Source organism: Coregonus clupeaformis, chromosome 12 (assembly GCF_020615455.1).
Source record: "Coregonus clupeaformis isolate EN_2021a chromosome 12, ASM2061545v1, whole genome shotgun sequence".
Classification (NCBI taxonomy): Eukaryota; Metazoa; Chordata; class Actinopteri; order Salmoniformes; family Salmonidae; genus Coregonus; species Coregonus clupeaformis.
The window spans coordinates 40,686,343-40,815,686 of record NC_059203.1 but is presented as its reverse complement, the minus strand read 5'-3'; the positions used below and the strand labels follow the sequence as shown (position 1 = coordinate 40,815,686).

The window sequence follows — 129,344 nt, the reverse complement described above, 5'->3', positions numbered from 1 at the left end:
AAATACGCTATCAAGTCAGAACAAGGCCGACTTCAAATGCCAACATCCATACGTGGCGCGTGAGTTTCAAGTTTGGGGAAGCTATTTGTTTACCATAAAATTGCATGTTCATAATAAAGGATTGCATGCATCTATCATCACATTTGCAGACTAATTTTGTAAGATAGGCTACTTTTCCTAATGTGACGAATAGATTGCATAGTCATAGTTTAGGCTAATAATACAACTCAATCACTGTAAGCTAAACAGACAATTCTGAACAATACGTAGTGCGTAGTGACAGGGTAGGCCTAATCAGAGATGTTTCTTCTTTCTTTGCACAGGAAAAATTAGACCTTTTATAAAAATATTTAATGCAATTCTACTACACTTTATATGACTGGAGACATAAGCAACATAATTTTTAATATGACACAAATTAGTAGCCTACTGCGCTGAATAAATTGTAGCCTACTCCATCTAATCTAGGCCGACGAAAAGGGGAGACACAAATTGTACAATATGACGGCCATCTAGCCTGGAGGAGGAAATTATTGTCCCCCAAAAAACGTTCAAGTGGTACTGATCCAATGATAAAGACAGTGGCTGTGTCCTAATACCCATACTTGCATCCTTAATAGTAGGCCGTTTGAGTATGTGAAAAAATAATGTTTAATAGTATGAGACATTTCGAAAATCAAGTATACTTTAAATGCCTGGATGTCATACTCATTTCGGCTTTGACAACAGCTGATCAATTAGATATAGGGACGCGCTACTGAAATGAACGAATAGCGGGAAACAACGCAATCGCGCATAACACATTCTCAGTATGCGAAAATACACAAGTGCACCTTGTGCTGTGGACAACAAAAGGCCACTCTAAAATGTGCAGTTTTGTCACACAACACAATGCCACAGATGTCTCAAGTTTTGAGGGAGCGTGCAATTGGGATGTGACTGCAGGAATGTCCACCAGAGCTGTTGCCAGATAATTTAATGTTAATTTCTCAACCATAAGCAGCCTCCAATGTCGTTTTAGAGAATTTGGCAGTATGTCCAACTGTCCTTACAACCGCAGACCATGTGTATGGCATCGCGTGGGCGAGTTCTTTGCTGATGTCAACGTTGTGAACAGAGTGCCCCATGGTGGCGGTGGGGTTATGGTATGGGCAGGCATAAGCTACAGAAAACGAAGGCCACTCTAAAATGTGCAGTTTTGTCACACAACACAATGCCACAGATGTCTCAAGTTGAGGGAGCGTGCAATTGATATGCTGACCGCAGGAATGTCCATCAGAGCTGTTGCCAGATAATTTAATGTTCATTTCACTACCATAAGCTGCCTCTGTCATGTTAGAGAATTTGGCAGTGCCCCATGGTGGCGTTGGGGTTATGGTATGGGCAGGCATAAGCTACAGAAAACGAACACAATTGCATTTTATAGATGGCAATTTGAATGCACAGAGATACCGTGACGAGATCCTGAGGCCCATCGTCGTGCCATTCATCTGCCGCCATCACGTTTCAGCACGATAATGCATAGCCCCATGTCGCAAGGATCTGTACACAATTCATGTAAGCTGAAAATGTCCCAGTTCTTCCAAATGTAATTATATTTACTTTAGGGGAAGCTCATTTTCCCCTAGCCTATTGGACCCGCTGCCTATGCCGATGTCAATGTGAAAGTAACCGGTTCATAAAACAGCTAGCTGCAAGGCTTACAAAGTCAAGCTCATTGAGGAACTCTCCTGGTGGGCGATAGATGAGAAACCACTCCCCCTCCAATACAGCCACTGATTACCAAAACAATAACAGTCACAAATTGCCCTGCCCCTTGATCCTGGTTGATGTTTCAACAGCTATCTGCAAATAATGAGCAGTCAGCAGTTCACACATCAAGTAGGCAAGTGGGAAGACAGGCAGCACTTAAAGTAGATGGCCCTAGCTAGCAAAAAGACAGTACTAGACCACAACAGATAAAGATACAAATGTATACTTATCCCTCCTGGAGATATCCGGAGTCCTCTAGCTATAGAATGGCGTTGGGCCACCACAAGCCGCCAGAACAGCTTCAATGCGCCTAATCATAGATTCTATAAGTGTCTGGAACTCTATTGGAAAAATGCAACACCATTCCTCCACAAGAAATTCCATAAGTTGGTGTTTTGTTGATGGTGGTGGAAAACGCTGTCTCAGGCGCCGCTTCAGAATCTCCCATAAGTGTTCAATTAGGTTGAGATCTGGTACACACACACACACACACACACACACACACACACACACACACACACACACACACACTCACATTTTAAACCCCCTATGCTCCTTTGAGACCCCACTTTCAAAGTCACTGAGATCTCTTCTTATAAAGAGACATTGATTTTCTGTACTATATTTAGTGCCCTATTAACACATATTTGTTTTATTATAGTGATAACATGGACCATCACGCTATTTTATTTTATTTTCTAATTTATTTTCTATTTTATTTTCTATTTTATTTTCTATTTTGGGTGTATCTGAAACAAATCAGTACAAATTATTTGATTACGTTTTTGAATCTAGCCTTATAACCAACACAAAGATATGTCAAATCAGTTAATGCCAAATGTAAATCTGAATTAAGTATGCTTTCAAGTGATTGAGATGTATCATACAGGTATTGGAATTATTTTGTTTCATATTTTTTTTTGCAGCCTGCAATTTCGCAATTCTTCGACAATCAAAAGGTTTGGGGCTGGACCAAAAACAAAGCAAAATTGCTACAACTCCCCATTCGTAGACCAATCGTGGGCATCTCCACTCTGGTCGTTTGAACTTGATTAACCCTGTTTATTCGAACCCATCTAACCCTGCTTGTTTTGAAAGTCTATTGAAAAAGTTTAGTTACAAGCTAGCAACCTTTTGAGTTTGGATCCCGCAACGTGGTTGGCATCAGTTGCTTGGACCGCTACTATCTGTCCAGTGATCCCGCCGACCAAGGCCGGGTCTGAGGAGCTGTTTGGTGTAGCAGCTAGCCTAGCTGCAAGGTAGCTGCCTATCAAGCTAGTGGGGTTTTCTTGAAGGCTTGAACGCAGCCCGAACGCAGAGTTCTACAAGCAGTTGTTACAACAACAAGAAAATAGCTTCAAGTGTTTTGTCCAGATACTGGTGGAGTCAACTAATAAAATACTGGACGACCTGACCAGAGAGGTCCAGGACCTGAAAAACAGTTTGCAGTTCTCCCAGGGTCAGCTCGATGAGTTTAGACAGGAGAAAGGCAAGATGACAGCAATTTGTAAGTCATTGAGAGAGGACGTCAGTTCTGTATGTGAATCCATGATAACAATGACAGAGAAATCAGATTATCTCAAGGGACAATCAAGGCGGAACAACATGGTTGTGGACGGAATTGCAGATTCTCCACATGAGACCTGGACGGAGTCTGAGGACAAAGTGAGGGAAATGTGCTTGGAGAAACTGAAGCACGGCCACAGGACTGGAAAACCCACCACCGGCCCAGGTGACAAGCCCAGGCCAATAGTGGTCAAGTTCCTGAGATTCAAGGACAAGGTAGCTGTTCTGGAAAGAGCCAACAACTTGAGAGGAACGTATATCTTCCTCAACGAGGACTATCCTGAAGCTGTGCACCAGAAGAGCCATGAAAGCTGCCAGAGCGCGTGGGGACATTGCTTACATCTGCCATGACAGGGTCATTGTCCACCCTCCCTCCCAAAAGCCTGGAAGGGATGAGAGAGCTGAGCCTATAGGTTAGCTTCAACCCTGCAGTACACACTTACACATACAGTGGGGGAAAAAAGTATTTAGTCAGCCACCAATTGTGCAAGTTCTCCCACTTAAAAAGATGAGAGAGGCCTGTAATTCTCGTCATAGGTACACGTCAACTATGACAGACAAAATGAGAAAACAAAATCCAGAAAATCACATTGTAGGATTTTTAATGAATTTATTTGCAAATTATGGTGGAAAATAAGTATTTGGTCACCTACAAACAAGCAAGATTTCTGGCTCTCACAGACCTGTAACTTCTTCTTTAAGAGGCTCCTCTGTCCTCCACTCGTTACCTGTATTAATGGCACCTGTTTGAACTTGTTATCAGTATAAAAGACACCTGTCCACAACCTCAAACAGACACACTCCAAACTCCATTATGGCCAAGACCAAAGAGCTGTCAAACGACACCAGAAACAAAATTGTAGACCTGCACCAGGCTGGGAAGACTGAATCTACAATAGGTAAGCAGCTTGGTTTGAAGAAATCAACTGTGGGAGCAATTATTAGGAAATGAAAGACATACAAGACCACTGATAATCTCCCTCGATCTGGGGCTCCACGCAAGATCTCACCTCGTGGGGTCAAAATGATCACAAGAACGGTGAGCAAAAATCCCAGAACCACACGGGGGGACCTAGTGAATGACCTGCAGAGAGCTGGGACCAAAGTAACAAAGCCTACCATCAGTAACACACTACGCCGCCAGGGACTCAAATCCTGCAGTGCCAGACGTGTCCCCCTGCTTAAGCCAGTACATGTCCAGGCCCGTCTGAAGTTTGCTAGAGTGCATTTGGATGATCCAGAAGAGGATTGGGAGAATGTCATATGGTCAGATGAAACCAAAATATAACATTTTGGTAAAAACTCAACTCGTCGTGTTTGGAGGACAAAGAATGCTGAGTTGCATCCAAAGAACACCATACCTACTGTGAAGCATGGGGGTGGAAACATCATGCTTTGGGGCTGTTTTTTCTGCAAAGGGACCAGGACGACTGATCCGTGTAAAGGAAAGAATGAATGGGGCCATGTATCGTGAGATTTTGAGTGAAAACTTCCTTCCATCAGCAAGGGCATTGAAGATGAAACGTGGCTGGGTCTTTCAGCATGACAATGATCCCAAACACACCGCCCGGGCAACGAAGGAGTGGCTTCGTAAGAAGCATTTCAAGGTCCTGGAGTGGCCTAGCCAGTCTCCAGATCTCAACCCCATAGAAAATCTTTGGAGGGAGTTGAAAGTCCGTGTTGCCCAGCGACAGCCCCAAAACATCACTGCTCTAGAGGAGATCTGCATGGAGGAATGGGCCAAAATACCAGCAACAGTGTGTGAAAACCTTGTGAAGACTTACAGAAAACGTTTGACCTGTGTCATTGCCAACAAAGGGTATATAACAAAGTATTGAGAAACTTTTGTTATTGACCAAATACTTATTTTCCACCATAATTTGCAAATAAATTCATTAAAAATCCTACAATGTGATTTTCTGGAATTCTTTTTCTCATTTTGTCTGTCATAGTTGACGTGTACCTATGATGAAAATTACAGGCCTCTCTCATCTTTTTAAGTGGGAGAACTTGCACAATTGGTGGCTGACTAAATACTTTTTTTCCCCACTGTACCAACTGATGAATGGACTGCTGAATGTATATTTTTTTCTCTTGCTTTGTTTGCTCTTTTCCATATGATGTCTATCTCTGATAAGCTACCCAGGAAAGGGCTCAAAATAGGCCATTTTAACATATGTAGCCATAGAAATAACTTGCTAACACATCAGATAACATTCATATATTAGCCATTTCTGAGACTCACTTAGATAATTGATTTGATGATACAGCAGTAGCGATACAAGGATATAACATCTATAGAAGAGACAGGAATGCTTATGGGAGAGGTGTTGCAATATATTCAGAGCCAGATCCCTGTAATGCTTAGGGAAGATCTTATGTCAAGTGTTATTGAAGTGTTGTGGTTGCAGCTTTACCTGGCACATCTAAAGCCTTTTCTTTTAGGGTGTGCTATAGGCCACCAAGTGCTAACAGTCAGTATCTAAATGTTTTAAATGCTTGATAGTATATGTGATGTAAACAGAGAGGTCTACTTTCTTGGGGACCTGAATATTGACTGGTTTTCATCAAGCTGTCTGCTCAAGAGGAAGCTTCTCACTGTAACCAGTGCCTGTAATCTGGTTCATTTTATTAATTAACCTACCAAGGTGTTTACAAACACTACAGGAACAAGATCATCCACATGTATTGATCACATTTTTACTAATACTGTAGAACTTTGTTCTAAAGCTGTATCCGTACCCATTGGATGCAGTGATCACAATATAGTGGCTATATCCAGGAAAGCCAAAGTTCCAAAAGAATAGTGTATAAGACATCATGCAAAAGATTTTGCTCTGACTCTTATGTGGATGATGTTACAAATATTTGGTGGTCTGATGTGATTAATAAGGAGCATCCAGATGCTGCACTTGATGAATTTATAAAATTGCTTCTTCCAATTATTGATAAACATGTACCTGTTAAGAAACTGACTGTTAGAACTGTTAAGGCTCCATGAATTGATGAGGAATTGAAAAACTGTATGGCTGAAAGAGATGGGGGAAAAGGAGTGGCTAATAAGTCTGGCTGCACATCTGACTGGCTGACTTACTGCAAATTGAGAAATTATGTGACTAAACTCAACAAAAAGAAGAAACTGTATTATGAAGCCAAGATCAATGATATAACGAATGATGGAACAAAAACTTTGGAGTACTTTAAATGAAATTATGGGCAGAAAGACAAATTCCACTCCATCTTTCATCTAATCAGATGGCTTATTCATCACAAAACCATTTGATGTTGCCAATTATTTTAATGATTACTTCATTGGCAAAGTGGGCAAACTTAGGCAGGAAATGCCAACAATGAACAGTGAGCCATCGTACACATGTATAAAAAATTATAATAATGAAAGAAAAGCATTGCAAGTTAGATTTTGTAAAGTTAGTGTGGGAGAGATGGGAAAATTATTGTTATCGATCAATAATGACAAACCTCCTGGCATTGACAACTTAGATGGAAAGCTACTGAGGATAGTAGCTGACTCTATAGCCACTCCTATCTGTCATATCTTTAATCTGAGCCTAGAGGAATGTCTTTGTCCTCAGGCCTGGAGAGAAGCCAAAGTCATTCCGCTACCCAAGAGTGGTAAAGCGGCATTTACTGGTTCTAACAGCAGACCTATCAGCTCGCTGCCAGCTCTTAGCAAGCTGCTGAAAAAAATTGTGTTTGACCAAATACAATGCTACTTCTCTGTAAACAAATTAACAACAGACTTTCAGCATGCTTATAGAGAAGGGCACTCAACATGTACTGCACTGACACAAATGACTGATGATTGGTTGAAATAAATTGATAAGAAGAAGATTGTGGGAGCTGTACTGTTAGATTAAGTGCAGCCATTGATATTATTGACCATAACCTGTTGTTGAGAAAACGTATGTGTTATGGCTTTTCAACCTCTGCCATATCGTGGCTTCAGAGCTCTGATCTAATAGAACTCAGAGGGTTTTCTCTAATGTCAAACATGTAAAGTGTGGTGTACCACAGGGCAGCTCTCTAGGCCCTCTACTCTTTTCTATTTTTACCAATGACCTGCCACTGGCATTAAACAAAGCATGTATGCTGATGCTTCAACCATATACACATCAGCAACCACAGCTAATGAAGTCACTGAAACCCATAACAAAGAGTAGCAGTCTGTTTTGGAATGGGTGGCCAGTAATAAACTAGTCCTGAACATTTCTAAAACTAAGAGCATTGTATTTGGTACAAATAATTTCCTAAGTTGTAGACCTCAGCTGAATCTGGTAATGAATGGTGTGGCTTTTGAACAAGTTGAGAAGACTAAATTACTTGGTGATACCTTAGATTGTAAACGGTCATGGTCAAAACATATAGATTCAATGGTTGTAAAGATGAGGAGAGGTCTGTCCGTAATAAAGAGATGTTCTGCTTTTTTGACACCACACTCCACAAAGCAAGTCCTGCAGGCTCTAGTTTTATCTTGTCTTGATTATTGTCCAGTCATATGGTCAAGTGCTGCAAAGAAAGACCTAGTTAAGCTGCAGCTGGCCCAGAACAGAGTGGCACCTCTTGCTCTTCATTGTAATCAGAGGGCTAATATTAATACTCTGCATGACAGTCTCTCTTGGCTAAGAGTTGAGGAAAGACTGACTCACTTCTTGTTTTTATAAGAAATATGAATGTGTTGGAAATTCCAAATTGTTTGCATAGTCAACTTACACACAGCACTGACACAAACACTTACTCCACCAGACATGCCACCAGGGGTCTTTTCACAGTTCCCAGGTCCAGAACAAATTCAAGGAAACGTATAGTATTATACAGCACCATGAGTGCATGGAACTCCCTTCCCTCTTATATAGCGCAAGTGAAAAGCAAACCTGGTTGCAAAAAACTAAAAAAGCAACACCTCACAGCAAAACACCTCTCCCCCATCGGACCTACTTGTTGTGTGTATGTACTGACAGTATGTGTAACTGATAGATGCACACACACTACATGTTAAATTAAAAAAATGTATGTAAATTGTAAAGTCTTTTGTCTGTAATTGTCACGTACGTTGAAGGACGGGTCAGACCAAGGCGCAGCGTGATATGCGTACATGTTTATTAAACTTGATAAACACATGACAAAACAACAAAGGAAACGAAACGTGAAGTCCAAGGTAGAACACACAACATACCTTACAAGGAACAAGATCCCACAACTCAATAGTGCCCATAGGCTGCCTAAGTATGGCCCCCAATCAGAGACAACGAGCGACAGCTGCCTCTGATTGGGAACCACACCGGCCAACATAGGACTATACAGTGGGGAAAAAAAGTATTTAGTCAGCCACCAATTGTGCAAGTTCTCCCACTTAAAAATATGAGAGAGGCCTGTAATTTTCATCATAGGTACACGTCAACTATGACAAACAAATTGAGAAAAGAAAATCCAGAAAATCACATTGTAGGATTTTTTATGAATTTATTTGCAGATTATGGTGGAAAATAAGTATTTGGTCACCTACAAACAAGCAAGATTTCTGGCTCTCACAGACCTGTAACTTCTTCTTTAAGAGGCTCCTCTGTCCTCCACTCGTTACCTGTATTAATGGCACCTGTTTGAACTTGTTATCAGTATAAAAGACACCTGTCCACAACCTCAAACAGTCACACTCCAAACTCCACTATGGCCAAGACCAAAGAGCTGTCAAAGGACACCAGAAACAAAATTGTAGACCTGCACCAGGCTGGGAAGACTGAATCTGCAATAGGTAAGCAGCTTGGTTTGAAGAAATCAACTGTGGGAGCAATTATTAGGAAATGGAAGACATACAAGACCACTGATAATCTCCCTAGATCTGGGGCTCCACGCAAGATCTCACCCCGTGAGGTCAAAATGATCACAAGAACGGTGAGCAAAAATCCCAGAACCACACGGGGGGACCTAGTGAATGACCTGCAGAGAGCTGGGACCAAAGTAACAAAGCCTACCATCAGTAACACACTACGCCGCCAGGGACTCAAATCCTGCAGTGCCAGACGTGTCCCCCTGCTTAAGCCAGTACATGTCCAGGCCCGTCTGAAGTTTGCTAGAGTGCATTTGGATGATCCAGAAGAGGATTGGGAGAATGTCATATGGTCAGATGAAACCAAAATATAACATTTTGGTAAAAACTCAACTCATCGTGTTTGGAGGACAAAGAATGCTGAGTTGCATCCAAAGAACACCATACCTACTGTGAAGCATGGGGGTGGAAACATCATGCTTTGGGGCTGTTTTTTCTGCAAAGGGACCAGGACGACTGATCCGTGTAAAGAAAATAATGAATGGGGCCATGTATCGTGAGATTTTGAGTGAAAACCTCCTTCCATCAGCAAGGGCATTGAAGATGAAACGTGGCTCTTTCAGCATGACAATGATCCCAAACACACCGCCCGGGCAATGAAGGAGTGGCTTCGTAAGAATAATTTCAAGGTCCTGGAGTGGCCTAGCCAGTCTCCAGATCTCAACCCCATAGAAAATCTTTGGAGGGATTTGAAAGTCCGTGTTGCCCAACGACAGCCCCAAAACATCACTGCTCTAGAGGAGATCTGCATGGAGGAATGGGCCAAAATACCAGCAACAGTGTGTGAAAACCTTGTGAAGACTTACAGAAAACGTTTGACCTGTGTCATTGCCAACAAAGGGTATATAACAAAGTATTGAGAAACTTTTGTTATTGACCAAATACTTATTTTCCACCATAATTTGCAAATAAATTCATTAAAAATCCTACAATGTGATTTTCTGGATTTTGTTTTCTCATTTTGTCTGTCATAGTTGACGTGTACCTATGATGAAAATTACAGGCCTCTCTCATTTTTTTAAGTGGGAAAACTTGCACAATTGGTGGCTGACTAAATACTTTTTTTCCCCACTGTACATACTAGATCACAAACATAGAAAAAACACAACAAGGAATATACACACCCTGACTCAACATATAACCGCACAACATAAACATAACAGGGTAGGGGCCGGGTGGGCATTCCGCCTCGGAGGTGGATCCGGCTCGGGGCGTGACGGCCTCTCACTCTCCGCCTCCTTGTTGCGCCCCTGGTCTGGTCTGGACCTCGGCACGCTGCTTCCCCTCTCCTTCCTCCCACGATATGCCAGGCCCTGTCTGGACCCTGGTGTGGGAGACCCCGAACCTGGAGAGGTTGGGAACCACACCGGCCAACATAGAACTAAACATACTAGATCACAAACATAGAAAAAACACAACAAGGAATATACACACCCTGACTCAACATATGAGCGTCCCCTGAGTCAGGGCGTGACAGTAATGTGTTTTTCGTTATATGTTGGACCCCAGTTAGACATTTAGATCCAAGATGGCATAGCAGTGCGTTCGTGTTTTCTATAGTGTCCTCATGTAAATAGCTGTACCCAACGCACTAGAAGACCTTTAGCCGTATCCTTATTCTATTCCTCCTCTGTTCCTCTGGTGATGTAGAGGTTAACCCAGGCCCTGTAGCCCCCAGTATCACTCCTACCCACCAGGCGCTATCATTTGTTGACTTCTGTAACCGTAAAAGCCTTGGTTTCTTGCATGTTAACATCAGAAGTCTCCTCCCCAAGTTTGAGTTATTCACTGCGTTAGCACACTCTGCCAACCCTGATGTTCTAGCAGTGTCTGAATCTTGGCTTAGGAAGGCCACCAAAAATTCAGAAATGTCCATTCCGAACTACAACATTTTCCGTCTAGATAGAACTGCCAAAGGGGGCGGAGTTGCAATCTACTGTAGAGAGAGCCTGTAGAGCTCTATCGTACTATCCAGGTCTGTGCCCAAACAGTTTGAGCTTCTACTTCTAAAAATCCACCTTTCCAGAAATAAGTCTCTCACTGTTGCTACAAACCCCCCTCAGCCCCCAGTTGTGCCCTGGACACCATATGTGAATTGCTTGCCCCCCATCTATCCTCAGAGTTCGTACTACTTGGTGACCTAAACTGGGATATGCTTAACACCCCGGCCGTCCTACAATCTAAACTAGATGCCCGGTACCAGATACAACCCTAAATCCGTAAACATGGGCACCCTCATAGATATCATCCTGACTAATTTACCCTCTAAATACACCTCCGCTGTCTTCAACCAGGAACTCAGCGATCACTGCCTCATTGCCTGCGTCCGTAATGGGTCCGCGGTCAAACGACCACCCCTCATCACTATCAAACGCTCCCTAAAACACTTCAGCGAGCAGAACTTTCTAATTGACCTGGCCCGGGTATCCTGGATGGATATTGACCTCATTCCATCAGTAGAGGATGCCTGGATGTTCTTCAAAAGGGCTTTCCTCTCCATCTTAAATAAGCATGCCCCATTCAAAAAATTCAGAACTAAGAACAGATATAGCCCCTGGTTCACCCCAGACTTGACTGCCCTTGACCAGCACAAAAACATCCTGTGGTGTACTGCATTAGCATCGAACAGCCCCCGCGATATGCAACTTTTCAGGGAAGTCAGGAACCAATATACACAAGCAGTTAGGAAAGCAAAGGCTAGCTTTTTCAAACAGAAATTTGCATCCTGTAGCACTAACTCCAAAAGGTTTTGGGACACTGTAAAGTCCATGGAGAATAAGAGCACCTCCTCCCAGCTACCCACTGCACTGAGGCTAGGAAACACTGTCACCACCGATAAATCTATGATAATCGAGAATTTCAACAAGCATTTTGCTACGGCTGGCCATGCTTGCCACCTGGCTACCCTTACCCCGGCCACCAGCTCTGCATCCTCCGCTGCAACTTGCCCATGTCCCCCCCGCTTCTCCTTCACCCAAATTCAGATAGCTGATGTCCTGAAAGAGCTACTAAATCTGGACCCCTACAAATCAGCTGGGCTAGACAATCTGGACCCTTTCTTTCTAAAATTAGCCACCGAAATTGTCGCAACCCCTATTACTAGCCTGTTCAACCTCTCTTTCGTATCTTCTGAGATCCCCAGAGATTGGAAAGCTGCCGCAGTCATCCCCCTCTTCAAAGGGGGTGACACTCTAGATCCAAACTGTTACAGACCATCCTGCCCTGCCTTTCGAAAGTATTTGAAAGCCAAGTTAACAAACAGATCACCGACCATTTTGAATCCCACCGTACCTTCTCCGCTATGTAATCTGGTTTCCGAGCTGGTCATGGGTCAACCTCAGCCACGCTCAAGGTCCTAAACGATATAATAACCGCGATCGATAGCCCGCCAGACTAGAATCACTACTCTCGGCGGGTCTGACTTAAAATATGTGGACAACTACAAATACCTAGGTGTCTGGTTAGACCGTAAACTCTCCTTCCAGACTCACATTAAGCATCTCCAATCCAAAGTTAAATCTAGAATCGGCTTCCTATTTCGCAAAACAAAGCCTCCTTCACTCATGCTGCTAAACATGCCCTCGTAAAACTGACTATCCTACCGATCCTTGACTTCGGCGATGTCATTTACAAAATAGCTTCCAACACTCTACTCAGCAAATTGGATGTAGTCTATCACAGTGCCATCCGTTTTGTCACCAAAGCCCCATATACTACCCACCATTGTGACCTGTATGCTCTCGTTGGCTGGCCCTCACTACATATTCATCGCCAAACCCACTGGCTCCAGGTCATCTAGAAATCACTTCTAGGCAAATCCCTGCCTTACCTGTAGCTCAGTTGGTAGAGCATGGCGCTTGCAACGCCAGGGTTGTGGGTTCGTTTCCCACGGGGGGCCAGCATGAAAAATGTATGCACTCACTAACTGTAAGTCGCTCTGGATAAGAGCGTCTGCTAAATGACTAAAATGTCAAATGTAAAAATCATTGGTCACCATAGCAACACCCACCCGTAGTATGCGTTCCAGCAGGTATATCTCACTGGTCATCCCCAAAGCCAACACCTCCTTTGGCCGCCATTCCTTCCAGTTCTCTGCTGCAAATGACTGGAACGAACTGCAAAAATCTCTGAAGCTGGAGACACTTATCTCCCTCACTAACTTTAAGCATCAGTTGTCAGTGCAGCTTACCGATCACTGCACCTGTACACAGCCCATCTGTAATTAGCCCACCCAACTACCTCATCCCCATATTGTTATTTACATTATTTATTTTGCTCATTTGCACCCCAGTATCTCTATTTGCACATCATCTTCTGCACATCTATCACTCCAGTCATAATACTAAATTGTAATTATTTTGCACTATGGCCTATTTATTGCCTTACCTCCATAACTTACTACATTTGCACACACTATAGATTTTCTATTGTGTTATTGACTGTACGTTTTGTTTATTCCATATGTAACTCTGTGTTGTTGTTTTTAATCGCACTGCTTTGCTTTATCTTGGTCAGGTTGCAGTTGTAAATGAGAACTTGTTCTCAACTGGCTTACCTGGTTAAATAAAGGTTAAATAAAAAATTAAATAAAATAGACTAGATGTCGCCATTGGCGTCAGTTAATGGGGATCCTAATAAATAAAATAAAATAAAGCCCACCCCTATTGACACCGATGGTCAAAAGGCCACCCTCCTGAGGAGCAAAGTGGTGACAACACATTTATCAGAAAATGTCACATTTTGCAAATATGGAGGCAATCAAAACGTGATGGAAAACACATCATAAATAAAAATACGTGTTTATTTATAATCAGATGTAAAATATGAAGACTGTAAAAAAAAGTACATCCTTTATAAATATTGTCTGTTTAGGGCAATATACATTTTCATTTCATATACAGCATATTATTATTATTTTCTTGTTACAATACCCAGGGGCCTCATGCATCCATTATTTTAGAGGGGGCATAAAGTACGTGAGGATGGAGGGGGGATGGTCTGAGAAGATGGAGAGTTTTGCATTTTTCAAACACCTGAAACAGCTTTTTCCTGCAATCTAGAGCCATAATCATTATGCCTAATTCTATGTAAAAATATTATATTTTTCTGCATAGGTTATCTAAGCGTACCTCTACCTGTTGAATTGTCATTTTAATGAATGATGCACATTGATTCTTTAAGAACTTTTATATCTTAAGAGTTTAGTACAACTGCCACACTGGTATATAGTCTCATAACCCAAGAATTAAAAGCAATTTTGGTATTTTCTAAAGTCTAGCAACCTTGCCAGTAGGCATGCCAGCTATCTTGTGACTACAAATTTGTTGGATGCATTTGCTCTTTGTTTTGATTGTGTTTCAGATTATTTTGTGCCTAATAGAAATGAATGGTAAATAATGTATTGTGTCATTTTGGAGTCACCTTTATTGTAAATAAGAGTAGAATATGTTTCTAAACACTTCTACATGAATGTGGATGCTACCATGATTATGGATAGTCCGGAATGAATCGTTATTAATGATGAGTGAGATAGTTACAAACGCAAAATATCATACCCCCCAAATGCTAACCTTCTGTTATTGTAATTGTGAGAGGATAGCGTGTCTTGTGCGTCTAACTTTCTCACTCATTATTATTCACTATTCATTCAGGATTATCCATAATCATGGTAGCATCCACATTCATGTAGAAGTGTTTAGCGTATAGAGCCAAAAGAAGAAAATATGCTTCACTGTCCCAATTATTATGAAGGGCACTGTGGCTGGCTAGCTAAAGTCAACTTCAGAAAACTGCTAGGTGGCTAGTATTACAGAGAAACAAAACATTTTGGTTTTATGTACTTATCAAGAATGAATCAATAGGCTATATAGCTTGATCAAATTTATTTTCAAACATACCTCCTGCGAGACCTGCCCATAACCGGCAGTTAAAATCAATACAAACTCTGTGTTTCACACGACACTCACCTCCTCCACTGACAATACTGTCTGCGCGCATTTGTTGGCTCCACGATGCACCTTGGAAGGAACCACTTACTGGTCCAGTCTGTGTGGCCCCTCCGCAACATACAGCTGACAGATATTTTTATAAATAATTATGATAAAATGTGGGCTTAAAAATAATGTTTAGTAATTAATTTAACATCTGAGGGGGCACGTGCCCAAGTAACACAAGACCCAATTATCCATCATTTTACTAAAGGAATACCCCCAACACACCCATATCCTTCAAAACAAATCACCGTATAGTACCGTTAAATTTACTCCCTTCAGTAAGATGTCCCACTCAGTCAGGTCTGAATCAGAGTAGCTGCAGTTGGTTCAGGAAAGTAGGAAAGCTGCCGTACTGGTTGCAAACCCTTAGTTTTATACCATGTGGATGGGCAGATAAATCCACACAGTGAGAGGGGAGTGAGACTGTCCATGCCTGCATAAATCTGTGAGTTCTCTACTGGTCCTGTTTCTTGGGTATTCTACAACAAGTTTTTATCTGCAGCACCCTTTCAATTTGCACCTGAAAAAGTACAAACTTTCTTTTCATTATAGACAATTCATAACTGGCACCAGAAAGTGACTCCAAATCAGAGTAACTGCTATAGCTAGGGGGAAATACTAGACATTCATGCTGTCACTCACAAAGACACATTCATTTATGCATTTATGCACAGCAAGTGCTGACACACACAGACACACACACGCACGCACACATACTATAAAATACCATGTGAATGATCAGGACAGGAAAGAGTGACATACAGTAGGTAGGGCACACATGTGTGTGATAATAGAGCCACATTTGATCCCTGACTTCCCAGCATGCAAAATATTAAACAACAGTCTGAGCTATGGAGTGTGCAAGTGCTATTGGGGGATAAAGTACAGTACCTGGACTGATTGATATTGATTCTAGGTTTGATCACAAGGAAAGAAAATACATCACTTTTGATTGGACCCACCACAGTGATAAATGCTACACTAGTCTCTCCTTCCTTCCTTCCTTCCTTCCTTCCTTCCTTCCTTCCTTCCTTCCTTCCTTCCTTCCTTCCTTCCTTCCTTCCTTCCTTCCTTCCTTCCTTCCTTCCTTCCTTCCTTCCTTCCTTCCTTCCGTGTGTGTTTATATGTTTATAATGGAGAGATGGAGGAATTATGTTGTGCCTTCAACTGTCCATAATGCATTCCATCTTGGGGTTGATGAAAGAGAAGCCTGCAAAGACAGCCTGGTCCATAGAGTCAATCAGGTTCTTGTCTGTGTGGGACAGGCGGGGCTTCTCACGCAGGAACTCCCGGTCAAAGTTGCTGCAGTCATTCGGGGCTTTCTGTGCTTGGCAGAGAAGGGATGTCAGTTCAACCAGTTACCAATAGAAACAATCACACCACAACTCCAAATAAGTAATTCATATGGTGTAAACAAATCAAATCAGTGTGTGAGTTTCACTATCCACATCATAATTCAGAGAACCAGATCTTACCACTTTAGGTTTGAAGGGGGGTTCCACCTCTCTCTTCTCCAGGGCAGGCCAATTGAGGGTCTTGAAGAAGGAGTGTCCATGGATGTTCCCCACCACCCCTAGTCTGTGACTGGGGTCTCGTTCAAACAGCTGGGGATCGAGCACAGAGACGCACAAGAGCTTAGGAACAGGCATCCATCTGAGATGTAAGGTGTGTGTGTGTGCAGAGCATGAGCTTGTGAGTGTGTAAATGGGAGTGGTCGAGAGGGATATGTTGTAATAGCAAGGTAAAATGGGTGTGGAAACATTGCTTGCATATGTAAGGAAAAATAACATTTTATTCACGGGCAACGTTGTGACATTCTGATGCCTGTCTTTCTCTGTATGTCTGGGTGTGACTATGGGTGAATGTCTGTGTGTGCATGGTTAGTGTTGATGAAAGTCAGGGGAGATTGCAAGACTGATTACAATGTTTACTAGTGGACCCCCATCTGCCATCCACTGTCACAGACATACAACATTGTGAAAAGGAGGTCAGTGTGTAAATGTATGTGAGAGAAGAGGATGAGCAGCAGCCGCACCTTCTCCAGCAGGTCCTTGGCCTCCTTGGTGATCCAGCCAGGGTAGTGAGGCACGTCCATCCTGATGGACTCAAACAGCTCTTCCTCGTCATCACCCTGGAACGGCGACTGGCCAATCAGCATCTCATACACCAGCACCCCAAACGACCACCAGTCCACGGAGAAGGTGTACTTCTGTCCCAGCAGGATCTGAGGATGGACGGGCAGACAGACAGAGAGACCCATGGACTATGTAAAGAGTAATCTACAGTTAGGATCAAAACATAGGCTAACAAATACAGGACAGAGAGTAAATTACTTTACAAACAGAATCCTACAAAACCCTATCCCGCATAGACGTAGACAGTCACACACACCTCTGGTGCGATGTAGTCCGGCGTCCCACAGAAAGTGGTGGCCCGATTCGCTCCAAACATGTTCTCCTTGCACATTCCAAAGTCAGCAATCTTAATGTGGCCGTCCCTGTCCAGCATCACATTGTCCAGCTTCAGGTCCCTGTAGCAGGGAAGGGGAGGGCAGGGGGGAGAGGGGTTAAATCAGCTCCCTAATTAAAGGGAATTAAGTCCAACTATTAAGCACTAATACAGGGGTGAATCATGTGCACGACCAGATCAGGCCATTGCAGTTCATGGATCTCACCTGTAAATAATTCCTTTGGAATGGAGAAACTGCAGTCCAATTACGATCTCTGCTGAGTAGAACCTGGGGGAGAAGAGTGGTAGAGTCCAAATTACTTCTGTGTGTATCATCATTATGAAATGACCTACAGTCTGCCCTTAACCTGCTATGAAACCCTCTTGGATGAGTTTTAAAGTAACATAACTACTTAGTGGCTGGTGGATGGTGAGATAGAGCCTACATATCACTGTAGTCTGTCACTCACGTGGCTCTGTAGAGGTCAAAGCGACCCTTATCCTGTATGTGGAACATCAGGTCTCCTCCATTCAGGTACTCCATCACGAAAAACAGGTGTTCCTGCGAAAACACACACATGCACATTATCCTATCATTTAAGCTACTGTCGGAAGTTTACATACACCTTAGCCAAATACATTTAAACTCAGTTCTTCACAATTCCTGACATTTAATCCTAGTAAAAATTCCCTGTCTTATGTCAGTTAGGAACACCACTTTATTTTAAGAATGTGAAATGTCAGAATAATATTAGAGAGAATGATTTATTTCAGCTTTTATTTCTTTCATCACATTCCCAGTGGGTCAGAGGATTACATACACTCAATTAGTATTTGGTAGCATTGCCTTTAAATTGTTTAACTTGGGTCAAACATTTCGGGTGCCTTCCACAAGCTTCCCACAATAAGTTGGGTGAATTTTGGCCCATTCCTCCTGACAGAGCTGGTGTAACTGAGTCATTTTTGTAGGCCTCCTTGCTCGTACACGCTTTTTCAGTTCTGTCCACACATTTTCAATAGGATTGCGTTCAGGGCTTTGTGATGGCCACTCCAATACCTTGACTTTGTTGTCCTTAAGCCATTTTGCCACAACTTTGGAAGTATGCTTGGGGTCATTGTCCATTTGGAAGACCCATTTGCGACCAAGCTTTAACTTCCTGATTGATGTCTTGAGATGTTGTTTCAATATATCCACATAATTCACCCCCACAGCATGATTCTGCCACCCCCGTGCTTCACGGTTGGGATGGTGTTCTTCGGCTTGCAAGCAACCCCCTTTTTTCTCCAAACATAACGATGGTCATTATGGCCGAACAGTTCTATTTTTGTTTCATCAGACCAGGGACATTTCTCCAAAAAGTACGATCTTTGTCCCCATGTGCAGTTGCAAACCGTAGTCTGGCTTTTTTATGGCGGTTTTGGAGCAGTGGCTTCTTCCTTGCTGAGCGGCCTTTCAGGTTATGTTGATATAGGACTCGTTTTATTGTGGATATAGGTACCTTTGTACCCGTTTCCTCCAGCATCTTCACAAGGTCCTTTGCTGTTGTTCTGGGATTGATTTGCACTTTTCGCACCAAAGTACGTTAATCTTGAGGAGACAGAACGCATCGCCTTTCTGAACGGTATGACAGCTGCGTGGTTCCATGGTGTTTATACTTGCGTACTATTGTTTGTACAGATGAACGTGGTACCTTCAGGCGTTTGGAAATTGCTCCCAAGGATGAACCAGACTTGTGGAGGTCTACAATGTTTTTTCTGAGGGCTTGGCTGATTTCTTTTGATTTCCCCATGATGTCAAGCAAAGAGGCACTGAGTTTGAAGGTAGGCCTTGAAATCCATCACAGGTACACCTCCAATTGATTCAAATGATGTCAATTAGCCTATCAGAAGCTTCTAAAGGCATGACATCATTTTCTGGAATTTTCCAAGCTGTTTAAAGGCACAGTCAACTTAGTGTATGTACACTTCTGAACCACTGAAATTGTGATACAGTGAATTATAAGTGAAATAATATGTCTATAAACAATTGTTGGAAAAATTACTTGTGTCATGCACAAAGTAGATGTCCTAACTGACTTGCCAAAACTATAGTTTGTTAACAAGAAATTTGTGGAGTGGTTGAAAAACAAGTTGTAATGGCTCCAACCTAAGTGTATGTAAACTTCTGACTTCAACTGTAAGTATAGTGACACAAATCAGTCTGAGGGAAAATTGTTCTCATAATGAAAGATAAAGGGGTCTCACCCTAGTCTGGAAGGTGGAGTAAAGGTGTGTGAGGAAGGGGTTGTCCCAGGCCAGGGCCAGGACTCTCTTCTCCACCAAGGTACACTCTACATCATCATCCATCAGAACCACATCTTTCTTCAGGGCCTTCACAGCAAAGTATTCCCCTCGCCCCTTCAGCTCAGCCAGCAGGACCTGGAGCGCCAGACAGGAGAGGTGATACTGTTAGGCCGCATACTCCCACAGAGAGAAAACACATGTTGAACAACTAACTACTATAGCAGGCCACTGGGTTGCTATTGCTACTCCGACAATAGATAATAACATACTAACTAAACCACTAAAGTAGGTTAGTTTGCAGCAGTTGAAGAGTGCCTTGGAACCTTTTGGACAAAGCAGTATTAGCATGTGACACTTGTGTGAAGGCCATTTAGTGTGTGTGCATGTGTGTCAGTGGTGTGACGGGAAATGTACCAGAGTGGTTGGACTGGGGCCTACATTACCTTGCCAAAGCTGCCCTTGCCCAGCACCTTGTGGAACACAAAGTTGTCGATGGTGAGGTGGATCTTGGGAGCGATGCTGGTGGGGGCAGGGACCTTACCACCTTCCCACAGGTTCTCATTGGCTTCTTTTGAACACACACACAAAGAGAGGGGCATAATGTCAATAGATGCATTCACACATGTAAAAACACAACAACAAAAAAGATAGATAACAAAAAACAAAAAGTGTGGTTTACTTAAGCAATAAGGCCTGAGGGGGTGTTGTATATGGCCAATATACCTCGGCTAAGGGCTGTTCTGGATACAGCCCTTAGCCGTGGTATATTGGCCATATATCACAAACCCCTGAGGAGCCTTATTACTATTATAAACTTGTTACCAACATAATTAAAGCAGTAAAAATAAATGTTTGGTCATTTCCTGGAATAAGGTCTGATATACCACAGTTTTCAGCCAATCAGCATTCAAGGCTAGAACCACCCAGTTTATAATGCAGAATAATGTGCTCTCAGCTGCAACAGTGACAGCTACTCACCACTAGGGTCCACTCCTGGGCTTTTGTTGAAGTCCTGGTAGATTCCAGTGTCTGTTGACTTGGAGTTGTTGGATTCAGACCTACTTATGGATTTCTGAGAGGGTAAAAATGCCATTACAATAGGTTTATGAATGTGCATTAATGATTCTAGAAAATACATTAATATGTGTGAATGTGGGTATGACCAAGTGCATGTCCCTGCCTTTCACACCTGGCTAACTTGGTTGAGGGCCTCAGACAGAAGTTTCTGGTTGATTCCACAGAGATTGCCCACTTTCTTCTGACACTTGTGATGGATGTTCATGGAACAATCTGACAGGAGAAAGGGGAGAAGCATAAGACACTGGTTGTGAGAAGATAGAGAGGGAAAGAGGCGGCAGGTAGCTTAGTGGTTAAGAGCGTTGTGCCAGTAACCGAAAGGTCGCTGGTTCTAATCCCCGAGCCGACTAGGTGAAAAATCTGTCGATGTGCCCTTGAGCAAGGCACTTAACCCTAATTGCTCATGTAAGTCGCTCTGGATAAGATGACTAAAATTTAAATGAAAGAGTCACTCTGCTAAATGACTAAAATGTAAATGAAAGAGATAGAGGGCCAGAGCTAACAGATTGGTTCTATTGAAGATAAATGGAAAGAGACAGAGGGAGAGGGAATGAGTGAGAGGGGGCCTCACACCTACCTTCACACTTGATGCCCTGCTTGACCATTCCCCACAGCATACTGCCACAGTGGTCACAGAAGGTGGGGCTCATGTAGTTGTGGCTCTTGAAGCGATGCGGCATGTCGATCTTAAAGCGCTCCTTCTGGAACTGTGGACACAGAGCTCCCGTCATCAAAGAGCCAGTCCATAGTACCCATGGGCACTGCCCAAAGACCTGGGTGTCTGTGGGGCCTCATGGCTGTTCTGAAGCTCCTCATGGTGCCCCAAAGGGAGAAGGGACAGGGGGCACACACCTACACCTTTAACTGGTGGACTGACTCCACCCTCACAGCACTGACTGGCCTACAATTCCACCTACACCCCCAGGGGAGCTCCCATACAGGCTGCAGACAGGGGACAGATTCACCTCTGACCTCTGACCACTGAAGAGAAGGCCTCTCTATCCTAACTGCCTCAGGTGATGAAGAGCTGATCCTACTGCTGCAGAGACTATCAGCCTTACTATCTCCCTGGCTGTATACTTCATAAGCAACACTGCAACACTAGTTAAAAGTGCTCCACTACTGGTAATAACAGTCTTATGCTGAATCCACTGGCACTATACTGGCTACTTTGGTCCTGTGATAGCTAAATTACAACTGGAATGGAGCACCACTGTTCAGTTTTAAACACAAGCCTATTGATTTGCCTGGTCTCTGATAGCTGTTGACCTCCCTGAATGTGTCTCATCTTGCCCTTTGAGGGATGCAGAGAAACGTGACAGTTCCCTCACAGCTGCATGACCGCGATGCAATCAGAGAAAATGACGTGGAAAAATTACGATTTAAGTAAACATATTGATCAAGGGAATTGCTCCATAGAAAACTGATCTTCAAACACCCACTACTATTTGCAATATATTAGGATAGGTGGTCATAACGCTTACCATAGTGTCTCTACTGTTGGCTGCTGTTCCGGTGCATCTCCCAATGATTTTGTCGATGCATTTCTTGTGGATAGCCGCATTGCATTCTGAGACAGAGATAAAGCCACATTAGGGCAAGCTCATAGTTAAGACATTCACTTATTGATATGAGAAATTTGTATATTTTTGGGAGTGTATGATTGCACAGTGAACGCTTAGGATGCTTCACTCCAAGCTACAAAACAATGTCCATATAGTGGAAAAATCTAAACAGCAAGAGGTCAGAGACACTCACGTCGGCACTTGTAGCCTTGCTTGTTGAGTCCCCTGTTTGAAAAGAAACCAGGGTTTAAGAGTCATACAATACATTGCTAATCTTTGTGGACTTTTCCCAATCTTTGTTGCCATTTTCCCAGTTGATGAGAAAATCTCATGAAAAGTATTGACAGTGACAATAAACAATGGTAGCTTAACAGTATGAAAGAGAGGAGAGACATTCATTCATATTTTGCACAAACACCATCCACACACACTTATAAGGCTAAAAGGGACATTCCTCAACCTGTCGCCATTGGTAACCAATAACAGTTTTCTTCTCTGGCAGGAAGGGGACAGCCCTGCCCTGGGGATTGTACTGAGCAGCTGACGTTGGTGAAACATTGCAGGAACACCCTGTGGGTTTTCCCAAGAAAGTGACTTACACAGCTCCCATTACAGGTCATGCCAGCCAGTCTTATTGTTATTATTGGCCTGACTACTCCAGTGAGGGAACAATTAGGGCTGCTAATGGGTCTACTTAGAGACCCCATGGGGGGCTGGTTTTGGGGTAATCAGTCAACTCTCTCTGTACTCTGGTTTACTGCTAGGCCAAGGCATAATACTGTTTGTGTGTAAAACAAACATACAACTACACAAGTAAACCAGGTTGAAAGCCCACTGTTTGATGCAGTAATGACGTGTGAGAAAGTAATGGTCTTTTTTCATGGTCATGGTCAGTGTTAGGATAGGTGGTCTCCATCTCTCACCAGACAAACTCCCTGCAGACAGAGCAGAAGGTGGGCTGTCCAAAGAAGGTGGCAGTGAATTCATGGTTCTTGATGTAGTGGACCTTGGCCTGTTTAATGGCTTTCCTTCGGTACAGTGTTCTCGCCCCGTCCTCCTCTTCACGCCCCTTCACTGTCGATTTAAACGCTGCTGGGGACACATGACAATTTTAAAGTTCATTATTCTATGTACTCAATCATTCTGCTGTGTAGCAAATGTGCCCACTCTGGTCTTGGCACATGCACTTTAACCAACAGATCGCATTGGGTAGGCTACCTACATTATGAGATTATTATGGTTAACAGCGATATTATTTGTATTTGTCAAACGGCAGCCAAGATCATCATGTCACCAGAATAAGACCCTCGATACTTATTGGAAAGGAGCATCAAGCTCATCACCTTGCACATTCATCACCCTGTGAAGTTCATCATCATTTATTTAATCTGTAGCTTAATAAACGGCATGCTTTCCCGAGTCGTAGTGGGAGGACCACACAACATATCATCGCTTGACTCCAAGTTTACTTCGATATGATGGTTATTATTTCAATATTCGCGCATTAAGGCGTTTCCATCGCCATTTCTCGCTTAATACATTTTACAGACACAAAAAGATCCCACCATGTCGAAGAACAAATTGTCTGTTGGCATTTATAAAACTGTGCCGGCATTTCATGCTTCCATCAGCCTGGTCATGACTTTTTTCATGTGTCAGGTAAGTAATCCACATGAAACAGTTGGATGGAAACGTAAAAATGGCACCTTGGTAAAAAAAAAATGGAATTCATGAACCTTGTACCTACATTGTTATATTCTAAACCTGCATAAATTGAGTCTACACAGTCTCAGAGTTAGAGATGATCTATTTGCTATAGAAATAGAGTTTATTAAACATGAATCATCAAAATGGGATTGATTAAGGAAAAGAGATCTAAAGACTGAGGTCAGGTCCCACATGTTTGACTTCCAGAGTAAACAGTGAGAACAACCTTCTGGGAAATGTAGCTGCAGCTGACGGAAGCCAAGGGGACTGGGTCAAAGGTCATGGAAAGAAAATGAGAGAGGCGTGAGAGAGGTAAACAAAGAAAATACAACTGATATGAGGACTGTGAGAAGACACAAAAGAGAGTGAGGGAAGAGGACACAGACAGACGGGAAGCTGAATAGATAGAGAGAGAAAAAAAATACACACATTTCCTCTGTGCCATCTCATTCCATTGACTGGTGTATGTTTAGAGAGGAGTTGCTCCTGCCTGCCAACTCTGGATACAGGCTGGTGACAGAGTCAGGCAGAGAGGGCTACTCAGACACACAGGCCTAAACATACCACAGTCTGGGCTGCATTTCAAGAAACCTGCAGAGAGAAAGGGGTATGATGGATGCTGCTCCAGCCTACCCAGAGCAGGTTCAGCCTGACTGGGACACTCCCACATACAGCCTCCCCCTAGGCCTGGGTCATATGCCAGTTGTAGATACACACACTCCCCCTTCCAGGGCCTGCATGGCTTCTGGGCTAGGCTGAGCTCCATGTGACGAGCTGGCCTGGCAGCCTTGTACAGTAGCATATTTCTCTAAATCAAATAAAATGTATTTGTCACATGCAGACTTTAACGTGAAATACTTACTTACGAGCCCTTTCCCAATAATGCAGTTTCAATGTAAGAAAATTAACAAATAGATAAAAATAAAATAGTAACATAATAAAATAACAACAACGAGGCTATATACAAGGAGTACAGATAGAGTCAGTGTACTGGGGTATGAGGTAGTTGGGTGATTGATTGAGATAATATGTACAGTGGGGAAAATAAGTATTTAGTCAGCCACCAATTGTGCAAGTTCTCCCACTTAAAAAGATGAGAGAGGCCTGTAATTTTCATCATAGGTACACGTCAACTATGACAGACAAAATGAGAAAATAAAATCCAGAAAATCACATTGTAGGGTTTTTTATGAATTTATTTGCAAATTATGGTGGAAAATAAGTATTTGGTCACCTACAAACAAGCAAGATTTCTGGCTCTCACAGACCTGTAACTTCTTCTTTAAGAGGCTCCTCTGTCCTCCACTTGTTACCTGTACTAATGGCACCTGTTTGAACTTGTTATCAGTATAAAAGACACCTGTCCACAACCTCAAACAGTCACACTCCAAACTCCACTATGGACAAGACCAAAGAGCTGTCAAAGGACACCAGAAACAAAATTGTAGACCTGCACCAGGCTGGGAAGACTGAATCTGCAATAGGTAAGCAGATTGGTTTGAAGAAATCAGCTGTGGGAGCAATTATTAGGAAATGGAAGACATACAAGGCCACTGATAATCTCCCTCGATCTGGTGCTCCACGCAAGATCTCACCCCGTGGGGTCAAAATGATCACAAGAATGGTGAGCAAAATCCCAGAACCACACAGGGGGACCTAGTGAATGACCTGCAGAGAGCTGGGACCAGAGTAACAAAGCCTACCATCAGTAACACACTACGCGCCAGGGACTCAAATCCTGCAGTGCAGACGTGTCCCCCTGCTTAAGCCAGTACATGTCCAGGCCCGTCTGAAGTTTGCTAGAGTGCATTTGGATGATCCAGAAGACGATTGGGAGAATGTCATATGGTCAGATGAAACCAAAATATAACTTTTTGGTAAAAACTCAACTCGATCGTGTTTGGAGGACAAAGAATGCTGAGTTGCATCCAAAGAACACCATACCTACTGTGAAGCATGGGGGTGGAAACATCATGCTTTGGGGCTGTTTTTCTGCAAAGGGACCAGGACGACTGATCCGTGTAAAGGAAAGAATGAATGGGGCCATGTATTGTGAGATTTTGAGTGAAAACCTCCTTCCATCAGCAAGGGCATTGAAGATGAAACGTGGCTGGGTCTTTCAGCATGACAATGATCCCAAACACACCGCCCGGGCAACGAAGGAGTGGCTTCGTAAGAAGCATTTCAAGGTCCTGGAGTGGCCTAGCCAGTCTCCAGATCTCAACCCCATAGAAAATCTTTGGAGGGAGTTGAAAGTCCGTGTTGCCCAGCGACAGCCCCAAAACATCACTGCTCTAGAGGAGATCTGCATGGAGGAATGGGCCAAAATACCAGCAACAGTGTGTGAAAACCTTGTGAAGACTTACAGAAAACGTTTGACCTGTGTCATTGCCAACAAAGGGTATATAACAAAGTATTGAGAGACTTCTGTTATTGACCAAATACTTATTTTCCACCATAATTTGCAAATAAAATCATTAAAAATCCTACAATGTGATTTTCTGGATTTTTTTTCCTCATTTTGTCTGTCATAGTTGACGTGTACCTATGATGAAAATTACAGGCCTCTCTCATCTTTTTAAGTGGGAGAACTTGCACAATTGGTGGCTGACTAAATACTTTTTTTCCCCACTGTACATGTAGGTAGGGGATGAAATGCCAAAAATCTGGGTAGTCCGTTTAATTAACTGTTCAGCAGTCTTATAACTTTGGGGTAGAAGCTGTTCAGGAGCCTTTTGGTCCCAGACTTAGCGCCTCGGTACCACTTGCCGTGCGGAAACAGAGAGAACAGACTGAGTAGGGTGGCTGGAGTCTTTGACAATTTGTAGGGCCTTCCTCTGACACCACCTGGTATAGAGGTCCTGGATGGCAGGGAGCTCAGCCCCAGTGATGTACTGGGCCGTACGCACTACACTCTTGTAGAGCCCTGCGGTCGGATGCATACCAAGCGGTGATGCAGCCAGTCAAGCCTATCTCTGTTGCCTAGCCTCACCACCTGGGGGCGTCCCGTCATAAAGTCGAATATCCAATTGCAGAGGAAGGTGTTTAATCCCAGGGTCCTTAGCTTAGTGATGAGCTTGGAGGGAACTATGGTGTTGAACGCAGAGCTGTTGTCAATGAACCGCATTCTCACATAGGTCTTCCTTTTGTCCAGTTGGGAAAGGGCAGTGTGGAGTACAGTAGAGATGGCGTCATCTGTGGATCTGTTGGGGTGGTATGCGAATTGGAGTGGGTCCAGGGTGAGCATTTTCTTGTTTGCTTATGGCCTTATACAGCTCGTTGAGTGCAGTCTAAGTGCCAGCATCGGTTTGTGGTGGTAAATAAAAAATATGGATGCAAACTCTCTTGGTAAATAGTATGGTCTACAGCTTATCATGAGGTATTCTAACTCAGGCGAGCAGAACCTCGAAATGTCCTTAATATTAGAGATTGTGCACCAACAGTTCTTCAGATCACTTTGATAGGATGGTCTCGAACGGAGCTCATCCAGTTTCTTTTCCAATGATTGCATATTTGCCAATAGAACGGAGGGTAATGGCGACTTATCCACTTGCCGTCGCAGTCTGGTTAGAGTTCCGGCACGCCGACCTCTATAGCACAGCCTCCTCCGAGTGACGGGGATTTGGGCCTAGTCTGGGATGAGCATTATGTCCTTTGTCTCCGATTCTTTGAAAAAGGCCTCATCCAAATCGAGGTTATTCATCTCTGTTTGATGTCCAGAAGCTCTTTTCGATCACATGAAACAATGGACGAAACATTATGTAAAAAACAAATTTGGATCAGCGCAAAAGAAAAACACACAAAATAGCACAATTGGTCAGGAGCAGGGGCCTTCCGAGTGGGGCAGCGGTCTAAGGCACAGCATCCCCTCCAGTGCCATTATCCATTTACCACTACCACTAGAGCCCACTGTTTACTGTCTAACCAGTGTGTATGAGTGCGAGAGAAACAGAGAGATATACAGTAAATGCTAGATTGAGAGCATGTATGTTTCGCCTACTACCTGCTGTGTCTGTGTCCTCCACAAAGAACTGGACAGCCATTTGAACCTTCCCAGAAGGCTGCAGGTCTACCCAGAATTCAGCACAGCCGTTGCCCTTCTTACAGCGCTCGGCCAGCACGGACATGCCCACCGTGGCCTCGGCCAATGGCTCCTCTGTGGTCTTCATCAGAACCACCTGCAGGACACGGCCCTCCAAGATGTGGGCGTCAAAACTGGACTTCCAGGCTGGGTACATAGTGGGTTTCCTCTGGACCAGGGTCTTCCCCCGCTCTTGAGAGCGAGAGGAGAGAGGAGGGAGATGGGTTACACTACTACTACTACATACAGATTACACATGTGCATGTCATAAAGTGTGGTTGTGTACATGTGAAAGGGAGGGAGAGAGAGAAAAGAGGGGGAGTGGTGTGTGTGTGTGTGTGTGTGTGTGTGTGTATACAGTTTGGTAGTACCCCATGGGTAGTGCTACTGACCAGTGATGAAGGACTCCTTCATCTTAATGGCACAGAAGGGAGTGTTAGTCAGGGGGGGCAGGACCCCCACATCAAATGCATTAAAGGCTATGCGCAGGAAGGGCTCCATGGTGACCACTCAGCCAGCAGCCTCCTGTAAAACAGACACAGTCAGGGTTACGATTATGAAATAGACATAAGGTCGCACACTCTTACTCAACACATATCCTAAAAACAAGAAGTAGTCTAGCTGTAGACACAGCTGTTGGCCACCAAAGAGACTGGAAATACAGAGGAAGTGGAAGCTACCAACTGTCATGTACCATGCTAATGCTGAAATAAACCCCACCATTACGACATCACAGAAAGGGAAAGAGACCGTTGTGAAAGACTCATAAGAACAAGAAATCCCTCTCCTGTCCCCGGGACTGTGTGAGAGAGTGAGAGAGCGCAATACAAGACAGCGGGAGAAAAAGAGAGAATCAGACAGAAAATCAATGGGATCGATTCACACGGCACATTAAGTCACAGAGAGGGAGAGTGCTCTAATTCTGGTCCGCTGGCATTGCCTTCCCCTCCGCCAATAGTATTTTTTGGCTGATTTAGACAGGCCATTGAGATGTAGTCCTCTAGGGGTCCTTCCCTGGGTCATGAGGCCAACCATATCCCTGCACCTGCAAAAACCTTCCCTATCTGACCCAGAAAGGATGTCGGTTTTGACGATATAGTGACTAAAACCCCTACCAGAGGGGAGACCAGGAGCATAGAGGAAAGAGGAGACAGTGGTCCTCTGTAGCTCAATTGGTAGAGCATGGCGCTTGTAACCCCAGGGTAGTGGGTTCGATCCCCGGGACCACCCATACATAAAAATGTATGCACACATGACTGTAAGTCGCTTTGGATAAAAGCGTCTGCTAAATGGCATATTATTATTATTATTATTATAAGGCAGTCTAGGCTGTGAGACTGCTGATTGGATACACAGCACAGCAACACAGAGGACTGTGGCCAGCATGCTTTTATGGCCTCCACAATCTTACAAACCACAAAAAGCCTGACAATGTTGCCCATACAGCTTCAAAGCTAAACAAACTACATTTTTTAATGACAGGCTGCACACATTGTCAAAGGATCTATGACGTTGGCTGGCTAAACGTGAACTAGTAAGTCCAGTAAGACTGCTAACTCCTCAGCTTACTGCTACCAATAATTTAAAAAGGTGACAGCCTAAATCTTCAGTTCATTTTTAAAGAATGCCATGTAGTTTCCCGGATTATGACACCTTTTGTTCCTCCACATAATTTCCAGGAATCCATGTTTTTCATAATGCAACAGGTCTAATTAGGGCTGGGAATTGCCAGGGACCTTACGATACGATATTATCACGATATTTAGGAGCCGATACAATATGTATTGAGATTCGCCCAATTCTATACTATGATTTTATTGCGATTCGATGTACCAAATATATTGCTCTATTAAAATAAAAAGAGTCGCACACTCTATATACACTACCAGTCAAAAGTTTGGACACACCTACTCATTCAAGGATTTTTCTTTATTTATACAATTTTTTACATTGTAGAATAATAGTGAAGACATCAAAACTATGAAATAACACATATGGAATCATGTAGTAACCAAAAAAATGTGTTAAAACAAACCAAATATATGTTATTCTTCAAATAGCCACCTTTTTCCTTGATAACAGCTTTGCACATTCTTGGCATTCTCTCAACGAGCTTCATGAGGTAGTCACCTGGAATGCATTTCAATTAACAGGTGTGCCTTGTTAAAAGTAAATTTGTGGAATTTATATCCTTCTTAATGCGTTTGAGCCAATCAGTTGTGTTGTGACAAGGTAGGGGGGGTATACAGAAGATAGCCCTATTTGGTAAAAGACCAAGTCCATATTATGGCAAGAACAGCTCAAATAAGCAAAGAGAAACAACAGTCCATCATTACTTTAAGACATGAAGTCAATCCTGAAAATGTCAAGAACTTTCAACGTTTCTTCAAGTGCAGTCACAAAAACCATCAAGCGGTATGATGAAACTGGCTCTCATGAGGACCGCCACAGGAATGGAAGACCCAGAGTTACCTCTGCTGCAGAGGATAAGTTCAATAGAGTTACCAGCCTCAGAAATTGCAGCCCAAATAAATGCTTTGCAGAGTTCAAGTAACAGATACATCTCAACATGAACTGTTCAGAGGACACTGAATCAGGCCTTCATGGTCGAATTGCTGCAAAGAAACCACTACTAAAGGACACCAATAATAAGAAGAGACCTGCTTGGGCCAAGAAATACGAGCAATGTCCAAATTGGAGATTTTTGGTTCCAACCGCCATGTCTTTGTGAGACGTGGTGTGGGTGAACGGATAATCTCTGCATGTGTATTTCCCACCGTAAAGCATGGAGGAGGTGGTGTTATGGTGTGGGGGTGCTTTGCTGGTGACACTGTCTGTGATTTATTTAGAATTCAAGGCACACTTAACCAGCATGGCTACCACAGCATTCTGCAGCGATACGCCATCCCATCTGGTTTGGGCTTAGTGGGACTATCATTTGTTTTTCAACAGGACAATGACCCAACACACCTCCAGGCTGTGTAAGGGCTATTTTACCAAGAAGGAGAGTGATGCAGTGCTGCATCAGATGACCTGGCCTCCACAATCACCCGACCTCAACCCAATTGAGATGATTTGGGACGAGTTGGATGGCAGAGTGAAGGAAAAGCAGCCACCAAGTGCTCAGCATCTGTGGGAACTCCTTCAAGACTGTTGGAAAAGCATTCCAGGTGAAGCTGGTTGAGAGAATGCCAAGAGCGTGCAAAGCAGTCATCAAGGCAAAGGGTGGCTATTTGAAGAATCTCAAATATAAAATATATTTTGATTTGTTTAACACTTTTTTGATTCAATTTTTTCCCCCATCACTAAGGCTAATGGTAAGTGAGTGAGTGGTGAACTACCTTCTTACATCAGAAAGGCTCCTTTAGACCAATACATTTGAGCAGCGAAGCTACAGTTCGTCACAGAGCTAGCATGCCAAAGAGGGAGTAAGCGTTAGCCTACATCATAATTCCGCAAGCAGCCATGAAATCCTACAGAATTCCTTTGTCACGACTTCCGCCGATGCTGTCCCCCCTCCTGGTTCGGGCAGGCTTTGGCATTCGTCGTCACCGGAGTACTAGTTACTGCCGATCCCATTCTCATCACTCCACTTGTCATGTCTTGTCTTGTCAATCACACACACCATTCCCCTAATTAGTATGTGTATAAGTGTTCCCTCTGTTCCCCTTGTCTTTGTGAGTGATTGATTGTTGTGAGAGCGTGTAGCTCAATTGAGCTACTATTCACTGTGTTTATGCCAAGGTGGATGTTTCCCTTGTAATAGTTTCGTTTGACGCTTTGGGCGTTTGATTTATGTAAACGGAATAAACTCTGGACTTTGGTATTTTACCTCCTGCGCCTGACATTCACACCTCGTCACATCCTTCAAGAATTTCCACAAAGCCATTTTCTTGTGAGCTTTGTATCGTAACTACCCCACTTTCTGCTTTTCAGTCTGTTGTAATAATCATGTGGATTACCAAACAGTGATTTCAGAGAAGTACAATTCCCCTGTAACCCGAATAATGTGACATCTCGTGACTAAAGCCACTTAGAAGTCCTGTGGCTGTTCTTATCAAAGCTCTATAGTGTTGGTACAGTGTAGTACTCCGTGTTCACATGTGGTATTAGCTAAGGACATGATATGGTCTTATCCTTTAACTTCTCTGCAAACATAGCATACTGTATGTACTGCCAATGTAGTGGTACACGTGTCCTTGTGTGTAAGGAGTTAAATCATTCAGACACTGCTTTGTGTTCATGCTCATTTTCACATTATCGCATGTCAGTCATCATCTGGGTTAGATAGGTAGACTGGAACACCTTGTGGCTTTCAGGAGCATTCAGCTCACAGTTACTGGTACTGTACATGTGTCTGAAGTCAGAACTGGTTCTGGTTTCATTAGGTTAACAAACTGTGAGAATCTGTAATATTGCATTCCCTCACTCACTCCCTCTCCATCTCCCTCTCTGGGACTTAATGTGACATGTGAATCTGATCCCATTGAGGGATAGTAGTTAGTAGGGTTGGGTGATATCCCGATTTTCAAACCGTTTCTGTAACATACCGGGGTATACGGTATTACCAAATGTGCACACAAAACAATTTAGGCAACAGGGATCTTGATCCAGGAGGGGATTGAATGCATCTGCTGTAACCAAGAAGCTTGATTTTAACATCTAGCCACTTAGCTAGCAAGTTAGCAAACCAAATGCATAGGTGGAACCCTGAGGTGGATATCATGTATTTGACACATCTTAGATTTCTTATAGTTATACTTAACTTATAGTTATAAGCAGTGGCGTAGCACATATTGAATATCATACCGTCGGTATTTCGAAATACCCCGGAATACGGTATATCACCCAAGCCTAGTAGTTGGAGTGGCCTGAGGTCAAGAGGGGTGAAACAGTTAAGTGAAACTCTCCCACTGTCTTCCTCCGCCCACACACTACACTACCCATGTAGATAAACACAAAAGATATGGTTGCATGGGAAATTGGGAATCCCTGATCCAGGAAGTAGACTTTGGAGTCGACCTGGAAACAAGCCCAAAAAGCAACTAGAGACTGTGTGCCAGAGGTCTGAAACAGCTACAGTACATTGCATAACATGGATAAATACCATACACATAGTAAATACATTTGCGCTCTCTTGTAGACTGGCAGCCATATGCACACAATGCTGTAAAAGAGAGCGCTGTTGTCTCCCCAGAGAGAGTGGATTTTTTTTTGCACAAGCCACTGGGGAGGGAGTGTGCAAAAAAAAAAAAAAAAAAAAAAGAGAGGAAGGATAGAGAGGGAAACAGTGAAGGTGGGCAGCATACTGGAAGGCAGGCAAGCTACTGGACAGGAGTAGTAAAAATCTAACATTACCGACATATAAAGTCTTCAGACCTCTCGAGAGCGGAGTCACAGAGACGCCCACTTGAAGAGGCCGTGGGTCGAATAGGATTCTCTCTGTGTGTGTGTGTGTGTGTGTGTGTGTGGTGTGTGTGTGTGTGTGTGTGTGTGTGTGTGTGCGCTGTGTGTGTGTGTGTGTGTGTGTGTGTGCGCAAGTGTTTTCTTTAGGGAATATGACTTGGAGCCAGAGGGCCTCAACTGTGCTATTTAGATTAGGCTCTCAAGTAATTATTTAGCAGTTGTGCTGAAATTAAAGGGCCAGAGAAACCATAAATATAAAACTTGAATATCACATTTAGGTACAGTACGTCTTAATAATATACACAGTGTACAAAACATTAAGAACACCTGCTCTTTCCATGACAGACTGACCAGGTGAATCCAGTTGAACGTGATTATCCCTTAATGATGTCACTTTTAAAATCCACTTCAAATCAGTGTAGATGAAGGGGAGGAGACAGGTTAAATAATGATTTTTAAGCCTTGAGACAATTGAGACATGGATTGTGTATGTGTGCCATTCAGAGGGTGAATGGGCAAGACAAAATATTTAAGTGCCTTTAAATGGGGTATGGTAATAGGTGCCAGGCGCACCAGTTTGAGTGTGTCAAGAACTGCAATGCTGCTGGGTTATTCACACTCAACCGTTTCCCGTGTGTATCAAGAATGGTCCACCACCACCCAAAGGACATCCAGCCAATTTGACTAAGTGTACAGTGAGGGAAAAAAGTATTTGATCCCCTGCTGATTTTGTACGTTTGCCCACTGTCAAAGAAATTATCAGTCTATAATTTTAATGGTAGGTTTATTTGAACAGTGAGAGACAGAATAACAACAACAAAAATCCTGAAAAACGCATGTCAAAAATGTTATAAATTGATTTGCATTTTAATGAGGGAAATAAGTATTTGACCCCCTCTCAATCAGAAATATTTCTGGCTCCCAGGTGTCTTTATACAGGTACGCAGCTGAGATTAGGAGCACACTCTTAAAGGGAGTGCTCCTAATCTCAGCTTGTTACCTGTATAAAAGACACCTGTCCACAGAAGCAATCAATCAATCAGATTCCAAACTCTCCACCATGGCCAAGACCAAAGAGCTCTCCAAGGATGTCAGGGACAAGATTGTAGACCTACACAAGGCTGGAATGGGCTACAAGACCATCGGCAAGCAGCTTGGTGAGAAGGTGACAACAGTTGGTGCGATTATTTGCAAATGGAAGAAACACAAAATAACTGTCAATCTCCCTCGGCCTGGGGCTCCATGCAAGATCTCACCTCGTGGAGTTGCAATGATCATGAGAACGGTGAGGAATCAGCCCAGAACTACATGGGAGGATCTTGTCAATGATCTCAAGGCAGCTGGGACCATAGTCACCAAGAAAACAATTGGTAACACACTACGCCGTGAAGGACTGAAATCCTGCAGCGCCCGCAAGGCCCCCCTGCTCACACAGGGCCGTCTGAAGTTTGCCAATGAACATCTGAATGAATCAGAGGAGAACTGGGTGAAAGTGTTGTGGTCAGATGAGACCAAAATTGAGCTCTTTGGCATCAACTCAACTCACCGTGTTTGGAGGAGGAGGAATGCTGCCTATGACCAGAACACCATCCCCACCGTCAAACATGGAGGTGGAAACATTATGCTTTGGGGGGTGTTTTTCTGCTAAGGGGACAGGACAACTTCACCGCATCAAAGGGACGATGGACGGGGCCATGTACTGTCAAATCTTGGGTGAGAACCTCCTTCCCTCAGCCAGGGCATTGAAAATGGGTTGTGGATGGGTATTCCAGCATGACAATGACCCAAAACACACGGCCAAGGCAACAAAGGAGTGGCTCAAGAAGAAGCACATTAAGGTCCTGGAGTGGCCTAGCCAGTCTCCAGACCTTAACCCCATAGAAAATCTGTGGAGGGAGCTGAAGGTTCGAGTTGCCAACGTCAGCCTCAAAACCTTAATGACTTGGAGAAGATCTGCAAAGAGGAGTGGAACAAAATCCCTCCTGAGATGTGTGCAAACCTGGTGGCCAACTACAAGAAACGTCTGGGTTTGGCCACCAGTGGTTTTGCCACCAAGTACTAAGTCATGTTTTGCAGAGGGGTCAAATACTTATTTCCCTCATTAAAATGCAAATCCATTCATAACATTTCTGACATGCGTATTTCTGGATTTTTTTGTTGTTATTCTGTCTCTCACTGTTCAAATAAACCTACCATTAAAATTATAGACTGATCATGTCTTTGTCATTGGGCAAACAAACAAAATCAGCAGGGGATCAAATACTTTTTTCCCTCACTGTATATATTTCTTTAGGGAAGGAATATTCAGTGGAACAACACAGACAGGTGTACATTCGTAGAAAGGTTGGCATGCAGGAGAGATGTCATTAGAGAGGGAGGCAGTGGCCCTAAGCACAGGGCCCTGCCCAAGCAGGACAGGCAGGTTTAGACTGGGAGCTTCTATTTGGCTCTATCATCATTATTATCAGCTGCCCTGCTATCTACAGTATGGGACAGGGACAATGACAGCGCGTTTCCATCATGTCATCATGCACTGTTTCAGTGTATTTCAGTGTCTGTTCAGACTCCTGGCTGCTGCCTACATAGTATTCATGCCAAAGGTAAGTAAAGTAATCTGTGCCTGCTCATAGTTGGTTAAAATCACATGATGCACACCAGACGTTATCAATGTCTCCAGATGATGTCATCGGAAACACTTATCTTCCTCTTTTACTACAAAGCACAGAAACCTGCAACTTTTACATGTTGATGTTGGGGTGGTGGCACGTCCGTTTGCGATATTACAATAACAAAGAAGTTACTGCAAACAAAGAAAACCCAATAAAAACGTCAGTGGGGATGACAGTGGCGCTGTTTACCTCTACTGCGGATGCCATATTTAAGAGTGGAGGAGGATGAGGCCGATAAGGAGGTCCAGAAGAATACAGATGACTGGGTTGATAAGGTGAATAGCTGAGGGCATTTCCTTGTAAAAAGCCCCATGAGCTCTAACGTGAAGTTCATAGGAGCACATCATATTTGGTGTTAATTTTATGGGAAATTAAGGCATATATAAATGTTTCAACCATTTTCCATCCTGAAAATTATGTCTAAGCATGGGGTCTTAGAAAACATCTTGCAGAAAATGTATTTAAAAAGTATTAGAAATACATCAAAACACAAAGTTGAAGAACCCTGCCAACTAATATAATCATTAATATTTAGTTTAGCAGAACTCATTTGCTTTCTGTAAGTTTAAGAAATATTACCTCGTATCTTGTCATTCTGTTACCAAAACCCCACATATCTTTAAGATATTTTCAAATTTCTGTCCTTCATGAGGAGGCAGGAAAATGAAAGTTCACAGAAGTAACAAGGAAAGGTAGACCTACCAATTAGTTTGTGTTTTTACTCATAGAATGACTAAAATGTGTCATTCTGTTACCAAATCGGTAACAGAATGACCAAAACATGTGTAATAGAATGACTGCAACTGAATTGGCTACAATGGGAATTCAAAGTCACAAACTAGCGATGGGGGTTGAAAATAATTTCATTATTCGAATAGTATCATTCATTTTTGTCGGATATCCGGAATACATTTTATTTATTTTTTTCTGAGCACTGCTGCGTGAGGGACATGTGGGGCGAGCAGACGGAGGGAGAGAGAGAGAGACACCAAGGCAACTCTGCTACAGTAAAGACTAGCTTGAGGCCACATGCTGCGCTTTCTCCCCAACCCCATTCCGATAAAACAACAGCCTACCGGTTGGTTGCTCGTTGTAGCCTACTCCTTCTCATTTCGCTAAATGTTATATTGCATTGCATTAGTGAACTCTCACTCCATTTGCTACACATTGAGCCTCTCTTTACCGCTTTGATTTGCCAACATAAACAACAAGCTACACATGAAGGCTACCGGCCTTTTTAAAGGGGCGCACCATGCACATCATAAAAACTACATTGAAAAATGTTCCGTTTTATTAAATTAATTATTTGAAATGTCATGGTATATCCTTGTATGCACCAATGTCACATGGATATTTTAATTTAATTTACAAAAAGCCTTTTCAGTGTTAAAATCAGGTCAAAATAGGCCTATATATTAGGCTATATTTTTTGGGGTTGCAAAACTTAATACACACACAAGTATTTGAATACTAACGCTCGTTCGAAAATTTGAATAACAGTGCACATCCCCATCACAAACCACAGTTGGGTTACCTGCTACTGTCCTCCCTTCTACTGGCATATTGTCATGTTCAGCTCATAACTGTTTTCTTTCTCTTTCTGTCATCTGGTGATCAAAGCAAGTGTGAAAACAGTCTGGACAACTCCTCCCACTCTCTCCCTCTTCTCTCTCCAGTTAATGTAATCTCTCCTGGCTCTTACTGACACCTACCCATGAGCCCCCTCTTCCCATTTACTGTAAACAGCCCTCTCACCCACTGAGCACCAACCGACACTGGACGTCCATGGACGTTGAAAAGTAGTTGAAATTTGGTCAGACGAAATCTGAACCAATCATAGACGTCTGTTTCACAAGTTTGGACAGCACAGTAAAGAAAAGTAGAGTACAGTATAATTTACTGTACAGTACACTTCTGAGCTGTCCAAACTTGTGAAACAGACGTCTATGATTGGTTCAGATTTGTGTACCTGTTCAGGATACATCACCATGAAGAGAATGACATTATGCATTTCTGTATAGTACAGATCAGGGACACATTATGTAATTCTGTTACAATCATTCTGTTACCGGGTGTTAATCCACTTCGCTTACAAGTAGTAATAACCAAGTAGTAATGGGTAGTTCAATAACCAAACAAGTTTTTCGCAAACTCAAGGGGTTATATCATAGCTGACACCCCATTCTTTCTGCAGAATATTTGAATCTTAATTTAACAGAGTTTTTGGAAAATGTGGACACATAAACTGAGGGAGATTTTACCGTCATTCTGTTACCAAACTTTACATCTGCACTGTTCTTTAAGTTAATGTGTTTTTGTAAAATGTTCAGTGGAAGTTGTTAAAGGTAGTCCTTGTGCATAGAGTTGTATGGTTTGTTTAACTTTTCAATCAATGGTTTTAGTTTGGTATACTTTTAAAGTGAAAAATTGGAGTCTCAGTGTCATTCTGTTACCGTGGAATTGACCAATATGTTCTGATGATGACTGGAAACAAACAAGAAGAGATTTCCCACCGATACCAACAAGAGCTTTTGGCAATAAAGCCTTACAGTGGGGGCTAAAAGTATTTAGTCAGCCACCAATTGTACAAGTTCTCCAACTTAAAAAGATGAGAGAGGCCTGTAATTTTCATCATAGGTACACGTCAACTATGACAGACAAATTGAGATTTCTTTCCCCAGAAAATCACATTGTAGGATTTTTAATGAATTTATTTGCAAATTATGGTGGAAAATAAGTATTTGGTCACCTACAAACAAGCAAGATTTCTGGCTCTCACAGACCTGTAACTTCTTCTTTAAGAGGCTCCTCTGTCCTCCACTCGTTACCTGTATTAATGGCACCTGTTTGAACTTGTTATCAGTATAAAAGACACCTGTCCACAACCTCAAACAGTCACACTCCAAACTCCACTATGGCCAAGACCAAAGAGCTGTCAAAGGACACCAGAAACAAAATTGTAGACCTGCACCAGGCTGGGAAGACTGAATCTGCAATAGGTAAGCAGCTTGGTTTGAAGAAATCAACTGTGGGAGCAATTATTAGGAAATGAAAGACATACAAGACCACTGATAATCTCCCTCGATCTGGGGCTCCACGCAAGATCTCACCCCGTGGGGTCAAAATGATCACAAGAACGGTGAGCAAAAATCCCAGAACCACACGGGGGGACCTAGTGAATGACCTGCAGAGAGCTGGGACCAAAGTAACAAAGCCTACCATCAGTAACACACTACGCCGCCAGGGACTCAAATCCCTGCAGTGCCAGACGTGTCCCCCCTGCTTAAGCCAGTACATGTCCAGGCCCGTCTGAAGTTTGCTAGAGTGCATTTGGATGATCCAGAAGAGGATTGGGAGAATGTCATATGGTCAGATGAAACCAAAATAGAACTTTTTGGTAAAAACTCAACTCGGTCGTGTTTGGAGGACAAAGAATGCTGAGTTGCATCCAAAGAACACCATACCTACTGTGAAGCATGGGGGTGGAAACATCATGCTTTGGGGGCTGTTTTTCTGCAAAGGGACCAGGACGACTGATCCGTGTAAAGGAAAGAATGAATGGGGCCATGTATCGTGAGATTTTGAGTGAAAACTTCCTTCCATCAGCAAGGGCATTGAAGATGAAACGTGGCTGGGTCTTTCAGCATGACAATGATCCCAAACACACCGCCCGGGCAACGAAGGAGTGGCTTCGTAAGAAGCATTTCATGGTCCTGGAGTGGCCTAGCCAGTCTCCAGATCTCAACCCCATAGAAAATCTTTGGAGGGAGTTGAAAGTCCGTGTTGCCCAGCAACAGCCCCAAAACATCACTGCTCTAGAGGAGATCTGCATGGAGGAATGGGCCAAAATACCAGCAACAGTGTGTGAAAACCTTGTGAAGACTTACAGAAAATGTTTGACCTGTGTCATTGCCAACAAAGGGTATATAACAAAGTATTGAGAAACTTTTGTTATTGACCAAATCCTTATTTTCACCATAATTTGCAAATTAATTCATGAAAAATCCTACAATGTGATTTTCTGGATTATTTTTTCTCATTTTGTCTGTCATAGTTGTCGTGTACCTATGATGAAAATTACAGGCCTCTCTCATATTTTTAAGTGGGAGAACTTGCACAATTGGTGGCTGACTAAATACTTTTTTCCCCCACTGTATATAATGTTACTGTATAGAATACTGTCACGAGAGGTAGAGGCTGTGCCAACACCGTTGGAGCTTCTTTAAAAACACCCTAGACCAAAGACTAGTTTTCTGCTCTTATTATATAGATACAGGTGAAAGGTGAGACTAGGTGGGCGGAAAGACCTGCTTTAAAAAAGGGCAGGGCAATGAAAATGTGGATTTTTCTGTGTTTTATATATACAGTGAGGGAAAAAAGTATTTGATCCCCTGCTGATTTTGTACGTTTGCCCACTGACAAAGACATGATCAGTCTATAATTTTAATGGTAGGTTTATTTGAACAGTGAGAGACAGAATAACAACCAAAAAATCCAGAAAAACGCATGTCAAAAATGTTATAAATTGATTTGCATTTTAATGAGGGAAATAAGTATTTGACCCCTCTGCAAAACATGACTTAGTACTTGGTGGCAAAACCCTTGTTGGCAATCACAGAGATCAGTCGTTTCTTGTAGTTGGCCATCAGGTTTGCACACATCTCAGGAGGGATTTTGTTCCACTCCTCTTTGCAGATCTTCTCCAAGTCATAAAGGTTTCGAGGCTGACGTTTGGCAACTCGAACCTTCAGCTCCCTCCACAGATTTTCTATGGGGTTAAGGTCTGGAGACTGGCTAGGCCACTCCAGGACCTTAATGTGCTTCTTCTTGAGCCACTCCTTTGTTGCCTTGGCCGTGTGTTTTGGGACATTGTTATGCTGGAATACCCATCCACGACCCATTTTCAATGCCCTGGCTGAGGGAAGGAGGTTCTCACCCAAGATTTGACGGTACATGGCCCAGTCCATCGTCCCTTTGATGCGGTGAAGTTGTCCTGTCCCCTTAGCAGAAAAACACCCCCAAAGCATAATGTTTTGACCTCCATGTTTGACGGTGGGGATGGTGTTCTTGGGGTCATAGGCAGCATTCCTCCTCCTCCAAACATGGCGAGTTGAGTTGATGCCAAAGAGCTCCATTTTGGTCTCATCTGATCTCATCTGAATCATTCAGATGTTCATTGGCAAACTTCAGACGGCCCTGTATATGTGCTTTCTTGAGCAGGAGGACCTTGCGGGCGCTGCAGGATTTCAGTCCTTCACGGCGTAGTGTGTTACCAATTGTTTTCTTGGTGACTATGGTACCAGCTGCCTTGAGATCATTGACAAGATCCTCCCGTGTAGTTCTGGGCTGATTCCTCACCGTTCTCATGATCATTGCAACTCCACGAGGTGAGATCTTGCATGGATCCCCAGGCCGAGGGAGATTGACAGTTATTTTGTGTTTCTTCCATTTGCGAATAATCGCACCAACTGTTGTCACCTTCTCACCAAGCTGCTTGGCGATGGTCTTGTAGCCCATTCCAGCCTTGTGTAGGTCTACAATCTTGTCCCTGACATCCTTGGAGAGCTCTTTGGTCTTGGCCATGGTGGAGAGTTTGGAATCTGATTGATTGATTGCTTCTGTGGACAGGTGTCTTTTATACAGGTAACAAGCTGAGATTAGGAGCACTCCCTTTAAGAGTGTGCTCCTAATCTCAGCTCGTTACCTGTATAAAAGACACCTGGGAGCCAGAAATCTTTCTGATTGAGAGGGGGTCAAATACTTATTTCCCTCATTAAAATGCAAATCAATTTATAACATTTTTGACATGCGTTTTTCTGGATTGTTTTGTTGTTATTCTGTCTCTCACTGTTCAAATAAACCTACCATTAAAATTATAGACTGATAATGTCTTTGTCAGTGGGCAAACGTACAAAATCAGCAGGGGATCAAATACTTTTTTCCCCTCACTGTATGTCCACAATATGGAGGTTGGAAGAATACTGTGAAAATTATGATAATGCACTTTTAGTGTAAGAACTGTTTGAAAAGACCGGCTGAAATTTCACCTTCTTTGGCTAGGTGAGGTTTTTAGACGTATAAGTAAATAAACCAATAACAAAGAGAGTTTGCCCTCCTCTCTGCCAATAACAGCTAGTTCAGGTTACACATCCCTCCCATTAGGCCCCTCACTCAGACCACTCCCAGACAGTCTTAGCAAAATTCTTGCTTCAAAAATAGCATTTTGCTATGAAGCTATTTTTGTTTTGTTTTGACCATTTTAATTTAAAACAGTAAAGTACTAAATTGTTACCCAGAAAGTATGTGATATTGAGATAAAAATGACTGCATTGGACCTTTCATTATTTAAAACCAAATGTTTATACACCTGTTCAAACCCCTTGCTGTTCTAATTTTATTACACATATTCTAATGGATGCTATGGGAGATAGTTGTCAGAGCATTGGGTTTGAACAGGTGTGACAGGTTTTCCTGGTTCTCTAATCATGCCCTGTGGATGCCATGCTAAGATTGGTCAGAAAGGATTCCAATAACTATCCCTGAAAATCTCTCTCTCTCTCTCTCTCTCTCTCTCTCTCTCTCTCTCTCTCTCTCTCTCTCTCTCTCTCTCTCTCTCTCTCTCTCTTCTCTCTCTCTCTCTTCTCTCTCTCTCTCATCTCTCTCTCTCTCTCTCTCTGCTGCTGGGCCTTGATGTGAGTTCTCTGTTCAACCAGAGAATATGGATCCGTCAATCTGTCTGGGTTCACATTGAGTGTGTACAGTATGTGCACAGGCCCCATCACAACCAAATCTGCACTCAACAGGGAAATGTGTCATAAACACAGCTGGTGCACAATGTTAAGAATCAATCTTACACAAACCATTTTCCAGGCAGTCGGATTCCTCTAGCACCATGATTATGAGATTAGAACCCAGGCTATTCCAGGCCAAGCTCAATTCAGTCCAAACAGCATTTTGTCACTATAACTCCAAGACTGAGCAGCGAAGACTGTGTCCTCTGAATGGTAAAAGGCTCTCTGTGCTTTTGACAAAGTTCTACTTTCATAGACCTAGAGGGCCAGAGTGACCGTAACCTGAGATGTGAGAGCGAGGAGAGATGGGGGGGACTTCTCCAGCCAGAGAACAAGGATGGTCTATAGAGCAGGGCCAGGCTCAGCCCTAGCTATTAGAGTTAAGCAAACAGCCTCCACGCAATAATGAACCTGAACCTGTGTCAGCCTGGACTAGATTATAGCTACTGTGTGTGTCAACTCAAAGAAGAACGTTTTCTACTGAAGTTATTGCTCATTATGAGGACTGAAATGGCCATTTTGACTTTGGAAAAAAGGGCATCAGAGTGTAATTTACTACTGTATGTCTGTTAATAATCTCTTCATGTGTTAATATGGTTAAACTATATGGCAGCTGCTTGTGCAAGATAACTCCACGTCCTTACACACAACTAGAGCAATAGAGCAAGCATAAATTAGAAAGGGAGGGGGTAGTCTCACTTTGCCATACCTCCAAAATCACATTGTTGTTTGGAGAATTCTGTATTGCAAAAACGATTTGAATGGTCCGCTGGCTCCCAGCGGCAAGATTTTGATTGGTTGTTACATTTCAAGAACCCTACCTCCTCTGCTTGAACACTCTACTAAAAGAAAATAAATGTTTTGGTGAGTCTACCTACAGGCTATGGTAAAAGTGTAGTGTATCAAGTGTGGACGACAGTCTGCGATTTATTGAAATTGAAAGTGGAGAAATAGATGGTAATAGTAGTTTCACAATAATCAAGGATCAGGTTCATGTTCTGAAGGAACTGCCGGCACATACACGGGTCAAAGTGAGAAGGAGGACGAGAAAATTGGCAAGGGTGAATACACGATTGTCTGCGGTCACTCCTACCAGTTCAAGTATTGGCCGTCACAGCTACAGCTTCCAAGGCTACAAGGAAGAGCATAATGAAGCACCTGGGCATGCAGCAATGTGTTGAGGTGGTGAAAAGTCCTGACAAGGACAACACCAGACTGGCAGTGAAGAAGCTGTTGTCTGACCCTGTTGAGACATTTTCATGGTTGCTCACAGAGTTGGAGTCAAAGGGCCCTGAGACCCCAAGGACTGTCATATACTTTAAGAGAATTGTTCTTTGCTGTACAACAAGGTTTTTCAGCATTTCCTTGGGGGAAAATCTGTGCATTCAGCAGGAGCAGAGGACACACTGGAAAACACTCAGACACCCAAGCACATAAAACTGCACATCATCGCAGCTTTGAAAGATGAGTCATCTAATCTCAGAGTTGTGATGGTTACCTCAGCACTGGGGGTTACTGCATGTAGTCAACTATGGACCACCTTGAGTTCTACATGCAGGCATATGGAAGAGCAGGAGGTCCGGCACTAGCTCACATTCACTTAACCTGTACCATGGAAGACAGCTTGTTGGAGTTTCAGATAAGATGAGACCGTATGTGTCAAACAGTACCAGCTGCAGGCGGGTGAAACTGTTACAGCTCTTTGATGAGGAGGTCATGCAACCAATATCACCAAACATGACTGCTGTGACAATTGTGCTACCTCAAGCAACTGCAAGGACGTATGTGAGGGCAATTAAAGTCCTTTGGAGGCATGCAGGACAACAATTACAACCAAGACATAGGCTGGTCAGTGAAGAGCATAGGCAATACCTGAGAGAGAAATTACATGACCTTGCACCTTGAGATGGCACACACAGGTGTTCATGGGAGTGTCTCTGTTTATTGCACATCAGCCAGTGAAGGTAACCCTAACAAAATCATCAACATTCTGAGCGCAATTCCCTTTTCTGAATTGAGGCCATTTTTTTCTGCTCTGCCCATTACTGACATGGGACATGTCATAACCTTACTGTCTATCATCACTGAGGTTTTGGGGGATGATGAACACTTGAGTGATGATGATCATGATTCAGTGTTGGGACAACTTGGGGCTTTTGTAAACATGACTGTGTATATATACACACACACACAAGGACTTTTACATGCTGTGTTGATTAATACTGTAGGTTTTGTGTCATCTGCTTAACACTTCAAAAGGCTTACAGTATGTAGTCTAGGATATTATTGTTGTGGAAACAGGCCTTTTCACCATTGAAGTGTATGGAATAGTAGAATGTATGCCATACAAACACTGTAAATAAATAATTTAGCTTAAAAATGTGTTCTAATACTAATTTTCAGTTATCTAAAGCAGTGGTTCCTAACCTTTTTCGGTTACTGTACCACCAACTGAAGTACCTCCTCATGTGCATTTTACCAGTAAGACTATGGTCTCATGAATCTTCTCAAGTACACCCTGTGGATAGGCCAAGTACCCCCGGTTGGGAACCACTGTTCTAAAGTATAGAGTGATGTGCCCTGTCACCCATAGTTACTTGTTCATAAAGTGCATTTTTAATCTTTCACTTTTCTCCTTCACTTGTCCAATACATAATCCTGATTTAGAAACATCTATGTTCAGTGGATTGTATGACTTTATTGTAAATGAACTTGTAGTTGCCATTTCTGGATGAAACAAGTAACAAAGTGTACTACACAACTTTAAAAGCAGAAAAAGTATGGGCTTTCCTCCCCCAGTGTTGGCTCAGAGAACTGGGAAAAGGCTATAGCAATTGTGTTACATGGTGTACACATCACAGCTGTCACGGTTTCGGCCGAGGCTGCTCCTCCTCCTGGTTCGGGCAGGCTTCGGCGTTCGCCGTCCCCGGAGTACTAGCTGCCACCGCTCTATGTTTCTGTATTTGATTGCTTTTGTCTGTCTGTCACACCTGTGTCTGTTTGGGTGTTGATTACGTGTCTTATAAGTTCCTTGTTTTGCTCTAGGGTAATTGTGTGTTGTTATTCTGTTGCCACTTTGTCTATGCTGCGTGTTTGTTTTCCGTTTCATTTTCATGTTTAGTGTTTTACGCGTGTGCATAATTTTCCCTCGCCACTTCGTGTTTTCGAGGTCGGGGTTTTCCACTCGTGTGATTGAGACTATTAAAGTCTTGTTGGACTAAACCTCTGTTTCCTGCGCTTGACTCCTCCACCACATCCACATCGGCATAGTGACAACAGCCTAGAAAACATATTCCTATATAAAAGTTTCAGACAGCAACAACAGGAAGAATGTTAACAGTATATAACATTGTAAGTAAAAAGGTACACAGAATATTTTCTGTTCAAATAATTACACAAATAAATGCAATAAATACTGTAATGTTATAAAAGTAAATACACATGTTTTGTGAGTCTACATTGTCATTGGTTTCAGTACTATGACTTCTTTCCTCTTTCTTACTTTACTTCTCATTTCCATTGTAGGATCTCAAAACTACAGCTGAAATCAACTTTCAACGTTTGTTCTTCTCAGGGTGTAAGTTCAGTTTGTGGTTGCTGATCCACCACACTACATTTACATTTACGTCATTTAGCAGACGCTCTTATCCAGAGCGACTTACAAATTGGTGCATTCACCCTATAACCAGTGGGATAACCACTTTACAATTCATTTATTTTATTTTATTTAGGATTACTTTATCCTATCCCAGGTATTCCTTAAAGAGGTGGGGTTTCAAATGTCTCCGGAAGGTGGTGAGTGACTCCGCTGTCCTGGCGTCGTGAGGGAGCTTGTTCCACCATTGGGGTGCCAGAGCAGCGAACAGTTTTGACTGGGCTGAGCGGGAACTATGCTTCCGCAGAGGAAGGGGAGCCAGCAGGCCAGAGGTGGATGAACGCAATGCCCTCGTTTGGGTGTGGGGACTGATCAGAGCCTGAAGGTACGGAGGTGCCGTTCCCCTCACAGCACCATAGGCAAGCACCATGGTCTTGTAACAGATGTGAGCTTCAACTGGAAGCCAGTGGAGTGTGCGGAGGAGCGGGGTGACGTGAGAGAACTTGGGAAGGTTGAACACCAGACGGGCTGCGGCATTCTGGATGAGTTGTAGGGGTTTAATGGCACAGGCAGGGAGCCCAGCCAACAGCGAGTTGCAGTAATCCAGACGGGAGATGACAAGTGCCTGGATTAGGACCTGTGCCGCTTCCTGTGTAAGGCAGGGTCGTACTCTCCGAATGTTGTAGAGCATGACACTAGTTCCTCATAGTCCAATTTGTGCAACAGATTTATTTGGAAGTTCTGGAAGCTTGGGTAGAACCTGCCAGTTGTCAAAGCAAATACCTTCTGATCAAGAAGCACACTTACTATATGGTTGATGTCCTCAGATCTACTTGAGATTGAGTGCTTTCCAAACTCTGGCTTCAGCTCACAGTCTATCAAATCACTGTATGAGGTCTGTCTGCTCTGCAATGGTCCTGCTGTCTTTCTGTGCAGTGTCAAACTGGACATGGGCCCCTGGATGTTGGATGAGGTCTTTTGTGAGGCGCACATGATGTTCGCAGTTCTTGCATCAAATACTTTGGTATTGCTCTGGGATGATTACCTTGAAGACATATACCATTGCATCATGATGCAAAATGCATCATACGGGGATGATTTCTGTATTTTGAAAGTTACATATTTTGAAAACATTTTGGGACTACGTCAACAATGGACTAATGAAACAAATACCAAAATATAGTTTTTGGGTGGAATTTCCCTTTAACTATGCTGTGATCACTTTAGTTGTTGTCACTTACAGCCGATGTTGCACCAAAAACCGGTGCTTGTAGAGGCTGAATTCCTATATCTGGCGGCTGGTCATCTGTTGCTGGTGCTGGGTCCCTGAATAGGCCACGTCTCGCCGGACTCTCAGTGCTTTCCTGAGCAGACAGTCTTTTGTTACTTCTGGGGTTTGAGACAGCCGTGGCACATCTTTTCATTCTAACTCTAGAATTTGCTCTTTCCCTCACAAAACAGCCGATTCTTTCCACGTCATTGGCACATTTATATACAGTGCACTCGGAAAGTATTAAAACCCCTTGACTTTTTCCACATTGTTACGTTACAGCCTTATACCCCATAATGACAATTTTTGTAAATGTATAAATAATTAACAGAAATACCTTATTTACATAAGTATTCAGACCCTTTGCTATGAGACTTGAAATTTAGCTCAGGTGCATCCTGTTTCCATTGATCATCCTTGAAATGTTTCTACAACTTGATTGGAGTCCACCTGTGGTAAATTCAATTGATTGGACATGATTTGGAAAGGCAGACACTTGTCTACATAAGGTCCCACAGTTGGCAGCGCATGTCAGAGCAAAAACCAAGCCATGAGGTCAAAGGAATTGTCCATAGAGCTCCAAGACAGGTTTGTGTTGAGACACAGATCTGGGGAAGGATAACATTTTATTTTTCAGCATTAAGGGTCCCCAAGAACACAGTGACCTCCAGCATTCTTAAATGGAAGAAGTTTGGAACCACTAAGACTGTTCCTAGAGCTGGCCACCCGTCCATACTGAGCAATCGGGGGAGAAGGGCCTTGGTCAGGAAGGCTCCCAAGAACCTGATGGTCACTCTGGACAGAGCTCCAGAGTTCGTCTGTGGAGATGGGAGGACATCTCTGCAGCACTCCACCACTAAGGCCTTTATGGTAGAGCGGCCAGACGGAAGCAACTCCTCAGTAAAAGGCACATGACAGCCTGCTTGGAGTTTGCCAAAAGGCACCGAAATAGTCTCAGACTATGAGAAACAAGATTCTCTGGTCTGATGAAACCAAGATTGAACTCTTTGGCCAGATTGCCAAGCGTCACGTCTGGAGGAAACCTGGCACCATCCCTACGGTGAAGCATGGTGGTGGCAGCATCATGCTGTGGGGATGTTTTTCAGTGGCAGGGACTGGGAGACTAGTTAGGATCGAGGGAAAGATGAACGGAGCAAAGTACAGAGAGATCCTTGATGAAAACCTGCTCCAGAGTGCTCAGGACCTCAGACTGGGGCGAAGGGTCACCTTCCAACAGGACAACGACCCTAAGCACACAGCCAAGACAATGCAGGAGAGGCTTCGGGACAAGTCTCTGAATGTCCTTGAGTGGCCCAGCCAGAGCCCGGACTTGAACCCCATCAAACATCTCTGGAGAGACCTGAAAATAGCTGTGCAGCGACGCTCCCCATCCAACCTGACAGAACTTGAGAGGATCTGCAGAGAAGAATGGGAGAAACTCCCCAAATACAGGTGTGCCAAGCTTGTAGCGTCATACCCAAGAAGATTCAAGCCTGTAATCGCTGCCAAAGGTGCTTCAACAAAGTACTGAGTAAAGGGTCTGAATACCTATGTAAATGTGATATTTCAGTTTTTGCTTTGTCATTATGGGGTATTGTGTGTTGACTGATGAGTGAAAAAAACAATTTAATACATTTTAGAATAAGGCTGTAACGTAACAAAATGCGGAAAAAGTCAAGGGGTCTGAATACTTTCCGAATGCACTGTATATACTTTTATATTTGAGTAGAAGATTGCGACAGGAGCCACATTCTGCTTTTGAAAACCCATCACTCAGCGTGACAGGTCCCGTTATCTCTTCTAAAGCCAGTGTGTAGTCAAGTCGCAATAAAGAAGATTTACTTTGCAAAAGGTTATGTTTGCTCCTGTTACAGTCGTACGGTTCACCACAAACAAGGTATAGACTACATCAACATATTTTGATGGGGTTTTAATCTGCGATTTCACAGCCATCCTCACGCACTGTTGAACCTGCGACACTAATCTAGTGAGCACCTCCGCCCAAACAAGGCATTTGATTGGTTTGACGTGTTGCGAGGCGCCACTGATTTAGATTTTGTGCATTGGACTTCCCCAGGCTTCCCGTTTACTTTGAAGAACTACTAAAATAGTGTTTTTGTCAGACAGCATAGGCAGCAGCTCTATAGAGATGAGATTATGATTTGGAATAAAATAATAAAGTTATCAAATAAAATACATATTTTATTAAAGTAAATTAATGTGAATAAATGACAGTTAATAAGATGATAAGCAGTAATGGGAAGTCACTACCATCATGGGACCTTTATTAATTGTTTTATTCTGTGTTGTTACAGCATTCAACCCAGATAATGCATAGTGTATTTAATGTCCCAAAGAAATTTCGAAATCAAAAACTAGTTCGTACTGCATGCCTTAAACCTGCTAATCCACACTCAGTATTACAGGAATGCTGCTAATCATTGTGTGTGTGTAGTCGTCTCTCTCTGTGCATTAAGGTATCCATTTCTGCTTCGCTCACAGTTGACAAGGTCTTGATTACCACAAGCTGCAGACAGCACTGTGCAATGGCCAGACTAGCAGGCAGATAACAGAGAGCACAGGGGGGACTGAGGTAGACCGACAAACAATACACTACAGGGTAGGATGGAGAGAATCATGGTGGTGAGAGAGATGCTAAACTATGTGAGAAGACAACATTGGGTGCTACTAGACTGCTGTCATCCAAGGTGTGTGACAGAGAGAACATGTTTAGAGAGTGTCACTATAAGTAGCAGAACGTGTAAAAAAGCAAAACTCATCACCTCTCTAACTGCTGGGATAAATAATGGAGTATGGGAGCATGTTGTAGATTCAGCCCATTTACCCGTGTTTCTCTTTCACTCACTCTAGCTGTGTGTGATGCGCTGAGAGCCAATGCCTGGCAGCAGTTATGGTCAAAATGAATAAATAATATAAGTTTGCCATGTAGGCCTAAACCACAACAGAGCAAACAACAAAGGTCTGTGTGTGTGTTTGTGTGTTTTATAGTTCTGTTTGCCACCCTGTCTGTCACATTTTACTGTTACAGAAACTTCCCACTATTGCAGTAGTACATTTAGCTTTTTGGTCAGAAAAACACAGCAATGGCAAAAGGACAGTATATTCTGATCCACTTCCTCTACCACAGCGTTTCCCAAAATGTGGGGTCATTTCCCAAAATGGGGTCGCGAGAAAAACAACAAAATAAATGCTTGGTTGATAGAACCGGGGATATAACAGAACCGGGGATACGTCAGTAACCTCCGGTAGCTGTTAGATGCGGTTGTAATAAACAGAGGGGTTTCGGTTTTCTTCCAACAAATGTGGCTCTATCTTTTAAACCGTTTAAGCTACAAAATATTATGACTCCATAACTGAAAGATAAGACTTTCAGAAACACAGAGGGACACGGACACATACCATGCCCACAAGCTGCGCACAACTCATTAGAACAGGGTGGACAAGACCAGGCACTAACTAAATCAGACTGGGGGAAAAAGATCATCATTAAAGATGATGTTCTTTTCTACACAGAAGATCATACAAAATTATTGCCTGATGATCTTCTGAACTACCCAATAACTTTCTGATATATTTCAGTCACTTCATACCATACTTCCTTCAGATTGAAATAGTCAAAATTACTGTCCGACGGATTAGTAATAGACTGTCATAGTCCCAATTAAAAAAGTCAACATTGGCCGTTGATTGTATCACTTTTTTACATGGTGGGGTCTTTATTATTATTTTTATATAAAAATGGGCTCACTGGCCAAAAATGCTTGGGATACCCTGCTCTACCACAATCTCTCCCCTTTCAGAGACAAGGGACAAAAAGTCAGTTGCACTACCAAAAGATGCTAGTGTGGAGTGTTATTAGTGGTCTTTAGCCTCAGCTTAACAATTTGAGAGAGAGAATCAAAGCAGAGTTAATTAATCCTACTTATACATCACATGTACAAGCTGTACTGACACACCCCCTATGTTGTGCTCTAGCAGATCCATACAGGATAGCTGGCTGTACTTGTTGTGCTTCCTTGTGGATTAGTGCTGCTCTTCACTTAGCAGATGTCACAACTGTCTCCTCAAACCCAGATACAGAACAGAGCAGCCAATAGTCCAAGACCACAGCCAATAGACACACCTCTCCTGTCTCCTACTGCATCCAATGCAGGTATTTAGGATGATCTTTACTGTCCTATTGTGGCCCGTCGAAGAGATAATGAAAAATTGTACCTGACAAAATATCTAGCCTGGGTGACACACTGTTTCTGTCCTAGGCAATGAAGTAGTATGGTCAAGTACAAAAACGGTCAGGTTAGGTATCAACTAAGGCTAACAGATACCAGATAAGACAGCAAAGGAGGAATTCCCATTAAGTCACCTCATACAAGTCACCTCACAAATAGTGGTGGTGGTTTGATGTATTTCACCACAGGAATGTAATCTTGATACAGTGGCCCACTTGACCCATTGTAGCGATACACTAACAGTGAATGAGCATTAACTTTGACATATCTTCAAGGCTGGATGTATGAGCAGTAGCTCCAGTGAGAGTAGTGAACCACAGTGGGCAGTGTCAGTCTGACTCAGTCACTTTCTATAGAGCTCGCTAGCTTGCAGCCCTAAAAAACAGAAATGAGTTAACATTTTCTACCTTTGGTTTGTTGGGCATTTCTATGGGGGAAATTAATGGGGTTTCAGGATATACGACGAAAACAAGGTCTGATGTAAAGACAGGTTTAGGCAATCTTAAACGTTTTGTTTTATGAGATAATATCAGTCAGTTAACATGACCTTTATGAATTATGAAGCCTTTGTGTGCTCAAATTTCTCTGACAGTCGCTAACTACAACATTAGTTCTAACATTTTTCACATCACTACGCCGACCACGCAAACAAGTCTAGCTTAGTTAGCTTTCTGCCTACAAGCTTGAACGAAAACGCAAGTACGGTATATTGTTTTGTTCCAGGCTGCAACCATCATCTCTTCAGCAGGAAAATTCTTGTTTTATCGTGTCCCAAACAATGTTGTCCAGAGGAGACTTTGGATCCGTCTGATAAGGTATGCCAATAACGGGCGGATACTACGACATTTAAAATCCTAACTTCGCTGAGCCTCTCACTGGGTTGTGAGTATTTTCGATACCACACTGTCTCGCAAAAACAAGGATATGATGTGATTAGATAGCTGGAACGAGCTGTGGCTCAAAGCAATTAGACATTCACGCTTGTCATTCAGAGTTGAAAAATCTAGCCAATATATTTGGAACTGAATAACATTGTGTGTAAAGAGCTTGTCAGAGCTGTAAACGATTTGACACTATGGCAAGTTCAAATGCATACTAGTAGTAGTCATCGCTCCTGCTCGAGAGTACACATTCTGGGTGATGCGATACAACATCATCATCTTACTGGCTTCTTCTCTGGCGAGCTCTCATTGGCTATTGCTGATCACCGTTTTCAAATCTTGTCGTTACATATCTCACTACAAGAGCATTGCAGATTTTGTGTCAGTAAAATCGAACATGTTTGAAAATATCTGAACATCTGGGACCGCTCAAAGACCGGATCGGTAGCCTTCAGATTGGGTCTCTGACTCGCTCACATTAAACGAGCATCGGCGACATGGGGATTTTGTCCCCGAGCTCAAAAACTTTTCTGGGACAGATAAATTGGGGCAAAAATGGTGTAGTGTACACCCGGCTTAAGCCTGTTAGCTAGACGTAGAAGGCATGCAACCTAAGGTATAGTTTAATGTTTTGCATGTTAGCTTTTTACCTGTTTTGATTACATCAATTCTTCAAAATTCACAAAAAGTTGTTAGCTGATGAGATTATCTCATAGAATTTATAAGATCTCCTAAACCTGTGTTTACCACAGACCTTAGTTTTGCCGTTTATTCCAAAAAAACATTAATTTCCCCATAGGCTTTAGCCAACGAGCCATGGTGGAATTAGCCTCCGTTAGTGCCTACAAACATACACCATTACTATTGTTCTCTATTCTACTGCCCTACAGGGAGTAATGGGACAGGAAACACTACTGTCTCTCTCCTTCTTCACATTCTACAGGGGACTGGGGACAAACTAGCAGATGTACAATCAGTGGTGCAGTGCAGGCTCTACGCCGGTATATGCCGTATACCCACTTTTTTTCAGTGGGTATTGCGTATAATCACTTCTTAATCCCCACTGATGCATATCAAAGTGTAGTAAAGTGTAGTGGAGGTATACACCATATCAATTAATAAGGCTGATGGAACAGATCAGAATGTTTAGCTTAAAATGTTGATAAAATGTGAAGAAATAGTAGATTAAGTGCAGCAATGTGCACACGGCGGTACGCTCACACGCAAATGTTCCAAAATGCAATTTGTGCGTTCTAAAATGTGCACTGCACTTGCCAGCGGTGTCCTGGCCAGAGAAATGTTGAAAGAGGGGAGATCAAAGATGCAACAACTATCATCATGGTTTGCTAATATGACTAGGAAATAATGCCTCTGGCTGCAAGACAATGAAAGAAAGTTTCTTTGAAAATCCATAGAACAGGAGAGCGCATATGAGGAAGTGTTTATAAAATATTTCCCTCAACATATCTATGGTCAAATTTTGGCTTGGCTACTTCAAAGCAAGGTAAGACATGCTTCATAATATAAAGTAAAACGTCCAGGTTTCAAACAATTAAGGAACAGGGAAAATATAGTGACGTTAATGATAGGCCTTACCGTCTTCTGGTAGACCGTAGATGGAAAGGCGTTCGCAAAAACCTTCTCTATTAAATGTTAACTAGCTACAAAGTAGCTTATGCCTACCATATTATCATTACATGCATCAATCAAGTGGCCATCTATTTTGCAAACTCCAACTCATTTGAGCTACAGAAACACCAGTAACCAAACAACAGTGCTAGGTGCTTGCCACTTGAATTGAAGGGTAACTACACTCAAAAATCATAATTTCTTAGATTTTTCCCAGACCTCAAAAGTGGTCTCCTGATGTGGTTTAAGCATTGTTGTGGACTTAAAACATCCAATGTTGTTGTTTTTCTATTTTTAAAAAAGGTGTGAAAAGCACACACATAAATCTGAAACCTGTGAATTTCTGACTCAGTTGACAGCCTCATTTATCAATTTCAATAGTATCCCTACTATTAGCCTATGTGCACAATACAGCTTAAATTGGGTCTGACTGTGAAAGACCAACATGGGATTTATCCTTTTAGGTCATTCAGAGTACATGTCACTGTTTCTCATATAATTTTCCTCTCAGTAGGAAAAACAGCTGGGCCAGTGTCTACAAATATTTCATTTCTAGGTCATATACTGTATAAACCCACTGTACTACTTAGTGATTAGCACCAAGGACAGCAAATTACACCATTGGGGTTGTGGACTTGTGGTGCAGCATTCCTAGATTACAAGTGGCACTAGCAAACAGGAGTGACTCATAAGTGTGTGGCAACCATGGTAACATAGAATTAGAAGAATATTGTGACATGTGTGGAGAAAAATGAAAGTGAAACATCACACACACCAAGGACTGGTGGTGGAAATGGGCCAGATCCCTCTGCGCAAATAACAATCCATTCTAAATACCATGATAGCGTTAAGACCCATGGAAACAAAGACTGGACTAGGATGATCAAATGTTGCTTGATGCTTCTTTTTGCTCAACTTAATTCTCACAAAAACTGAGTGTGAGTAATGCGTCTTGAATTACTAACCAAAATACATTTGACAGACAGTTAAACTACCACGAGCAAGCGAGGAAAGTTTGTGTAAGGATTCCTACAGAACATGGGTTACCTAACATCAACAGAGATGGAGGGTTCTTGCATCGGTTTTTGTGCTTTGAAGCCCGCATAGGTTTACCGAACACTTTACCGCAGTGATTATTTTGTAGCCAACAAACTTGCTCATTTTCAACAATCAGCAGATGTGGTAGTGCCACAAAGTATCACTCAAGAAACTTTAAACTACTCTAAAACTATATTGTTAAATATATATAATGCACTTTTGTGAATATATTGAAAGTAAGTCCTCCCGTGGTGATGTCAATGTGCAGTTATACTGTCTGTTTTTGTCAAGTATCCTACTTCTGTCAACTATTGAAGATTTCCTCCAATGCTGTTGCAATTATTAAAATGTTAGGGAGTCGACTTACCTTCGTGTTCCTGATCAAGTTTGCTTTCCCCTGTGCTCGGCACCTAGACTGGCAGGTAGCTACACTGGAAATCTTCAGCGTTTGACGAAGTATTCGACCGTTCACTCTCGCAGGCTTGTCATTGGTGACGTCGCCAGGTGCATTCCCAAGAGAGAGAGAGAGAGAGAGAGTGGTTTCGTTTGAGTGGTAAAGCTAAAGCAACCGACTGTAGACGAAAGTCGAGGAGTGATTTCGGGGGAGGTGCACACTAATGTGTTTTTATAACGGCAAGGCTTAGTGCAACATGGCAGTGTTGCCATTGTTTATAGAAGTTGTTCTTTATATTGTCAAAATAAACATTACATTTACCAGACTCTCTTATCCAGAGCGACTTACAGTTAGTGAGTACATACATCATTTTTTTCATACTGCCCCCCCCCGTGGGAAACGAACCCTGGCGTTGCAAACGCCATGCTCTACCAACTGAGCTACATCCCTGCCGGCCATTCCCTCCCCTACCCTGGACGATGTTGGGCCTCTCCCGGTCGCGACCGGCTACAACAGAGCCTGGATTCGAACCAGGATCTCTAGTGGCACAGTTTAGACCACTGCGCCACTCGGGAGGTTGTCTCCAACCTCCATATCACACACTCACAAACTGAAAATATATGTGTGTACAATCAATTGGAGAGAGATGTAATCAATTTAATTGCTTGGAGACATGCCTCGAAGAAGATATTCAGGTTTTTATTGTTGTAACAAACAGTATCAACAATGGTACCCAATATGCAGTCCTCTAAATGTCTGCCACAGGTGGCCAGTGGCACCTTAATTGGGGAGGATGGGCTCATAGTAATCACTGGAACGGAATTGATGGAATGGTATCAAACACATGCCATACTCCATTCCAGCCATTATTATGAGCCGCGCCCTCAGCAGCCTCCTGTGACGTCTGCCCTTGAGAATCTAGTTTTACCACATTTGACCTTTTATGCCTCAAATAATAATATTCAGGTTGTTTTTTTGTTTTTGTAACAAACAGTATCAACAATTGTGCCCAAGATGCAGTCCTCTAAATCCTCCAATAGATTTTTAGCCAATCTTTATATGTTGAAAATAAAACTCAGTAAAGTTCAAAAATAGGCTACAGAATTCTAGGCTGTGTCTGTAACTTTCTTTCCAGGAAAACATGTTTTTGGCAGAGGTCAGATACACACACACACACACACACACACACACACACACACACACACACACACACACACACACACACACACACACACACACACACACACACACACACACAGAGAGGGAGAGAGAGAGAAAGTGTAGTCCCTCACTCTATAGGTTAGAGCAGCCAGAAACTGCCTTTGGAAGCTTGGCTAAACCATCCAGTCCCACCGACATGCTCCCAGCCATCCATCCTCCTCACCCACACAAGGCAGTGAATCACGTGCTGCTGAGTCATCATACCCCACCCACCCTACCCGCCCGCCTCTCTGGCTATAAGAGACAAGAAGCTGCTAAATTTAGCTAATCTGTACCATCCTCCTCCCTTACCTCTACAATGAAAATCCCGTAGGCCTCTACATTATGGACAAGGTATGTATATGAAAACCAATATCAAAACAGTTTTTTCATTCACATTTACCACAAAAACCAAGGTATGAATACTGTTGTGTGCATGTTTTGTTAAACATCTGTATAATTAACTTTTTGGGAATTCACAGACTTCACCCTCCCTACACCTCTGATGAATATAACAGGAAACTTGTTTGATCACCATGCACTGCAAAATCATTCTGGCTATGGATAAGGAGAACATCAACAAATTAACATCAACATGCCAGAGGATATACCCATTGGACTTGGGGCTCTGCTGGGAGTTTACCTCATATTTAGATTTTTCTATTCTGCTTTGCCACTAAAATCATAATAAACACTGACAAGTAAAATATTGTGTTATCGTTGTTATTGGTATGTGTATCATTAATAATAATAATAATAATAATAATAGGGGGGGTACCCCAAAAGGTTATTTGAGGATCCATTAAAAGGCGTTCTTCAAATAATTTATAGGTTCCCCCACAGTTTCAATTTGATGAACCCCTAAAGGATCCCCCAGGAAACTTTACTTTTTAGAGTGTGTCCTGCCCCAGACAGTGTGTAACTTTGTTTTCATATTGGCACTGGTCTTTAGGGCAGGGAACACAGACGTTTCCTGCGGTGATGCCTGCTGCTGTTGTCCCTATGGTGCCAGGGAAAAACATCAGGGTGAGTAATGAGGAGAAGGGATGGCGAGAGGGCAAAGCAAAAAAGGAGAGAATTGTCCTTTCATCATGACCTCTGCTAAAGAAGCAAACCTTTCTCTATATGTCCTTCCTCTCTTACTATCCATCCATTCTCTCTTCTTCGTCTCCTCCTGTCATTCTTTGCTTCCTCTTGTCGTGTTCCTTCACACGTCCTAAAGCCTGTCTTTGTTCATGTGAGCTTCATCAAATCATAACATTGCTCTTAAACTGTCACAGTGGCCTTCTGTATGAATAGACTACTGTTTGTGTGTGTGTGTGTGCGCGTGTGTGAGTGTGTGTGCGTGTGTGAGTGTGTGCACACACGTGAAAAGGAGAGGAGAGTAAGATATCAGACTCCCATTAAATTGGCTTACACACAAGCATGTGGTAAACCAGGCCATTTTCCTCTGGCCAACACAGTTGTTTTACCCATACATGGAGACAGTGTGAGTATCAAACATTGAAGCACTTTATTGAACACTTATCACTCTCTAAAAGCAGCAAAACTTCACTTTCCTATTTTAGCCACTGACTGATTTTTTGTATCTTGAAAACTTGAAAGGTTTGAAGAAAATAGAAACATCTAGAGGCTTGTCCATCTGTTTTATATGCTTTACATGCCATGATAGCCTATACTGTAGATAACATAGATGGCCTAATCATTAAATGGACACTGCTACATTCTGATCTGAAGCACAAAATACGTTCTGTACCAAATCTGAACTAGATTTGTCCTATTGGTAAACACATTATCCCTTCCTGTATACTGTACTCTCCATTTCTTACTTTGGACTTACACAGAAATCAAACGCCCTGCTTCTATTTAAAACTATTATTATTCTTTATTTTCAAATAACTGATCCCTGACCCTGAAGCCTGGTCAGGTGTTTCCTGTCTGCAGTGTAGATGTCACGATCGTCTGAAGGAGCGGACCAATACGCAGCGCGTGGAGTGAACATGATGACTTTATTTATAAAGCAACCACGAAAAAACAACAAATGACGATAATGAAGTCCTCAGTGACACGACTGAACACGGAACAATAACCCACAAAACACAGGAGAAAACACACAGAATATATATGGCTCCCAATCAGAGATAACGAGCCGACAGCTGACACTCGTTACCTCCGATTGGGAGTCATTAACCAATCACCAAAAACACAAACAAATGAAACTCACCCAACCCAACACCACCAAATGAAATACACCCTGGCTCTAACACACAGTCCCGGAGCCAGAGTGTGACAGTACCCCCCCCTAAAGGTGCGCACTCCGGGCGCACCAGCATACAGTCTAGGGGAGGGTCTGGGTGGGCGTCTGTCCCCGGTGGCGGCTCTGGCCCCGGTCGTGATCCCCACCCCACCGCAGTCACAACCTGCTTCGGTAGCCTCCTCCCAATGACCACCCTCCAACTAACCCCACCTGGACTAAGGGGCAACACCGGACTAAGGGGCAGCATCGGACTAAGGGGCAGTACCGGACTACGGGGCAGTACCGGACTAAGGGGCAGTACCGGACTAAGGGGCAGTACCAGGCTAAGGGACAGCACCAGGATAAGGGACAGCACCAGGATAAGGAGCAACACCGAGCTAAGGGGCAGCACCTGACTAAATGGCGGATCCTGGCTGGCTGGCTCTGGCGGATCCTGGTTGGCTGGTGGATCCCGGCTGGACGGCTCTGGCGGATCCCGGCTGGACGGCTCTGGCGGATCCCGGCTGGACGGCTCTGGCGGATCCTGGCTGGACGGCTCTGGCGGATCCTGGCTGGACGGCTCATGGCTGGCTGACGGATCTGGCTGCTCATGGCTGGCTGACGGATCTGGCTGCTCATGGCTGGCTGACGGATCTGGCTGCTCATGGCCGACTGACGGATCTGGCTGATCCTGTCTGGCAGAAGGCTCTGGCTGATCCTGTCTGGCAGAAGGCTCTGGCTGATCCTGTCTGGCAGAAGGCTCTGGCTGATCCTGTCTGGCAGAAGGCTCTGGCTGATCCTGTCTGGCGGAAGGCTCTGGCTGATCCTGTCTGGCGGAAGGCTCTAGCGGCTCCGGTCTGGCGGACGGCTCTGATGGCTCATGGCAGACGGGCGGCTTTGCAGACTTTGGGCAGACGGGCAGTTCAGGCCCCGTTGGGCAGACGGCAGACTCTGGCCGTCTGAGGCGCATCGTAGGCCTGGTGCGTGGTGCCGGAACAGGAGGTACCGGGCTGAGGACACGCATCTCAGGGCTAGTGCGGGGAGAAGCAACAGGGCATGCTGGACCCTGGGGACGCACCGTAGGCCTGATGCGTGGTGCCGGAACTGGAGGTACCGGGCTGAGGACACGCATCTCAGGGCTAGTGCGGGAAGCAGCAACAGGGCATGCTTGGCCCTGGGGACGCACCGTAGGCCTGATGCGTGGTGCCGGAACTGGAGGTACCGGGCTGAGGACACGCATCTCAGGGCTAGTGCGGGGAGTCGGAACAGGGCATGCTGGACCCTGGGGACTCCCATAACGCCTAGTGCGGGGAGCCGGAACAGGGCATGCTGGACCCTGGGGACTCACCTCACACCTAGTGCGGAGAGCAGGAACAGGCCGGGCGGGGCTGGCGACGCGCACCGTATCCCTGGTGCGAGTGGCCGGAACAGGCCGGGCCGGGCTGGCGAAGCGCACCGTATCCCTGGTGCGTGGAGTAGGAACAGGCCGGGCTGGGCTGGCGAAGCGCACCGTATCCCTGGTGCGTGGAGTAGGAACAGGCCGGGCTGGGCTGGCGAAGCGCACCGTATCCCTGGTGCGTGGAGTAGGAACAGGCCGGGCTGAGCTGGCGACGCGCACCGCATACTTGGTGCGTATGGCAGGAACAGGCCGAACCGGGCTGGCGACGCGCACCTGCCACTTAGTCCGGTGCTGCCCCTTAGTCAGGTGCTGTCCCTTAGACCGGTACTGCCTACTAAGCAGTTTGTGACTGTGGTGGGGTGGGGATCACGACCGGGGCCAGAGCCACCACCGTGGACAGACGCCCACCCAGACCCTCCCCTAGAGCGTATGCTGGTGCGCCCGGAGTGCGCACCTTTAGGGGGGGGTACTGTGACACTCTGGCTCTAGGACTTTTGTATGTGAGCTAGAGTGTATGTTGTTTTGTTGGGGATTTGGGTGTTTGTCTATGTTGGTAGTTCTGTCGGGTGTATTTCTATGTTTGCAGGTCTGTGGGTTGTTTTTCTAGGTGTTGTATGTTGTAGTCAATGACTCCCAATCGGAGGTAACGAGTGTCAGCTGTCGGCTCGTTATCTCTGATTGGGAGCCATATTTAAACTGTCAGTTTTCACCTTTGTTTGGTGGGTTATTGTTCCAAGTTCAGTGTATTGTTACGTTAGGACTTCACTATCGTCTTTTGTTGTTTTTACGTGGTTGCTTTATAAATAAAGTCATCATGTTCACTCCACGCGCTGCGTATTGGTCCGCTCCTTCCGACGATCGTGACAGAAGAGGATGGACCATCCCTGGAATGCTGACAAGGAGGACAGGTCACACTGACTCTCTAATATAGGAACCACTGGAGAGATAAGCCCTTTTAATTAAACATGCCTCAATTAGTCCAATTAAACATTTCTCTCTCTATGTCTCTCTTACTCTTTATCTCTCTGTCTCTCTGACACTCTATTTCTCTCTGTCTCTCGCTCTTTTTCTACACCCCTCCACCAGTCTACACTCCTTCTGATTGTGCTGAGCTCAATGAATGACACATCGTAACCCTCCTGAATGTGGACCCGAAATGTTCCAAGGAAGGACAGAGAGGAACTATCATTATTATCTTCAGAGCTCCACTCTCACCTTGAGGGCTCTACAGAATACAGACCGACTCCATCGATCTGAGCATGCTCACAGTGACCCGTCTCACATTCCTCTCTCCTTGGTTCCCACAGAGAGAGAGCGAGCGAGAGAGAGAGAGAGACTGAGAACAAGGGGAGACATGCTCAGGTAGAGGGAGAGCACAACCCACTGGGCAAAAACTGGTTGAATCAATGTTGTTTCCAAGTAATTTCAACTAATTGAATCAACGTTGAATCAACGTGGAAAACTAATTGTATATGCAAAACGTCATCAACATAAGGGCATTTCATTTTTTTTCACCCAACATTTAAGCAAAATGCAAAGACATGGTGACATTTGATTTCACGTTGAATTCACATTAGTTGACAATTCAACCAAATGTAAATCAAAACTAAACGTTGAACTGACATCTGTGCTCAGTGGGAAAGGACATGACGGATTAGTGAAAGGTAGAGCAAAGTGTCTTTCAGGTTCTTTAGAGAGGGATTTTTTCCCCTGTCATCTCTCTCTCTGTTTCTCTCCCTCTCCTTCTCAGCGCTGACTTAGTATTGGGTCACCGTGACTCCAGGGATGGTGGTAACTAGAGCAACCCCATTTCTTTCTTCATCCCTCCTTCACTGTTCTCTCTGATCTCACTCACTCCATCTTTCTATCTTTATCTAACATATCCAAACATACCTCTACTTCAGTCTTGAACCCTGCTATTTCCTCATTTCCCCCCAACCCATGTACCTTACGTCTTCCAGTCTTCTGTCCTTTATCATGTTCCCGTTGTTTCTTCTCTCCTCACTGACCTGAATAAGGTTCTGTTAGTTTGTGTAGTCTGAGATCAAACCCAGGCTTTCAGGTGGTTTCAGGGGATCTGGCTGGATCAGCCATTAAAGTGAAAACAAGGTCTTGTTTTGCTGGAAAGCTCTTGCTGTTGGCCTTCAGTGTTCTGTTTAACTTGTGGCCATTAATATTGCAGGCTTTGAAAAGAAGTAGGACAAAATGTTTTGTGCTGTTTCTTAACTTTAATTATTCATACCAGCTGCTGCGTTACTTTCCTTGGTCTGCTGGTCGGTTGGGGCTCAGTAGAACTCTTTGATATGGCTAATTAGCTTATCTTATTTGTGTTGTATTACCGTCAGTTCAGTCCTAGCAGGGAAGCAGGGTAGGCACAAAGACAGTATGGGATGAATGCACCTGTAGAGATAGAACCTGAAGCTACATTAGACTTGAGGTAGAGTCCGTATCAAAACCCTTCACAATTACTGTTCTCAAGACTCAACACAACACCCATGCACTTAGATTACTGCTCCCAAATGACTTCACACATATATACAGTAAACATACAGTACCAGTCAAAAGTTTGGACACACCTACTCATTCAAGGGTTTTTCTTAATTTTTACTATTTTCTACATTGTAGAATAATAGTGAAGACATCAAAACTATGAAATAACCCATATGGAATCATGTAGTAACCAAAAAAGTGCTAAACAAATGAAAATATATTTTATATTTGAGATTCTTCAAAGTAGCCACCCTTTGCCTTGATGACAACTTTGCACACTCTTGGCATTCTCTCAACCAGCTTCACCTGGAATGCTTTTCCAACAGTTTTGAAGGAGTTCCCACATATATATTTTCTGTTGTATTTTTGACTTTATGTTTTGTTTACCCCATATGTAACTCTGTGTTGTTCTTTTTATCACACTGCTTTGCTTTATCTTGGCCAGGTCGCAGTTGTAAATGAGAACTTGTTCTCAACTGGCTTACCTGGTTAAATAAAGGTGAAATAAAATACAAAACATATGCTGAGCACTTGTTGGCTGCTTTTCCTTCATTCTGCGGTCCAAGTCATCCCAAATCATGTCAATTGGGTTGAGGTCGGGTGATTGTGGAGGTTAGGTCATCTGATGCAGCACTCCATCACTCTCCTTTTTGGTCAAATAGCCCTTTCACAGCCTGGAGGTGTGTTGGGTCATTGTCCTGTTGAAAAACAGATGATAGTCCCACTACGTGCCAACCAGATGGGATGGCCTATCGCTGTAGAATGCTGTGGTAGCCATGCTGGTTATGTGTGCCTTGAATTCTAAATAAATCACTGACAGTGTTTTATTAACCCCACACCATCACACCTTCTCCTCCATGCTTCACGGTGGGAACTACACATGCAGAGATCATCCGTTCCCCTACACTGCGTCACACAAAGACACGGCAGTTGGAATCAAAAATCTCAAATTTGGACTCATCAGACCAAAGGACAGATTTCCACCGGTCTAATGTCTATTGCTCGTGTTTCTTGGCCCAAGCGAGTCTCTTTTTCTTATTGGTGTCCTTTAGTAGTGGTTTCTTTGCAGCAATTCGACCATGAAGGCCTGATTCACGCAGTCTCCTCTGAACAGTTGATGTTGAGATGTGTCTGTTACTTGAACTCTGTGAAGCATTTATTTGGGCTGCAATTTCTGAGGCTGGTAACTCTAATGAACGTATCCTCTGCAGCAGTGTCTGAGGTTCTCTCACCACTATGGCCATACCAGCTCCTGCCAGCTCTGTTTTACTCCAGGTGACCACAGAATATCAGGCTAACTATATTGATCAGATAGCCCATTCGCCGCAAAATAATCAGAGGTAAATAAGTGTTTCATCACCAATCATCATCATCATTTTACATTTTAGTCATTTAGCAGACGCTCTTATCCAGAGCGACTTACAGTTAGTGAGTGCATACATTTTCATACTGGCCCCCCGTGGGAAACAAACCCACAACCCTGGCGTTGCAAGCGCCATGCTCTACCAACTGAGCTACACCTTCATCATTATCGTCATACATATCTTCAAAGAATATCTTTAAACTAACATAGTGGTTGAGTGGGAACAGCACGAGCAGGCTTAATAAAGGGCACTTATTCCTGATGTGAAGTAGTGTAACAATACCACCTGTGTGATAAAGATACAGACATCGTCACAGAGACTGTGGTAGCTAAGATGTGAAGCAACATGACACCAAGAAAGCATGTCCAAAACCAGTTTTTCTTTTGAGGTATTTGATAAATAGCCTACGGTCAAAAACTGTATTGCATAGTCTTCAAAAGGGGAGAGCACACACATAAACTATATGGTCCAATACTTATTCATTTGTATAGTTTACATAGTGTAGGGGGATAAGATAAGATACGAGTGTAAATAACACTCTGTACGATGTACATACCATCAATGAAAAGGCCACCTTATACAAAAATATAAATAATGATGCAGGTTGCCCAGCGGTTAAGCGCATTGGGCCAGTAACCAAAAGGACGCTGGTTTGAATCCCTGAGCCGACTAGGTGAAAAATCTGTCGATGTACTCTTTGAGCAAGGCACTTAATGCTATTTGCTTCTGTAAGTTGCTCTGGATAAGAGTGTCTGCTAAATGACTCAAATGTAACAAAAACATGTATAACATTTTTGGTTATGATAAGTTAAAACAGGTATTCTGATCTCAGTAAAGTAGGCTATTTAAGAGTCACCAAGAAATTAGACTGACGTAGAATAAACTACAATTTTGTCAACAAGCCAGTGACAAAAGTGACCTTCCAAGGCAATATGTTATTTTCTTGATAGTTCTATTTTTAAATGTTAAGTAGTCTAGTCTGAGGCTGTATTTCTAGGACTAGACCAGGCTCAAGCTCCAACGGTATTGTGTGCCTAACCACCGCTTGATCTACAAATTCACCTGCATAGCAGAGAGGAGATACATGTTTGTTTAAACTCAATTTCAAGTGACTTTTTAACATTCTACGGGTATCTGCCCCAGGCTCAAAGCTAGAGAGAAACAGAGGGCCATGACCTGCACAGGTATCAGCTTGTTTATGATGAGTTTGTCTGTTTGTGAAATTATCTTCACTAGGATGTTCACCTGGACATAACCCACTGACTATTTCGCTACACCCGCAATAACATCTGCTAAATATGTGTATGCAGCCAATACAATTTGATTTGATTTGATTTACATAGTCCTAGTAACTGTGCCATATCAACTGCACCATTATTGTTTCTGATGAAATGTACATTCTTTCTCTGTTTGTCCTTATGGAAGCACAGAGGAAGCAGCCTTTTCTGATGAGTTTATTTACTGTATTGTTTAACTGTATACTGTCCATCAACATTTACATTGTGCTATATGCAAAGCCATGTTAGAGGTACAATCTCATAACACTATTGATATAACCCATAATCCCAGGTATGAAGACCAAACGTATCGACTGAGCGTAGATACATATACTCATGATGTGCATGACTAGCTGCATTTTGACTAGAATAAAATGTAGTCTGACAAGTCTGATAGGATAGTCTGTTAACATCTGATGTTCTCAAAGAAGAATTAGAAAAGAGTGACATCATCAGCATCTAAAAATATCATCAGCACCTAAAAAAGGTCTCAATTGGTGCTAAAACTTACAGTGGGGAAAAAAAGTATTTAGTCAGCCACCAATTGTGCAAGTTCTCCCACTTAAAAAGATGAGAGAGGCCTGTAATTTTCATCATAGGTACACGTCAACTATGACAGACAAATTGAGAAAAAAAAATCCAGAAAATCACATTGTAGGATTTTTAATGAATTTATTTGCAAATTATGGTGGAAAATAAGTATTTGGTCAATAACAAAAGTTTCTCAATACTTTGTTATATACCCTTTGTTGGCAATGACACCGGTCAAACGTTTTCTGTAAGTCTTCACAAGGTTTTCACACACTGTTGCTGGTATTTTGGCCCATTCCTCCATGCAGATCTCCTCTAGAGCAGTGATGTTTTGGGGCTGTCGCTGGGCAACACGGACTTTCAACTCCCCTCCAAAGATTTTCTATGGGGTTGAGATCTGGAGATTGGCTAGGCCACTCCAGGACCTTGAAATGCTTCTTACGAAGCCACTCCTTCGTTGCCCGGGTGGTGTGTTTGGGATCATTGTCATGCTGAAAGACCCAGCCACGTTTCATCTTCAATGCCCTTGCTGATGGAAGGAGGTTTTCACTCAAAATCTCACGATACATGGCCCCATTCATTCTTTCCTTTACACGGATCAGTCGTCCTGGTCCCTTTGCAGAAAAAACAGCCCCAAAGCATGATGTTTCCACCCCCATGCTTCACAGTAGGTATGGTGTTCTTTGGATGCAACTCAGCATTCTTTGTCCTCCAAACACGACGAGTTGAGTTTTTACCAAAAAGTTATATTTTGGTTTCATCTGACCATATGACATTCTCCCAATCCTCTTCTGGATCATCCAAATGCACTCTAGCAAACTTCAGATGGGCCTGGACATGTACTGGCTTAAGCAGGGGGACACGTCTGGAACTGCAGAATTTGAGTCCCTGGCGGCGTAGTGTGTTACTGATGGTAGGCTTTGTTACTTTGGTCCCAGCTCTCTGCAGGTCATTCACTAGGTCCCCCTGTGTGGTTCTGGGATTTTTGCTCACCGTTCTTGTGATCATTTTGACCCCACGGCATGAGATCTTGCGTGGAGCCCCAGATCGAGGGGAGATTATCAGTGGTCTTGTATGTCTTCCATTTCCTAATAATTGCTCCCACAGTTGATTTCTTCAAACCAAGCTGCTTACCTATTGCAGATTCAGTCTTCCCAGCCTGGTGCAGGTCTACAATTTTGTTTCTGGTGTCCTTTGACAGCTCTTCAGTCTTGGCCATAGTGGAGTTTGGAGTGTGACTGTTTGAGGTTGTGGACAGGTGTCTTTTATACTGATAACAAGTTCAAACAGGTGCCATTAATACAGGTAACGAGTGGAGGACAGAGGAGCCTCTAAAAAGAAGAAGTTACAGGTCTGTGAGAGCCAGAAATCTTGCTTGTTTGTAGGTGACCAAATACTTATTTTCCACCATCATTTGCAAATAAATTCATTAAAAATCCTACAATGTGATTTTCTGGATTTTTTTTTCTCATTTTGTCTGTCATAGTTGACGTGTACCTATGATGAAAATTACAGGCCTCTCTCATCTTTTTAAGTGGGAGAACTTGCACAATTGGTGGCTGACTAAATACATTTTTTCCCCACTGTATATTTATTTATTTGTTTTACCATTTATTTTTCAGCCATTGCCATAAAGACTATCATTTTATATATGCACATTATCTTATCCATAACACATGGCACGGCATTCAAATGGAAACTGTTGGCACTTCAAAAATGTAACCACCCTTTCAAAAAGGTTTAAAACTATACATTCAGCTATGAAATATACTTCAAGCAGATCTTTTGTTGAATAATACTAAAACTGTCTGTAACATTTCACATTCTGTCATTGTTATTACACACAGGAGTAAACCTGTGGTGTAAAATAAGTATGTTTACAGAGAGTACATTGGACAAGATATAATGAATAAAATGGCTTTCGCCTGTAACATCATATAATAACATTTCTGTACAAATACTTCTTATACCTCACTTCAAAATGTGTGAATTGAATATTACACTATATTTAAAATATGAGGCATCTCTTACAGCACATAAACGTCTCCATACAATACCAAAGCTGTTCATACTGCCCTACAAATGCAAAACACAGTAACTACGAATTTTGTTCAAAAATCTTTGATCTGTTTTAATGACCAGGTATATTATCTTATGAAGGTGTTATTTCGTTTCCTGACACAAGAACAAGCCAGTTGATCAGAATATATCATGGAGTATCAGAAATTGCAGTCTGTCTAGACAGAAAATGACTTTGAAGTCTGATTTTGCCATTTTTTTTATTACGTAGTTACAGCGTTTTGCCTCTGTAGGGCAGCATACTGATTTGGTATTGTTTGTACAGCAGTCTGCACTATCCAAAACAGAACCCATACAAAGTTGTTCCATGTACAAGTTCATGGTAGAAAAAGAGTGTCTGAAAAGATAAGTGTGTGAATGGGCACTGGAGGCTGTCAATGAAAAATGTTGATATACATTGTCTATGAGTTTTCAGTTGTGGCATGTTGTGGCATGCAGTTGTGGTCTGTTGACACGGGGACCTGTGTGTTTTGAGCTGGTTCTGTCTATTTCCTCAGAAGATTTGTGTAAAAATAAAGAAAGAAAGTCGCACACTTTTATTATGCTCCCAAACATTTAACGGGTCTAGTAACCAACGTTTCGGCACGCAGTGCCAACTTCGGGGTCCTGTTCAAGTCGCCACTGCTGACCCAAACAAAGTCCTGCAGTGAGTTTGGAACTGACCCAGTCTGAGTATCCTTGACTGAGAGGTTTTCACCTTAAGAGACTCACTCTTGGACGTTTGCGCCACACAGAGTCTGCATGTACGCCTTTCTGCCTGTAGATGGCAGCCTTGTCAAGGATGCGTTTGCGCAGAGACACTCATTTTCCCAGAGTGAGAATTTATCCAGTGTAGCAAAAGGATGAATGATATTCAATTTCCTTCAAGAGAAAATAAGTCTTCATATTAATTCCATTTAGGCATGGTGAGGGACAGCTATAAACCAGGAAAGAGAGAGTGGGTTGATAGGCAATGCACAGCAGGGTCGGTCTGTGCAGACAGGTAGGTGTTATAACACTGTGGCCTCCTCCATGGCATTGACCCACCTGCAAAACAAAAGTGAATAACATGAACACTGTAGATGTGTGTGCGTGTGTGTGTGTGTGTGTGTCTGTCTGTGTGTGTGTGTGTGTAGCCTGACCTGCGGGCAGTATGCTGATCGTCTGCTCTAAAGGTATAGTATAGTGTCTTGTTGTGGTAGAGCTGAAACACGTTGGAGCTCTCCTCTCCCTCCGGCCTCTCTGTCAGCTTCACTGTGAAACCCTGCAGGGGCAGACTCTCAGATGCCATCTTGTCCTGTGTTGAGAGACAGAGAGAGAGAGAGAGAGAGAGAGATAGACAGAAGAGAGTGAGGTAAGAAAATGTATAAGGGACAAGTCACATACTCAGCTGTATATACCAATGATGTTTCCACAGAATTTTGAGAAGCAAGGAACCTAACACACACTTGTATTTATGATTTAAGTTAATGATACTGCGTATTCTAAATGGTAGCTAGCTACAAAGCTAAAAAAAACACAATAAAACAGTACAGAGAGAGAGAGAGAGAGAGAGAGAGAGAGAGAGAGAGAGAGAGAGAGCACATAATTTCTTCAGATCAGGAGAGACTATGTAGAAGCTTTTAAAAGAGTCGAGTACAGTAGGGGCATATTGTGAGTATATTGAGGGTGCGTGCTCACGTGTGTGTACGTATGTGTGTGTGTGTGTGTTTGGGGCTGGTGTGGGAGACTCTGTGCCCCCTCACCTCACGTGCTGTGAAGGTGTAGAGCACCTTGTCTTTGAGGAGAAACCACAGCCTCTTCCACTTCCTCTTGCTCTTCTTACGGCGCTGCAGGCTGCCACTCACAGCCGAGCCCTCAGCCCCCAACTCTACCTGCAACATAGGTCAGAGGTCAACATCAGGGAGTTAGCAGGGCATACCATAGAATCCTGCATCAGAGCAGAACTACAAAACTACACTGATAAAGGTCAAAGGTGATGAATATTGCGGACCTGGTTGAGTGAAGAGGTGCTCTTCCTGCTCCTCCACAGGCTTGGGGGCTGGAAGCTCTGGAAAACAGCTGAGAGGGGCCGGCTGGCCCGCTGGGGGCAGGGGCTGGAGTTGCCACACGCCCCTGAGATACTGCCACCTCTCTTCCTGAGCTCAGCGTAGCAGTGGTCACACACTTTGGCCATCCTGTCTTTGAGGTATTTCAGAGGATACCTGTTCCTGGAGCAGGCACGACACACCACCTGGGTGTGGAGAGAGAGAGAACAGGTGTGAAGGTGGAGCGAGAGGACCTCTGATTTAAGGAGTATTGGAGATCAAGTAGTCAAGATACTAAAAGGGCTACTCTTCTTTTTTTCTGCCAGGATAATGTAAAACAGTGGGTTGGGCTGGGGTCAGTATGAGTGAGAGGCTCCTATGACAGCAGTATGATTGACGGACTCCTACAGTAAGGCCTGTGTGTGTGTCTCACCTTCCCACAGGCGTTGCAGTGGTGGCGTCTCAGGGTTAGGCTGAAGTCGGAGGTACAGCTCATACACATCATCACATGAGTCACGGGCACCAGCACTGGAGCAGCCTCCCCCAGGGCCATCCACAGCTTCTCACGTGCCTGCATGGGAACACGACGTCACAACAACGTTACAACAACATTATAAAACAATACATCAACGTTACAACGTTACAACAATGTTACAACTAAACAACAACAATGTTACAACAACGTTAACATCCTATTTTGCATTTTATATATGTCATATGTTAAATTGTATACAAGTGAGCTTTAATGGTATGTCCTGTCATGAGTGTCATTCAGTGGTTAACTCATTACCTCACTGCAGGGGCCACCGAAGGTACACAGGCCTGCAGCATGGTCTGCTATGGCCCGACTCAGCGTGTGGAACCAGTCCTCCCTCTCACCACAGGAGCTAGGGATACAGAAACAGATGTGTTAAGGCTGTACACATTATTAGACATATACATGTGTACATACACATGCAGTATATGTACTGTATTCAAATACATATATTGTATGTAACCAATGGACAAGACTGGTACAAAGCCCCAGACAGATGTCCTCTGCTCTGACTTACCTGGCTGACAAGGTGATGCTGACATCAGATACCTCGATCCTCAGGGCATTGAGCATGTTGTCTATGACGGGTATACTGACCTGGGAGAACAGGACACACAGCACAGCAGTCAGCACACAGACAGACAGACAGACAGACAGACAGACAGACAGACAGACGTGTTGACAAAGCCATAGGTCAGGGGTGAGGGGTGAAGGTCATGGAAGGTCATCTCAGTGGGAGAGGGAGAGACTCACCTTCATCCCAGACAGATAGAGAGTGTTCTTCAGCCTGTATTTACCATCCTGCTGAGGATAGGTGTACAACATCACATCATTCATCTGGTGGAGACAGAAACAGAGGGACAAGGGTATGGTTACTCTCATAGCCGTATGTGTGAATGTACAGCCTGACTGCCAGCCTGAAATGTATGGCTACATTCCGGTTCTCTACCCTTCTCCTGAAGTGTGTGCTCGTATAATTTCCTTAATGGATTTGAAAGGAATGGACTGGTGTGAGGAATACTCCCTCCAGCCATGCTTGCATCCAATCCAATGCTTTTAAATGCATGAGGGGGAGTGAACAAGAACACACTTCTGGAGAAGGGTAGAGATTGGAAACATAGCCCTCATCTCCTTCAAAGGGAATTTCACATTAGAATAACACAACTGCCACAAGGGGGCACTATAAACTTAAAGACGTCCTCTAGTGATTTTTGAACTTTTCCTGTTGAAAAGTGACATCCCAAGTATAAATACAGTAAAGTACACACACTAAAGGGTAAACAAAATATGTTTTGAGCAAAATAGTGTTTTTTAGCCACAATTGCAAACAATAGAGGAGTAATAGAGAACAAATGAGGAACTTGTGCTATGTCATGAGGATACCTGGACCACCTATTGAGATGTGCCTTTTGTTAAGAAAATCAGGTGTTAAATGAGGTGAAAAGGAGACTGGAGGAGGACTTTATAGCAATTAATGTGGAACCTCCTGGATCGCCCCAAAAATATTTTGATTTCCTTTCATATTATTCACACACTCAAACGTTAACGCCTCAAACCAGCCATTCCCATGTAACACACAACAAAGGCTATATGATAGTTTATCTGCTTATCACACCCAATGTATTGTAATCCTCAGAACATACTTCAGCCTATTGTGTTGGAGGGCCTTATTTAGAGTGGGACAAAAGCAGTGACATCATTGGTCACACATCATGTGTGCTCTAAACATCCGTGGCCCATAAGGCAGCATCCAGGAATTCTCCATTGGTCCCTTCCAGCTCCCAGCTGCTCTGAGAAACTGCCTGGTCTGGGTGGAGGCCCTGGAACCAGCCACCACCACAACAACAAAACAAGCTCAACAGGGACAAAACAGCATGTGACCTTCCAGTCCTGACTGTAACGAGACAGCCTACAGGGAGGAGGTGAGGGCCCTGGCGGAGTGGTGCCAGGAAAATAACCTCTCCCTCAACATCAACAAAAAGAAGGAGCTGATCGTGGACTTCAGGAGACAGCAGAGGGAGCTCGCCCCCATCTACATCGACGGGACCTCAGTGGAGAAGATGAAAATCTTTAAGTTCCTCGTCTAACACATCAATGACAATCTGAAATGGTCCACCCACACAGACAGTGTAGTGAAGAAGGCGCAACAGCCTCAAGAGGCTGAAGAAATTTGGCTTGGCCCCTAAGACCCTCACAAACTTTTACAAATGCACAATTGAGAGCATCCTGTCGGGCTGTATCACCGCCTGGTATGGCAACTGCACCACCCGCAACCGCATGGCTCTCCAGAGGGTGGTGCGGTCTGCCCAATGCATCACCGGGGACACACTGCCTGCCCTCCAGGACACCTACAGCACCCGATGTTACAGGAAGGCCAAAAAGATCATCAAGGACATCAACCACCCGAGTCACGGCCTGTTCACCCCGCTATCATCCAGAAGGCGAGGTCAGTACAGGTGCATCAAAGCTGGGACCGAGAGACTGAAAAACAGCTTCAGACTGTTAAACCGGCTACCACCCGGTTACTCAATCCTGCACTTAGAGGCTGCTGCCCTATGTACATAGACATATAATCACTGGCCACTTCAATAATGGAACACCAGTCACTTTAATAATGTTTACATACTGTTTTACTAATTTCATATGTATATCCTGTAATCTACTGTATTCTAGTCAATGCCACTCCGACATTGCTCGTCCTAATGATGTATTTCTTAATTCCATTCTTTTACTTTTAGATTTGTGTGTATTGTTGTGAATTGTTAGATACTACTGCACTGTTGGAGCTAGGAACACAAGCATTTCGCTACAACCGCAATAACATCTGCTAAATATATGTATGTGACCAATCAAATTTGATTTGATTTGATTTAGTGGTGTTCACACTGCAGGCCCACCCCACCCTGCCACAGGCTCACACACTCACTCTCAGCAGCACACATTACAGACTAAGAGATGTGTACCAAGTACAACCTAGAAAGTCCATTTTAACCATGCATTAGATGCCCAACTACTGCACATTCAATTTCCCAACACGTTTCTCTTCCTCTCTTCTGCTTCAAGTACTTAACCTGTTTCTTCCCTCCTGTGACAGTCCCTCTCTCTTCTCCATCCTCCCCTAATCCCTTCACTCACGGCTCTCTCCTCTCTAAGACTTTCCTCTGGTTAGCATGACAGTGCTTTGACGGTTGTTGAGCGCTGCTCCTCAGTGTCACTAAGTGAGTGATGGCTTTCATCATCTCTGTTTGGACTCATTTTCCTTAAAGGCCATACATTATACCTGCTGCCCCTCTCCAGCCATCTACTCCAGAGGAGCTACCCAGTTACTCACACACATCAGTCTCTCAACCATCACTCATATACAACCCAGTTGAGAGACACAGGGAGAGAGAGACATGAAGACGATAAGACACTGGTTGGAAAAGGAAGCAGAGAAAGAGAATGGCTCCTCAAAGAGAGTGTTCCCAGCTAGCACATAACGTTCTGAGAACCATATGTTTCTTATAGCTTGGTGAGAGCGTGTTTGTCCTATGGTTATTTTGCATACAACCTTCCCACAACTTTCTGGGAATGGTGCAGGATAGTTGCTTGGCTTTAGAACATTCTCAGCACATTTAAGGAACTTGACAAAATAATGTTATTTTCTTGGTATTTCATTACTTTAACAGAACGTTTCCTAAAAGTTCAAACATGGTTACATTTAATGAAAATGTTGGTAATGTTCTAGGAACATTCTCCAACTGGTTTCACATTGGGAATGTTCTCAATTAGTTCAGAGAACGTTAAGAAACAATGTTCTTCTGTGGGAATTTCAACACAAGTTTCCTACAGGTTTCCTTATGGTTCTATTTAAATTCATATTTTCAGAATGTTCCAAGAAACATATGGCGTCGTTCCCACAACCCATGTGAAACCAAAAACATACATTCCCACAACTTCCAAGGAACGAAATGTGCTAGCTGGGTTGTGTTCATATAATGCAGATTCTAAAATGAACACACGTTGTTTTACTTCAATACAAAGTACATACTAGTAAATGTCACAATAATATATGATACCCTTTTCTTCTTTCTACCATCTACTTCCTTAAGACTTTGTTTTTATGTCCCTCCCCCAGTCTACAGAGTGTCTGGCCTTTGCAGCCATGTCAGTACCCTCACTGCACAGGAAGCCAGCATCCAGTGACCCACACCAAACATCCTGTGAGGAAGCAGGGCCCTCGAAAACAAGCCCTGAGAGAGGGAGGCACCTGGCTGTGTATGGTGGGGGTAGGGTTGTAAATTTCTCTGAACTTTTAATACATTCCCTGGTTTTCTCAGGAGGGAATAAGCAGTAAATCCGGAATCCTCCAACTGTTATTTTGGGAAAACCAGGGAATTTATTTAAAGTTCCTGGAATTTTGCAACCCTAGGTGTGGCCCTGTGGCCTTGTCCTCCTTCCTCTGCCTGCCTCTACATTCTGCCTCCCTCTGCCTCCTCCCTTTGACTCTCTGCCTCGTCCTGTTTCCATCTACATCTGATTGCCTCTACCAGCCACAACAGTATCCAGAGAACTTGGATGAGACCCCACCCTTCCATGATCAGAATAACCACCATGTGTGATACTGAAATATTAGATAGTGAAAGTTTGAATGGCACAAGAAGAGGATAGTAGTTAGTAGACAGGTAATAGTTACCAGAAACAGGTGTCTGGGCTGTCTACTTTTCCTCGAAACTTTCATTAGAGTGCCTTCCTTCACAAACACCTGCAAACACACAGAAATAGAGAACATGTTAGCAAGAGGACTGCCTGTACTGTACTAGCAGTGGGCTTTTAGATCCCGTGTGGGATTTCTAGAAGGCCACGGTCTGAGATTGGTATTATTCACTGTTGATGTTATGTTTGTTGAACAGAGTAACACTGTTGAGAGAGAGAGAGAGAGAGAGAGAGAGAGAGAGAGAGAGAGAGAGAGAGAGAGAGAGAGAGAGAGAGAGAGAGAGAGAGAGAGAGAGAGAGAGAGAGAGAGAGAGAGAGAGAGAGAGAGAGAGGCAGACTGGTCTCACCCTTCCTGGCTTGAGTAGATCTCTCTTGCCTCTGACACTGTACTCAATGTGGACCAGCCGCAGCAAGTTCTCCTGTGTGTCAGAGAGACAGGGAGAGAGAGGGACAAGAGAGGAGAGTGAGATAGGGAGGGATTTTCTTATGAGAGATGGGTAAAGAGAGAAACTGTTCTTGTGAATGAGAGGGATGGCGGAGGAATGGGATGTGCTGCTGGAAACTGAATAGGAGTGGAAGAGATAGTGTGTGTGTGTTTGTGTGTGTGTGTGTGTGTGTGAAGGGGTTACCCTGAAATTGACAGTATGACAGTAGCTTACAGGCAGTTCGGTGGCAAGTAAAATTCTGTATTTCATATTACAGTACAACTACTGTAATATAAATACAGTATCAAAGAAAGTACAGTGTAAAGACACACAGTACAATACCCTAAAATGGACTTTATAATACTGTAAAAAGGTCAATGCTACCGTAATCGGAATGAATGGATGAATTAATTAAAATTAATTGAGGGGAGGCATTTGTATTTCACAGTATTTTGCTGTAATTACAAGGGATTGGTGCAAGGAGGTTGGCTGCTAGGTAAAGTGTTTACACATTACAGCATATTAATTAATATTTGATGGCACTTCTAGAGGCCTTAACAAAGGCTTCCAAACTGTCAGCGACTACAGACCAAAACAGACATGGCAAAATGCTCAACCATTTAAGGTTTAAGACTTTCTGCCACTCCAATCTGTCCCCTATAAATGTTTTATTGATTGGGCATTATAACCACATAGGAGTTAAATTGGTAGAGCATTCTCACTCACAGGTGCAACAAATATAGCCTCTAACAAGGTAATCCTCAAATATGTTAATGAGCCAGAAACAACAATACCATGCATCCACTAGCGGTCAAAAGGTTTTCCTTTCGAAATACAGCAATTTCGAAAGGAGCCCACAACATTTTCCCACAATGCACCATAATTTACAGTTTGCTGCAGTAAAACATCTCAGAGTATTTTACTGTTGATAATACCCCAAATGACTGTATAAATTATAGTTATTTTAGGATGATCTGTGTGGCTGTGAGAGACAGGGGATATATGCTCTATCTTAGGATGATCTGTGTGGCTGTGAGAGACAGGGGATATATGCTCTATTTTAGGATGATCTGTGTGGCTGTGAGAGACAGGGGATAGATGCTGTATCTTAGGATGATCTGTGTGGCTGTGAGAGACAGGGATAGATGCTGTATCTTAGGATGATCTGTGTGGCTGTGAGAGACAGGGGATAGATGCTGTATCTTAGGATGATCTGTGTGGCTGTGAGAGACAGGGGATAGATGCTGTATTTTAGGATGATCTGTGTGAGGGTGTGTGTGTGCTCTACAATGTAAGTAATGTCCTTTCTTTCGATGACATCATGTTTCCTCGCCCTAACATTAATCAATAGGCAACAGAGCCCAGTGAGAGCAGAGAGACAGGCCTCTCCAAGATCACTGATGTGGTTTCACTCCCAATAGTGTTGTCATCCGGAACCAAGAAGGATTTACACAGGGAAAATGTGAGCTGTCTCCACACTTGCAAGTTCACACTCCAAGTTTGTACATACTGCACATGCATACCTCTAGCAAACACGTGTATGAGCACATGTACACAGTAGTCTGAAATAAACACAGAAACACCCATACAGACACACCGATTTACCCCTTGCTTGAGATTTTCATTAGCCTGGTCTGCCACCTCTGAAACGATGACTAAGGCAGCTGGAACACAGAGGGAGAGATATAAAGGGTTAATATCCATGAATATGCAGGGTTTAAACACTGCCATGTTTGGGCCTAAACAACTAACCTATGATATTGTATCTAAGTCAGTGTGTGTGTGCGTGTGTGTATGTGTGTGTGTGTGTGTGTGTGTGTGTGTGTGTGTGTGTGTGTGTGTGACTGCTGAAGAAACAACTGTTGGCGTGTATAGAAGAAACTACAGAAATTCTTATAAAGCAGAGAAAGACTATACCTTGTGTATCCTCATATTCTGTAGAATCAGGGGAGAGGTTGTTTAAGTAATCTAGAAAAAAAATAATGGCACAAACAGACAAATTAGTCAAAAACATAAACAGATTCATAATGTGTAGAATGCCAAATAACACTATTCAAGGTCAAGAGCCAAGATAGGGTACACACATTAAAGTTAGTATTACAATACTGTAATAGTACATTATGAGGTGTGTGTCGGATACCTGTGAGCAACATGCGGTACTGGAGGACTCTCACAATGACCTGCAGCAGCTGGTGCTTCAATTGGACCTGAACTCCATCTGGACCTTGCTTCTGCACACATAAACACATTGTCAGGTTAATACACACTTGCATGCATGACTGTGGAAAATACACACTCTCAACCTGAGTGACCTCTGTTGAAATTGTGCAATTCAAAGTCATAGATGACAAAAGGAATAATGAGATAACCTTGGCAGAACGGTTGACCACCAACCTGACCACTCCAAATCTCCTCACCACACAAACCCTGAACTGTCTCTATTCTTCTGCCCTATGGAATCCCTTAAAACGAGAAAGAGGATAAGAGCGATATCTAAAAGAAATCTATCACGGGCTAATTGTGTCTGACGGACATGTATTCCCAGTCCCAGAGAGGGTCTATAATACAAAGGGACCAGAGCAGATCCACACATCAGCTCTGACTGAGGAGTCTCCTAATCCAATTTAGCCCCATTCCTCATTAGAGAGGAAGAGATAACACCCCGCGGGACTGAAAGAACCATCCCTTCATTTACACTGGGTTACTGTGGAACGCACACACACACGTACGCACGCAAACACTCACATGCAAACAAACACTCAAACACGCATGCAAGCACACACACACATGCATGCACACTCACAAATGTACGGACACACACACATGGCTGGTGAGATAATATTGCTGGCCCTATAAAGGGGAGGATTAAGAGCCAACACACACCAACCTTTGTCTTCATTATCAGAGATGGAGCCTTGAGGAACAGAGTAAAAATAGAGCAACGACTTGGAACCAGGATTCTAGTGTCAACCCCCCCCCCACCTCTAATCAGCTAACTCAGCTCCCTAAATTCTCTTTCTCTCTTTGTCTCTGTTTCACTCTCCTTTTCTCTTATTCCATTTTCTCCTCTTATGGAAAAACCACATGATTTCACATGTGAAATCATGTGGTTTAGGAATACTTCACATGTGATGATATTTCACATGAAGTTTCACGTGGATATTTCTCACACAAGATTTCCCAGGTGGTGCCCTGCAAACAAAAATGAGCTGTTAGGATGTCCCCAGAATATCACGCAGTCGCAGTTTTTTCAACTGACATATTTGACACACATGATTACATTGTGCATGTTGATATATACACAGTAACTATTATTTAACATCTCTCACCAGGATTTGAACACACAACCTGTTGGTTAACGGCATTCCGAGCTTCCTGCTATGCCTACACTTTGGACTTCAAAGTAAATCTCAGCTTTGATAAAAATACACTCAAGAAAGCTACTATATTTATTATAGTGATTAAGGAGTAACAGTAAAACAGAATAATATGCCCCAACAACAAAAAAAGGATGGTGGCTTACGCCCGTGCATTGACTACCGTGGTCTAAATCAGATCACTGTAAAATCCAGCTATCCATTACCTCTGATTGCGAGTATGATGGAGTCATTGCACGGGGCGCGCTTCTTCATGAAATTGGATCTGAGGAGCGCGTAGATCCAGGTGCGTATCCGGGAGGGAGATGAGTGGAAGACGTCATTTAGTACCACCTCGGGGCACTATGAGTACCTCGTCATGCCATACGGTTTGATGAATGCTCCTTCAGTCTTCCAATCTTTTGTTGATGAGATTTTCAAGGACCTGCATGGACAGGGTGTAGTGGTGTATATTGATGACATTCTCATATACTCCGCTACACGGGCCGAGCATGTGTCCCTGGTGTGTCAGGTGCTTGGTAGACTGTTGGAGCATGACCTGTATGTGAAGGCGGAGAAATGTCTGTTCTTCCAAGAGTCCATCTCCTTCCTCGGACACCGCCTGTCCGTGTCAGGTGTGGAGATGGAGATTGACCGCATTTCGGCCGTGCGTAATTGGCCGACTCCAACCACGGTGAAGGAGGTGCAGCGATTCTTGGGATTTGCCAATTACTACCGGAGGTTTATCCGGGGCTTTGGTCAGGTAGCAGCTCCCATTACCTCCTTGCTAAAGGGAGGACCGGTGTGTCTACAGTGGTCAGCTGAGGCGGACAGGGCTTTTGGGCATCTGAAGGACCTGTTTACTTTGGCTCCGGTGCTGGCTCATCCGGATCCTTCCTTGGCATTCCAGGTTGAGGTGGATGCATCCGAGGCTGAGATTGGAGCTGTACTGTCTCAGCGCTCGGGTACGCCACCAAAACTCCGCCCCTGTGCTTTCTTTTCTATGAAGCTCAGTCCGGCGGAGCGCAATTATGATGTGGGGGACCGGGAGCTGTTAGCTGTGGTTCAAGCTCTGAAAGTGTGGAGGCATTGGCTTGAGGGGGCTAAACACCCTTTTCTAATTTTGACTGACCATCGTAATCTGGAGTACATCCAGGCAGCGAGGAGGCTGAACCCTCGTCAGGCAAGGTGGGCCATGTTCTTCACTCGTTTTGTGTTTACTCTCACTTACAGACCAGGTTCCCAGAACGCTAAGGCAGACGCCCTGTCCCGACTGTATGACACAGAGGAGAGGTCCATTGAGCCCACTCCCATACTCCCGGCGTCGTGTCTGGTGGCACCGGTGGTGTGGGAGGTTGACGCGGACATCGAGCGGGCGTTACGTACCGAGCCCACTCCCCCCCAGTGTCCAGAGGGTCGGATGTACGTGCCGCTCGGGGTTTGTGATCGATTTATCTATTGGGCTCACACGTCACCCTCCTCTGGTCATCCTGGCATCGGTCGGACAGTGCACTGTCTTAGTGGGAAGTACTGGTGGCCCACTTTAGCCAAGGACGTGAGAGTTTATGTTTCCTCCTGCTCGGTGTGTGCCCAGTGTAAGGCACCTAGACACCTGCCCAGAGGGAAATTACAAACCCTACCCGTTCCACAACGGCCGTGGTCCCACCTATCGGTGGATTTTGTGACGGACCTTCCCCCCTCACAAGGGAACACCACGATCCTGGTCGTTGTGGATCGCTTTTCGAAGTCCTGCCGTCTCATTCCTATGCCAGGTCTCCCTACAGCCCTACAAACTGCTGAGCCCCTGTTTACACACGTCTTCCGGCACTACGGGGTAACTGAGGATATTGTGTCGGATCCGGGTCCCCAGTTCACCTCAAGGGTCTGGAGGACATTCATGGAATGTCTGGGGGTCTCGATTAGCCTTACCTCAGGTTTTCACCCCGAGAGTAATGGGCAGGTGGAAAGAGTTAACCAGGATGTGGGTAGGTTTCTGAGGTCCTATTGCCAGGACCAGCAGGGGGAGTGGTCAGCTGGTCCACTCCAGGAGTCTGAGGTACGGGAGGTTCCTCCGCCCCCACTGGACATCGAGGGGGCTCCGGCGTACTCGGTCCGTTCCATCTTGGATTCGAGGCGTCGGGTGGGGGGCCTGCAGTATCTCGTGGAGTGGGAGGGGTACGGTCCGGAGGAACGGTGCTGGGTCCCTAGGAGAGACATCCTCGATCCCTCCATTTAGAGGGATTTCCACCAGAGTCATCCGACCCGCCCTGCTCCGCGTCCTCCTGGCCGTCCCCGAGGCCGGGGTCGGCGCACGGTTGGAGCCGCGCGTCAAGGGGGGGGTACTGTCATGGATTCAGCCGAGGCTGCCCCTATTCCCTCCCTGCGTGGAGGTTGTTGTTCATTCTTTTACCTACGAGTAAAGTACACCTTTTGATTAGCTCTGTGTCCTGCGCCTGACTTCGCCTACCGCATTACACTGACGCCTTGACATATGTTGCAATTTTGCAACCCCATGTTGTCACATTTATTTCACATGAGATAATAATTTTGCAGCAGCTACTCTTCCTAGGGTCCAGCAACATTAAGGCAGTTATATACAGTTTAAAATATTACATGGCATTACATTTCATAACAATTTACCCAATACATTTAGTGTGTTCCCTCAGGCCACTACTACACTATCACATATTTACAATACAACATCCATGTGTACGTGTGTAGAGTGCGTGTCTTATCATGTGTATGTGTGTCTGTGCCTGCACGTGTCTCTTCACAGTCCCCGCTGTTCCATAAGGTGTATTTTTATTCATTTTTTAAAATTTGATTCTACTGCTTGCATCAGTTACCTGGTGTGGAAATGAGTTCCATGTAGCCATAGCTCTATATACAGTGGGGGGAAAAAGTATTTAGTCAGCAACCAATTGTGCAAGTTCTCCCACTTAAAAAGATGAGAGAGACCTGTAATTTTCATCATAGGTACACGTCAACTATGACAGACAAAATGATACATTTTTTTCCAGAAAATCACATTGTAGGATTTTTTATGAATTTATTTGCAAATTATGGTGGAAAATAAGTATTTGGTCAATAGCAAAAGTTGCTCAATACTTTGTTATATACCCTTTGTTGGCAATGACACAGGTCAAACGTTTTCTGTAAGTCTTCATAAGGTTTTCACACACTGTTGCTGGTATTTTGGCCCATTCCTCCATGCAGATCTCCTCTAGAGCAGTGATGTTTTGGGGCTGTCGCTGGGCAACACGGACTTTCAACTCCCTCCAAAGATTTTCTATGGGGTTGAGATCTGGAGACTGGCTAGGCCACTCCAGGACCTTGAAATGCTTCTTACGAAGCCACTCCTTCGTTGCCCGGGCGGTGTGTTTGGGATCATTGTCATGCTGAAAGACCCAGCCACGTTTCATCTTCAATGCCCTTGCTGATGGAAGGAGGTTTTCACTCAAAATCTCACGATACATGGCCCCATTCATTCTTTCCTTTACACGGATCAGTCGTCCTGGTCCCTCTGCAGAAAAACAGCCCCAAAGCATGATGTTTCCACCCCCATGCTTCACAGTAGGTATGGTGTTCTTTGGATGCAACTCAGCATTCTTTGTCCTCCAAACACGACGAGTTGAGTTTTTACCAAAAAGTTCTATTTTGGTTTCATCTGACCATATGACATTCTCCCAATCCTCTTCTGGATCATCCAAATGCACTCTAGCAAACTTCAGACGGGCCTGGACATGTACTGGCTTAAGCAGGGGGACACGTCTGGCACTGCAGGATTTGAGTCCCTGGCGGCGTAGTGTGTTACTGATGGTAGGCTTTGTTACTTTGGTCCCAGCTCTCTGCAGGTCATTCACTAGGTCCCCCCTGTGTGGTTCTGGGATTTTTGCTCACCGTTCTTGTGATCATTTTGACCCCACGGGGTGAGATCTTACGTGGAGCCCCAGATCGAGGGAGATTATCAGTGGTCTTGTATGTCTTCCATTTCCTAATAATTGCTCCCACAGTTGATTTCTTCAAACCAAGCTGCTTACATATTGCAGATTCAGTCTTCCCAGCCTGGTGCAGGTCTACAATTTTGTTTCTGGTGTCCTTTGACAGCTCTTTGGTCTTGGCCATAGTGGAGTTTGGAGTGTGACTGTTTGAGGTTGTGGACAGGTGTCTTTTATACTGATAACAAGTTCAAACAGGTGCCATTAATACAGGTAACGAGTGGAGGACAGAGGAGCCTCTTAAAGAAGAAGTTACAGGTCTGTGAGAGCCAGAAATCTTGCTTGTTTGTAGGTGACCAAATACTTATTTTCCACCATAATTTGCAAATAAATTCATTAAAAATCCTACAATGTGATTTTCTGGAATTTTATTTCTCAATTTGTCTGTCATAGTTGACATGTACCTATGATGAAAATTACAGGCCTCTCTCATCTTTTTAAGTGCGAGAACTTGCACAATTGGTGGCTGACTAAATACTTTTTTCCCCCACTGTAGTACTGTGCGCCTCCCATAGTCTGTTCTTGACTTGGGTATTGTGAAGAGACATTTGGTAGCATGTCTTGTGGGGGTATACATGGGTGCCCGAGATGTGTGCTAGTAGTTTAAACAGAAACCTCGGTGCATTCATTACGTCAACACTTCTTACAAAAACTAGTAATGATGAAGTCAATCTCTCCTCCACTTTAAGCCATGAGAGACTTACATGCATATTATTCATGTTAGCTCTCTGTGTACATTTAAGGGCCAGCCGTGCTGCCCTGTTCTGAGCCAATTGTAATTTTCAGAGGTCCGTCTTTGTGGCACTTGACCACACGACTGAACAGTAGTCCAGGTGCGACAAAAATAGAGCCTGTAGGACCTGCCTTGTTAATAGTGTTGTTAAAAAGGCAGAGCTGCGCTTTATTACAGACAGACCTCTCCCCGTCTTCGCTACTGTTGTATCAACATGTTTTGACCATGACAGTTTACAATCCAGGGTTACTCCAAGCAGTTTAGTCACCTCAATTTGCTCAATTTCCACATAATTTATTACAACACTCAGTTGAGGTTTAGGGTTTAGTGAATGATTTGTCCCAAATACATGCTCTTAGTTTTTGAAATACTTAGGACAAATTTTTTCCTTGCCACCCATTCTGAAACTAATTGCAGCTCTTTGTTAAGTGTTGCAGTGATTTCACTCGCTGTAGTAGCTGACGTGCATACTGTTGAGTCATCCACATACAGAGCCACACTGGCTTTACTCAAGGCCAGTGGCATGTCATTAGTAAAGATTGAAAAAAGTAAGGGGCCTAGACAGCTGCCCTGGGGAATTCCTGATTCTACCTGGATTATGTTGGAGAGGCTTCCGTTAAAGAACACCCTCTGTGTTCTGTAAGACAGGCAACTCATGCTTTCACATGTGCTCAAATGTTATCACGTGTAGTTTCATGTTATCACATGTTGCTTTATATGATGTCACATGTTATCACATTAACTTCACATAAAATCACATGTAATCACATGTGAAATTCATGTGGTTTTTCCATAAGGGTCTCTCTAAAGGCACCTTACATTAGCTCTGTGTGGTTTCCTCTCTCTTGCTTTGGATTACCCTTCAGTTTTCCCCTCCCTTTTCAATAAAAACATCCCATCATTAAAACCTCTCCCTGACAGAACACCAGCTCCTCAAGTGTCGCTTGTTCATGTAAATTGTGATCCAGTGCCTGCACATGCCAGCATACACACACACACACACACACACACACACACACACACACACACACACACACACACACACACACACACACACACACACACACACACACACACACACACACACACACACACACACACACACACACACACACACACACACAAGGCGAGCTGATTCGCTAGCTGCACACACAGCTGATCTAATTGGGCAGTTGTAAAGGAGGCTGCATCTCCAATTAGCTTGTGTCTGCCTCATTACTCAGCTGCCTATACTGGGATTTATCACACTGTCTTTATCTCTCTCTGTGCACCTGCTGCATCTCACACACACACACACTCTCCTCCTGCTGTGTTTCCTTCTCAAGGGAACACAAACACCTAGGCACAAACACCAACACAAGCATTCAATATCACATCAACATCACAGGCACACGCACAGGCACACACAGGCACACACAGGCACACACAAGCATTCAAACACACACACACACACACACACACACACACACACACACACACACACATTGGCCGCTCTATATAGCAGCACAGTAAACAACAAATTGGCTGAAGAGGGGCTTTTATCCTTTAAGGTCCTATGGTGATCTGATCACAGTGCATAGCTACTTCATCACTGTCATCACCACATCCACAATGAAATTACACCCCACAATACAACACTGCTGGACCAACGCTTAAAGAGCTTAACCCTCCACTTACCTCACAGACAGAAAGAGAGAGAGAGAGAGAGAGAGAGAGAGAGAGAGAGAGAGAGAGAGAGAGAGAGAGAGAGAGAGAGAGAGAGAGAGAGAGAGAGAGAGAGAGAGAGAGAGAGAGAGAGAAAGAGAGCAGAGGGAAAAGATTAAGGACAAACTCCTTTAAGTTTACAAAATGAACAAAAATCTAACCATTAACGAAGAGATATAAAGTATACGAAAATGTACGAGACCTTGGTACTATAAGGTTATATCTGCAATTAGTTATTCACATAGAGTTGCTCTTTAGGTGGTCCTTTACATGTGAGATATGTCAGGTTTTTGAAAAAGTACATTTCACGATGAAAAAAAAAGAAAATTAGAAAATTCTATCTGCGCAAAAACTTTTGAACTTGGTGCTATAAGGTTTATCTGCAGTCCAATAACACAATGCTGGGTGGTCAATAAAATAAAATGTGTATGTAAGGTATTGTACTTACTGAGTCATGAAAGAGAAAGACATCACAAAATAGTTCTGAGATCTAGGACTTGAAAAATACTAATTCTCTCAAAACGATTCATTTCTCATCTCCTTGATTATTCATATCGGTTCTGGTCCTCTTTTGCAATTACGTTAATTTGTTTCACCACTTTTTCAGAAGAATGGCCATAACGTATGGTAAAAATAAATAAATACAGGTGCCTTAAAACATGTTTAAGGGCCTCCCGAGTGGTGCAGTGGTCTAAAGCACTGATCAGTGCTAGAGGCGTCACTACAGATCTGGGTTCGATCCTGGGCTGTGTCACAGCCGGCCGGGACCGGGAGACCAATGAGGCGGCGCACAATTGGCCCAGCATCGTCCGGGTTAGGGGAGGGTTTGGCCGGCTGGGATGTCCTTGTCCCATCGTGCTATAGCGACTCCTTGTGGCGGGCAGGCGCATGCATGCTGGCTTCAATCGCCAGCTGTACAGTGTTTCCTCCGACACATTGGTTTGGCTGGCTTCCGGGTTAAGGAAGCAGTGCGGCTTGGCGGGGTCATGTTTCAGAGGACGCATGGCTCTCGAACTTCACCTCTCCCGAGTCTGCACGGGAGTTGCAGCGATGGGACAAGGCTGTAACTACCAATTGGGTATCATGAAAAGGGGTAAAAAATAACATGTTTAGAGGCATTACTGTTTTTGTCTTATTCTATATCAATAAGAAAACCTCCATAGAAGTGGTATTTCATTACAATTACAAACGTACCACATTTTATTGATAACTAGTAAGTCGTTTACTGACTTTGGATGTCAGAGACCAGACAAAAATATAAGTTTAGTCATCCAGAGCTAAGCTTTAGTAATGTTGCTAGTTCTCCATAGGATATAGTGTATTTGTCATTTTAGTGAACTATCACTTCAACAAATGTGTGATGAACATGAATTAATAGATTTGATGATGTGATTAGAAAGAAGGAAAGGTATTCTCTTTATTTAATAATTAAATGCCTGTACTTTTCCATTGAAATTGAAATAATTGTAACATTCTGTGCCAGATAGAACCTTATTAGTAAACCCAGATTGACATTTCAGAACTATAAGGTTCTAGCTGCGATTGCAACCCCTAAAAAAACTGATTTACAATTGACTTCGAATTTTTAGGTATCTTTAAGGTGAGGAACTTAATGGGTTATGAAATAAGAATTCACTACAAAACAGTTCTAAGATCTTTGATGTTCAATATCTCAGAACGGTGAGCAGATAGAACCTTATAGTACCAAGGTCACGAAATCATCTAAATGGTCACCTGACATTATGGAAAACACTTTCTGCACTGATCATTGGCTAAACTGCCATAGCAGGATAAACTTCTGTACCTCTCAGCTGTGTGGCTGTGACTCTGGCTGTGACCCGTGAGTTCCAACTGCTGTCCCAGAGAGCCCTGTCTGTCTCATTACAGGGAGGTCACACAGAAGGAGTCCCCTGGCTGTCCTCTCACACCACACAGCAGACATCACACCTTTATTACCTCTTACTGTCTCTGATGTAACCACTACAAAGCCAGGACGAGGGGATGTTTTTCCTAGTTAAAAGCTTTTAACTAGAAATAACATTCATATTCATAACATTCCCCAAAGTGTTCAACTTAGAGCTACACACTGGAATTGAATACATTTAGTGATAATGTTTAATTTTTATCTATAGAGTGGTTGAAATAAAAGTCAAATGTCTCTCTTGTCCTTCCTCTCTCTCTCTCTCTCTCTCTCTCTCTCTCTCGCTCTCTCTCTCTCTCTCTCTCTCTCTCTCTCTCTCTCTCTCTCTCTCTCTCTCTCTCTCTCTCTCTCTCTCTCTCTCTCTCTCTCTTGCTCTCTCTCTTGCTCTCTCTCTCTCTCTCCCTCCCTCTTTCTCTCTGCGATACCTACATTGCCTGTGCTATCATAGTCCTGTAGAGCCGCAGTATCTCTGGTGAGGGCAGCTGCTCCTGAATATTCATAAGCTGAGACAGTTCCTTCCTTGTCCAGTTGCAATCCTAATCACTATTGAGATGCATAGAATCATTGTCTACCAATCACTACGCATCAAAATATGGCTAGGAACCACTAACTCATGACTATGCAAGAAACGGTGTGCTATGCATATTTGTGGGTGGTCTTGGGTACAATCTTAGTAGCAATGAGAGCCGAAACTAATTGGTAGATTAATTGGAAAAACTTAACACAAAGGCCACTCTAATATTAAAATACTGCATTTATCGATCATTTTCCAAGTCAAACTGCTAACTCTATCATTACCAATCAATAGGACTTAACAGGGTAAGCAAGGTGACCTGGAGCATGTGAGAGACTTCCACTATATGAGCAATGAGCACTGAATCAATTCTATAGGCCAGTCAGGCCTGGAGAGGAAATAAGAAATCCATGGCTGAATCCAGATGGTCTTATCTAGGAGCATGTTTTATATCATCTGTCTTGGTTAATAATGGTTCCTATCACCATCAATAGGGACCTTTGCTTACTATGGAGTAGTGCAAAACAAGTTTGTGTAACGTATTCTTCATGATGGATATGGTGATCACATCATCAATTCCCCTTAACCAGGGATGACATCCTCTCAGATACTACTTTCTGTGGACAGCCAAGATAAAAGGATCCACACTACAAAAAAGGTTTGTGTTTGGTCTTTGAGAGGTATAAAACATGAGAGTAGCACGTTGAAAAGGTCAGTCCCATAGAGGAGAGCAGAGCAGAATAGAAGGAGTTTGGAAAGGTCATTGACTCCCAGTGGAGTCTGGTTGACAAACTAAAGCTGCTATATAAAGGGAACGGGGAACTCCTGGCTGAATAAAGACATTGTTACAGACTGGCAGGTACAGTGGCTATGACCTCAGGACTGATTCTTCTGAGCATGCATATCCAGAGGTTAGTTTAAATCAACACACTCTAAACTCACATAGGGTTTTTAGGTAAAGGACTTCCACATTTATAAGTAGTTTCTAAGCTTAGACTAAGTATAGCCTCTTACCTCAAACTGCTTGACAATGTCATGAAAGGCAGGGTTGAGTTTGCAGCTCTCTGCCAGTAGGGACATGCTCCGGTCATACTCAGATATGTAGGTAGCAAACCCAGCAAACTCCTCCCGATGAGACAGGATCACATCCACCACCCGCTGGCTCTCCTCCCTGGTGATGGGGAATAGAATCATGTTGAGGTTTGGAGGATTGGTGGACAGTGTATGTTATTGAATAACAGTTGACAGGTAAGTTATTGAATTACGGACAGAGAAACCTGTCGATACCTCCTGAGCTCCTGAATGAATAAGCATACAAAAATATACAGTTGGATCCTATTTACAATCATTCTACTTGATGCGTTTAAAATGCAGAACTGTCTATTCTTTTTCATTTCTATGGAGTTTACAAGTCTGTGGGGATTTATTTATGAGTGCATATAATAATAATAATAATAATAATAATAATAATACTTTTATTTCTATAGCACTTTTTAATACAAGTAACAAAGTGCTTCACATCATAAAATAATAAAATAAAATCATTTTTAAAAGACAAGAGGAAAGAGAAATTTAAAAAAAAATAGCTAATTAAATCATACATTGAAATCATACATTAAAAGCATCTTTATAAAATGGTGTCTTCAGCAGGGATATAAAAAGAGGCACTGAATCTGCATATATAAATATGCCCACTGTGTTTAATGTACTGAATGTCTCACCACTGTCTGATGCGTGAGTCCAGCTCAGTGAGGATGTTGCTGTGGAGTGTGTAGACCTCAGGGAGCATGCCCAGTATCTCCCCCAGCCTCTGTTCCTCCACCACAGGTTCCCCATCCTCCCCCACCGCCTCCGACACTGCTGCCCTGAAGTCCTGCAGGAGAGGGATGAAGAACGCAGGGAGAAGGGGAGAGAAGAGAGGGGGAAGAGGGTGAAGGGGAGGAAAAGAATAAGGGGGAAAGGGTGAAGGAGGGAGAGAGTTACAGGGGGGATGGGTCAGATCCTCCTAGATCTTAACATCCTTCCTGTTCCCCTAACCCAGTATCATCTCTGTCTGTCTTCCTCTTCCCTGGTCTCTGCTTGTCTAACCACTCAGGAAAAGGGGTTCTGGACCTGGGTTACATACAGTGGCTTGCGAAAGTATTCACCCCCCTTGGCATTTTTCTTATTTTGTTGCCTTACAACCTGGAATTAAAATTGATTTTTGGGGGGTTTGTATCATTTGATTTACACAACATGCCTACCACTTTGAAGATGCAAAATAATTTTTATTGTGAAATAAACAAGAAATAAGACAAAAACAAATTTTTTGAGCATGCATAACTATTCATCCCAAAGTCAATACTTTGTAGCGCCACCTTTTGCAGCAATTACAGCTGCAAGTCTCTTGGGGTATGTCTCTATAAGCTTGGCATATCTAGCCACTGGGATTTTTGCCCATACTTCAAGGCAAAACTGCTCCAGCTCCTTCAAGTTGGATGGGTCCGCTGGTGTACAGCAATCTTTAAGTCATCCCACAGATTCTCAATTGGATTGAGGTCTGGACTTTGACTAGGCCATTCCAAGACATTTAAATGTTTCCCCTTAAACCACTTGAGTGTTGCTTTAGCAGTATGCTTAGGGTCATTGTCCTGCTGGAAGGTGAACCTCCGTCCCAGTCTCAAATCTCTGGAAGACTGAAACAGGTTTCCCTCAAGAATTTCCCTGTATTTAGCGCCATCCATCATTCCTTCAATTTTGACCAGTTTCCCAGTCCCTGCTGATGAAAAACATCCCTACAGCATGATGCTGCCACCACCATGCTTCACTGTGGGGATGGTGTTCTCGGGGTGATGAGAGGTGTTGGGTTTGCGCCAGACATAGCGTTTTCCTTGATGGCCAAAAAGCCAATTTTAGTCTCATCTGACCAGAGTACCTTCTTCCATATGTTTGGGTGTCTCCCACATGCCTTTTGATGAAAACGTGTTTGCTTATTTTTTTCTTTAAGCAATGGCTTTTTTTCTGGCCACTCTTCTGTAAAGCCCAGCTCTGTGGAGTGTACGGCTTAAAGTGGTCCTATGGACAGGTACTCCAATCTCCGCTGTGGAGCTTTGCAGCTCCTTCAGGGTTATCTTTGGTCTCTTTGTTGCCTCTCTGATTAATGCCCTCCTTGCCTGGTCTGTGAGTTTTGGTGGGCGGCCCTCTCTTGGCAGGTTTGTTGTGGTGCCATATTCTTTCCATTTTTTAATAATGGATTTAATGGTGCTCCGTGGGATGTTCAAAGTTTTGGATATTGTTTTATAACACAACCCTGATCTGTACTTCTCCACAACTTTGTCCCTGACCTGTTTGGAGAGCTCCTTGGTCTTCATGATGCCGCTTGCTTGGTGGTGCCCCTTGCTTAGTGGTGTTGCAGACTCTGGGGCCTTTCAGAAAAGGTGTATATATACTGAGATCATGTGACAGATCATGTGACACTTAGATTGCACACAGGTGGACTTTATTTAACTAATTGTGTGACTTCTGAAGGTAATTGGTTGCACCAGATCTTATTTAGGGGCTTCATAGCAAAGGGGGTGAATACATATGCACGCACCACATTTCCGTTATAAAATAAATAAAATAAATTTAAACAAGTTATTTTTTTAATTTCACTTCACCAATTTGGACTATTTTGTGTATGTCCATTACATGAAATCCAAATAAAAATCCATTCAAATTACAGGTTGTAATGCAACAAAATAGGAAAAACACCAAGGGGGATGAATACTTTTGCAAGGCACTGTACCAGCTGTTGGGTTGCATAATGACCTTGGTCACTGATACATTGTTGACCACAACCCTACCATTTATCAACATACTGACATGAACTATATGTTCTTATACAACGGATGGGTCTAATCCTGGATGTTGATTGGTTAAAACCACATTCCAACCGGTGTCTATTGCACAAGTTACACAAGTAAGGCTATGACGTTGAAATGCCTATTTCCTGTTCCATCTGACTGCGCAATCCACTGTCTCATTTACATTTTAATTTTAGTCATTTAGCAGACGCTCTTATCCAGAGCAACTTACAGTTAGTGAGTGCACACATTTTCAAACTGGCCCCCCATGGGAAACAAACCCACAACCCTGGCGTTGCAAGCGCCATGCTCTACCAACTGAGCTACAGGGGACTCATCAGCCCAACCAGGTAATTTATAAACTGTAAGAAAGCAGTCAGATGGTTTTTCTTTATTTTTACAATTTTCTACATTGTAGAATAATAATGAAGAAATCAAAACTATGAAATAACACATATGGAATCATGTAGTACCCAAATAAGTGTTAAACAAATCAAAATATATTTAATATTTTTGATTCTTCAAAGTAGCCACCCTTTGCCTTGATGACAGCTTTGCACACCCTTTGCATTCTCTCAACCAGCTTCATGAGGAATGCTTTTCCAGCAGTCTTGAAGGAGTTCCCACATATGCTGAACACTTGTTGGCTGCTTTTCCTTCACTCTGCGGTCCGACTCATCCCAAGCCATCTCAATTGGGTTGAGGTCGGATGATTGTGGAGGCCAGGTTATCTGATGCAGCACTCCATCACTCTCCTTCTTGGTCAAATAGCCCTTACACAGCCTGGAGGTGTGTTGGGTCATTGTCCTGTTGAAAAACAAATGATAGTCCCACTAAGCGCAAACCAGATGGGATGGCGTATCGCTGCAGAATGCTGTGGTAGCCATGCTGGTTAAGTGTGCCTTGAATTCTAAATAAATCACAGACAGTGTCACCAGCAAAGCACCCCCACACCATCACATCTCCTCCTCCATGCTTCACGGTGGGAACCACACATGCGGGGATCATCCGTTCACCCACAACGCGTCTCACAAGAACACGGAGGTTGGAACCAAAAATCGCAAATTTGGACTCAACAGACCAAAGGACAGATTTCCACCGGTCCATTGCTCGTGTTTCTTGGCCCAAGCAAGTCTCTTCTTATTATTGGTGTCCTTTAGTAGTGGTTTCTTTGCAGAAATTTGACCATGAAGGCCTGATTCACACAGTCACCTCTGAACAGTTGATGTTGAGATGTGTCTGTTACTTGAACTCTGTGAAGCATTTATTTGGGCTGCGATCTGAGGTGCAGTTAACTCTAATGAACTTATCCTCTGCGGCAGAGGTAACTCTGGGTCTTCCATTCCTGTGGCGGTCCTCATGAGAGCCAGTTTCATCATGTACTCCTGAGTGGCGCAGTGGTCTAAGGCACTGCATCGCAGTGCAAACTGTGCCACTAGAGATCCTGGTTCGAATCCAGGCTCTGTCGCAGCCGGCCGCGACTGGGAGACTCATGGGCGGCGCACAATTGGCCCAGCGTCGTCCAGGGTAGGGGAGGGAATGGCCGGCAGGGATGTAGCTCAGTTGATAGAGCATGGCGTTTGCAACGCCAGGGTTGTGGGTTCGATTCCCACGGGGGGCCAGTATAAAAAATATATGTATTCACTAACTATAAGTCGCTCTGGATAAGAGCGTCTGCTAAATGACTAAAATGTAAAATGTAAATCATAGCGCTTGATGGTTTTTGCGATTGCACTTGAAGAAACGTTCAAAGTTCTTGACATTTTCAGGATTGACTGACCTTCATGTCTTAAAGTAATGATGGACTGTCATTTCTCTTTGCTTATTTGAGCTGTTCTTGCCATAATATGGACTTGGTCTTTTACCAAATAGGGCTATCTTCTGTATACCACCCCTACCTTGTCACAACACAACTGATTGGCCCACAAATTAACTTTTAACAAGGCACACCTGTTAATTGAAATGCATTCCAGGTGACTACCTCATGAAGCTGGTTGAGAGAATGCCAAGAGTGTGCAAAGCTGTCATCAAGGCAAAGGGTGGCTACTTAGAAGAATCTTAAATATAAAATATATTTTGATTTGTTTAACACTTTCTTGGTTACTACATGATTCCATATGTGTTATTTCATAGTTTGGATGTCTTCACTATTATTCTACAATGTAGAATATAGTAAACATCTAGAAAAACCCTTGAATGAAAAGGTGTGTTCAAACTTTTGACTGGTACTGTATATATATACATACATACACATATACATACAGTGGGGAAAAACAGTATTTAGTCAGCCACCAATTGTGCAAGTTCTCCCACTTAAAAAGATGAGAGAGGCCTGTAATTTTCATCATATGTACACGTCAACTATGACAGACAAATTGAGATTTTTTTTTCCAGAAAATCACATTGTAGGATTTTTAATGAATTTATTTGCAAATTATGGTGGAAAATAAGTATTTGGTCACCTACAAACAAGCAAGATTTCTGGCTCTCACAGACCTGTAACTTCTTCTTTAAGAGGCTCCTCTGTCCTCCACTCGTTACCTGTATTAATGGCACCTGTTTGAACTTGTTATCAGTATAAAAGACACCTGTCCACAACCTCAAACAGTCACACTCCAAACTCCACTATGGCCAAGACCAAAGAGCTGTCAAAGGACACCAGAAACAAAATTGTAGACCTGCACCAGGCTGGGAAGACTGAATCTGCAATATGTAAGCAGCTTGGTTTGAAGAAATCAACTGTGGGAGCAATTATTAGGAAATGGAAGACATACAAGACCACTGATAATCTCCCTCGATCTGGGGCTCCACGCAAGATCTCACCCCGTGGGGTCAAAATGATCACAAGAACGGTGAGCAAAAACCTAGTGAATGACCTGCAGAGAGCTGGGACCAAAGTAACAAAGCCTACCATCAGTAACACACTACTCCACCAGGGACTCAAATCCTGCAGTGCCAGACGTGTCCCCCTGCTTAAGCCAGTACATGTCCAGGCCCGTCTGAAGTTTGCTAGAGTGCATTTGGATGATCCAGAAGAGGATTGGGAGAATGTCATATGGTCAGATGAAACCAAAATAGAACTTTCTGGTAAAAACTCAACTCGTCGTGTTTGGAGGACAAAGAATGCTGAGTTGCATCCAAAGAACACCATACCTACTGTGAAGCATGGGGGTGGAAACATCATGCTTTGGGGCTGTTTTTCTGCAAAGGGACCAGGACGACTGATCCGTGTAAAGGAAAGAATGAATGGGGCCATGTATCGTGAGATTTTGAGTAAAAAACCTCCTTCCATCAGCAAGGGCATTGAAGATGAAACGTGGCTGGGTCTTTCAGCATGACAATGATCGCGAACACACCGCCCGGGCAACGAAGGAGTGGCTTCGTAATAAGCATTTCAAGGTCCTGGAGTGGCCTAGCCAGTCTCCAGATCTCAACCCCATAGAAAATCTTTGGAGGGAGTTGAAAGTCTGTGTTGCCCAGCGACAGCCCCAAAACATCACAGCTCTAGAGGAGATCTGCATGGAGGAATGGGCCAAAATACCAGCAACAGTGTGTGAAAACCTTGTGAAGACTTACAGAAAACGTTTGACCTGTGTCATTGCCAACAAAGGGTATATAACAAAGAATTGAGAAACTTTTGTTATTGACCAAATACTTATTTTCCACCATAATTTGCAAATAAATTCATAAAAAATCCTACAATGTGATTTTCTGGATTTTCTTTTCTCAATTTGTCTGTCATAGTTGACGTGTACCTATGATGAAAATTACAGGCCTCTCTCATCTTTTTAAGTGGGAGAACTTGCACAATTGGTGGCTAACTAAATACTTTTTTTCCCCACTGTACTATATACATTTTATGGACACAGTCAATTTTACAATAGTTCTATTTTGTTTGTTTTTACTCCTGAACTTCCTCTACCCTCAACCTCTCCGATCATTTTCATGATGTCCGTCCGGTTTGCTTCTATATTCCATATCTTTCAAACTGAGCTCTTTCACAAAAGTTCTTAACCTATAACCTATATACGTATTACGGACACAGTATGTTTTACATGTATTTTGTAGTTATTATTTGTTATTAGTCCCAACCTTCAGCTCCATTCAACCCTTCCCATCTATCTCTTAACACCATCCATATTGGAGTTCTATTTGCCATATATTTTTCAACTGTACTGTGATGTTTCACAAAAGTTCTGAACCTTTCTATTCTCATTGTTTCTATAGATTGTAAATTGAAAATAAACATTTTTGCTAAAAGTATTATTATACTATTGATCGATTGACTATGACTTTTCAGATCACCCAGTAGTGCTATCTGCAGGGTTAGCTCCAGGTAAACATTGCAATTCTTCAGCCATTCCTGGACCTGTGACCAAAAACAAGCTACAAATGGACAGTACCAAAACAAATGATCTAATGATTATTTCTCTTCGCAGCAAAATCTGCAGAGCTGGGAAGATTGTATCCCCATATAAATAACATTATATTGGTTGCAAGAATTTTGTATAATAATTTAAAATGAAAAATTATAAGTTTTGAATCCCGCGTCGTTTTGCGTATCAGTTCATAAACCATGTGTCATGGAATCAGTACATCAAAAATCTCTTCCCAACTATTTTGCAATCTATATGGGACGGCTGTCAATCCTTTGGTCCTTAAATTAAACTGGTATACTTTTTTATTTATCACAATTTTCTTTAACCAATTATGGTCTTTAATGCAGGGCCGACAGACAAGTTCCTTACTTTTTCCCCCTTCCACTTTCCTCTTCCATTTTTGCGGTAATGCTGCAATTATTTGGTTGTAATTTTGGGTAGAGCAGACATTTCCATATGTTTTTGTTAGCTGCATGTGCGACATAACTCCACCAGTCCTACTTATGATATCATTTAAACACTTGCTTCGAGGGAATTATCACTTAAATAACCATAGTAGGCCTTTAAAATAGTGATGGTAGGTTCGGCTCTTTTTACTCGTTCTGTCAAAAGAACAAATCTTTCGACTAATTTCGTTAATTTGAGACAGTAATGCCCAGAGCACACAGGACCACCTACCGGTGAACGATGAACTGAAAACTCAAAAGAGTCATGATTCCACAAGCCTCTCGTTCACATGTCATTTACCATAAAGTGGTATGTGTGTATGTTTTGGTTCTACAAAGGGGTATGTGTGTATGTTTTGGTTCTACAAAGCTGTGTCCATCATAACATTCAATAATCAATTACTTGTATTAAATAAAATAAAATAAAATAACATTGTATTTGCCACATGCGCCGAATACAACAGGTGTAGACATTACAGTGAAATGCTTACTTACAAGCAATTAACCAACAATGCAAAGTAAAACAAATAAAAAAAGTGTTAAGCAAAAAAAATTTAAGCAAATAACTAAAGAGCAGCAGTAAAATAAAATAACAGTAGGGAGGCTATATACAATGGGGGTACCGGTGCAGAGTCAATGTGCGGGGGCACCATGCGATCAATTATCAGTTCTAAACATGTATTTCTCTTCTCTATGCTGCCTGCAGAATGCTTTATGTTCCTGCTCACATATATACTCACCAGCCAGTTTATTAGGTACACCACCCCATTCACGAAAATGGTTATCTCCTACAGACAGTGAGTCACGTGGCCGTGGCTTGCAATATAAAGCAGGCAGACAGGCATCGAGGCATTCAGTTACCGTTCGATTGAACGTTAGAATGGGCAAAATGAGTGACCTAAGCGACTTTGAGCGTGGCATGATCGTCGGTGCCAGGCGCGCTGGATCCAGTATCTCATAAACGGCCGCCCTCCTGGGCTTTTCATACACAAAGGTGTCTAGGGTTTACTGAGAATGGTGCGACAAACAAAAAACATCCAGTTCTGTGAGCGAAAACAGCCCGTTGATCAGAGAGGTCAAAGGAGAATGGCAAGAACCATGCAAGCTAACAGGCAGGCCACAAACAGGCAAATAACGGTGAAGTACAACAGCGGTGTGCAGAACGGCATCTGGGAACGCACAACTCATCGTCCTTGTAACAGATGGGCTACTGAAGCAGACGAACACACCGGGTTCCACTCCTGTCAGCTAAAAACAAGAAGAAGCAGCTCCAGTAGGCACGCGATCACCAACACTGGACAATTGAGGAGTGGAAAAACATTGCCTACAACATTACAGCAAGTTCAGTTTACTTGAGTGGCCTGCGCAGTCCCCAGATCTCAACCCAAAACAGCATCTTTGGGATGAAATGGAACAGGCTGTTCGCAGCATGAATGTACCACCATCCAATCTACAGCAACTGCGTGAAGCCATAGCGTCAGCATGGACCAACATCCCTGTGGAACATTTACGACACCTTGTAGAATGCCCCAAATAATTCAGGCTATTCTGGAGGCAAATGGGGGGTCCGACCCGGTACTAGATGGGTGTACCTAATAAGCTGGCCGGTGAGTGTATGAGACAGCTGTTGGTCGGCGCATGTCTCCGGAGCCGCTGAGCCGGAGGATTCCGTATTAATCCTGCAGTAGAATTCATTGTGGCCAGCCAGAAGTTAAAACAAACGACTAAAATGAACAAGTCACTCAGAAAAATTAATCATGACTCTCGAGTCAGTAAAAAGTAATTCAAAAAAAGAACGAATAATTCGCGTACTGCACATAACTACTTTAAAATGTGGTTGTGTCAGTGTGACCACACAGGCTAAAACTTCAGTGGAGTTATGGCACTTCTCTAAGAAGGAATGCTCTTGAGAAGGGTAATTTATCTATTCCAAGAATTGGGGAAAACATATGAAAGTTCACTAATTGATTGAAGGTGTCAAAATGCTTAAACAATATCAATTGTCCCTCCTGGTATGTCTGTCTGGTAGCTAATACCATCTATACTATAAATCCATTATGTGTCTACAAGGACAAGCGTCTGGACCTCATCAATTTCAGTTTTAGAACACAGCATACACAAAACAAGTAGAGAAATACACACCACAGTGAGATAATACTGTGACACTGTGTGCTTTAGCGCCTCCCGTTCATCATGTGCTATCGATCCCATCTGAGTTAGCATTCATCACTGCTGCTGTGGAGCAGACCTGGCTGCCACTTTATGTCCTGGTAGCTCCCTCCCCTGGGAAAGACACTGTTGTCCTACACACGGCTCACTAAGCCCCCCTACACAGTACAGCAGCTTTACCCTCTACTTCTCTCATCTAGTGTATAATTCACCCTCAGTGTATTGAATCAAAGCATACCAGGTCAAATGACAACATTAGACAGTTGGTTGAACAGCCAGTGAAGCTTAGTCAAACCTGAGAGACAAACGTATAAATAGATCAAAAGCTAGGTCTGAGTATCATATGTTCAACCTGTTATTGGGAAAGTCCTGGAGAAGAACACTCAGAAGCAGAACTTCACTTCCCATTTGGGGACAGGGTCTGGAAATGTGTTATTTTTTGTTATTCCTTATCAAACAATGAAACAATAGCTAGTGTGTTTTCTCCCAACTCTCACTGACGGTGGTCTTTTCCCCCAGCTGTGTGTGTGTGTGAGAGAGGGAGGAGTGTCAGTCTAGAATTGTCTGGTCTGTTCCAATCATGGATTGCTGAATTAGGTCTGTTGGAGAGGGAACCCACTTTGGAACATCCCACACCAATCTAAAGATGACTCTCTACTGCTGTTATAGCTTTAAGAATTATAAGAAACCAGTGTTGCATTTATGCATTATGCAACAAAATAATGAAATATTGTTAAATGTCATGCCTGAAAGGTAGGTATGAGGGACAAGTAGCTGATATAATAACCTTATTCAGAAGGAAAAAACCCAAGGTTAAACAACCTGCGTTCAGTATTCAAAAACATGGCAAACGTGCAGGATTGAGAAAATTCATAAAACATTCATAAAAGAACACACTGTACAAAGGTAATGAATAAGAATGTTCATAAGCTTTACATGAAAGACTCAGTAACAAAGCAACAAAAAGAAGGCCATATCTATCGATAAGTCTACAGATTCTAAATAAGAAACCTAGTATAATGATGATATATAGTACGATCATTAGAGTGGACTATAATATTTGCATTACTCAGCTTGTTTAATGGGATCAAAGTGCATAGACTACAGCTTTTATATTCAAATGAACCAATCATAAATCATGGGTGTACACTACCTAATTCAGGTTGTGCCCTTGCTCAATGGTATCCTGTATGAATGATGAGGTTCCCTTGATTCAAGCTGTCAGGTTCCAACTATCCAAGCAACCACACACACCAGCTCTATGACAAAATATAAACAGTTTACAGATTCAGCAAAAAAATTTTTTATTTTAGCTTTATTTAACCAAGCAGGTCAATTAAGAACACATTCTTATTTGCAATGACGGCCTCAAGGCTAGACTCTCATTCAGCTTTTGTTCCATCCACAACATTCTGGGTCAGGGGTTTCCCTACTTCAAGTGCATGGGCTCTACATACAACATTCTTCTGAGATCAAAATGGGATCAAATGAATTACTCAGGGTACCGCATTCAATCTATCCTATATGGGAAGGTCGAGCTCCGGTGCCTAACTGGTAAATGTCAATTTTTCAGTCAAACCTGCTGGGATCTGGACTGTACACTTACTCTGACAGGCAGTAAATGAGAAATAATGGAGAGGAATGACAACAGCTGGATTTGATGCATCACTGACCTCTGGGAATCAACAGTTGGTTCTCCTCACTGCCCTCATTCAGAATGTCCACTTCTGCTTTACTGTATTTCCTGCCTAAGGTAACTTGTACAAAAAACCAATCCCATTGCTATCTTATACTCTATCTATTTTTGAAGAGGTGAAGTTACAGTGGACATAACTGAATAAAGCTAAGTAAGTAGCCTTGCACGAGCCAAAACAGCTCCTATGGCAGGAGCCGATCTCCTGTAGCAACTTGATGTACAAGTACTCCCCCTGGACAGGATGCTAGTCTATCACAGGGGCTTACCCCCAATCTATCTCCTTAATGCTGAGATGCATCAGGTCCCATTTTTACAGTCTTTGGTTTGACTCGGCCGGAGATCAAACTCACAACCTTCCAATCTCAGGGTGGACACTAACCACAAGGCCACCGAGTTGGTAATGTTGAATGAAGGTAACACTGACCTATTCTTGACCTTTCTCTGTGTCAGGTACCATGGTGTGAACGAGCACCAATGTGCCCCAGCGCTTGTGTAAATTCACCTCAAACAAAGCCTGGTGCGTACGTTTCTGCATATCCTCTGACTGACTACCCCTGGGCTGACGAGCCCACGTTGTCAATGCGAGGAAGTCAACCTAGCTGGAACAACACTGATAAACCTGAGCACAGGGCTGGCTGACGACCGGAGAGAACCACCACAAACCAAGGAGCTGACACACAGGAAGTGATGTCATCAATGGCTTCTGGAACATATTCACTTTATGACGCCTGACAACAAGAGCACATCCAATTTGTTGTGATTGTTTTTGTCCTTCTGGCCCATTCACAAACAAGCAAAACATTGCTAAATATGAATTAAATTTGTCAAAACTATTAAATAACGTGCACAGGATTTGAAAGATATGTTCATTCTATGTTGAGGAAAATATTTTAAAAAATGAAAACATTAGTTTTCATGTAGTATGGAGGAAGACAGGTTTGTGTCATCGATGATGTGAGGCTATTGTTTAACTTAGCAACGACCACAAAGGGTAAAGAAAGCTTCAGAATGTTGGAAAACCAATTCACTTACATGTGTTTTGCTTGAAATTAACATGCTTTATTTTTGGGGTTTAAATCGTATGCATGCCATCTTAACTGGCTGTATAATATATCCTTTACTAGCTACAGCGCTACTAATATCCAACTTCGACTTGATGAATGTCTCTTCTGTACTATAAATATTTAACTAGCTAGCTGCCCATTGCTAGCTGATTGGATAGGCAGCTAGCTAGGCAGGTTGGAACTGCATAGCTAGCTAGCAGTACAGATCGACAAACAAGGTGAAAAGTATTATGCAGGCTAGAAAGCTACTTGCAACCTTAGCTAGATGGGTTATGAAACTAATGCCTTATTGGAAAATAGTTCGCTAACTAGCTTGCTTGCTGTCTTTGGTTTGCTTTAAAGCTTTAAATGCTCAACAGCTAGCTCAGTAGCTTGATCACTCACATTCGGGCTTGCAGTCTGTCCCAACCGCAAAACACATTTTAGGTTATTCAAACCTGATTTGTCATCCACGACAACTAGCTGGCTTGGATCTTTTAATTGCACAATGTGGTGATGTCATTTTCTCATCAATATTTTGGATTTATGCTGATGAAGAGTGACTGCTTCTGATTTGACATTACATGCAAGTTCCTCTTTTTAGTTTAGCTATCTCAAATAAATTACAGAGATGCAAATTATTGGGGCATAGAGAAAATGTTGCCGTTCTAAAGCAAGTTTGCTGCAATTCTACACAATTTGCCATGGGGCGGAGAGAAGATCTTGCAATTTTATAACTAATTTTATGCAATTCTACCTGTTTTGCCATAGGGTTGAGGCAAATGTTTGCAGTTTTTAATATGATGACTAATGATCAATGGGCCCCACCCCGGTCGGTAATTTGACCATGCTTACTACAAGTTTAGATAGCTGACCCGTGAAACTAACTTACCAATCTATTTTTTTTGGCTGACACTGGCTAATTGAGTGACTGCTGATGCACAATCAAATTTCGAAATTGCACCTAGTGTATTCTATTATTAACAGTAAGTTGAGACCCCGACGGAGTTCCCCAAAAAATTTAATTTTTTTATTGGTCCACAGGCCTACAAAAAGGGGGAGGGACGCCAGTTGCCCATCCCTGTTGTAGCCTATTGAATTAGCGTTTCACCACCATGGCTTCATAGCTTGAAATATGTGGTACAAGTTTTTTATCTTCTTTTATTTCTCGACTTGATGGCTTGCACATCACAAGTCTGACATCAACTCAGTTAAAGATAGAATACATGATTATATGAAAATATAATATTTTAAGCCATTTAATGCAGCACTTAAATGAATGAATGCATTTCAATGAGAGATTCACTTTTCTTTACCCCTTGTGGGCAGCATCGAAGCTGTTGGCAGGGACACAACCAAATGTTTAAACCTGTCTTCCTCCATAAGCACTCGGAAGCCAACGTTCATTAGCATTAATCAATTAATCAATCAAATGTATTTTATAAAGCCCTTTTTACATCAGCAGTTGTCACAAAGTGCTGCACAGATACAGTTGAAGTCGGAAGTATACATACCACTCCACACATTTCTTGTTAACAAACTATCGTTTTGGCAAGTCGGTTAGGACATCTACTTTGTGCATGACACAAGTAATTTTTCCAACAATTGTTTACAGACAGATTATTTCACTTATAATTCACTGTATCGCAATTCCAGTGGGTCAGAAGTTTACATACACTAAGATGACTGTGCCTTTAAACAGCTTGGAAAATTCCAGAAAATGATGTCATGGCTTTTGAAGCTTCTGATAGGCTAATTGACATAATTTGAGTGAATTGGAGATGTACCTGTGGATGTATTTCAAGGCCTACCTTCAAACTCAGTGACTCTTTGCTTGACATCATGGGAAAATAAAAAGAAATCAGCCAAGAAATTGTAGACATTTACATCATTTAGCAGACGCTCTTATCCAGACCTCCACAAGTCTGGTTCATCCTTGGGAGCAATTTCCAAACACCTGAAGGTACCACGTTCATCTGTACAAACAATAGTATTCAAGTATAAACACCATGGGACCACACAGCCGTCTTACCGCTCAGGAAGGAGACGCGTTCTTTCTCCTAGAGATGAACGTACTTTGGTGCGAAAAGTGCAAATCAATCCCAGAACAACAGCAAAGGACCTTGTGAAGATGCTGGAGGAAACAGGTACAAAAGTATCTATATCCACAGTAAAACGAGTCCTATATCGACATAACCTGAAAGGCCGCTCAGCAAGGAAGAAGCCACTGCTCCAAAACCGCCATAAAAAAGCCAGACTACGGTTTGCAACTGCACATGGGGACAAAGATCGTACGTTTTGGGGAAATGTCCTCTGGTCTGATGAAACAAAAATAGAACTGTTCGGCCATAATGACCATTGTTATGTTTGGAGGAAAAAGGGTGTTCTTGCAAGCCGAAGAACACCATCCCAACCGTGAAGCACGGCGGTGGCAGCATCATGCTGTGGGGGTGCTTTGCTGCAGGAGGGACTGGTGCACTTCACAAAATAGATGGCATCATGAGGAAGGAAAATTATGTGGATATATTGAAGCAACATCTCAAGACATCAGTCAGGAAGTTAAAGCTTGGTCGCAAATTGGTCTTCCAAATGGACAATGACCCCAAGCATACTTCCAAAGTTGTGGCAAAATGGCTTAAGGACAACAAAGTCAAGGTATTGGAGTGGCCATCACAAAGCCCTGACCTCAATCCTATAGAAAATGTGTAGGCAGATCTGAAAAAGCGTGTGCGAGCAAGGAGGCCTACAATCCTGACTCAGTTACACCAGCTCTGTCAGGAGGAATGGGCCAAAATTCACCCAACTTATTGTGGGAAGCTTGTGGAAGGCTACCCAAAACGTTTGACCCAAGTTAAACAATTTAAAGGCAATGCTACCAAATACTAATTGAGTGTATGTAAACTTCTGACCCACTGGGGATGTGATGAAAGAAATAAAAGCTGAAATAAATCATTCTCTCTACTATTATTCTGACATTTCACATTCTTAAAATAAAGTGGTGATCCTAACTGACCTAAGACAGGGCATTTAAATGTTAGGAATTGTGAAAAACTGAGTTTAAATGTATTTGGCTAAGGTGTATGTAAACTCCCGACTTCAACTGTACCCAGCCTAAAACCCCAAAGGAAAGCAATGCAGATGAAGAAGCACTCCCTAGAAAGGCAGGAACTTAGGAAGAAACCTAGGAACCAGGCTTTGAGGGGTGGCCAGTCTCATATAGAATGACGTGTGGTGTTAGCTAGTTAGCTTTGTGGCACAACAGATTGCAAATATCCCAGTGTAATCTACATCACAGGAGGTTGGTGACACCTTAACTGGGGAGGATGGGCTCCTGGTAATGGCTGGAGAGGAATAGGTGGAATGGTATCAAACTCATGGTTTCTATGTGTTTTATGCTATTCCATTTGCTCCGTTCCAGTCATTATTATGAGCCTTCTTCCCCTCAGCAGCTTCCACTGATCTACATAAAATATTTTGGTACGGTTCCTGTCTTTTGTCATTGATATTCAGTGTATTTTTTTTTTGCCATTTCAAGTATTGTTCTTTGATTGAAAAGGGATACAACCGGTATGGATCATGACCATCAGATAGTCTGAAATGCTAACTAGCTAACACCACCAGTCATTCTCTTTGGGAATGCTAATGCTAACGAACGTCAGCTTCCAAGTGCTTATACAGTATTTACACCCCTTGACTTTTTCCACATTTTGTTGTGTTACAGCCTGAATGTATAATGGATTAAATAGAGATATTTTGTCACTGGCGTAAACATAATTCCCCATAATGTAAAAGTGGAATTATGTTTTTCGAAATTTTTACAAAATATTTATTAATGAAAAGCTGAAATGTCTTGAGTCAATAAGTATTCAACCCCTTTGTTATGGCAAGCCTAAATAAGTTCAAGAGTAAAAATGTGTTTAACAAGTCACATAATAAATTGCATGGACTCACTCTGTGTGCATTAATAGTGTTTAACATGATTTTTGAATGACTTCCTCATCTCTGTACCCCACACATACAATTATCTGTAGGGTCCTTCAGTCGAGCAGTGAACACATATTCAACCACAAAGTCCAGGGAGGTTTCCATTGCCTCACAAAGAATGGCACCTATTGGTAGATGGGTAAAAATTAAAAAAGCGGACATTGAATATACCCTTTGAGCATGGTGAAGTTATTAATTACACTTTGGATGGTGTATCAATACACCCAGTCCCTACAAAGATAGAGGCGTCCTTCCTAACTCAGTTGCCGGAGAGGAAGGAAATCACTCAGGGATTTCACCATGAGGCCAATGGTGACTTTAAAACAGTAACAGAGTTTAATGGCTGTGATAGGAGAACACTGAGGATTGAGCAACATCATTGTAGTTACTCCACAATACTAACCTAATTGACATAGTGAAAAGAAGGAAGCCTGTAGGGAATAAAAAATATTCCAAAACATGCATCCTGTTGGCAACAACTAAAGTAATACTACAAAAAATGTGGCAAAGCAATTCACTTTTTGTCCTGAATACAAAGTGTGTTGTTTGGGGCAAATCCAATTCAACCCATTACTGAGCACCACTCTCCATATTTTCAAGCATAGTGGTGGCTGCATCATGTTATGGGTATGCTTGTAATCATTAAGGACTGGGGAGTTTTTCAGGATAAAAAAGAAACGGAATGGAGCTGTACTACGTGAAAAATAATTTTCATCAACATAGAATGAACATATCTTTCAAATTCTGTGAACGTTATGTAGACACATTTTATTCATATTTAACAAACAAAGTTTTGCTTGTTTGTGAATGGAGGAAAATGGTCACGTTCCATCAGGAACTGGATCAAGTGGGCAGGGTGTCACACCCTGGCTCTGGGACTATATATGTTGAGCCAGGGTGTGTTCATTCTATGTGTTATATTTCTATGTTGGGAGTTCTAGTTTGTTTATTTCGAGGTTGGCCTGAGTGACTCCCAATCAGAGGCAACGAGCCATATTTAAACTGTCTGTTTTCCCTTTGTGTTTGTGGGTTCTTGTTCCGTGTTGGTCTATGTTACCTAGGACGTTACGAGTCGTTTGTTGTTTTGTTCATTGTCAGTATTTATCACTATAGATAAATAAACATGTTCGTTCATCACGCTGCGCCTTGGTCCTCCTCTCTTAACGACGATCGTGACACAGGGCATTATGAGGTGAATAATTTGAGTATTCAGAGGGCTTTTACCAGAATATATTCTACTCTGTTCAATGAGAGTGATGTTGCTCTGTTTGTTTATCTTACCTCTTGAAGGAGCTTAAGGGCCTTTACATGTCTAAAAAACAACGAGAGAGTGATAGGTTAGTGATATTGTCAGCTTTAACGGGAATCCATTCACAAATCCATTCAGACAGGTAAATACTTTAGCAGATTATTACAAGATATAAAATAACAAGATGCAAAACGTGTCTCACATGATTTACATAGAAAAACATTCTCCAACAAGTCATATTTACTCTCCGAAGTATATCAGAAGAACAGTTCATAGTCTGGTGAGGCTGTGCTGATATTCAATAACTTACACTAGACACTCATTTAATTGGCTGTCAGTTTGGGTTGCTGTGGATGCTACTCAATGAATTAGTGAAGGCAGTGATGAAGAGGACAGAGAGAGAGAGAGAGAGAGAGAGAGAGAGAGAGAAGGAGAAAGAGAGACAGAGGGAGAGAGAGCGAGATAGCGAGAACAAGAGAGGGAGGGAGGGAGAATGGCCTGACTAAAGCAGGGAGGCTACTGAATAAATTAAAAGAGATACTCACAGTCTCTCAGAATCCACCAGCTCTTTGGCGACGTAGAAGGCTCTGGATCGTCCATCAATCTGGGTGACAGAAGCGAAAGCAGCAAGAGATGAATGAACAGAGCTAATGTTAAAATGCTCTGTTTAGGTACTTATTCCTGTGAAACATTGATAGCAACAGCTACACAGGAAGAGGAGATTGAGGAAAAGCAAATTCTGATGTTCTTGATTCTCCACTGTCAAAATAAGACTGATTATTTCATTAGAGTGGAGCATAGACCTGAAAGCTTTTTCAAATACACAGGTTTAAATTCAAATGCATTATGTATGAGAGGCTGACTGGCTGTTTCTGGGAATGGCTCAACTATTTTTCTCCTTATTGTGTTTTTCTTTTGAAGAAGAAGAAAGCAAGGAAGTGTGAGTCACGTGGCCGGAGCCCAGCTGATATTATTGTGGCAGTGGGATTGGGTGGGGTCCATCTCTAGGCTACTGTAAAATGGCTGCTTGAATAGAAAGAAGGATGAACCAAGAGTTTGAACAGCAAGTGATACCCACCATTGAATGTGTTAGCCAAGTGAAATATTATGTTGTGAATATTACAAGTAAAGGTCATCCATCTTAGAAATACTTAATCACAAGCATTTCATTCCAAAATCTTTGAAGATCTGTAAAAACTGTGACTTAATACATGCTCATAGAGTTACATAGTCTAATGTGTTTCCTGCTGGCTGTGTGTATCACCTGTTTGTCAAAGCCATGCTCCACTCCTCCCTCCTCCTCCTCCTCCTCTGAGGTGCGTCCATGGTCCTCTTCAGCTGAAAGCCCTGCTGGAGTATCATTCAATGGGAAAGGCTCAGTGTAGGCACTGCAACATCAGGGAGAGAAGAGGGACATTACATTCACTGGCAAAGGTTTTACTATAGATGCTGCAGTGCAAAAAATACACTTACAAGCCTGCTGCTCATTTTTCGATTCACCTATCCCCCTGCCCTTGCATGTATTATCCACTCCGCTGTGTGTGTGTCCTACAGTAGTAACATGGATGACTGGAGCCAGATTGCAGGGACATTAACAGCATGAGTAGAAGCGTTTGTTTGGGGTCTTGCTGTGAACAAGTTCATCACAGCAAGACAGACCAAAGGGACACACACACATACTGTTTGAAGTACTGTGCTGTACCAATATACACACATATACAGTGTGATGGAAACACACACACACACACACATTGCGGTAGAGGATATAATGAGTATGTTATATTTAAGAAATAAGGCCCGAGGGGGTGTGGTATATGGCCAATATACCACGGCTAAGGGCTGTTCTTAAGCACGACGCAATGCGGAGTGCCTGAATACAGCCCTTAGCAGTGGTATATTTACAATATACCACAACCCCCTGAGGTACCTTATTGCTATTATAAACTGGTTACCAAGTAATTAGAGCAGTAAAAATAAACGTTTTGTCATCCCCTGATATACTGTCTGATATACCATGGCTGTCAGCCAATCAGCATTCAGGGCTCGAACCACCCAGTTTGTAATGACGACTATAACAGATCACTCTGTAGAGACTGAGGTTATTACAGGCCTGTACTGCATCTCTACCCTCTCAGCTCCTGAGTACCAAAGGTTAAAGGAGTTCCCAGCTGGACTTCATATTCACAGAGACACAGTCATCCTTCATCTTGCCCTTACCACACTGTAGGCTCTCACACAGGCCCTGGTGCTATTGGCTGGGCTGGAGGAGCATTACTCATCTGTGACCTCCCTTTATCCTCTTGAGGGGCCAGGTCACACTGGGGGTCCCAGGTGATGGTGAGAGGGCCATAGAGGGGAGGGTCTATGAACCTTTGAATCCTATGAGCTCATAGTTAATGTATAGCTAGGCTATCTAAAATAGAGGGAGTTATACATTTTCTTGCGATCAAAACTGCTTCAGCTTTTCATTGCGCCATAGTTCATCACCATTCTCAGCTTCTCCAATAATATTGTGCTCTTTAAATAGTAGGCCTAGGCTACTAAAGGCATACTCTCTATCCCCCAGTGTCTGGGCACAGGAGTCATCTATTGCTCAACCTCTGTTATAATGGGAAACCCAAAGGGTTTCCTTTCATAATCTAATTCCACATTTAAAGTGTAAATATGTTTTGTTGGTTCCATACAGTATGTGCTAGGCATATACATTGAGTGTACAAAACATTAGGAACTCTTTCCATGACATAGACTGACCAGGTGAATCCAGGTGAAAGCTATGATCCCTTATTGATGTCACTTATTAAATCCACTTCAATCAGTGTAGATGAAGGGGAGGAGACAGGTTAAAGAAGTCTTGAAACAATTGAGACATGGATTGTGTACACTACCAGTCAAAAGTTTTAGAACACCTACTCATTCAAGGGTTTATCTTTATTTGTACTATTTTCTACACTGCAGAATAATAGTGAAGACATCAAAACTATGAAATAACACATATGGAATCATGTAGTAACCAAAAAAGTGTTAAACAAATCAAAATATATTTTATATTTGAGATTCTTCAAATAGCCACCATTTGCCTTGATGACAGCTTTGCACACTCTTGGCATTCTCTCAACCAGCTTGATGAGGTAGTCACCTGGAATTCATTTCAATTAACAGGTGTGAATTCTTAAAAGTCAATTTGTGGAATTTCTTTCCTTCTTAATGTGTTTGAGCCAATCAGTTGTGTTGTGACAAGGTAGGGGGGGTATACTGAAGATAGCCCTATTTGGTAAAAGACCAAGTCCATATTAAGCAAAGCGAAACGACAGTCCATCATTACTTTAAGACATGAAGGTCAGTCAGTACGGAACATTTCAAGAAATTCGAACGTTTCTTCAAGTGCAGTCGCAAAAAACATAAAGCGCTATGATGAAACTGGCTCTCATGAGGACCGCCACAGGAATGGAAGACCCTGAGTTACCTCTGCTGCAGAGGTGGTCCTCTGTAGCTCAATTGGTAGAGCATGGCACTTGTAACGCCAGGGTAGTGGGTTTGATCCCCAGGACCACCCATACGTAAAAATGTATGCACACATGACTGTAAGTCGCTTTGGATAAAAGCGTCTGCTAAATGGCATAATATATTATATTATATTATAAGCTCATTAGAGTTACCAGCCTCAGAAATTGCAGCCCAAATAAATGCTTCACAGAGTTCAAGTAACAGACACATCTCAACATCAACTGTTCAGATGAGACTGTGTGAATCAGGCCTTCATGGTCGAATTGCTGCAAAGATACCACTACTAAAGTACACCAATAAGAAGAAGAGACTTGCTTGGGCCAAGAAACACGAGCAATGGACATTAGACCGGTGGAAATCTGTCCTTTGGTCTGGAGTCCAAATTTGAGATTTTTGGTTCCAACCGCGGTGTCTTTATGAGACGCGGTGTTGGTGAACGGATGATCTCCGCATGTGTTTTTCCCACCGTAAAGCATTGAGGAGGAGGTGTTATGGTGTGGGGGTGCTTTGCTGGTGACACTGTCTGTGATTTATTTAGAATTCAAGGCACGCTTAACCAGCATGGCTACCACAGCATTCTGCAGCGATACGCCATCCCATCTGGTTTGGGCTTAGTGGGACTATCATTTGTTTTTCAACAGGACAATGACCCAACACACCTCCAGGCTGTGTAAGGGCTATTTTACCAAGAAGGAGAGTGATGGAGTGCTGCATCAGATGACCTGGCCTCCACATTCCTCCGACCTCAACCAAATTGAGATGGCTTGGGATGAGTCAGACCGCAGAGTGAAGGAAAAGCAGCCAACAAGTGCTCAGCATATGTGGGAACTCCTTTAAGACTGTTGGAGAAGCATTCCAGGGGAAGCTGGTTGAGAGAATGCCAAGAGTGTGCAAAGCTGTCATCAAGGCAAAGGGTGGCTATTTGAAGAATCTATAATTTGATTTGTTTAACCCTTTTTTGGGTACTACATGATTCCATATGTGTTATTTCATAGTTTTGATGTCTTCACTATTATTCTACAATGTAGAAAATAGTAAAAATGAAGAAAATACCTTGAATGAGTAGGTGTTCTAAAACTTTTGACCGATAGTGTATGTGTGCCATTCAGAGGGTGAATGGGTAAGACAAAGTATTTAAGTGCCTTTGAACAGGTATGGTAGTAGGTGCACCGGTTTGTGTTATTTTCATGCTCAATAGTTTCCCATGTGTAGGAAACTTGTTTGGTGTTTAGTCCTTGGAGGAGCTCTTGTCTGTTTCAAATGTCCGGTACATGTAAAAAGTTATGGGAGCGAGCGCATTCCTGTAGTCATGTCGCCATCCTGAAAGGGTGCCAATATTATAAAGGAGTCAACTGTGAATAGTGAATTAAATTACATTTATTTTATGAACGGGTTCCGATGAAGATTATGTCTGCTTATTATTATACAATGTAATGAAGGATTTTTTAACATGCCTTTTACATTGATTACCAGTTAATATAAAAATATGCCATTTAGCAGACGCTTTTATCCAAAGCGACTTACAGTCATGCATGCATACATTTTTTTACGTATGGGTGGTCCCGGGGATCGAACCCACTACCCTGGCATTACAAGCGCCATGCTCTACCAATTAAGCTACAGAGGACCACAGTTAAGTGATTCATTGTAATTTTGACAGTGGTATGTCCCAGGCAGGGGCATAAGCGCCTGTTTTGATCTTCGGCAAATTCGGTGTGGTAAATGTGAGGGGAGGCTGACGTGAGCATGGTATACCCCAACCTGAGTCTCAATGGAATAGACAGGTTTGCCTGCTCCAAGTAATTTCCTTTTCATTTAAGTATTATTGAGCAGTTTGAAATATTTGTGATTATTTGTAAATATTGCCAATTGCACATGTGGACCATCATATTCATCTATAAGTAAAAGCTTAACTTCTGCACCTGATCCTGCATCACAATGCTCAGCTTCTCCAATAATATCTCATAGTACTATCCTTTCTCTACCAGTGTCTAGGCACACAGGACATAATTGGTCTCATATACAGTGAGGGAAAAAGTATTTGATCCCCTGCTGATTTTGTACGTTTGCCCACTGACAAAGACATGATCAGTCTATAATTTTAATGATAGGTTTATTTGAACAGTGAGAGACAGAATAACAACCAAAAAATCCAGAAAAACGCATGTCAAAAATGTTATAAATTGATTTGCATTTTAATGAGGGAAATAAGTATTTGACCCCTCTGCAAAACATGACTTAGTACTTGGTGGCAAAACCCTTGTTGGCAATCACAGAGGTCAGATGTTTCTTGTAGTTGGTCACCAGGTTTGCACACATCTCAGGAGGGATTTTGTTCCACTCCTCTTTACAGATCTTCTCCAAGTCATAAAGGTTTCGAGGCTGACGTTTGGCAACTCGAACCTTCAGCTCCCTCCACAGATTTTCTATGTGATTAAGGTCTGGAGACTGGCTAGGCCACTCCAGGACCTTAATGTGCTTCTTCTTGAGCCACTCCTTTGTTGCCTTGGCCGTGTGTTTTGGGACATTGTCATGCTGGAATACCATTCCTCAACCCATTTTCAATGCCCTGGCTGAGGGAAGGAGGTTCTCACCCAAGATTTGACGGTACATGGCCCCGTCCATCGTCCCTTTGATGCGGTGAAGTTGTCCTGTCCCCAAAGCATAATGTTTCCACCTCCATGTTTGACAGTGGGGATGGTGTTCTTGGGGTCATAGGCAGCATTCCTCCTCCTCCAAACACGGCGAGTTGAGTTGATGCCAAAGAGCTCCATTTTGGTCTCATCTGATCTCATCTGATCATACAGCACCCAGTTCTCCTCTGAATCATTCAGATGTTCATTGGCAAACTTCAGACGGCCCTATATATGTGCTTTCTTGAGCAGGAGGACCTTGCGGGCGCTGCAGGATTTCAGTTCTTCACGGCGTAGTGTGTTACCAATTGTTTTCTTGGTGACTATGGTCCCAGCTGCCTTGAGATCATTGACAAGATCCTCCCGTGTAGTTCTGGGCTGATTCCTCACCGTTCTCTTGATCATTGCAACTCCACGAGGTGAGATCTTGCATGGAGCCCCAGGCCGAGGGAGATTGACAATTATTTTGTGTTTCTTCCATTTGCGAATAATCGCACCAACTGTTGTCACCTTCTCACCAAGCTGCTTGCCGATGGTCTTGTAGCCCATTCCAGCCTTGTGTAGGTCTACAATCTTGTCCCTGACATCCTTGGAGAGCTCTTTGGGCTTGGCCATGGTGGAGAGTTTGGAACCTGATTGATTGATTGCTTCTGTGGACAGGTGTCTTTTATACAGGTAACAAACTGAGATTAGGAGCACTCCCTTTAAGAGTGTGCTCCTAATCTCAGCTCGTTACCTGTATAAAAGACACCTGGGAGCCAGAAATCTTTCTGATTGAGAGGGGGTCAAATACTTATTTCCCTCATTAAAATGCAAATCAATTTCTAACATTTTTGACGTGCGTTTTTCTGGATTTTTTTGTTGTTATTCTGTCTCACTGTTCAAATAAACCTACCATTAAAATTATAGACTGATCATTTCTTTGTCAGTGGGCAAACATATAAAATCAGCAAGGGATCAAATATTTTTTTCCCTCACTGTAGGAATACAGTAGTAGAGAGCTACATTAGTGACAATTTGTATAAACCATCACTGAACAAATATTAGCATTTTAGTGCCCACTGAGGGTCATTTCTCACCAGAGTCACCAAGAGTGAGTTCCTGCTCAACCTCTGTTATAATAGGAAGCCGAAATGTAATGGTTTATTATCATGATTTATACCACATTTAAAATTCTAAAATGTTTCCCTGGTTCCATATGTAATATCTGTCCTCAATCACACTATATAATTTAGCCATCAGCAAAACTGCTTCATACGAACAATACTTGAAAGACTTTAAAATGCTCATTACACAGAAATATAATTATGCCAGCAATCTCTTTGCCTTTGCAACCAGTGTCTTTTTTAATACCTGGGAGTTAAATCTACTGTGACAAATTCAAAAGTGATTTTCTATTAAAATACCTACATGTCCCCCTTTTCCAAGGATTAGTTGGGGCATGTAATATGTAAAACATTGAGTATTAAAATATGTATTAGATGCAATCAGAAGGGTATTTTCTGTCTTTGTAATAGTACTATTAAAGAAAATAGGAAAAGCTGAAATACGGTCGTTAGTTGACTCGACATGGGAAATGTAAACGCAGATGGGGATTTAAAAACATAAGAACTGTTTTAAATTGTTTTGAGCTGCTTATGTTGATCATTATGTGTGATCTATGGCTGTTGTGCTGCTAGTTGTCTGACAGTGTTGTATGAGGTAGCATGCTAAGAGCCTGGCCCCTGACTGTGACTGCCATGATAGAGCATCAACACAAACAACAGGAAAGCATCTGACAGGCTATTTCTCTATTGAGTGGGGCCTGGTTTTGTCATACTGTAGGAATCCTGCTGAAATTGTCAAGACTGGGTCCCACTGACTCTTTACAGTAACCACTCCTCTGTTCTACTAGTGAAGACAACAACAGCACATTCTAGTTCTAGGTCGGACCTGACATTCCTGACAACACCACACCTCGTCTTGTTGTTCCAGTCCTGGGGGAGTATGGGAACATCCACCCTGCCTCCCCCTCACACCTCACCCCACCATGGTGACCCCCATCGCCTCCATCTTCCCCCTTCCCCTCAGTCCTGTCTCCCTCGCTCCCTCCGCCCTTGTCCTGCATTTCCTGTAAACAGCAGGGTGGAGTGGAAGCCTATAAGGCAGGACTCTTCCTCCCTGGGGATTACCTGGCAATGACCTCAGAGGGCCTGGCTCCTGCTGTACCCCATGCCCTGCCCTGCCGCCCCACAGCCCTGCCGCCCCAGAGCCCGCCCAGCCACCACGCCACAGTGGACAGCCACCGCCCTCTACAACAATGCACTCAGGACATCTCTGTGCAGAACTAAGACAACACAGCACAGAGGCAGAGAGGAACTACAAACCAGAGGATACACTAGAGGCTGCAGTAGGGAATTACCCATCATACTGCTGTATCCCAAGGTCCAGTTGAAGTCTTTTACCATAAGAAATAAGAATAATTGCCAGGTCTAAGTTAAATGACTACATATATCTATAACAAGAGCAGCAAAATTGTATACAATGGCAGTCTTGACTATTGTGGTTTGGTCTGTTGTGGGGTTATTCCAGTGGGATGACATTGGTTAATTGGTGCTGTTGATCTGACTGGTACTGCATGATACAGAGTCATCACAGAGCACATTGACTGCCCCCTGAAACGAACACAAGTACCGCCAAGACGCCTTCCTTGCCAGCTAGGTTAGCAAGACAGTCTCAGTCAGACTCAATGAGTTCCAGCTCTGAACCAGCAGAACCCTAGTTTAAACAGGCAGGCACGCACATTAATTAATAGCTGCATATATTCTTACTTTGCATTTCTTTACCCTGCCTATGTTTACACTTACAAATAAAATGTGATTTTCTTTGCCTTTCTCTGCTAAACAGTGTTTGAACTGTACATTAATCAAACCTGGTGTAAAATATTGTATGCTGTAGAAACATTCTAACTTTGTGGTAACTATTTTCCTTCTTTTGTGGGTATTATCCCCTTGTCTCACGTCAGCCCACTGTCCCTTGGTCCCTCTTTCCTCAACAGTCCCGATCCTCTCTGTTGGGTGGTGAGAGAAGAGTGTTAACTTCTGAATACATGCTCAATAAATCACCCTGCCATCATCGGTCTGCCGGGCTAGGACAGTGGCAATGTCAACCCTTCAGCAAGAGCTTAGCAGGAAAACACACACACATACACACGAATGCACAGCACAGACACAAAACAGACACAGCATCCCCGGCAACAGAAGTCTCTCCAGGGAGAATGCAGCCGAGGCGAGGCGACAGGACATATAGGGCTCTATAGATCAGTTAGATTTCAGACCTCCACCAAACAATGAGCCCAATAGATAACGTCAGCAGCAGAAAAAGATCCTGCTCTGGGGGACTATTGTCTGAGAAATGGAGGAGATTCAAACGTGTGGCACATTGGTTTCCAACAAACTCCAAAATAAACAGTGAGGTCATTGATCATGATAGGGAATGGAATTCATCCACAGAGACTCGCAGTGCCTCTGAAGTCGACAATAAGCCTGGTTTTGTGAGAAAGGCTTCCCTCTGAGAAAACATACTGGCTTACTGTAGCCTCTTCTAAAAGAGCACTTACACGGGACTATGGGTCAAATATGCATGGGAAATAAGCAACTTTGCATGAAGCAACCATAAATGGCAGCTGTGGCAATTTCCCAGGAACTGGTGTGAAAATTCTTTAAAAAGCTGTTAAGAGGCCTGTAGTAATGGCCTGTCCCTATGAACACACACCAGCCATCAAACAGGTGTCTAACTGTGACTGCGGGTGGCCTGGGCTGGCTGTAGAGAGTGGTGGCAGAGACCAGAGAGAGGGTCATTTGGTCCTAGCAGGTCCCAGTGATTGCTCCTCCTATCTCTATCTCTCTCTGCTGTAAATCTTTCCATCCCTCCAGGGCTCAATGAAAGAGAGGCACTAATAAAAGCGATCCTAAACTTAACCACAAATGTCAGGAACAGGAGAGCAATTAAACCAACCCACTCTTACTCTTCCCCCTTCTTTCTCGTTTTCTGCCATCTCTGTCTCATTTCCATGGCTCTCCCTCTCTTTCTTCATCCACTTTCTGTTGCTCATCACACCTTTCCCTCCTTCTCTCTCATCTTTCGTAATCTCAGTCTCCTTGTCCTGCTTTCTACAGTACCTCTCCCTCTCTCACCCTCTCTCTCTCTTTCTCCCTCTCTCTCTCTCCCACCCACCCACACACTCTCTTTCACTTTTAATTGTAACCCATAATTACTTCTATTGTGAATAAACCTGAGCTCTGTCTACAGTGTTCAGTGTCTGTGAGCTATTCCATCCCCTCAGGCACACTATGAAGCTAACACCAGATGCGACCTTGAAATCCAGAAAATTTGAAAGTGGGATAAGCTCTTCCACAAGCATTGTCCATCTTCCCAAACCGAACGAGCCTCATCAAATCAGGCTGCTCATCTCTCACAGAACACAACAATCTCCAAGAAAGAGAAGTCTGGACAGCCAGGAGCCGCTGTTCATTTGAGATACAGTTATCTATTAGCTGGTCTGGAGATTGCAATGTTGAAGTGATGGAGCCTGGCCAAACCAGTCCACTGGAGAACAGTGTGTGGAGAGTGTTTATGGGGAAGAGCCCTCTCTGCAGACTAGGGTTGCAAAACTTATCAAAATTACAAGGTTTTCAGAAATCCCTGTAAGAGTATTTTAGGATTTCATGCTTATTCCCTCTGGATTCTAGGAATTATCCAACTGGGATTTCTGTAAAACGAGGGAATTTTGGGAAAGTTACCAGAATGTTGCAACCCTACTGCAGACTGTATACTATCTATGGGCTTATTTTTCAGTTCAGACAACCACTGAAGAGGCCCAACATCCATGATCATGAATTTGTTCCACAGTATAATAAATGAATGTACCTTTCAGGCTCCTGCTCAGGTGACTGGGGTTTGCTGTCGATCCCAGGGAAGCTGTTCATATCCACATAGCCATCGGTCTCATTGGAGGGTGCCGCCATGCGTTTGGGGTCCTCAAAGAAATCTGTGACTTTCATGGATCTGGTGGGTCTCCCTCCAGGATGGATCTGGATGTTCTCATAGTCAGAGCTCATAGCTGGGATGTTCTCATAGTCAGAAGTGTCTGCACTGGGGAAGGAGATGGAGCGAGGTTTGGTCAGGGGGAGAGGCATGAGGGGGCGGCGGGAGCGCTCCTCGAAGGACTCCACCCTGGACACGCCCCTGCTACCATAGGCTTTAGGGTCTTCTTTCCTGAGGTCTTTGTAGAGCAGGAAGGTGGAGGGAAGGTCTGGAGGGCGCTGCTGGGGCTTCACCATACGGGACTGGGACTGGGGCTGAGGGGAGCCAGTGCTCCTGCGCTCCAGTTCCAGGATTCTCGTTGGGCCATGGTGGCTGGACTCAGAGGAGGAGCGCGAGGAACGTATGCTCCCGTCACCAAAGCCTTTAGTGTCCGTCTTCCTCTTGAACTTCAGGGCCAGGAAGCGCTTGAATGAGGACTTCTTCTTCTTGTGCTTGTTGTCTGTGGACTCAGGAGAGACGCTGATCAGGAGGGATGGGGAGCTCTTAGTGACCGGTCTCTTGGTGATGTAAGCCAGCTCAAAGGGAGGTGGGATGTCCACCAGAGAGGTTGGCGTGGAAACGTCGCTGGACGACTGGTGGCTCCGCTTAGAGAAGCTTCCGGAAGAAGTGATAACACATGGCAGAGAGAGGGTGTCATCTGTCCTTTTCATCCTACGATCCTCCTTCAGTGATTGGTTGGCCTCTGTGTGAGCTCCCAATGACAGTTCTCGACCCTCTGCGGAGTACGAGTGTGGGTATAGTAGGAAGTGGCGTGGCTTCAGCGAGGGGATGAGTCTGTTGACCTCAGGCTGCTCAGGACGTCGCAGAGGTTCTCCGTTCTGGTCTAAGGCCACAGTACAGTAGTCATAAGTACTCTGGTACTCTGATGTCTCCTCAGGAACCGTCTCAGGGACATAACCCGAAATCTTCCCAGAGTAAGAGCGTGACCGTGTCACAATGCTCTTCCGGTCCAGAGAGATAAAGTTCTCTCCCTCAGAGTCAAAGCCGGCCTCCTCATAGATGTGCTCCTCGCTGTCTGAGTCTGAGTCCTCGTGATAAGGTACGATGTGGCAGTCCATCTCCTCAATGTCCTCCTCGAAGGCCTCTGTGGTGTGGGCGAACACCACCCTGTTGGTGAGCTCTGGGGTCCGTGTCCGGTCCAGGTCTGCTGGCACTGTGATGTTACACAGCCTGAGACGGGGCTGGCAGCTGTTCCGCTGGCTGAAGAAAGCCTGCTCCCGCTTGGCTGTTCTCTTTTTCACACTCCTCCCTCTGATCTGCTTCCTCTCCGTGTCATCCGTCTCATCATCGTCCCCAATCTCCACATAGTCTTCTGATGAGGCACCCTCCAGCTGCTGAAAGTCATGGGCCTCGGGGCAGAGGGAGTCATCGATGTCTGCGTATTCATCCACATCCTCCTTGGCTGTTTCTCTGTATTGGCTGGACTGTTCAGGACTGTCCTGGACCTCACTCTCTCTCCGTTTATCCTCTAGCTCTGCCACATCGTCCGATGACACATAATAAGGCTCTTGGTTAGAGGTGCCTGCTGTGTCCATCTCCTTTGCAGTTTGTGGTTTGTCACCACAGCATGTACCATCGTGATTCACCTCAGGGTCAGCGGTGCTCATCCTATTAGCAGGCACTGCCTCGATGACGGAGTAAGGCCCAAACACATCCTCAGTGCTGCCAGAGAAACGGAAATGGCCAGAGGGGTCCTTGGTGGCACGCTCAGGCTGCCACACACCTGTGTCACCGGCCTCACCAGTGTCACATGTGTAAACAGGCTCATCTGAGGGGCCAATCACATCATAGGGATACTCCTCGCCGACGGGTGGGAGTGTACAGCATCGTGCTCCCAGTAAGAGATCCTCGGCTTCCTCTTCAGCCTCATCAGTGGGTAACTTGCACTGCAAATATTCACCACCAGGGGCGCTGACTTCCTTTTCAAGCCCACTGTCAGTGTCTGCAGCAGGCTGACTAGGGGTGGTACCATGATCTTCTGGTTCTTCAACATCTTCTTCTGGGTACCCTATAGGTTCCTCAGATGTTTCAGTCTCCTCAGTTAAACTCTGATTATCTTCCTCCTCCTCTTTGATTCCCCCTCCTTCCTCATCTCCTCTCTCACACAGAAACACATTGTCACACTCTGGATGATTTTCAGGGTCCACAGATGTGCCATCATTGTCACTCTCAGGTGGGTTCAAGTCATCTATTGCTGTACATTTTTGCTCCTCTACAGCAATGTGAGTGTCAGATGCACTAGTGTTTTCCATTTCGGATGCATTGCTCAACGTCTCTCTCGCTCGCTCTACCTCATCCCCCTTCTCCTCCTGCTCATTCTCCTTCTCACTATAATCTGTGATGTCATTGTCATTAAGGATTTCCTCTGGTGCTGCTTCCTCCTGGCTGTGATCTGTGGAGTGGGGTATGGGGTCCTCTGACCCTTCCTGGTGGTCCTCAGGTTCCCCCTCTGAGGAGGTCAAGTCTCCATTTCTCAGACAGTGAGGGGGGCATTGCTCCTCCTCTGCCTCTGTCTCAGATGAGGAGGGTCTGGGCTTTGGAGCGGTGGGAGGTTTGGGACCCCGGGTAGAGGGACAAGGCTTTGACATCAGTTTGGACTGCACCTTGATCGTTAAGTGACTCCGGATCTTTGGTCGGGGAACTTGGAGTTGCTTCTGTAAATCTGGAAAGAAAATGAGAGAAAGTGTGATTCATTTCAGTTCAAATACAATGTTCAACCTCAAAAGTAGTTGAAGTAGTAGTTGAAGGTGCAATATTCTACCTAGAATAATCTTTCATTAACCTTTTATACATTTGGTTGGCTTTTGGTTGTATGGATATAAAACAAGCAATCCCTTAGCCTTGTTTTTATTTGTAAAGAGGAAGGATGCAGATTTGTCTCAAACTCTGTGACATGCAGATGGCTAGAGGGGACGTATCTACAGGAAAAACAACAAATCTATAGGGAACATACTGTAGGAATAATAACATCTACCTGACTGGAATACAGAGACGGATTGCATGCTCTACACTTTACAGCTTATAGGGCATGATCATAATTAAATGACATGATAATCAATTAATCAACTGATAAAAAAATTACATGCGGAGACAGACACAAACACACTTTTATTGTATTTCACCTATGTCAAGTCCCCTGTTTTGGAAATCAGATACTGTATGCAGGATGTATCTTACAGTCAAGTCCAGTGTTTTCTACCAACTTGCTTTGAATAACTAGTACAATTTAAGGGTGGAAAACCTGTCAAAGATAGCTGACTGGCACAAGTCTTTTGGTGAAACACACCCTTACTTAACAAAACTTATACACCACTGGTCTCTTCCTGTTATTTAGTACCTGCCCTGACGCACATCCTATTAAACTTTGCGTGCACTCTGTACTCTCCCTCCATGTCAATCTGTCTGCCTCTCTCTGTCTCTCTGTGTGTGTCTGGTTGTCTGTCTTAACTGGCTGTCTGTCTGTCTTATCTGTCTGTCTGATCTGTCTGTCTTAGCTGTCTGTCTGTCTTATCTGTCTGTCTCCACCTCTCTGGCTGTCTGTCTTATCTGTCTTTTCTGTACGTCTTATCTGTCTGTCTGATCAGCCTGTCTTATCAGTCTGTCTGTCTTGTCTGTTTGTCTCTGCCTCTCTTTCTGTCTGTCTTATCTGTATGTCAGTGCTGCTGTCTGTCTGTCTTATCTGACTGCCTGTCTGAATGTCTGTCTGTCTCTACCTGACTGTCCATCTGTCTATGTGTCTCACTCTCTCCCTGTTGTTTTCCAACACCACTAATGAACTATTCCAGCAGACTCCCATTGAAGGACTCGACGCAGGAAGTCCACGAGGGAAGGACATTAACAGCGTGCCCTCACTCCTCCATGAACCCTTCTAGGAGTACAAATTCTCACAACACAAATGGACTTCCTTCTTGTCATTCTTCCCCTGACACACACACACACACATACACACACGCACACACACACTTTTGCTGAAAAGGTCCTTTCAGTGTGTCAAATAACAATAAAACAGAGAAAAAACAAACGTCCAGTCCCACAAAGTCCCTCTGCAAACAACAGGATATGAATTATGCAACAAGAATTCAATTAAAACAAAAGTTTGAAAAACAAAGGAAAGGTAGAAAAATAGGACCATGACTGTGCCAAGCTCACAGGATATGATCTCAGACTGTGAGGGAATCACGAAATATCCCCCATCACGTAATAACAACAATTCTATAAAATACTCAGTGAATAGGCCAATCATCACAGTGCAGTAGAAATGCAGTAGAGCTACCTTCACATCATACAGTACAACTAGAGCCCGACCGATATAGGATTTTTCAATCCGATAAGGATTTCGATTTTAGAGTGGAAATATTCACAGATAACCAATATATCGGCCGCTATTTGGATTACTATAGCTGGAATTCAAAATATACCTTTTTCTGTATGGATTGTGCTTAATAACATGCCACATCAATCGCCCCATATAGGCTGCTGCAGGACATCAGTTATGACACTGATGACAGCCTTCACTACCCATCATTAATTTGTTATTTTGTTATTTTATTAGGATCACCATTAGCTGGGGGATCATAAAACTTGACATAATACAGAACAATAATAGACAAGAACAGCTCAAGGACAGAACTGCACAAACTGGTTAACCTATTATGGTTAATTGACTTTCATTCTGCAATAGTTGTTATCTCACTCAAAGTGAGATTTGACCCGCTATTAGTCTATCTATCAAAGAAAAGGAAATGTCCTTTTAAAAAAAGAAAAACGAATCGAAACAAACTAATCGAATAGCCTACACCTGTTTGGTCTCTGATCCTGCAGTGATTTTAGATATTCAATTTGTTCTCCAATGATATTTCAAGTGGTGTAGGAAAAAAGTAAATTTGTTTAACACAAAATTGAGAAATGCTCTCTCTCTCTCTCTCTCTCTCTCTCTCTCTCTCTCTCTCTCTCTCTCTCTCTCTCTCTCTCTCTCTCTCTCTCTCTCTCTCTCTCTCTCACACACACACGCACACACACACACACTTGGAGCATCCTTTATGTAAATACATATATCAGGCTCCCAATTTATTTTCTTGAATATGCATCGCCACTTGAATATTAGTCCACATACCTGTGTTCATTTTGGGACATCATCCGCTATAGCAACCGAGAGTTATCCACATATTTTTTTCACATGCAGGAAACAACCGCTACAATATGTCCACAGGTTCTGGAAACTTATCCCAAATTCATGTTGAAAGTATTCAAGTGGTCTAAATTCAACATTTCACCGTTTGCTCTCGTTGTTTATCCAAGTACTGGCTATTACTCTGTCAAGGTAGTAGCTGTTTGTCCACAGAGCCGGCATCCCTTTTGTTTAGCGGATGTGCGACTGGTGCGCTCGCGAAGTATAAGGGAGGTGCTCTCTCGCGAATCCTGAGAAGGAAGATCTGTCTCGCGGACAAGGAACACTGACCAAACCCACTTCATCCACATTCAGCTCAATAAAAGTGTTACATTTCGAATTACAATAGCTATATATTTACACCATAAATGAATGTATTTCAAATGAGCAAATAGTTTAAGAAAATATACAAATTACTTGTGACCTATTGGCCTACCTGAAATTGATTTATTTGGATTTGATAGAGCTTTGATGTATTTGACACGTCAGTACAGAGTTGGATGCATTGGATGTGTAAGTATCCCAGGCTATAAGCATAATGAGGCATTGTTCACATTATGAGGGTAGTTTTTAAAGCTCTGGTTTCAGTGTCTCTAATTATTCACATATGACTAAAACAAATGTCCATTTAAATAAGAACATTAGCTTTCCTTTTAATTATTGATATATTTATTGATATAGAATGAATACAATTTGAATCTGAGATAGGACTGAGAACTCTGTCAGCTTAATCATTTTCCAATATGTTTGAGTCATGATAAACTTGTGTTGTAATACCTAAATATAATATTCCAGAACATATTTGTCCCTAAAACATTTCCAGAATACTATGAACTCTAAAGTCCCCCAAAACAGTTTCTAAAAACAGTTTCTTTAGGACACCAAAAGCTTTTGCTATTGGCCCGGCTTCCTGGCTCGGCATCGGTTGAATGATTGGAGGAAAGCAACCCTTTAAAAACCTCTCTTCATAACAGGAAACCTCTCTCCCTGTTTCCTGCACTACAGGCAACACTTCCCTAGCAACAGATGGAGAAGGTTGGCAACATTAACCCCTTAGGAAGGCTAATGTTGGATGATTGAGTGGTGCTGTGGCTCAAGGAAAGCCGAACTTTCAGTAATCTCCAACTGAGACTCAAACTGGGGCTGTTCAAGGACACAGCGATGTCCTGAAACACATGGGGAGACTGGGATCGTCAACCACCTGGGGCCCCTGTTTTGGCAGCTCGCATCGCTGGTTAAACGGCCACACGTTGGGAGGGAACAATCTTAACTCTCTATTATTTTCTTCTTCACACTTGAAGGTCAGACACTGCAGCTGATCCTCCCGGGGATAAAACAGAAGTCGATGGAGAAAAGTACAATAGAATAATCACCTTGAATCGCTGGAGGGCACTTGGCCTGTGGACTGCAGACGGTATGCTATGTGTTACACATAGCAAACTCCCCATCCAGATGGCTTGGTGCAGAAAGCACTCTATGTTGCAGATCTATTAGGTCACAGAAGGTGATCCTGAAATATGTTTTGCACCTGCTACTGTATGTGGAGTTTGTATTGTATTACATAGGCTGATTAACTTGTGCAAAGCCTCAAATGATAACATAAATCATTACACACAGTGGAGTTTTGCTTGAGCTTGTTAATGTTTTCATGGAATATTAGCATACTATTCAAGCCAGCCAGGTCAATGTTATATGTCAGTATCACATTCACAGTTGCAGTGCCTGCCCTTTTGTTATCCAAATGGAAAAGTAACTCGAAAGATAGCACTGGCCTGGTCTTTGACACTGCCGGTTGTGTTTCTCTTTGGGGTGTGCTGTATTCAGCCTAGCTAAATCTGACCTTTTTTGGTTTCAGTATTATTTCACAAATATGATTTGCCACTGGAGGACGGGTCTTGTGTAATGTCATGATAGATGTGGACAGAAAAGATAATGGGTTTGGGGGTAAATAGCCCTCCAGATGTAGCACAGACCATAAAAATACATGTTTTGAATTGAGGACACACACTTCCTGGACTATAAGTGTCTGTGTGTGTGCAGTGCTCTGTCCCACCACCTGGAACACAGGCAAAGAGAGAGACAGAGAGAGAGAGAGAGAGAGAGAGAGAGAGAGAGAGAGAGAGAGAGAGAGAGAGAGAGAGAGAGAGAGAGAGAGAGAGAGAGAGAGAGAGAGAGAGAGAGAGAGAGAGAGAGAGAGAGAGAGAGAGAGAGAGAGAGAGAGAGAGAGAGAGAGAGAGAGAGAGAGAGAGAGAGAGAGAGAGAGAGAGAGAGAGAGAGAGAGAGAGAGAGAGAGAGAGAGAGAGAGAGAGAGAGAGAGAGAGAGAGAGAGAGAGAAAGCGAGAGAGAGAGAGAGAGAGAGAGAGAGAGAGAGAGAGAGAGAGAGAGAGAGAGAGAGAGAGAGAGAGAGAGAGAGAGAGAGAGAGAGAGAGAGAGAGAGAGAGAGAGAGAGAGAGAGAGAGAGAGAGAGAGAGCGAGAGAGAGAGAGAGAGAGAGAGAGAGAGAGAGAGAGAGAGAGCGAGAGAGAGAGAGAGAGAGAGAGAGAGAGAGAGAGAGAGAGAGAGAGAGAGAGAGTGGAGACATCAGGAAAAACATGTCAAAGAACGAGAGAGCAAACCGACCCCCCTGCCCCCCTCCTCTCCATTCCTTCTGCTGCCCCAAACAGGAAAGAGATCAGGGAAAGAGGTCAGCAACTTGTTCCTAACCTTCTAGACATATCTAGACGTTTCGTAACACCTGCTCTGCTACACACTGGACCTGGATGTGCTCAATGTTTTTGTCCCCAGTTTAAGTTGTGAGACATTATTTATGTAATGCAGCCAATTACTGGAAACCACTGTTTTGGTAGGTATGAATTCTCATTGGCAAACATTGCACAATGCGTCCTTACTGTGCGTCATTGATGTATTACCTGTAAAGTTCAATAAAATTGAATTATTAGCCTTGATTACGCTTTAGTTGGAAAGGGTTGTAGTGTACTGATGCGTGTGATTTCAGAGAGCAATCAAGGAGAAATCCTTAAGTTTGACACACGTCTGAAACACTGAAAGAGTATTGACACATTTTATTGATCACAAACCTGGATAACCAATAAAGCCTTTAGAGACTTGCTTGTTTGACCTGGCCAAAGAAGCATATGTATTTTTCTCTATAACAAAAGTAAAATAAAAAAACCTTGGTGTCAGCAACATGCATATACTACAGTATGCTCTCCCAACAGCATAAACTAAGGACCACTACTCACACCTCCCCCAGTGACACAGCCTGGAGCACAGTATTGCAGTAAACAGGTAGACATGGGAAGTCAGCACTTTATCAAAAAACAGCAAATAAAGGCTTTATTCCCCACAGGCCCAGGAACCTCCAACCAATCAATACAGCCGGCCTGTATCACCACAGCCACCGAAACCAACCCAGATTCCATAATACATATTGCAACAGCCGTATGTCTGGTTCTTTTATTTACTGCACTGTAATATTTGTGTTAGTACTGTATATAATAATTGTAGAGTTTTTCCTCAGATGTGCCGTGCTTGAGAGGTTTGTACATTACATCTCATTATGTGGCACTTCTTTATAATCTCTGTAATGATCTTTGTGTACAATGAAAAAGGTATAGCCTCCATAAGAATTAAATGCCTCTAGCTGTGTTTCCCGAGTTAATAACAAGGTATTATTCCTGTCTGTCTAAAGAGCAGCGCCACTGTACAATGGCTGTCGAATCCCTGTTAATTAGCCGAAAGCCTGGAGAATAAGATGTCAGCTTCTGATAACAGACCACTTTGTTATTCGACTGTCTCTATTCATAGAGAGACAATCCTCCAAGCTTTACTGTAAAAACAACAATTTATAGGCTCGAAATACAACCCCTCAAGAAGCATAGTAAAAGGAGTTGTGCATGGCCTTTAAAATAAAGTACCATGGCACAGTCAAAACATTAGCTGATGGCCTTTAGCCTTATAGATGTATGAGCACTGTAAAGGTCTATCCTTTTGAGAGTGGTTGTGCACATACTGTATATGGCATTATATTTCCTCATTCTCTGCAACATGTTTCTGTTTATCGTCGTAATAGGACTGAACAGTTACGGTATGTCTCATGGTTCTGCCCATGATATAATGTGAAATCCCTAGTTGTGTTATCAGGCTCAGTATAGCCTGTGGTACTAAGGGGCAGGTCTTTGTCTGAAGGAAATAATAGGATAATGAAAAAAATGTACTCTTCCTGTGGACTGTGATCTTTCAGCCAAAGGAGACTGGGAAGATGCAGATACTAATGTAGCCCAAAAAATACATTGCATAGGCATTATTCCAGTGTAACTATATAGGAATAAGTTATGTAATTACATTGCACCAGGATTTCACACAAAAAATGACAGCAATAGTAGATATTTTTGCACAAGAAGTGGAAAGTCCATTCAGACGTTTATGCAAAAGAAACAATAACTCCAACACAAACTATAACTCGGTGGTCATTTTGTAGGCAGAGGCTATGTCATCTAACCTTTACAGCAAAAAAGATGGAGTGCATTCACACAGACGCAACCATAAGAATGAAAACATATGTGGGGGGTTCTCACAATGCATTGACAATGCATCTTTCATCATGCTGCCTGTGTTTATATATGAGTGAGTAATGTGACATCTGGATACTGGTTTGGTCAAAGATAGCCCACTACAGAAGTAGGGAAAACACAGAAGGTTGTTGTTTTTGGTTCTTCCGCCAGACCTGTTTGACGTTTACACAAAGATAACAGGGTGGTCTCTTATCTCCACCACCGTCCCAAAAACACTGCTTCTTGGCAGCTCAGAGCACTTCCTTCTTGCTCAGGGCTGTCTGACGGGACAATATCAGTAGCGCCACTTTTTCTCCTCTTCCATTTTTTGTTGTTGATTAATTAAGTATTTTCTAATTACTGACGGACAGGAAATGAGAAATCTAGGTCAAAATAACATTATAGTTATTAAGTAATATGGGAGCACCAGCCTATGAGCTATGCATATTTAGCATTCACAGCTGACACATGTTTAATAAACAACAGGTGTAGACTATCAATTAAGTGCTTACTTAACGGCCCTTCCCAACAATGCAGAGAGAAAAATATAGGAAAAAAATAACACTAGGAATAAATACACAATGAGTAAAGATAACTTGGCTATATACACAGGGTACCAGTACCGAGTCGATGTGCAGGGGTACGAGATAATTGAGGTAGATATGTACATATACAGTGCATTCGGAAATTATTCAGGCCCCTTGACTTTTTCCACATTTTGTTTTGTTACAGCCTTATTATAAAATTGATTAAATTGTTTGTTTTCCTCATCAATCTACACACAATACCCCATAATGACAAAGCAAAAACAGATTATTAAAAATGTTTGCTAATTTATCAATTTAAAAAAAACTTAAATACCACATTTACATAAGTATTCAGACCCTTTACTCAGTACTTTGTTGAAGCA

General features: G+C 43.2%; 2 protein-coding genes across 4 annotated transcripts; both read right to left on the bottom strand.

Annotated features, from left to right (window-relative positions):
• Positions 1-16,236: 16,236 nt before the first annotated feature.
• On the bottom strand, positions 16,237-56,562 carry LOC121578203 (protein kinase C delta type). 2 transcript variants are annotated; one of them, XM_041892400.2, is made up of 17 exons: positions 56,214-56,562; positions 28,710-28,842; positions 28,240-28,509; positions 23,453-23,621; positions 22,723-22,754; positions 22,449-22,534; positions 21,542-21,671; positions 21,077-21,177; positions 20,866-20,959; positions 20,331-20,455; positions 19,849-20,022; positions 18,075-18,166; positions 17,831-17,893; positions 17,548-17,686; positions 17,192-17,380; positions 16,632-16,760; positions 16,237-16,478 (listed from the first exon to the last, which is right to left on the bottom strand). In XM_041892400.2, exons 2-17 carry the CDS (start codon positions 28,816-28,818, stop codon positions 16,320-16,322), a joined length of 2,061 nt encoding a protein of 686 aa, XP_041748334.1. In that variant the 5' UTR covers positions 28,819-28,842; positions 56,214-56,562; the 3' UTR covers positions 16,237-16,319. The 2 variants fall into 2 exon arrangements, with proteins under 2 accessions (XP_041748334.1, XP_041748335.1); XM_041892401.2 differs by having other exon boundaries at positions 23,453-23,618.
• An 11,744-nt stretch (positions 56,563-68,306) lies between these two features.
• Positions 68,307-124,087, bottom strand: LOC121578202 (FYVE, RhoGEF and PH domain-containing protein 5-like). Of its 2 annotated transcripts, none has more exons than XM_041892398.2 (20): positions 123,829-124,087; positions 118,539-121,377; positions 108,758-108,881; positions 108,039-108,097; positions 107,526-107,556; positions 90,425-90,576; positions 89,718-89,874; positions 78,618-78,708; positions 78,395-78,445; positions 78,083-78,141; positions 76,400-76,471; positions 76,033-76,101; positions 72,111-72,194; positions 71,875-71,954; positions 71,613-71,709; positions 71,256-71,393; positions 70,789-71,028; positions 70,541-70,669; positions 69,938-70,092; positions 68,307-69,842 (listed from the first exon to the last, which is right to left on the bottom strand). In XM_041892398.2, the coding sequence occupies exons 1-20, from the start codon at positions 123,836-123,838 to the stop codon at positions 69,806-69,808; spliced, it is 4,674 nt and encodes a 1,557-aa protein (XP_041748332.2). In that variant the 5' UTR covers positions 123,839-124,087; the 3' UTR covers positions 68,307-69,805. The 2 variants fall into 2 exon arrangements, with proteins under 2 accessions (XP_041748332.2, XP_041748333.2); XM_041892399.2 differs by having other exon boundaries at positions 70,568-70,669.
• Positions 124,088-129,344: the final 5,257 nt, after the last annotated feature.

Coding starts and splice junctions, on each gene's coding strand:
- LOC121578203 (XM_041892400.2), bottom strand. CDS start 28,818: ATGGAGCCCTTCCTGCGCATAGCCTTTAATGCATTTGATGTGGGGGTC. Junction 20,960..21,076: donor CCCTCAACCAAGTTAGCCAG/GTGTGAAAGGCA, acceptor TTACCCTCTCAG/AAATCCATAAGTAGGTCTGA. Junction 16,479..16,631: donor CCCCCTTCAAACCTAAAGTG/GTAAGATCTGGT, acceptor TGCCAAGCACAG/AAAGCCCCGAATGACTGCAG.
- LOC121578202 (XM_041892398.2), bottom strand. Junction 76,472..78,082: donor ATGAAAATCTCAAGCAAGGG/GTAAATCGGTGT, acceptor TCTGACACACAG/GAGAACTTGCTGCGGCTGGT. Junction 71,710..71,874: donor AGCATCACCTTGTCAGCCAG/GTAAGTCAGAGC, acceptor CTGTATCCCTAG/CTCCTGTGGTGAGAGGGAGG.